The sequence below is a fragment of the Conger conger genome, chromosome 2 (assembly GCF_963514075.1).
Source record: "Conger conger chromosome 2, fConCon1.1, whole genome shotgun sequence".
NCBI lineage: Eukaryota > Metazoa > Chordata > Actinopteri > Anguilliformes > Congridae > Conger > Conger conger.
In genome coordinates this window covers 13,005,753-13,145,191 of record NC_083761.1, presented here as the reverse complement: position 1 = coordinate 13,145,191, position 139,439 = coordinate 13,005,753, and the positions used below count along the sequence as shown (strand labels likewise).

Genomic DNA, 139,439 nt, shown 5'->3' with positions numbered 1-139,439 from the left:
TGCGAAATATTTAGGATCAAAGCTTTCACGTGTAGCCTAAAATGCACTGGAAATGAACAAACTCGTTAAATCTGAGCTACAATAGTGAGCTCAATTCCTGTATACCAAATATTTTGTTCATTTTCCACAAAACACATTGCGTTGTTGCAGTCCTGCAATTTGCGGATTTTAAGTACCCCCACAGATGCAACTTGTGTTAATGGTTCGTCTTTGTTGTGTTCTATGGGATTTATCCCATTAAAATCTGTGAAACAGTGAAGTTTTGTCTCACTGGGAAGTCTGGATAACGCCCCCACTACCCACATTTTTTTTCTCTCTTTTAAAGGCCAGTTCAGTTACTTAACAGAATAAATGACCTGTTGTTCCACTTTGCCAAAAGGAATCTTTGCAATGTCAGCTTTTGTCTGGGCCGGTTTGTTTGAGGTGTGGGTATTGTACAATTATGGTACATAAATTATCATTCAGTTGATTTCAAAGTAGGCTATAAAAAGATCCCAGGCCTTATGAAGATTATTTTAAGAGATTATTTTAATTCAATGCATAGCCAACATAGGATGCAAAGAAAAGAGTAATTGCTTTGCCACTGTAGCATATTTAACTCGTGTAATTAAACGAAAAATAGCAACTCGGGTACTGTGGCTATTAACTATGTTTACAGATCGTCATGGATTCATGGATCCGTTTTTATTCATTATTCATTATTTACCATGACAGCAGTCATACATACACAAATAAGTCCGTGCACGGTGCGCTGGCACGCTTGCAATTACACCCTTTTTTGTCGCATTTGACGACATCAAAACGCGCCGCTGTCCAACTAATATGAAAACAACGAGCAGAGCTAATGGACGACAGTGGACTGAATCTAGTGGAGGTAGCTAGCTAATGCCATGTAGTTTTTCGCGTTACAGAAATATTTATTGTGGGTTATACCGCATGTTGTTGCATTTGTATGGTTGCTCACAACCTCGTTGGATGTGTCCATTTCCACATTTATGAAGCCTATACCTATACCACGATAGCTAGCTAAGTAACTAGCCAGCTTGTGAACTATGCAGATTATGTCGATTAACTAATGATTCAGGGCGAAATGAATCAGCTAACGAATATATATTACATTGATTCACAAAAAGTTTAAAGGTGTAATATTTTTGCCACACAAAGTTCAAATGAAAGTTCAGTCAATTTAGTTAGGTAAACATTTTAGGCATGTGGCTGTGGTGCTAAACCACGTTGTGTCTTTAATGCTACGAGTCAGAAGAGCATATTAGTAAACTGACGTGATGTTTGTATCGTCCATTAATTACATTGGGGAATCGGTCGTACATGCTGTAAGATGGGAACAAACGACAATACAGTATTGCGTCCGTATGTTTACACCACTACCTCTTCAGCTGTGTCTACATGTAGAGATTTCTAAAAGTCTTTAATACTAGAATCATAGTCGTAATTGTTGTAGTTCATTATTTTCAGCCATAAGTAAGTACCGTCACCACCGTCAAAACTGATTTGTAAGTTATGACGCCAGACTGACATTAAAAATAAAAGCCCATTTTAATCATATTGTCTGTCTGTCCTTTGAGCAGTTTGCTTCTTGTGCCTTCATTTCTAAAGGTTCAAAAACTTATGATAATGATTATTGTTGTTGCTGCTATTATGTAATATGATCTGTACCTGTGAAAATTGAGAGTGACTGTGTAGATGTTCGTCAGCCTTGGTCAACCTTAGTCGTGTTGACCTTCAGATTTATAAAATGCTAGCTTGACTGTAACATGGAAGGTATATTGCATTTCCGGCAGTATGCTGATGCAGGATTTTAAAAGGCTGAGCACTCACCAATTCACCTGTTTGCAGTCCCTTATATTGGTTACATCATTTCAAATAAATACTTAATACAGACAAGATGATCCACAGTATATGAGTAGTATATATTTTTTACACTGTGTTCCTTCACTCGTGCTCTCTGATGAGGTTTTGAAATTAATGATAAAATTACTGAGGATGGAAATTATTTTCTGAACCTCCATCCATCCATCCATTATCTGAACCCGCTTATCCTGATCAGGGTCGCAGGGGGGGCTGGAGCCTATCCCAGCATACATTGGGCGAAAGGCAGGAATACACCCTGGACAGGTCAGCAGTCCATCGCAGGGCACACACACACACACACACACACACACACACACTTCTTTATACCTTATCCATCCATCCATTATCTGAACCCACTTATCCCGAACAGGGTCGCTGGAGGCAGGAATACACCCTGGACAGGTCGCCAGTCCATCGCAGGGCACACACACCATTCACTCACACACTCACACCTACCGGAAATTCAGACTCTCCAATCAGCCTAGCATGCATGTCTTTGGACTGTGGGAGGAAACCGGAGTACCCGGAGGAAACCCCGGACCTCCTTGCTGTGAGGCGGCAGTGCTACCCACTGCACCATCTGTGCTGCCATCCATATGGTCCTAAACAATGTAATAAACACCTTAAATGATAGCCAACACCAGAGATACTTGAATCTGGCCCTCAAATCCAAATCTGGCCCTGGTTTTCTTTTCTCCCTGGTAATCACACCTGTAAATACACCTGACTCCCAGGTAAAGGGAGGGTGGAAACCATCAGATGGGGACTAATTTGAGGAACAGGGGCTTACACAGCACAGTTTTCCTCCAGTGGCAGTGAATATCCCTTGTAAGTGTTTCTCTGGCACATAAATGTCTGCACTTTGTTCCTGAAGTGTATACCTTAGCATCAAATGCAAATAGCTTTTATTGAAACTGACTTGGTCTTCAAACAGGCATCTCATTAATTAGAAAACTTTCTGTCGGTAAATTGGTTTGTTTTCAGAATGCTTACTGGACGATTGAACAAAATTTATGTTTATAGTAGGACGTTGAGCCAAGAAATACATTGATTGAGTTTTATGTACATTACCAACAGGGATATTTCTTGTTCAGATGGTGCACTGTATGATGTTATTGAAAGCTCTCTGTTGGGAGCTATGGCAGCAGATTTCACTGACTGTGATTAGTTATGCATTGTTATGCAGTCAAATGATTGTGGAACAAGGTCATTGATCTTCTTCCCATGGTACGATGGAGGCCCGTTGCAGTCAATCTGATCCACAGTGGCATTAGTGTTGTACATCCAATCCACCAGCCACTTCAGTTTGCAGTCGCAGGTGAAGATGTTTCCCCTGAGATCCCTGGATAAATGATAAATACATCCATCCCATATCAATGACATGCAACTGAAGGAGAATAGCTCTCAAAATCCCTAGGGTACAAGACAGAAATATCCATTGGGAGAGCAACTGAATAAACTTGACTTTGAACTTGAGTGTAAGTATCTGAATATTTGGTTGGTCTTGGTCATTAAAAGCAACTGTTGACTATATGATATATATGGGGATTCTTTTATAAGATAAAGGCTATTTATTTATTTTAAAGCTTTAATCATATAATATAATATATAAAGCTATTCACTTATTTGTGGGGCATGTTATCTGGCATGTTTATGTTACAGTATTCGCACAGTAGCTGGGATTTAGGTGTGTGCCTTTGTTTATAGTGTTGGGGGTGTTGTCATTCCTCCCTTACGGCAAATAATCTTGGGGTGACTCTTGATAACTGCCTCACCCTGGCTCCACAAGTATCCTCCACTGCCAGAACCTGCAGGTTCTTTCTCTACAATATACGCCGTATCTGTCATCTCCTGACGGAGAAAGCCACCCAGCTTCTAGTCCAGGCACTCGTCATTTCCCGCGTGGATTACTGCAACTCCCTCCTAGCCGGTCTCCCAGCTTGTGCCATCAAGCCCCTCCAGCTGGTCCAGAGTGCTGCAGCCCGCCTGATCACCAGTCAGCCCAGGTCGGCTCATGTCACCCCGCTCCTCATTGGCCTCCACTGGCTTCCTATTGCCGCACACATCCGATTCAAGGCCCTAGTGTTGGCATTTCATGCTGCTAAGGGGACTGCCCCACCTTACATACAATCTTTAATCACTCCCTACTCCCCAGCTTGACCACTCCGGTCTGCCAGCTCTGGTCGCCTTATAGTTCCCTCTCTACGAGCACCTGGCGGTCGAGCTGCACGTTCACGCCTGTTTTCCGCTCTGGTTCCTCAGTGCCTACCACTGTCAGGACAGCAGAATCCCTCCCCCTATTTCGACGCAGACTAAAAACAGACCTTTTCAAACTGTACCTTAGTCCTCCCTCCTGATTTCCCCCGCCCCCCTTCCTGATATCCCTATCCCTCTTGTTTAACCCCCTAAAAAATTATAATTTGCACTTATGATGACTATATATTTAGAACAACACTTCATGTGTATTTTACTAGTTATGGATGTGATGCTTTAATTTGTGGAATAACCTATCCACTTGTAAGTCGCTTTGGATTAAAAGCATCTGCTAAATGTCAAAAATGTAAATGTAAAATGTAATGTGCCTCTAAAGTACTTGGTTTGTGAAGATGCATAGCAAGATAAGGCAGAATCAGGCCTAAAGCACTGGTATAATGCCATCTCAGTAATCCACATTTCAAATTAGGAGTGGATAACAAGGTAGCAAAAGGTAGCACCTAATTCTACCTGGATACCACACCATGAAACATTTCAAGTGAAAAGGGGGAAGTATCAGGGAAAACTTGACTGCAAGGTGCTCTTCCACTTTAGCCATTAGGACTACACAATAATTCAGTACTGTAATCACATCAATGTATTTCATTGATATCTTGAGCAGGACAACTAGGAGGACATAAACAAATAAGATCTGTACTTTTGAATGATACATTTAGCAAGAAATATACAAACAAAAAACAAGTGGGAATACTTACAAGTGTATCAGGGACTTTAGCCCTCTGAAAGCATATGGCGAAATTGACTTGATTTTGTTGTTCTCAATAAACCTGTGAAAGCCAATGATTATGAAGTTAAGATTTTACTATAAAAACAACGGATCTTCTTTATACCTTATCCATCCATCCATTATCTGAACCCACTTATCCCGAACAGGGTCGCTGGAGCCTATCCCAGCATACATTGGGCGAAAGGCAGGAATACACCCTGGACAGGTCGCCAGTCCATCGCAGGGCACACACACCATTCACTCACACACTCACACCTACCGGAAATTCAGACTCTCCAATCAGCCTAGCATGCATGTCTTTGGACTGTGGGAGGAAACCGGAGTACCCGGAGGAAACCCAGGACCTCCTTGCTGTGAGGCGGCAGTGCTACCCACTGCACCATCCGTGCCGCCCTTTATACCTTATGTGGGATCAATTATATGAAAATGAATGTGACTCACAGATATTCCAGATGGGGAAGGCCAAGGAAAGCGTCATCGTTTATAGAATCAAACGTATTGGCTATAAGGAGAAAAGAGACAGGTGAGTGCAAGCATTTGGAATGGCTTAAACTATACCATTAGAATATACAAGCTCACAAAATAGATTCTATGACAGCTGTTCTATGCTCAAAATGTTAGATAACTGTTCCAAGCAGAAACAAGATACTTGATCCTTGACTCATGAAGATAATGTTGCTATTCCTGTAGTACAACAATTGTTGTCTCTGGTAAAAGTTTTGACATAATCAGCACTCAAATAATTCCATCAAGGATACAAAAACACTAAAGGCTGACTGAAAATAGATTGTATCTATTGCCACAGTTTGCCACTTTCCCAGTGTAGTCGACTTATTTTTGTCTCAATATTCCATTGATGAGTATATGCGTATTCATATATGAGTAAGTACAAGGTACGATGGGGAAGATGGAATATGCATAACTACACTGCGATGTTTGGGGATGTCAGCTTTTGTCTGGGCCGCACTTGGCTATTGGAGAATTATGGGAAATAAATTATCATTCAGGCAATTTAAAAGTGGGATATGAAAAGATCCCAGGCCTTATTAAGATTATTTTGAAGAGATTAGTTTTATGCAATGCATAGCCAACATATGCAAAAAAACGAATTGCTTTGCCACTGTAGCCTATTTGACTCGTGTAATTCAACGAAAAATAGCAAATCAGGTTCTGCGGGTATTAACTATATTTACAGGTCGTCATGGATTCATTGACTCGTTTTTATTCACTATTGATTATTTACCATGACAGAAGTCATACATACACAAATGCCTCTGTGCTCGGTGCGCTTGCACGCTTGCAGTTACACCCTTTTGTCGCATTTGACGACATCAAAACGCGCTGCTGTCCAGCTAATACGAAAACAACGAGCAGAGCTATGGACGACGATGGACTGAATCTAGTGAAGGTAGTTAGATAATGGCAGGTCGTTTTTCGCGTTAAAAATATTACTAAAAGCATTGTGGGTTATACCGCGTGTTGTTGCATTTGTATGGTCGCTCACAACCTCGTTGGATGTGTCTATTTCCACATTTTTGAAGCCTATAGCTAGCCAGCTACCACGATAGCTAGCTATCTAACTAGCCAGCTTGTGGACTATGTAGGTAAAGTCGATGGGTAGCGAGCAAATATATATATATTAGCTAGCTTGCAAATAATTATATCAACTAACTAATATATATAATCAAACATTTTAGGCATGTGGCCCCGGTTCTAAACGGCAGTGCTGAATATATTTTCTCTTTGGGTTGTTATCAAGAGTTTGTTTCAATTATATAGTGTACGTTGTGTCTTTTAAGGCTACGCGTCACAAGTGCACACTAGGACACGGATGGAATGTTTGCAACCTCCATGAATTACATTTTGAAATCGGTCGTAAGATGGAAATAAACGTCAATGCAACTTATCGGTTGAATTTCGTGATGCGCGTTTGCGTCCGTATGAGTACACCACTACGTCTTTGTTGTAAAACAAATCTTAAATACTAGAATCATAGTTGTAATTAGTGTAGTTGTTGACGCCAGACTGACGTGAAAAATAAAAGCCCAATTTAATCAGCTTGTCTCTGTGTCCTTTGAGCAGTTTGCTTCTTGTGCCTTCATTTGGAAAGGTTCCAAAACTTATGAGGATTATTATTGTTGTTGCTGCTATTATGTAATATGATCTATAACTGAAAATTGAGAGTGGCTTTATAGATGTTCATCAGCCTTGGTCGGCTGTATAGATGTTCGTCAGCCTTGGTCAATCTTAGTCGTGTTGACCTTAAGATATATAAAATGCTCGCTTGACTGTAACATGGCAGGTATATTGCATTTCCAGTAGCCTGCTAATGAAAAAGCTGAGCACTCTCCAATTCACCTGTTTGCAGATGACTAAGCACTCCATTATATTGGTTACATCAGGGGCTTACACAGCACAGTTTCCCTCCAGTGGCAGTGATCACAGTGAATATCCCTGAGTGTTTCTCTGGCACATAAACGTCTGTGCACTGTGTTCCTGAAGTGTATACCTTAGCGTCCCCCGTCCCCCCCCGAGATGAACGATCTAACACAGATAAATGTCTTCCAGGTGCACGGGGGTGGAGGGTACGACTCCGACTTCAGCGATGATGAGAGCCCCGGAGGAGAGTCTCACCATAAAGGGAAGAGGTATCAAACCACAGGGCATGCTGAACCATCTCACATTAACCTGGATTGAGTCATTTAAGCAGGCGTTCATCTTTGTTTTTGTTTTAAAATGGTAGTGTTATCATTTCTGCCATCACAAGGTAAAAAAAAAAAAAAGGTGCACTGTATGATGTTATTAAAGGTTCCCTGTAGGGAGCTATGGCAGCAGATTTCACTGACTGTGATTAGATCTGCTCTGAGCTCCCCAGGGTGTTCAAACAGTCCTGTAGAGTCAGATCTAGGGAGTAACTGGAAGCCCTAGACGAAATGTGTTCTTATTTAGCCTATTAGGGGAATCTCAATACGATTCCAGGCTTTGCCGTTCTGTGTGACACATCGGAATGTGTTTTCTGTGGTGGGAAGGCTGGTCATCACTTTACCAATTTTCCTTCAGCACATTACACTGTTTTGCATCATCAAATTATCACTGCAATGCATGAGTGCATAGTAGATTCCCACGTCCAAGAGGACCTGTACAGCTTATATCATTGTACATTATGCATGTATATAGTTAGATTTACTGAAGGCATTCCGATTAAATGTCTTGCTGAAGTCTCCAAGTTTCTCCATTTCCTCCACCCTGGCACACCATTGCTGTCCACTGTACAGGATAATGTAATGCCACATTTTAACTCTTGGCACAATATTCCACCCTCATGCTACGTTGCCTCATGCTACGTTGGACAATTAACCCTTTCAAGAGTAGGATTTTTGGAATGCAAAAAAAAAAAAATTGCACTTATGATGACTATATGTTTAGAACAACACTTCATGTGTATTTTACTAGCAATGGATGTGATGCTATAACTTGTGGAAGAACCTATGCACTTGTAAATCGCTTTGGATTTGAAAGCGTCTGCTAAATGACAAAAATGTCAATGTAAATGTGTTCCAGAACATTGCATTCAATTACCAGTGGTGACTTACATCAGCAGAATGTTCAGTGAAGCACATTATAATCACACATTTGTGATCTTACTCAAAGGATTAATAGGGCAGCAGTACTCATATGTAAATCTTTGTTCTTGGTAAATTCTTAGTGTTTTGTTCTGTTGAATTACAGGAAAGATGATCTGCTGCAAAAGCCCTTCCAGAAAGGAAGGCATTCTCAGGTGGCCCACAAGAATGTTGCTGCGCAGGAGTGGGACAGGTCGGTGTTTCCTCTGTCAAAATGGCAAAAGGCAGTGGCAGTGGATAAAATTATAACATGTCTTTTTTTATTAATAGGGAAGAAGCCAGAAACAGACGCCATCACTTGATTTCAATGAATGCTGTATCCTTCCAATGAAAGAAAGATTTGAAATATCGTGCCCAATCTTTCAAATGTCAGACGTTTCTCATGTGGATGGTTTATTTGGCTGTGTGTGTGTGTGTGTGTGTGTGTGTGGAAGCTGGAAGCTGACTTATGTAAGACCCAGCAGATAAGTTGTCTTCTCAGTCTAATTCTGACTTAAGTGCAAAAGAAATAAAACCATGACTGCGGTAGCCAGCCCTCTGTAGGGTTGGTAACCTGCATCCCTGTAATAATTTATGCTACCGTTCCTAACATGCAACTCGGGCAGTATGTGGGCTACATTACTGACTTCACTTCACCGGCACAGGCAATGAAAGTAATGTTTTCATTAAAAATGAATGTGCATTGACATGTAGGACCCAGAAAAAGCAGCAAGCTCTGAATGTGACTTTATATGTTGCCTACCCATTACATCTGGTACAGGGACAAGTCATCAGCAGCAGTTTAGAAGTTGTAGGTTGTTCATGGCCTACAAACCCCTCTCCTGCTTGTTTTGGCTTGTGCAAGTGATCGACTCTTATCAGCCAATGCATGTGCTATAAAGGTTGGGCATGTGTGCTGCATTGACGTGCACTGACCTGAAACAATCCAGACCGTCAAGACATGGGATGGCATGCCCCTTCATGCTGCCCCACATTCCTTCAGTTTTCTAAATCTTTTTACATTGTACAATGCTGAGCACCTGAGTATGTGGTTCCCTAAATTAGTTTTGCCCAGTAATTGGTCCACTAATGCAATAAGGAGTTTTGTTGGGACCGGCCATTTTGTAGGCTCCTGCCATCCTGGACCTGGGTTGCCTGATCCCTGGCTCCAGATTAGGCCTTTATGTAGCATTCAGGAGACAGTCTTAATTTACTACTATGCGTGACTCTCACCAATTTTTGTATCAGCATGCTGAATTGCATACAATGGTGTTGTGCTAGCTGTCCTTGATTTATCATCTTCAGTTTGACAGACATAAGAAGTTTGTCAGTGACTACATAATGTATTACGGTGGGAAAAAGGAGGATTTCAGACGTTCAGCGTGAGTTCATTTCTATTAAACTTGATGTACTTCGATACTGAATTCAGTTTGCTTCTCAAGATACTGTATTTTATCTCTGAAGTTGGTATCATGAAAGATAAGTCAAAACTTATCGAAGTGAAGTAACTTTTCATAAACAACACTGACTTCATAGCTAATGTATTACCTACTTCCAGTATATCTAAGTCTGTACATGTTCTGACAGGTTGTATGAAGTATATCTTTGTTAGTGTGCCAGAATCCATAAATAAATTATCCTTTTTAAAATCAAAAGACTGTGAATGACACCTGCCTTGTGAAAGTTTCAGTGTTTCCATTTCAGAACCAACATGAAGTTTAACATTTTTTTTTTTATCAACAACGAAGTTTACCTCTAGTTTCAGAGATATACTGTATCATAAATGCCAGCATCCATAAACAGCCTGTATTTCATGACTTGATTTTAGCACCAAGGATAAGACCGACTTTGACGTTGTGAAAGAAAACCACCGGTTCCTTTGGCGAGATGAGGACGAGGAGGATATGACATGGTAAATTGCAGCTCGGTCCTGGGTTTCTTCAGTATGACTGTATGTACTCTAAAATGTGTGTGTTGGGTGGGGGGCTGGTAAGATTCAAGTCAATCATTCACTCTGATTCCTGTCTTCTCTTTGTATCTCTCTTAGAACTGCTGACATTGCAGAACACGGGCACTAGTGCTTCCCTATTGCAGGTTTATAGTCAGGACCATTAAAAGTGCTTTTCAAGGGTTTGCAAACAACTCGACATTGATTGACATAAACAGAGTCTGCATTAGCAGTCGAGCCGTTCATGATGTTATTGCCTTTGATAGTCTATCTAAACTAATTTGAAGGCCTGTTCATTTAATTAGCATCCCCCGGTGAAACCAAAGAGGAATGTGTCTTTGTGTATTACAATACCGCCTTTAAATAATGTTTCATAGCTCCAAGCCAATATGCGAGTGTTGAGCACAGATTGTTTCCGTTTGTTTATACCGCATGGAAATCTGTGTGCTTGCTAGCGTGAAAAGTACTTTGTGTGAAGATTTCTATTTTAATTTTCCTCTTCAGGGAGAAAGAACTTGCGAAAAAGTACTATGATAAGCTCTTTAAGGAATACTGCATAGCTGACCTAAGCAGATACAAGAGGAATAAGGTAGGCACTGTTCTGTTCAACCCCATTTGATAACAAAGGCATTTTTACCCCTGAGGTTATTACGACCGTTCTCATTTTAAAGCTGAAAGCTTTGTGAAGCATGGTGAAGAGGCTAACACTAGACTGAATATTTGTGGCCATGCAGCAATCTTCAATAAAGTTTTTAAGTGTTGTTCTGTTGTTCTGCAATGTTCTTGTCTTAGTCAGATTTTTCCTGTGTGTATTTCTTGTAAAGAATATCATCCTTGCTAAAATAATCACCGTTTCTCCACAGTTTGGGTTCAGATGGCGAGTTGAAAATGAAGTTGTTTCCGGAAAAGGTAAAATTTGGTAATTTTCTTGCATCTCACTGCATTACTTAAGTATGAGATAATAACATTGAATATCAACGTCAGTGTGTACATTCTGTTCTACAGGACACCTTCAGAGCAGACCTTACTCTTCTCTAACAGTTTGTGGTTGGTCAGTTAAGCTTCCAACCTTTGCCATAGCTTGATAGCTAGTAAATCTTTCTCTTGTTTTATGGATGCAACTAAGGGCCCAATGGAAGGTTAACCCTTATGTTGTAGTTCCTTAAATGGGATTGAATTCAGCCAGATTTGTAATTCCATTATTTTATTTTATTTTACTTTTTATGGTTCTCAATGCACATTTTTTTAAAATACATTTTCTGAAATCATTATACAAATATTATTTAGTGACTTGAATGTTAAAGTATTCTTCACGGCTTGCTGATTTCAAGATTAATCACATTTATCTTGGTGACTTCAATCAAGCAAGTGTTGCAGTTTGAATTCATTTGTTTTTGTTCTTGCCACTAGATGGCAATATAGATTTTTGACTATGTTGATTTTAGGCTAGCACTGAGGTTAAATAATCCATCTCTAAGTCACTAACTTCATTTGAGTAATCACTTTCATTGTCATAATGAACCCAGAGCCTTTTCATAATTTAACAAATCCTTCTCCTATGGAATTTGGCCAAATTTTTTGATCCTGTCCAGCTTGCTGCTAGCTTTGTAAAATATGTACACTATATAAGATAGTAGAACTATTATCTTCGTTAGTAATGGAGCAAGAACACCTACATTTTGTAATCACATGTTTGAAAATATCTACTTTTAATTAGATGCAATAAAAATGGTCTTAAACAGGAAATGCTTGAAAAGAAGTACACTGATTCAATCAAGGTGTTCTCGGTTCTTGCCTGTGTAAAAAATATTTTCTTTTTATTTATTCTTGTTAAAGTTGAGCATGCTAATGTTCCATCCTAGATTAAGCCATCATAAGTCAGCCAGTGTATTGATGTGAAAGGGGGAGAGACTCTGTTAGGAAGGCACAGAGACACATGTGAAAAATGTGCTGTATGACCATTCAACTGAGACAACAGATTAAAAATTCCAGATATTTTAGCATGTTTGACAGAGCGTTATCTTCAGACCTTTGTGAAATCAATTGATTTTGTTGATTATTTTTATTGATTGATGTTATGTCTGGGTTGTAGGTCATGACCTCTTTTTTTCTTCAATACCAAAAAAAGCATGCTACAGATGCTTTCTGTTGTGACAAACATTAGTGTGGCAGTGCATAAGAAGAAATGCCTGATTTTCAGGCTATATTCTGGGGTCTTTGGCCCATGTTAGCAGACGATGAACATTGAGTGAGGGGGCTTTTGGAGAGGACAGTGACCCTGTCCTGTGGTGAACCAGACCTCCTAATGCTCTTAGAGTCCAGGTGAGGTTGGGCTGGAGGTGCTACTCCCACCTCCCCCTGTCTAAGCTGCCAATCTGGCATCTCCTGAGCCTCAGTGCCTGGCTTAGCTCCCTCTCCGTCCTGATCTCCTTCTGCCGCTGTTTGCTGAAACCCTCCGGGCTTTGGGCCAAAGCCCAAACCTGAACCCTCAACTCCTCTGGCATCACCGATTTCTGTCGCCACAGTGGCAACCTCCACCCACACGCCCACACACTCTGATTTGTAATTGGTGGCCTGGATATACGTTTCACTTCCGGTGGTTTAATCCTGGTCCTGGACCAGAGACCTGGTTTTCAAGGGCAGCTGCGGTCTGTTTGTATTGTCCATCGTCCCTTAGGCGTTATGGACAGAAAGAGAAGAGTCCAGTCTCAGTCTAACCACGGCTCTGTTCTTTATTTTAGATACTAAGTTATTTAAATGGTAAATGGTAAATGGTTGGCATTTATATAGCGCTGTACAATTGATGCTTCTCATTCACCCATTCATACACACACTCACACACCGACGGCAATTGGCTGCCATGCAAGGCGCCAACCAGCTCGTCAGGAGCATTTGGGGGTTAGGTGTCTTGCTCAGGGACACTTCGACACAGCCCAGGCCGGGAATCAAACCGGCAACCCTCCAACTGCCAGACGACGGCTCTTACTGCCTGAGCCATGTCGCCCCAACATTTAGCCAATGCTTTTATCCAAAGCGACATGCAGTCAATTAGACTAAGCAGGGGACAATCCCCCATGGAGCAATGCAGGGTTAGGGACCTTGCTCAAGGGCCCAACAGTTACAGGTTGCCCATAATCAAAGTGCTGCTCAGTTGAACCGGTTCACCTAGGAGTGCTATCTGCCGGTCGAAAGGAGGCTGGACTTGCTTCCAGTGAGTGGTGTCCCACACGTGGGGCAGTGAGCCTGGCCCCAGCAGGCATTAACAGAGTGGACCTGTTCACCCCAAAGGCCACAGTAATTTCGACTGCATATTTTTACAGGCGGCTTGCATCGACATGTTTGAGTTTGGAGATCCAGCTAACCTCCAGCAAACCAGATGAAACATAGGCCATGGCAAAGCTCTGCACAGCAGGCAGAGGTAGAGGTTGTGCTGGTTGTTTCAGATTTCATGATATTATGCTAATTATCTTTCCTCAAACAGTAGCACCAATGTTGTTGAAAGCCTCTGAGCGCATTTGGTAGGAACGCCCGTGCAGAACACCACGTCTAGTAAACATTTGATGCCTTTCCAATCATTGCATCAGTTCATTCTGGGCAGGTTTCCTCTAGTTGAGGTCTATGAAAGGAGGTAGGGCAAATGTCATTGGATTCTGCACTCTTTTTCATGTGGTGAACTATGAACTGTAGGCTACTATCTCAGCAAACTGTTCAGGGTGACCTTGCAATGACCTAGCAATGTGAAAAGTTTCAGATGCGTTTGACCCCCTGGACTTGAAACGGTGCATGTTTGCCAGGTGCTGCCACATGTCCAACTATGTTTGACAGTAGCACTTCTGAGTGTTCAACTTGCATCAGCTCAGTGGTATTTAATCTTGTTCTTATTTTCTGGTTTAAAAGTACAAATTCGACTTCATATACTTTTAAACATTTAGGTTCCACACTTCTGGTTCCCACAGTTTTACTGGTTTGACATCGCTCCGTTGTTATTATTCTTCCTTACTAAAAATATGTTTTAATGGCCTCCCGTGAGGAACAAAGCCATGAAATTCCAGTGAGATGTTAGACTTGAATCCGCTGGTAATACAGTTTGTCAGTTGGGTAAATACGGTTTGGTGAGATCAGGCTGCAGTAACGGCTGGGACCGGGCGCTTTCGAGGTGTCGTGGGGGGGGAGTATGTCACCGGGGAGGACCGCCATATCCCAGCCTGCCGCTTGATTCTGATCCGTGACCACGTTCTCACTTTCTCACTTTCTCCACAAACAAATTTGTTCTGTTGGTCAGAACTTGGTCTGGTGTACATGTCTGTTTAAATGGCATGTATATGCTTCCTATTCATTGGTTAGAAATAAAGGAATATTGAGGAAAATGATGAAATGGGAAGTAAGAATGGATAATGAAATTTGGCGCACCTACCAGGTGGAGAGTTTGGTTCAGTTCCCCAGTGATGCAGAGCCAGGAGTAGTCCTACCCCATGGCCTGATGGGAAGGGAAGGCCCTGACAGGGGAGATCAGGCCATCTGCCATTAAACCTGCTGGAGTTACCCTGCAGCAGCCCTTGGGGGTTCTGATAGGCCAGGGGCCAGATGCTGGGAGTGACCTGTCACTGCTGAGGGTCTACCTCATGAGCCTGTAGAAGCCTGTCATCCCATGCCAATGGCAATGACCTTGTGTCTGCATGTGCGGTGTGTGTGCGTGTGTGTCTGCGGGGGTGTGGTGTCTGTGTGTACGGTGTGTGCGCACGTGTGTGCGGTGTTTGCGCGTGTTTGTATGCTCTCATCCCATGCCAATGGCAATGACCTTGTGTGTGTGTGTCTGCGTGTGGTGGCCATGTGTGGTGTGTGTATGTCTGTGTGTATGCTGTCATCCTATGCCAATGGAAATGACCTTGTTTGTGCGTGTGCATGTGCGTGTCTGTCTGTGTGTTTATGCATGCGTGTGTCTGACAGAGAGTGTGTTTTTTGTGTGTGTGTACACAAAAAACAGTTGTTGTGTGTCTGTTTCTGTGAGTCTTTTATCCAGTCAGATGTTCAGCGGCAGAAATACCCAGCGTGCTGCTTTGCAGTGCCTGTCCCCCTGGCTTGTACTCTTCATTTGGCCCTGATAGGTGCATTAGGATTGAGACTGATGACTATTGGTTACTGGCTCATAAACGCTCCCATGAAGAGTCCATCTCTTTTCTCATTACTGTCCCCACAAGCACTGCTTAATCACCGCCGTAGCGGCCCCTCCGTAATGGCTTCGGCTTCTCATGAGCACAATTCATGGCGTTGTCAGAAACTTCACTATTCAGCAGTTTACGGGCCATTGGAGTGAAGGCGTGCAGTCTGTCGTCATGAGTACAAGCAGTTAAGAATCAGGGCGACAGCATCCTGGGAGTGACCCTCTGTAAAGCAGGTGTTGTGCATGGGTGTGCCCCTCGCTACGCTAACTGAGTCTGCCCTACAGGCCAGTTCTCCTGCGGGCAGAAACGCTGCGAGAAGCTGGAAGGTCTGAAGAGCTGGGAGGTGAACTTCGCCTATGTGGAGCAGGGGGAGGAGAGGAACGCCCTGGTGAAGCTGAGTAAGTCCCTGCCCGCCCACCTCCTAGCCTGCTGCCTCCGCTAGCCCACTGGGAGTGGCACAGACCACATTAGTGCGGGCTTCTCTGTGAATTTATATATCTGTTATGAGCATGTTTAAGCACGTTGACACTGATTTAAGCAATTTTAGTGATTCAACTTTGTATAATTGCATTTCTTATAGCGCTAACATATCCAACAATGTTTGACAGTGACTTGCCGTATTTGCATGTTTCTCTATGAGAAACTGCAGTTGCATGGTATTTTATTGTCATTTTTCTTTTATAAATGTCAAAATTAGACCTCATCCTCATTTAGCCACAGTTGTACTGTTTTGACCTTGCTCCTTTGTCCACTGTTACTGCCTGTCTTGGCTTTTTCTGCACACCTTCATGACCAACTCGTCTTGCCTTCTAGGACTTTGCCCCGAGTGCTCCTACAAACTCAACTATCACCACAAGTAAGGCATTCTTTTTAATTTCCTTGTTTTCTTTCTTTTGAATATCCTGAATGAGGCAGCCTCACCACTGTGCTCCATTTCCAATAACATTGGCGCCATCTTGCAGGAAGAAGGAAGTTAAAGCCAAGAAGCGGCGTCGGTCAGATGAGAACGAGGACGAGCCGCAGTCAGCGGGAGAAAAGGAGAGCGGTCACAAGAAGCACAAACGCAGGAGGAAAGGTACAGGGCCGTTCAGCGTGGCCTTTATTATGCCTCCATAGCCTGGGCTACCATGCGCTGCAGAACCACAGGCCAGTCAAACTTCAGCGCTTCTCTGGTTCCTGGCATTTCTTAAAAAGAGCTAACGCAAGGAGTTTGGCCGAAACTGGAAACTATCTTTCCATGGAATCGCTGGCTTCTGCTTTGCAAGGGTAGGACATTCCGTGAATAGCATACCTGTACGTGCCTGCACAGCACCATGGTGTTCGTGACTGCATTCGTGAGGCTTTATAGACCTTTCCAGAAGGGTTCTCTTTTCAAAAACTCCGTCAACACCTCGCTGGAAAAGGCGAGGTCTGCTAATGTGATAAATATTTTCATTTTTCATCACTTAGGATGAGAGAGACGTTTAGGGATTTTGGCATGTACAATATAAGAGGAGAAGTTTACAATAGAGTAGAAATAGATGTTTGTCCTTATTCCTAAATACCACGGATTAGAGGCTGCAAAAAGTATTGTGATTTGTTCAATGCATTTGTGTGTATATGTGACGCCTGTTATACCATATTATACAACACAGTTCACATATATTCCCTGAGGGGAAATTGACCTGATCCCTGTCCTTTCTCGCCGACAGAACACTCCTCTCCCAGAGGTTCAGATGACTCCGGGGAGTCTGACAGAGGTATGCATGGACTCTATGGAAACTCCTCTGCAGTGACATGTAAAACCTCTCTGTGTGTTCTCAGACAGTTTGTCGGGAAACCTTTGGCATCTATGTGTGACTAGCATTACATTACATTACATTTATTTTAGGTGTGTTGGCATTTGGCAGACGCTCTTATCCAGAGCGACGTACAGGGTTAAGGGACTTGCTCAAGGGCCCAACGGCTGTGCGGATCTTATTGTGGCAACACCGGGATTAGAACCACCGACCTTGCGTGTCCCAGTCATTTACCTTAACCACTACCCTACAGGCCACCCCGCATTAGGCATTCAAAAGATGTTCACTTAAAATGTTGACCAGTGACATTTATCATTACTCATGGAAAACCTTAAAGGGGCAGTTCACCCAAAAATATAATAAAGTATGTTTCCACTCACACAGAGTATGGTCTATCATTTTTTAGATTTGACAACTTTTTTAGAAGCAGTCATACATAACGACTTAATATTTGGGTGAACTGCCCCTTTAATGTTCACCATGAGCATTGGCTAGCTTTAGCTAACGGTTTGAAAAGGTAGTGTGCAGCGAACAAAAATGGCTGCTGATGGGGAAAATGGAGAGAGAGAAAATTACAATTATTTGGCCTTTTAATCAAAGTAATATTTGTTCTTACCTTTAAAAATAAACCACAAGTAAACATAAAACATTTTTAATGGTTCAAGAGTAAGTGTTTGCCACAAACATTTGTGGGCTTGAACACAAGTTTGAAATCAACTGCTTTAATTGATCCATTAAATAAATGCATTAAACTTTAGTATGACCCATAGTTAGTGGTGTCTCTTCATGGATCATGGTATATTATTGAGATTTGTGATGTTTCATTTCGATTTTAAACACATGCACTTCTCCAGCCTCTTTGGAGTCTTTTGTTGGCCGTCCAATGCCGCGTCATACGCCATTGCGTTCTTTTGTCCTCGGCTTATATGTAAGGAGACAGGACATCAGCACTCCACCCTTCCCTGTAATAATCACACTCGAGAGTTCAGAGCAGTGTAAGGGATTTCCACGCCGTGCCTAGATTACGCAGAGCTGCAGAGTATTAGCAGGATGGAAAGAGCTTTAGCACTGTGGGCCTTGTGTGGGTGTGATAGGGGATTAGTGACCACCCTCTGACCCCCTCCCTCAGGTCACGATGAGTCGGGCAAGGATGCGGAGGGACCCTCGGAAGCGGACCACTGGAAGGGCCCCGCCCCCAGCGTGGAGGAGAAATCCAGGTGAGGAAGGTCACCTTCACAGAACACGGTCTTCCTGTGTCCACTTTGCTACTGGTTTCCATAGTGGCTTTCTTTCAGTTAAAAGAAAAACCAGTGCTTATATTGTGGTTCTTTATGTCCCGTAGGGAGGAAGAGTTTGACGAATACTTCGAGGACATGTTCTTGTGACCGGTGTGTGACGGACCTGGAACCACGGCGATATGTCTCTAACAGCTTTGTAAATATTAAATGTGATGTCCCTCCCTGTCTTTTTGCAGTCAGAATGTATTTATTTTACTCCTGAGACAGAACAGCCACATTAAGCCGTAGAGATGGTCATTATTTAAACTTTAAAATTGTCAAATTTACCCAAGATAAATAGTACACCAGGTCAAATGTTGAATTGGTCTTTCTTTTGTGCTACATTGACATCTTGTCTATGTCTTTTTTTTATCTTTGTTTTAGACAATGTTCACTATAGAACAAAGCAGCTTTGTAATTGGGCAAAATCAACTTCAAAACAGTAAACACCTTAAGTAACTTCTTTATGGCTTATCGTAGTATTGTTCTCTTCGAAGGGTACAGTTCAGCAGTACCTCATATAGTATTTCAGTATAACTTGGAGGTGGTAGTAGTAGTAGTAGTAGTAGTAGTAGTTGTACACTATAAACCAGAGGTACTGTATACAATAGTATTAGGATTTGGTGATACCGATTATCAATTCACCGGAATTCAGTGGTACACAATTGAATAAGAAGTTTTGGAGTTGACTGGAATACAGACGTGCACTGTAATACAGTTCACAATGATTTAGATTTACAGTGAAATAGCTGTTCATTGAATAGGGGCAGACCAGTTGCCCGGTAAAGAAGCCCTTGAATCTCTGTTGAACTGAGCTTGGGGCAGAAGAGTGTTTCTCTCTCCCTGTGGCAGTCATCTGCCATGCCCAGGTACTACAGCTTTAATTCTTTTCTGTGTGAAGAACCAAGATAGGCTGGTACCCTGTGCTGAAATGGCACACAATATAACACACTGTCTAAAGAACTGCACAGGAACAGCCTTCCAAACTTTTAGGAATTGCTTTATTGTTCAAAGTTTACATCACACAATCTGTCGTACTTATTTTAAGATATGGATCTAATCTTATGAAACATACATTTTAATGACCTGCATACATAAACATACACACACATGCATGTGTGTATGTATATACTGTATATGTGTACATGAAAAATAAACCCATAGCTTAATGAGACACTTACAAAAGATTATAACTCACTTCCGCAATGAGTTTTAATCTCATTGTAGAGTCCTGATTTACGATGACTCCAGAGGAGCTCTAGGAAACCCTATTACTAGTTCATAGAGTACAGTAGATTCACTTCAAGCTTCTGAAGTATACACTCAGTGAGCAATTTATTAGGTCGACCTGTAGACCAGCCTGTTAATGCAAATATTTAATCAGCCAATCATGTGGCAGAAACTAAATGCATAAAAGCATGCAGACATGTCAAGACAGGTTCAGCTGTTGTCAGAATGGGGAAAAAATGTGATCTAAGTGACTTTGACTGTGATTGTTGGTGCCAGACAGGTTTTGAGTATCTCAGAAACTGCTGATCTCCTGGGACTGGTCGAAGCTGACAGGAAGGTGACAGTAACCACACATTACAACAGTGGTATGCATTAGAGCATCTCAGAACACACCATGTGTCAAACCTTTAAGTGCAGAGGCTACAGCTGCAGAAGACTTGATAAGTCTAAAAATTAAGTAATAATAAAATAAAATGCTCACTGAGTGTATGTTTAATATTTTTTCATGGTTGATCTTTAAATAATGGGATGTTCCTTGTATGGGGAAGCACACTTCTTTGGGGCTGTCAATCACTATGTTTTCAAATGGCTGCACCGAAACTAGCAATCCAGCCCCATCACCGGCTTTGATGGAAATGGAATTCCTCGACTGGCTTTTTCCATTTTGTTTTTTGAAAGCATTACCTAAAACGGAGCGTATGTTGCTACTGGAACAGTTTCTGACAGTTTCCATGTATGCTTTTCTTCATACTTTTGCTATTGCGCTATATTTTTAGTTTTAAGTTAATGTGTTACACCTGTGGGTATACACTGGAAATTCAACCATGACAAGCTATTGACTTTTAGATTTGTGAAAAGCTGAGTTCAGAAACTGTTTGGGGGAGGTGCCCCTTGCAGTGTGGCCTGGCCAGGCTTCAGTAGTCAGCTTTATATAAGCAGGGTAATTCAAGTTTAAAGCTTGGAGGATCCTAAAAGCTGGCATACAATCCAAGCCACCTCAGTCTAATCTTCTTATTCATATAAAGTATTTTAAAGAGACACACAGGGCAAGCCACAAAGCTATTTACCCTTTCTTTGAAAATATGTCATTGCATTATATCCTGACTGCTGTTTACACTACACTTGAGATTTAACAAGAGTAGATTATTATGTAATGTTTCTAAACATATGGAGTGTAACTTGTAATAGTATACAGACAATTCAGGATGTATTATTACTTTGAACCTGAAGACAAGTAGCTTATTTTCATATTCCTTGAAGGATATGTATGACCTTGGCAAGATCTCAAAGTCTTTTAGTGTATTATGACAGATTGTGGTTGGAAGCTAGAGTAAGGTAATCCTCTTTTGTACAGTTTTATTTCAACCAAGAATTATTCCTGGAAAATGGTTTGTGTGGCCCAAAGTGGTATTACCAAAACAAATAAAATGAAATGGTCCAATATCCATAAAAAACTATCAATTAATAGAACTGTACTTATTGATTCAAGTATTACATATACAAATTAATGCTCATTATTTTTTTAATGTAATGTTGACCTTCACATTGCTAGCTTGATTGGAAGCACCAGTGCCATAAATTAGTGAAGAGAGTTTTCAATTTAATGTCAACTGGCAGCTGTTTCATTGCGATATGATGAAATGATGAGCAGTTTTGAGTTTAGAAACTAGAACTATTTTTAAATTGTGATAAGGTATGAAGTAAGTTTTGAAACCATAAAGCCACTGTTTTTCAGTACTGAAATGAATTAATGTAAAAATATATGTTGCATATATGCATAAATATAAATTACTTATATGATGAGTGAGACTTGTTTCCCCTTTCCTCTCACAAAAATAATGCAGCAGAAACACTTAGAATTTTTATATTTTGTGAAGATATCTACAGATGTTTACATGGTTCAGAATTGGCTCAGTGTCAACAAATTCTTAAGAAAGTTGGGCACCTTTGCCTTCCTGCATTTAAGTGTTTAAATGATAAGAGGATATAACTACCAACAAGTTGTCTGTAGTACGTATATACTGTATATTATTTTTTATCTAGAACATGATGCTGTCATGGTGGTGGTTCAAGTAGCACTTAAGTCCTTTGGCCTGTTGTGAAAAAGCATGAAAAGGAAACAAAAAAAGAAGTACTGTGCACCTGGGTGCATCTCCTGCATATGCTCATCCAGCGTCCCCTGTCCACAGGTGGGTATGGACAGTGGCTAGCAGATGCTGCAGGTTTTAGACTTTGTGTCTCCACCATCTAATAGGAAAGAGAACAGTCAGGTTTTTACAAAGCTCCTCCCCCATGCCCTTATTAAAATTCAGCCATCCTGCAAAGCACACTCTCTCCATCCCCCAAACCCATCCCTGCTTGTAACACAAGGTTTCCTGGCACGCTCACGTTTTTTCTTGTGCCTGTTTTACACGGTTTCCTGTGTACTTTGTGAGTTTGCTGTGGTTTCCCCCCCACTGTGCATGGGGTCAGAACGGCAGGTTGTCAAACATTGTTTGATAAGTGTGCAGAGTTCATTTGCAACCCTCTTTATTTATTTTTGTTCATGAGTGGCAGTGTTGTATTCAATAGAGTTATAGATCTATGGTTCAAGGTTCAATTCTCAGATGGGGCAGTTGAGGAAGGTATATAGCATAAATTGCTTCAGTAAATATGTGAGTAAAGACTCAGGACAAGAGCATATGAGGTATTATGTATTGCAATCTGCCCGTGAATCTTATCTGTAACTTTATGTTTTGATTTGGATTGTCATAAACACATTATTATTACCATTCTTCTCGGCCTCTCCCAGGTTCTTCTTCTGTTGTTCTAGGGTGTCCACCTTTGCCTGGTGAATTTCAGCCAGCTCCTTCCAATGCATCCTGTTGTTGTTCAGTCCGTCAAACATGGGAGTAATCTCTTTGTGAAACCTTGAGAATTCCTGCATGAGAGGGGGAGCCGATCACTGCAGGCCTACCAACACCCAACCCAGTCATTAAACCTTCATTCAGGCATCCTGTCTATGCAACCATTCTCCTGGGAAGTTCAGGTAGTTTAAACATTGCATTAGGATTACCACTGACACTGCTCCTTCCCAAAAATCAGGTTCAGTAACACTGACTGTGCAGTTTTTGGTTCATGTATGAGTTTCTACAGTTATGTCCATAGTGAGATTTGAATTATTAGGGTATCCATTAAGCAATTAGACTCTAATTCCCTAATAATCAGGATTATTGAAATGCTTTTCAGATGATTAAAGCTTCCTTCTCAGTTTTAGGCATTAAGATAATGTTATTAGACATGTCACTTTATACTTTATATATTTGTTTAACTGAAAGAGTTCTACCTTGAAGGCGGTTCTGTTCAGTGATCATATTAAAGTATTATTCTAGAAATTTAACCAAAGTATCAAAATAAATCTTGCCAAGCCAAAACTTTTTTTACTCATATTCCTGAAGTGAAATTGATACATCCCCAGGTTACTTACCTTGTACACAAATGAACACACAAAGTCAATAAAACCACACTGCATCTTGGGAAGCTCATCTGCCTTGCTCCTGTCCATCATGGGCTGAGGAACAGAGAATGAAAGTGGGTAAAATCAGTTACCTTTCTAGCTTTCCTGGTGATTAAATTGAGTGATTTTGACAAAGCAGTGAATGATAGTGTTGGACGTTTAAAGTGACAAGAACCAAGATGAGAAGCCCTCAGTGATGTATGAGCATGTAAAGATGTAGTGAAGATGTAAATACATATTTTGCCAATAAAACTAAATGCAAGAAAAAAGAGGTCAGGGGTTGTGTTTGAGAGGCTTACAATAGGCTGCTGATCCAGAACTGTCCTCTCCAAATCTCCCTGTTCCCAAAACTCAGCTGCTACCATGAGAGCAACCTGAAAAAGCAGATTTACTGTCAATGTTTTCATTTCTAAAAACAGTGAACAAGACTATAATGGGACGATAATTATCCATTATACTAATTCTTAGAGTAGCTGTGATGCGTTATGTGTGATCACTGCACTAACCTTACTTTGGACTTCCCATGGTTTGGTAATGGCGGACAGATCGCAGCCTGTCATCATCATGGCCCTGTTTGAGAAAGAAGAGTTAGGGTTCATTCCCCTGTGCAGACAGCCCATACTCATCTGTGATTGGCTCAGACAAGGTAATGTCAGCTACTGAGAGGTTAGAGTGCATTACACATGAGGAAAGCAACAGTGCCTTTCCTGAGCAGCACATTAATCACCTCATCGCTAGAGGAGTACATTCTAAGGAACAATTTCTTATAAAATGTTTTTATTTTTTATTTTACCTCACCTCACCTTTGCTAAAGAGGGTCCCACCCTCGATTTGTCACTTAGTTAATGTTAAATAAAAAAAGAAATGAACAAAAATAAACATGAAAAAATGCATTTACATGATGATTTCCTTCCTGATAGGGTTGTTTGAAATGTGGTTGATTCTGTCTTTCTCCTCTGCCATCACTTCTGTGGCCTCAACAATTTTCTGAAACATCGTCCTCTTTCTAGGAGACATAACGTGTGTGCCATTATGTTATACATTAATTATTCCTAAACCGATTTTAGAAAAATAAAGCCATTAAAACCAAGAGATTTCAAAACAAAGGCCAGGACACCAGGTGTGACAAAGTTCAAGCTCTCACTTGAAGTACAAGGCCAAGTCTGTGGCAATAATACAGACGTCAAACAGGTGTTGCACTGTCTCAAACTGCCGTTTCTGAAGGTTCTGGAAGATATTGAGGCTCTGGGGAAAACATTAGAATGGACACTGTTAGCAAGATCCGTTTGAACAGAAAGTGTTATGCCAAGGATTAGCATTTCTCATCAGTTGCAGCAAAGGGCAATTAACCTCATCAGCCATTAATGTCTTGCTGTACTCAAGATGGTGTCTCTCCATTATGGAAGATCCATGTAATTTGGCCAGTGGAGATATGCTCCTGTAAATAAGAGAAGAAAAAGAAATTCAATATTGTCATATCTGAAATGCTGCCAGCCTCCTCCCTGAAATTATATTTGTGAGGCCTACTATTCATGAAAAGAAATCCGTATTTGTAGCAATGAGAATGAGGCTCACTTTGTTTGGTATAAATTGTTGGTTCCTCTGTGGTCAATGTCGTGACAGAATGCAGCCGCCACCATTGCGAAGGCATCGAGGTCTGAATAATATTTTCGCAGTTTTCCTGTCTATAATAAAAGACATGCTGAGGTTATATATTATTATTATTGGCATTTGGCAGATGCTCTTATCCAGAGCAACATACAGTTGATACGGTACAGCTTCTGTGTACCTGATCTCTATGGATGCAATGCCCATTTTAGGCAATGCATTTATTTTATGCAGTTGTCAGGCTAATCCATGAAATGTATTTATTGTATGCATTTGTCAAGCCTCTCATTCAACTACAGTGGAAACTTTCAGTAGTACCAAATGACATGGTCTGAAGAGTAATTTTACCTGTAGGAGACAGAACATTGTCTGGCCTACATTGAACCCATGCCTCCAGTTGTGGTATGTGATATCCCGATAGCCTTTCCGAACCGTGTACATCCACCTGGTAAGAACCTGGTTGACACAAGAGAGTGCTTCCAATTCATCTTCCCTCTTAATAACAGTTGAAAAGTATGGAACATCCAAAGCAAATATTTGACTTGATCAAAAAGATCACAACATGCTTGCTTACTTTAGCTGTACTCACAAGTAGGAATTGAGCAATACAGGGAAAACATCAACTGCATTAGAAACAACCAGAAATAATCATTTTCACAGCACTTAACAGTGCATCTTATTCCTGCGAAAGGTTATGAATCTGAGGCGATCTGAGGCGTCTCTTACCTCTGCAGGAACTTTGAATTTCTCGACCACATTTAATTCAAAGAAGCAGCGAATGCCACACTTGATCAGATCGAGCTCTGTCACTGGGAAGTCACTGAAGTGGAACTCCAGCAACTCAACATCTTTAGCCTCTGGAATGGTTGCTCTCTGCAAAATTCACAATCGAATTGTTTGAATGAATCTTTGGTGCGGATTCAAGGCCTTTTTTAAAATAATAGTCATCATTTGAGTCCCTTTGCCTGAAGGAAAACTAAAATATACTGTATTATATACAAATAACACACAGAGGTTAATCCACTTTAATGTGACTCCTTTTGCTAATCTTGAATGGATGTGCATCACAGCGATACTTTCATGTGCCAGGTTCTGCTGTCTGTCCAGCTGGCTTGGTCACTTTGAAGGGGTTAAACGGCATACCAAGAGTTTGTACATTTCTTTCTGGTCACAGTCTTCTGGCTCTTGGTCAAACTTTTCCCTTGTGTTCTGAGAAAAAAAAAAGTACCCAAAGAACAAATTATCTCGTTTAAATTTTGCCACTATAATTTCCATGCTCTTCCAATTCTCCAAACATTTTGTCAAGCAAAGGACTCACCAGAATACTCTGAAGTTGTTTATTGGTGCATTTGGTCTGGTACATTAGCATTTCCTGTGCAATGTCTTTCCTATTTTCCAACTTGTTGAGTTTGTCATAGGTGTCACAGTTTAGGGCTGACCAACCTAAAAACTGTGTGAGAGCCTGGAACAATACAAAATCACAATATATAAAATGACAATATAAAAGTCCATATTGTAAAGTCACATTTGGAAGATCTATGTGGTCAGAAGCAAACGGAAAAAAACGGGGGAAATAAGGTGCGGAAATGATGCAGAACAGCTTTGACTTGCTTCAGTGATCTGTTCATCATGCTCATCGAAAGGCTTGCCATCTTTTCTGTTGAAAAAGGTGGCAACACCAACAATTTCTTCCTTCTTGTTGACAATGGGAAGTGACAAGACATTTTTGATCTTCCAGCCAGACTCATCTACAGCTTCTTTCTGGACAGAACAGAAAAGAAAAAATTAAAATTAAAGTCTTTCTGGAAAAAATGATGAAAAGGTAAATGATTAATTCAAATGAGCGCTGTTTTACCTGGAATGAGAAGTACTCATCTGCTGAAGCATTCATCATGTTACAGATCTAGAGAGCAGAAACATTAGCTTTGATTCTTTAATATTCATCACTCACTGCAATCATAATTATCAGGTTCAACTAAAGAAAATACAAATAGTTAAATTTAAACTCTCATTTGTTCTAAACCTACAGGACAAACAGAATTTTTTTTTTATAGAATATACTTTCATAATTGTACTGCTTCACAGTCAATTGTACTTGCATTACATTTGATTATTGATTATTAGTGATTGTACAGTTTTGTTTGACAAAAAATGACTTACAAAGCAGTTCTCAGCAACATAGGTTGGAAGCCCACTAACCATCGCCCAGTGATCAGTAGGGGGTGTCCTTAAAAACATATATTAAAAAATATAAATGTTTTTCAACAACAATTTACACATTATGCATAATTATCACTTTTAGATGTTTACTGTAGACAATGTGGCCCCCAAAATCTATGGTGTTTGGTCAAAGACAATGTATTGATGATGTAGCCATTTGTGTTTTATTATTCTCATAGTCTGAAGATTTGCATCTACAATAGTTGGTATTGCTGAATATATAATATTGTGGACAGATAATATTAATAAAATGTATTAATACTCACGGGATGACTTTAATCTCCTCCTTTCCCTCCAAAAGGTAATCGATGATCTTGTAGAAGTTCACTTCCTGCAAAAAGTAATAAATTGCAAAAGAATGCTCGTCATGAAATAGTGCTGTTAAAAATTTTACAATTAAATAGATGGATACATACTCTGCCATCTGGGGTCTTTGGGCCCCTGTAAGGTTCTACATCTCCAAGTTTGATTGGCCATTCGTCATAGAATTCCTGGGAAAGTGTGAAAAAGTATATCAAGAAATATGTTTGTGTGAAATGTTTGGTTGAAATGACAAGCAATATTTTTTCTGCAGCTCGATCACAAACCTTCTCTTTGGTCATGTCCAGAAGGCCAACAGAATATCTTTCACATTGAAGGTAGGTTCTCACTGTGTACAAAGCTTTGTGAAACTGTCGCTCAATATCTGTGAGTTCTTCAAACACCTTGCTGGCTGACCAGAGCAGCACCTATTGCGTTGTTGGGGAAAACAAACAAACAACAATTTTGTTAAAAGTTGTGTATGTTTAATTTCAGAAAGTTACACTGGCTTGGAAAAATCTACTTAACATCTATTCAAAATATACAATGTAATGTTGTCACAAAAGCCAAATATCCAAAAACCTGTTTTTGTACACCATCATTGGCCCTTACCATTAGGTATGATTGCATATAGTATGTTAAATAATTTCATTAAAATGGGCCAAAGTTAGATATGGGTTTACACCCTTACCTGACTTCTCCTGGATTCCACATTCCACAAATATGTGACATGATGCTGAATAGCCAGAACTGATGCAAAATTCAAGTACTTGACAAAGATCTAAAAAAAGATGTGATCAAACCATAGAAACATAAAATACAAATGAAGTTGACTCTTTAATGTTAAAATACACAGGGTTTAATGAAGACAATGACATTTTGATATGGATTATGCTCAATTACCTAAACTATGTTAAAGAATAAACGGAGAGTGGGATGTCTTTTGAATAGTGCAGAGAACATTCATGGGATATACCAAACAATTAATCTCATTTCACATGGCTGTAAAGTATATAACAGGCTATAGTCCAGCCAATCTGGTAGTCTAATAATGTTACTTTGAGCCAAGCTGTTGAGCCCTTATTTCCATGGTCACGCAAACATTAAAAAGAGTCCTTACCTCCTCATCAATTTTTGAAAATTCATTTGATCCAGTTTTGTTTAACGCCATGATGACACCAATGGCATCTTTTTCAAACACGATTGGAGCGGAGAGTATGTTTTTCGTTGTGTACCCTGTCTGACTGTCCACAAATTCACTGAACTGGTTATTCTACAGATGGAAAAAGAAAGGCAATTGAAACAAATTCCAAAAATTAAGGTGTTTATCCTTCATTCACCTATAGACTTTTTTACTATAGATGAATACAAATTTCACACAATATAAATAAATATAAATTTTCAGTTCAGCAAATCAGTAAATGTTTAGAATGGTTAATGCAGTGTTCACAGTTAAACACTCAACACGGGCACATGTGAAAGGCCAAATTAATAAATGTGTTAGCCATGCATGTATCAAAGTTGAAACCCAAATAGTCTCATTCCACTTCCAACAAAATGTCTATAAAACAAGATAGAATTAATTCCTACAGTGTGTCAGAGTTTCATGCTTTCATTTGCTGAAAGTGGCCATCACATGCAATATATCTGTACATACTGTAGGTCCCCAATCTGAAATGGGCCAGTGTGAGTGCATGTTTTTAGCCCAGCACTAAGACACCTGAGTCTATTTATCAAGGTCTTCACTGAGGAGCATATTAGTTCATTAGTTGAATCAGATGTCATATTGCACCCACACCAGCCCTTTTTAATAAGATTGGAGACTGATCCTATATGTAGTTATGTATATTTTGGAGGTCTCCAATGTTATATCAAATGCCAACTCACCTGTTTGACATCTGGGATGTTTTGTAGCTTTTTTGAACGTGCTGTCAAGCCCACTATTCCCATGTCCAAAGGGAACACAATCTCAGAGTTTGGGTCCACAAAGTTCTGCTGGAAATGGGAAGTTGGGGTAACGTTGAAGAGAGCGGTGGCCAGCTCAGGTGTTCCGTTCCTGGACCGGCACACAAAGTAACTGCACCTGTCGGCGTTCACCAAAAGGCATATTCTCTGCAGGACCCTGTACATCGACGTCTCCATGCAGTTCGGAGTCTGCACTTCTTTGATCAGGTCGAAGATTAGAGCAGACTCCTGAATCCGGGTGGCATCTGTAAATGAAGCTGGATCTTTGATTTCCAAGTTATCGCTGAAAGCGGAGGAGAGCACCTCGGCCCGAAGCTTCTTATCAAAGTACTCCTTGGCAAACTGAGGGTTGTTCTCCAGGTACTTCTCCACGCTGTCTTTGTCTGCCATTCTGCTCGGTTTATTGCCCCTCTGTGTGATTTACATTACTTGTAGAATCTCTAAAGGAAGCATAGAAGTAGAGCTCAGCACTTTCCAACAGATTCCAGAGACATGGCTCGCTCTTGTGTGCGGCCAATGACGAGCACCCTGTTGTCTCCGGTCAGGTTGGCAGAGTGAAGTGGCTTAATGGTTGCAGGGATCCAAGTGGCAACTAATTAATGTGACGTCACTGAATTAAATCTCTAAGCTCTCTTAACCTGAAAATCCCAGCTCTGATTATTTTGCTTTCGACAATCCAATTAAAGGCAAAGACTACTACATTCTGTAACATTTCCACCGGAAGTAATGAGTAATGTGTCTATCAGCCACCATTTTGTTCACTTTTTCAGTTCTTAGCGAACATTCTTAGCCTGTGGAGCTTCCTTCTCATCCCTCGAAAAGCAAATTATCATGTATGATATAATGGTAAACTGTCCTCTACTGAAAACACAAGAGAAGCAAGAACTAAAGCAACAGCTTTTTCCACCATTCTCAGTAACACACACTCAGGTTCCTATACAATGCCTTCATACCATGCCCTTTCACACTTTGATGTGTTGATAAAATCGGATTCTTACAGGGGTCTAGACTGTTAAGTGTTCGTGCTGTTTCAGGGGTGTTCGTGCTTAATTCAATGAAGTTAGCATAATTCATTGAATAATTCATTAAAATATTATTGTGCTATTGAACAGTACTGACTAACTGAACATTAACAGGGTAAAAATGTATCACGGTAGAGTTAAAACACTTACTTCACACACAGTGAAAACACAGTGAGACTGTGGAAGGCATTTGTGTTCAAAGAGAGGCCATTTTCCCCTGGTGGAGCCATAGAATAGAGTGAGCGGGGACAAAGAGAACTGATGGCAGAGATTTGTGTGTACTTGTAAGTCTCCAATGAGGCAAAATATTTCCTCATATGTCAAAGATCAAATGGCCTCTCCTTCTTTTAAACTTCTAAAGTATCCATTGCCTGGGGTCCATCTTTATTTTTCTGAAAATAAAAACAGCCACAATTCAAAAAAAGCATTATGAAGTTATGCCAGTTATGTTGATGTATTACCACATGAATACATTGTATTACAATAGCAAGTAAAATTAATCTGATAAAATATGAATATATTGCGGAATAGGTTACATGAAAATCATTTGAAACTAGCTTGCTATTGTTAAGGAATATATTGCGGAATAGGTTACATGAAAATCATTTGAAACTAGCTTGCTATTTTTATTAAAAGGTGGGCATGTGTCAGTAATGTGTTTTAAGCCCAGATACAACAGCCACATCTTACATAGCACAACCAATTTTGATGGGTGCCTAGGTTGTTTCACGAGCTATGAGGCACGTATCCAGGCCCTGCATATAACAACTGTAACCTGTGCTAGCCTGGACCCCCAGGCACGTTACATTCTCCAGGCAATGCATCATGACAATAATTCAATGCTCAATGTCACTTCTTCCTCATTTGGGCTGAAAAACAGGTGAACCTCTTGACTACGTATGCATGCTTTTGTACATTTAGTTGCTGCCACATGATTGGCTGATTAAATATTTGCATTAACAATCTGGCGTCCTAATAAAGTGCTCACTAAGTGTATATGTAAAAGGAATTGCATTCCATTCTACTGCATTTATTGCATATTCATTACCATTCTGGCAAGCCATAAACAGCAATGAAATCATTTGAATTATTCCACAAATTAGAGGGAATATATTTTGATTATACAGTATATAATACAAATGCTAATATGGCATTATGTTTCTCATTATGAAATATTGTTGTTGCTGAAAAACTGTCTGTTAATATTGCATGCTGAACGACTATCAAGGTCTGGCAGTTTGGTATTTAAGTAAACTAACAAAACTGTCGAAGTAATACTGAACAAACAAAAAAAAAAACCTCATGTACGAACAAAAACTAAGAAGTCAAGATTGCCAGACTGACTCAAGTCAGGACAATATACCTTCAAAAGTAGTTATTATTCCACACCACCTGCAGAAGGAGGAAAGCAGGTAAACAACACATTAATCACTTTGCCTCAAACCTGTCTCTGAGAGTAGAATGTACACTCTCAGACTTAAATATGCCTGCTTCTGCAAAGCATATTGAACATTTATTTTCTTATTGACTCAGGACCTTAATCTATAACCTCTATATGAACGTAATCGTAAACTACTACCCATAAAATCTCAATCAAAATATTTCTCAATATATGCTGATATCCCCTTCCTAGAGACTAAAATTATTTAGTAATGTTCCCATTTAATTGGTCAGTTTAAATGAAGAGAGATTTTCTGACTGTTTTTCTGTAAATTAACAGATGTCTGAAAGAGAAAGAGAGTGACTACATGAGATCTGTGTCAATATATTAACAGATGGCCTCTTGGCCAGAGTGAAAATGTGTACATGCTGAAGCTTGCTGCATTATTTGTAGTTCGAAAATTATTGGGTTCATGTGCTATCCAGGCAAAACATGTCAGGATGGTGATTTATTTAAAGAGATCCAACATGCATTATACACCAGATGTTTTCTTGGCGTAAAGCTTTAAGTCTTTCATAATCAGACCTACATGTCCAAAAAAAAAAGAATATTTTCTGATGAGCGGGGTCAAACTCGTGGTGAAGGCAGCCCACACGAGACTGGGGAGTTACATAAATGTTTACCCCTTTAAAACAGTGATGTGGAGACAAGCTCAGATATCCAGGTGGAGTTATGAAACAGAGAGCCCTTATATAAGCCAAACCTCTGGCCACAAGAGCTTTGCGAGAGACTGAACTTCTACCAAGACTGCCTCTTTCCAGGTACAATCCATCCCAAGATGCATGCTTGCAAGTGTCCTTTTCAGGACATTTAACATTTCAGATGAGCTACATTTTAAAAAAAATTTTCATTTGACAGTTTAATCACAAATCACGAGGAGATAAGGGGACGTGTGTTTGGGATGAAACGCTCATGTATTGGACACAATAAGAGTTTTTGTAAATTTTTCTGGTTTTGTTAAGTTTTCAGGTGAGAGTCTCCAGAATGTTCCGGATTTTAGCTGTCCTCTGTGCACTGGCAACATGCTGGGCGCAGGATTGCACCGTGGCCAACATCAAAGTGATGCAGAATTTTGACAGACAGAAGGTATGTAACAAAAACAATGATCTTATAGAGAAAATCATATAGATAAATGTTCAATGGTTTATTTAGTATAATATAGTTATAAATTGTGCTTTATATTAATATTCCAGTACACTGGGACATGGTATGCTGTGGCCAAAAAGGATCCATTGGGACTCTTCCTGCTTGATAACATTGTGGCTACGTTTACACTGAAAGAGCCTGGAATAATGGAAGCTTCAGCCAAGGGCAGAGTGATCATCTTGAAGTGAGTAATATGTTTTTTCCAGGCTCAAAAATAAAAGACACGGGAATCCTCCCCTTTTGCAAAGTTCTGCTGAGGTGCACTCAAATGCACTGTTGCACAGTCATTAACATCGCCTCTCGAAATCTTTCCACCAGTAACTGGGAGCTTTGTGCAAAGATGCATGCTACTTTTGAGGACACCGCAGACCCTGCAAAGTTCAAAATGAAATACTGGGGAGCTGCTGCTCATCTTCAGACTGGATGTAAGGCAAAAAGCAAACACAACTTATCTTCTTATCGTGAGCAAATTCGCTTTGTGCCGAAGCTGATTCTTTGCAATATGTCATCAGTAGCATGTATCTGGCTTGGTAGTAGGCTTACTATAATATTGCATACTATTCAGTGTCCTTAATCAGGCACATGTAAGAGGCTTAACCTATGGATAAGGACAGGTTTTGCAGATTGACGCGCTGGTGTGACAGTATTGATTGGTCAAAGGTTTTTTGGCCTTTTCCTGTGGCTCCCTGTAGATGATGACCACTGGGTCATTGACACCGACTACGAAAACTACGCCATCCACTACTCCTGCCGTCAGGTGGACACTGATGGCACCTGCCTGGACAGCTATTCCTTCATCTTCTCCCGCCACCCCGCTGGCCTGAGAATGGAGGACCAGAAGATTGTCCTCCAGAAAAAGCAGGACCTCTGCTTGTTTGGCAAATACAGGCGTGTTGCTCACAATGGTAAGAATAACTTTCTGTTAAAGTACCCTTTTCGAGTCTCGGCAATAGAAACATTTTGTCTTACTTTTGCTGTCAATCAGTACGTTTTGAGATGTTTAATTTTGTGAGGAAAGCAGAAATCCTATATCAAACATAACCTTAGTCTTAAATCCCATATGACAAAGGAGCTTTGCTCATTGACTTTGTTTATCCTAGTGTTTCAATGCATCCTGTGGAGCATTCTGTTTTATTTGGCCGAAAACGAAAGATGTCAAATGTCAAAAATCAATTTCAGTGAAAGGTTGCGGTTGTTTCTGCAGAAATTAAAGGCACGTCAAACAAACCAAAAACATGGATTCCTCTAACACATTTTTCTTGTTTCACAGGCTACTGTGATTCCACCGCCTAATTCAGCACTACCAAAGAAGAGACTTCAAGTCACAAATAAAACTCCAAATGTTTGTACAAAATGTACTTGAAATCAATAACAGTAACATATTAGAAAAAGAAATGGCTTTAGCATTACAGTAAGAACTGCCTCGTGCCTGTGCAACTGGCTAGCTGAGCTTCACCTGGAAACCAAGAAATTCTCCCAGCCATGAAACTTACTCAAAAGCAGCTTTATGTCTTTGTGTGCAATGTATTCTGGAACCACTTTGTAAAATAAAATATTGAAACGGTATGAAAATACATTGTGTTAATACTAAACAATGGCACATTTAACAGTGCGACTTAATGGTGTGGTTTCCCCACACCATTACTGAGGCAGGAGCCGAATTGGCGGGTTTTTGCAGTGTCAATGCAGCCAATGTGTTCACAAATGATTGACAGCGTGTGGTTCAGTAACTCCACCCCCTATTGGGTTCAACAGACATCTCCCTCCCATCACAATGCTTTTTAAGGCGGCGGGGTAGAATTTAGTCTTTTGAAAACAGCCAGATGACCAATCCAATCTTGATTATATTCCTTTGGCACACAGGTGTAAATACCATATACTGCATAAATAACCCCTTAATATACTAAAGAGCAATGTACCAGAATTCAGTTTTATTTATAGACTAAAAGCAAACCTGGGCATAATGTTTGAAGGAAAGGAGATTATCCATTCCGCTTGTTAACTTTTACTTAATGGACAGTTCAGGTGAGATTTTTCATACCTTTTTTATTTAATTGCTGATTCCTTTACTTGGACCACTGTATTAAAATATAGCTCCTTGACCTACCCCTCTGGAAAATGGCAGTCATCTTGGATTCTGCACTAAAGTGGGAGTTGGCAGAAGTTTCCAGAGGGGCATAGGAGTGATTGTTTTTCCAAAATGGTCAAAGTAAAAAATATATAGAAGAAAATGGTCATGGAATCCACTGAAATTAATCTACTAATAACATTCAAAACAAATACCACCAAGAAACATCTGCGGAAGCTCATCACAAGGACTAAACAGGAGAGAATCATGAGCAGAGAAGGTAATGTCATATAGCACAAAGCTGAGACTAAACCCTGAGCAGAGATGGTAATGTCCTATAGCACAAAGCTGAGACTGAACCCTGAGCAATGGTTTCAAGCATACACTTTAACAAATGCTCCTAATGCAGACCTAAGTTCCCTTCATTTTATTATTGGTTACAGTTTTTCTACAGTGTACAGGACATTTTGAACAGTACAAAGATACAAATTTCTTTACTCACAAGAAACAAGTGTACCAAAATGAAAAATGATGTCCACTACAATTTCTAGACCATTACAAAGTCAGTGACACCGAGTTCAACCTTTTAATACATTTCACCCACTGGCAGAAAATTGTTGTCCATGAACATTGCTTTACTTCACTAGATCATGTCATCAACCTTTAACACTGTACCTTTGGACAAGTTCTCAAAGACAATGTGAGACTAATTTTAAACGTATGAAAAAAATGTCCTCAGCCTTAGTTAAACCCATTGGTCAGATTCTGCCGGAAAGCCTTTCAGCACCAAGGAAACCTTGGCATCCACCACCTGGCCAATAACAGCTACCTTAATCCACTGCCTTAAATAGCATAATGCCAGGATTTAATTATACCATCTAATTCAAAATAGACATTTGGTTGGCAAATTTCAGACTTTACAAAGTGTACCAAAATGCCAAGAAGCCAATTTGAAAGGATAGAGTACACTTTTAATCTATTTTTATACCCAGACCTTATTATAATATTCTGGGCACATCTGAAAAAGTATAGAAGTGGGGAAAAATACCTTAAATATAGAATAACCCATAAGTAAAAAAAAAAAAAAGGATTTATACATATAAAAATACATTATCTCAAAGACGTTACCATTGCATGTAGAAAACACACAAAAGTCAATTTTACTGGAGCGTGCATGGCATAACATTGTCAGTAATATAAAACACAGGTCATTATAAATTTGTGAAAACAATTTAAATAAAATAAAACTGAATGGTAATAAAAGCTTTAAGGATACAAGTAAACCAGTAGATTTCCACTTCTTTGTGCACTATATAAAAAAATCTCTATAAAAACACCATAAACTGAAAAGTAAGGGGAAAATAGAGACATTGGGCTCCCTTGTTTTAATGAGACAGGCTGAGACAGACGTCAATGTGAGCCAGTAATTCCCGGTGCTGACTGGTGGGATACTTGGTTCGACATTCCGGACACTCCAGGAAACTCTCATCCAGAAGGTTTGGGATTTTAGAAGGGGACATGTGTTTCGAACACGGATCCTCAATCGACAGCTTCTCCAACTCCAGCCTGCCGAAAGAGGTGGGTTCGGAAAAGCGAGATTCCTTCTGCTGCTTCTGAGACCAGAGAGAATGGCAGAAGTGAGAATTTCCCCTCAACAGCAAATGCATTACTACTAATCCGCATTATTATGCAGGAAATATTTGTAATTCACTGTCAGTTCTGATACCTCCACTGTACTTACGGTCGACTCCAGCTTGGCGATTTGCTCCCTTGCTTTGCGAAGCTCTTTCAGCACTTTGTGTAACTGATACTGCAAACTTTGACGGTCAAGCTTTTCGTTCTCAAAGTCTTTCGCAGACATCATTATCTAAAAACAGAAAACAAGCACGTAAAAATGCATGTATCAAATACTGAATAGCTATCTGACCACAATGCATGGGTTTCAGTCAGACATTGATGGTGCTTCTGCCAATGAAAATGTAGAATTACTACAGATAGAAATACTGAGATATTCTGTCTGTAACAGACTGTGATGAACCCCTTCATACCTGCTGCTCCAGCCCTGCGATTCGACCCTCTCCTTCGTGTTGATTCAGCAGAGATTTCTGCAGATTGTTAACCTTTTCAAAAGTACAAATGAGAACCAAACAATGCCAAAGCTCACAATGTTTCATTAGATTAGCATAAATCTAAAAAACATTCCATTCAAAAAAATTATTTTCTGTGAATAAAAAAAAAGAATCATAAAAGGTAAATAACACTGCAACCAATTCTGACGCTAGATAACGTATTGCTCGGGGTCAGGGTCATTTCAAAATGTCTGTGTTTTTACCATGAGCTTCCATACCAAAGAATACACAATAGCATTAATAAAGTAAAAATATCACTAGGCAATTGGCACTGTTAAGGACTAGGGAGGGGTTAGAACACCATGTGAATTTTGGCCATGAGGTTTACACAGAATGTTAGACAGACACAGACACACAGACATACAGACACACAGACCACTGCTGTACCTGTAAAAGCAGGTCGGCAGACCTCTTGCGCTCCTCTGCTAGTCTGGTATCCATGTTTTCCAGCTCGGCCCTGAGCCTGTCGCTCCTCTGGGAGGAGGCCCTCCTCTCCTCCTCCACGCTCCTCCTGACGCTCAGCCTCTCCCCCTGCAGCTGCTCCCGGGCCTCGTCCAGCTCCCTGGCTCGGTCGTCATACCTCCTCCTCAGATCGGCCAGAACAGCCTGCCCCTGGGCCAGCTGCTCCCTCTGAGACTCCAGGTCAGTCTGGGCCTTCAGCAGGAGCTGGGCGTAGTGCTCCTGCATCTGGGTGTACTTCTCATCTGACAAAACAACATAAAACATAAAAACACAGTACTGAATGTCATTTTGGGGGAAAATACAATAATGTGAGAATTTAGTTAGATTGCAATTAGGGTGGGCATGCATGAAATTGACCTTTTCAATATAGATGGACTTTATTAAGTTAAAGGTTTCCAATAACCTGGACCTGATAGGTGTAAAATTGGCCTTTTCTGCATAAAGAATATCAGTCTCTGGACTGTGTAAGCCCCTTTAAAGCAGAGCAACAGCCACATTAAGATTCCCGGCAGTGCACTCGATTACCGTCTGAATGGCCCTCTTTGTGCTGCTGCTGGAGTGCATGGCTGGCCTGATTCAGCTGCTGCTCCAGCTCTGCTGCCCGTGCCAGCACTGCTTTCACATAGGACTCTCTCTGCTGGTCATAAACTAGCCACTGCTGGTTCTTCTCCAGAGCCTTTCCACAGGAAAGAAAACACACACACACAGAGACAGACATACAGAGAGAGAGAGAGACACACACACACACACACACACACACACATATATATATATAGACATATACACACACATAGACAGACACACATACATAGACAGACAGACAGACAGACACACACACACACACACAGAAGGACAGAGGCACACGCACACAGAGACACACACACAAACATGCACGCGCACACACACAGACAGACAGGCACACAGAATGCCACAAAATGCATAATACTTTTAATACCAGGAAACAAAATAAATCCACCATGCAGGTTCGCCATTACCCCGAACCCAATTCAGCCTGATTAAATGCTATGCAATTGAAAAAAGAAAGAGCAAATTAACTGCTTACATCACGCAGGTGTTCCTGGACTATGGCGACATCACCAGGCGGAACCTGGCCATCAGCACGCGAGCCCTGAAAGCATTCAGGTGCAGTTATCAGTAGCACACTTTCCCTCTTAGTTAAACCTAAATGCAAAATTACACCACGACATAATGCAACCAACAAAATGGAAATGTCATTTTAGGAATTTGTATTGTATAATGAGTCAATGGTCAAACAAAATGGTTATTTCAAAACAAATCAAACAGTTGACATAAGCGCCCTGTTGCACGTTCATATAAAACTAGTTTTATTTATCCTTTGAAAATCTTGACCATCAAGTTGCTACTGTTTTTTCTTTTTTTTTTCTTTACAAAGAACACAATACAAATTTTATCCCATTTACAAACTATATAAATGAGGTGGTAATTTAGGAGAATGGATCTTATTACTCAAAGGTTGTGGTTTGGGAGTCTGGGGTGCAGCTGTTGTGTCAAGGTATTGGGAATTAACTTCTTCAGTAAAAATGGCTGTATGTAAAATGGAGCCTGTAAACCACTTGTATGAGAGCGACTGTTAAATGCTAAAGTTGCATAAATATATATTAAATGCAAACATCACATGTACATACATGGTAAATGTACATGAGATGTAAATGCATATATACAGCTGGGGCATTTCATGACGCATGATCCGATCAAAGGCCGGTAAAGGGAGAGATCGCGAACAGGTCTTGTAAATTGTAAAATGCTGCCACCTGGTGTACAAGAATTACTACAGATGGAATTGAGATGGAATGGAAGGGGGCGCACCATTACTAGCCACTTGACGGAACAAATGACAGTGCCAGTAGTAAACAGTTTATATATTTTTTCATAATTATAGAAACTTAAGAAAAGGCATGAAATATGTACCTGTATACCTGGATCTTCTATTTTACCATGTCTGTTTTCCAGCTCCTGACACCTGGAAGAGATGGCGGCCAACTTGTTTTTCACGTTTCGGGTCTCCTCCGTGAGAGACTGCACCAGATTCTCTCTCCGCTCCGCTTCTTTGGTCTTTTGCTCAAGCTGAGACTGAAGCGAGGCTACGATGTCACCGCCCTTAGCCTGAAGCTGCTGTCGCAGTTTAGCTATCTCCTGGTCCTTGGTCAAGAGCTGCTGGGAGTTTCTCTCACGCAACGTCTCAAGGGAAATTATTCTCTAAAAATGACATTGGGTGGGGGGGAATAGGATACAATTAGCGCAGAATCCAATAAAATGTATTGACCAAGCAAATATAGATTTTTCAAGCAAGACTTTCAGCAATGCCATTAAATCTTAATGGAACACAAATCAAACGTGATAGCCATACACTGTCAGATGTACATGACAGCTACTGTAGTTATAGCAAAAACAGCCCCCAAATCCATTGTGAATGGATTTTCTTTTAGACCAAAATTTAGACGAATGAGTGACTAACTACTGTGGTGATTAACAAACAGACATATAATCGGTTTTTAAATCACTGAAAATAAAGTTGGGATATCAAACTATTTCAAAATTATTAGACATCTTTTCAACAATTTGGTGGGGCAGATAATCCCTCCACAATATAAGATAATTAACTTGTCAAACTGATAGAATTGAATTATTTAATATAAAAATTACTATTCATTTTAATACAGAAAAGATCAAGCTAAAACATTACCTCTAAAAGCTTGCTCTCTTCTGAAGCAGGCGCCTTTGATTTTTGATTAGACCTATCAGCCAAGGTCTTTTTCAGGAAAGCGTTTTCCTTTTTGAGTTTGTCGAGCTCTGTCTCCACCTTGGTCCCAGTGAGCTTTAGACCAAATTTGTTTACAATAGTTTCTTTTGTAGTTTTATTTGCCATATCTGGAGTGTTTCCTGAAAAGAACGGTTTGAACGCAGGCGTTGAAACAACATGCAGCTAAAGGAAGTGGAAAGGTAGCATTAAGACTGGTTGTTTTATTTCTTAACGTGACAAACTAGCTAGCTTGTCAGAACAAAGACAGTCAGCAAATACGAACTCTGATATATTCGTGCCAAGCCAAAACACCTGTTTCAGCTAGTCGAAGCCATGGCTGGCTGTCGGTTAACCCACCCAAGCTCCATTGCGTTATGATGTATTTTTCTAACTAACAAACAATCCAGCGAGCTAGCTTGATAATAAATAAAAACGTAACTTACGTGTCAGAGAAGGGTTATTTTGATAATAATGAGCGCTTCAAACAGTTTACAAAAGATTGTTTGTTGGTTTGTTTGGGGATAGCTATATCGTAAGTGTAACTTTGTAACGATCAGGTTAGCCGTTTCGAGAACAACATACACGTTACGATTTACAAGTTTTATCTTGAGAAACCAAATATCAATATGTTAAACAAAACTCACCGTTCGTTTTTTCTTTAATACCTACCTATCCTATACAGTATTACTGCACAGCAACGCTAGATAGAATCAAAGTGAAACGGCTTCTTACTTCCTTATTGAAAATAAGTTTGAATACAGCGCGTCCTACGTCATTTCCGCACACTAGATATTCTCCCGCTTCTGATTGGCGTACATGCGTCACATGGGGTATTCATATCAATCAGAGACGCGAATGCGATTCTAAATATTGCTGCATTAAAGTTAGAACCGTCCGCTCTAAGAAAGAATAGGCTATATATAAATATACATATTTATGCAAATATACACATATATTTTGTAAATGTTTATATATATATATATATATATATATATATATATATATATATATATATATATATATATATATACACTCACTGAGCACTGTATTTGGAACACATACATATACTTATTCAGCCAATCATGTGGCAGCAGTAGCCATACAATGCATATAATTATGCAGATACGGGTTAATGTTCACATCAACCCTCAGAATTAAGGAGGGTTGATGTGAACAACAACATGAATCCATGGACCCAACCTGCCTTGTGTCAATAGTCCAGGCAGGTGGCGGCGGTGTAATTGTGTTAATACCAATCATCAGTTGAATGCCACAGCCTATTTGAGTGCATCCCTTCATGGTCATAATGTGCCGTCTTCTAATGGCTACTTCCAGCATGATAATGCACCATGTCACAAAGCAACAAATCGACTCAAACTGATTTCATGTTTCATGAACATGACAATGAGTTTAGTGGCCTTCCCATTCACCGGATCTGAATACAATAGAACACCTTTCGGATGTGGTAGAATGGGAATGTGCAGCTGACACATCTGCAGAAATTGCATGATGCAATCATATCAACATGGAACAGAATCTCAAAGGAATGTTTTCAACATTTTGTGGAATCCCTGCCACAAAGAATTCCGGCTGTTTTGCGCAAAGGGAGGTTCTACCCAGTATTAAAGTGCTCAGTGAGAGTATAATGCAATATACAATTGGTATAAAATTATATATTTTGTACATATTTTTCAATTGTGCGTACAGTGAACTGCACTTGTGCATAGCATGCACTGCTGCAATATCGAGGTACAATATGTATTTTTAAATCATGCTATTGCATCTTTGCTACTTCCAACCCCTTTCATTTATATTATATACAGTGCATTCGGAAAGTATTCACAGCGCTTCACTTTTCCCACATTTTGTTATGTTACAGCCTTATTCCAAAATTGAATAAATTCTTTTTTTCCCTCAAAATTCTACACACAACACCCCATAATGACAACATGAAAGACGTTTTTTTGAAATTTTTGCAAATTTATTAAAAATAGAAATGGCATCACAAATGGCATCATGGCAAAGGATGTGAATACTTATGTACATGTGATTTCTTAGTTTTTTATTTTTAAAAATTTCAAAGACTTCTTTCATGTTGTCATTATGGGGTGTTGTGTGTAGAATTTTGCGGGAAAAAAAGAATGTATTCCATTTTGGAATAAGGCTGTAACATAACAAAATGTGGGAAAAGTGAAGCGCTGTGAATACTTTCCGGATGCACTGTAATTAGTAAACGGTTTGTTTAAATCGAGCTACGCAACGCTTCCTTTCGCCTTTCCTTCAGAAAGATGAGATGTTGTAGCCTACGCCTTCTTTCTTTCAGAAATTCACATTTTATTTTATTTTTTTCGCTGTGCTGCTCAGAGCAATCATAACAAAACCATCCAAATATCTTAACATTAACGTGAGTCCTTATGATTATGTCAGTATTTTGTAATCTACATACCGTCACCACGTTTAGTCTATATTCTGTTCAAGTAACAGTGCACGCTTTTTACACTGTTTTGCTGGTTGCCAGTAGATGGAGTCAGCGTTTAAGTTAGGTGGTTTCTGAGATGAAGTTTTATCCATTGAAATAGCTAACAAAAAACAGGGCTTTAACACCGCACATATTGTAACTCGAATGATTTGAATTAATAACAGATTAAAGTACAGTACTTTTTATATTTCAAACAGATTGCTGATTGTGTTGCATTTGTAGCCTAATAGCCTAGTCTACACAGGGTGCTGGCCAATCCCAGTGATGTCTACTCCCTCTTTTCGTTTCCCCCAAATTACACACTGGCATTTCCTATGTTGGTATTCCACGAACAGCAAGTGATGAGACGACGGTGGTGAACCATGCTGCGATTTATCATCTGACAGTAATAATTGATTGCAGAACTTTTGTATCACAATGTTGCGCGTTGTTGTGGAATCTGCCAAAGATCTTCCAAAAAAGACACTTGGAAGTCCTGACCCCGTAACATCGATTATTTTTAAAGGTGAGTTAAACCGGTTGTAGCCTCGTTACAGTTAGGAAATTGGGCTAGTCTAGTTAATATTTACTGTACACGGTGGCAGTTTGACGTGCTTCATTAACTTTTTCCATTCCTAAATGCACCTTAAATGTATCGAATGCGCTTTTATTTGATAGACTACTGCCTTCTTGACCAGGGCTCCGTTGATAAGGGGATTTCATATCGCAATGGGACTTGAAAAATAAATACATTAAAATAGCGTTAACACAGTTGAACAGGGCAATACAGTCCTTGTATGAAACTGAAAATTCCAGTGGAATTCCAATGGATTAAAGTGGAATCGTAACTTGAAGAGAAAATGGCTTGATTATACTGACATTCAGATTGTATTTGGGATAAGACTGTATTTATTTCGGCATCATCTTTTATTCAGAGTTAACAGACAAGGATAGTAGTGAACTAAATCTGTAGGCCTGTGGGGCTTTAGTGCAAGTCCATTCCCTCAATGGGAAAACTGAAAATACAAGGTGAAACAACTGACTCTGTTTCTCCTTTCTTATAAATAAATATAATAAAAATAGTTTTTTTTCCTCACTGTAACTCTGGATTTAAATTTTTCAGCAACACAAAGGTGAATGCATGATGCACACAGCTCTATTTATCATTGATAAATCATTTGCTATTGGGATTCACTCTACGCTTCTTGGTGTAACTGTGCATGCTTAGTAATACATTTCTGTACACACAGTGTATGGCACTGCATAATGACACTAAATTTTCTTGTGTTTTACAGGTGAAAAGTTAAAGACAAAATCAATTGACAGTGAGTTAAATCCAGTTTGGAATGAAGTAAGTTTTGTAATGATATTTCACTCTATACTGCATGTGAATAATCATGTTTGGACAAAACTGGTCAGTGGGAAATTTGATCGCTGGAAATTGTTTAAATAAATTGAAGTAATGTCAAATATGAAACACATCAGCAGCTGCTCTGTAAATATTGTATTGTTTTGTTTTGTTTGTTGAAGGTGGATTACTAGTTCACTCCACCTTGATGTTCTATTTGAGAGAAACTGCTCCATGAACTGGCCATGAGGGTGTCTGTGCATTTTAACCTGCATAATTTTCTCTTTTCTTTTTTTGCTGACTGTAGGTCCTAGAGTTTGATTTGAAGGGATCGTCCTTGGATTCTTCCTCATTCATTGATGTTATAGTGAAAGACTATGAAACCATTGGAAAAGACAGGTTTGCACTACTCTTTAATGTCTTATCCTTCCCTGCCTATTGGAGTATCTTAGGGTCGCAAAAGAAAACCAAACATTGGACAAAAATAATCCAAAACAATCCAAAACAGATTCATTATTCCTTTCTAAAAGAGACATTCATCCTAATTCAGAATACTGCTGAATAGTCATTATCTCTCAATCTCTCTGTGGAATAGCACCTTGCTTGGCTCATAGCTTCCTGGATATGCTGTATTTGTGCTTGTTTTCTCGTCGGCAACACCCCTTGCAACATTGTGTTATTGTACTCCCACACTGAAGGATTATGGTAGTCAACCAGGCATTTCGGCAATGCAAGGTTGGCTATGCATCACATGAGAACAGAATGTCTCTTCAGAACATCATCTGTGTTAAATTTAAAGCATTATTATACATTCACCCCCATGCATTTAGATGAAGTACACCACAGCATTTTAGAAAGAACTAATTAATAAAGGAGCACACTACAGATAGTGAAGGTGTGTCTGCAGATCTTATTGTCCCCTCCTGCACCTTACACACCTGTGGACTGTGTTGGGACTTGCTCTGTTATGGTATGCATGGGAAGCCAAGCAGGAAGGGGGTGAATATAATAGTGATCCATTTCTTTTTGAAGAAAAGCAGAGCACCCGTTGATTGAGTAAAACTGTGAACTAGGACTGTTTTTAATCCAGTGAACCCAAAAGGGTTAGTTTTATTCAGCATATGCTGTCATTTCAACTGAAGGCCTCAACTTTTTAAATTTTTGAAATCTAAGCGAATCCACTCCCGATGAAGATGTTTACAGAAAACTCATAATCAGCCATTTCTGTTTACTTGTCTCAGTTTGCCCTTGAAGACATTTCCTGTTCCCAAGGACAGACATGACTAATAACTTTCAGCACACTGCTGCTACATTCTATGAGTAGTAAAGTATACAAAATATAATCTGTAATATGGCAAGTATATTATCACAAATGTGTGGTGTTTTTGATGCTTATGGAGGTGTTTGAAATGAATGTTAATTTTCATATGTATGGTAAGTTTCATAGCTAGATATAATGACAAAAACACATTTATACAATCATCTGAAATGTTCTTTTTGAAAAAAAGTCATTTTGCTTTGGTCCCACATGAAGATATACATATGCTATATGGTATGGTGTAGATTTTAAAACAAATTTGGGGTGTCTAATGTTCCTCAATCACCAATGTGAAATGTTTAAATTGTTGCCACTCAATCAGTCTTTTCATAGTTTTTGCTATTGTTGATCATTCTCCAGGCTTTTGCTCTTGTATTTGGGGAATACACAATTAATCTTATGTTCAAAATGACTGAAAGGGATTCAGCAATCTCTGCTCGGTTAACACAAAGACTGCGGCCCTGTACAGTAAAGATTTCCACTGAGTAACAGGCCACATATGGCCACATTGGGGTAGGAGTGAAATTGCAGGCTCCCACGTATTTTCCACAGTCTCTGGATAATTTGTAACCAAGCAACACAAGCAAAGCACAGTTTTAGGAGGGCTTTTGGGGCCATGCTTGAAAGAAAATATTCTGTCATTTCTACGTGTGATTCATTAATTAGAGGATTGTCTCCTACATAGTCTAGAATCAACTGTAAGTCACTCTGGATAAGAGTGTCTGCCAAATGCCAGTAATGTAATGTAATTATTTATCCAAAGATTGCTGGAACTTTTCTGTTTTCTGAAACTTTTCTGAAAGAGGATCAGATCATCTAATGCACTTAGTTGTACGTTGCTCTGGATAAGAGCATCTGCCAAATGCTTATAATGTAATGTAAAAATGTAATGGCTAGCACTGCAATCAGCAACCTTACTGCTGGAGTTTTATCATCTTATCTCTGCCCAACAATTTACCGGGACTAGCAACAAGAAACCCAGTTACGAGTGCATAACTCACTGGACCCTCCTACTCGGCCAAAAATCTCTTTGTAAAATCTCTCACAAGCGAACATATTCTTTATATAATTGAAACAATAGTCAAGGTTTTTTAGAACTTGGTACTTGTGCCTAACATTTAAACTGACAATGATAATATGAGAATATGTCTCGGGACTACTTGAATTGCTTAATATTTACTCAGTCTCATTCCAATTGAATGTTGTCATCTGCAAGATAATCTCTGGAGGTGTTTTAACTTGGACTCAGAAGTGCACAGTTTTGCAAGATGTACTTACGTATCTAGTAAAAGAATCTTGTTTTTTTTTTCACGTGTTGCATGTCATTTTACTCTAGGGCTTTAGGGTTTAGAGATTGCAACCAATTTACTCAGGAAAAAATAGCTAATTATTTCAATAGAGGGCAGCGATAGATGGTGTGGGAGAGCATTATGTTAGGTGACATAGATTTAAGATTCTAAGATTATGTGACTACTATTAACCATAAAGCATGGGGGTGAGTGGCTACGGCTCTTAGCATAACTTTGGGTCCCTGTGAGCCTCATCCATGAGCAGAGGCCAGTGGGTACAATTTTTAGTTTGTTCATGGGAATTCCTTTCTCATACCCCTGTAAAACCACTTCTGTTCTCTCCCATCTCTCCCTTTCCCTATGTTCGTCACACTGCGCACTTAAGCTGATCAATCCCCTTGAACTCCATTGTCCTTTAAAATTCCATTGTGTGGTCACATTTGTTCCACATGCTTACCCTGCAATTCTATGTATCCCAAAGATGAGGGGTAATGAAATATTGGTGACACAAATATGAGAACATTTCCCCCATTTCTTCTCAATTTGTAATGGATTGTTATGCCTCTTCAGTTGCTTTTGTGCGGACTCATGAACCTGACCCTTTAATGTCAAGGCTACATGATCCAGCCTGTATTTGTGAGTGAGTGCCTTTGCTGAGTTGGTCACTTGGATTATTGTTAATTTGAGTCTGCCTGTAACTGAACCACATTATGCTATATGTCCGTAAAATGAGAACTCAAGCGTTTGTCTTAAACACAAACAGGTATGGCTGCTAACTCCTGACAGGATTGAAGAGATCAGTATTAAACAGTTAAATGATTTGAGGACAGTGACAGAACAATGTAGCTCTTGAGCAAGAGCAATTTAGATGCTGTTAGAAGGTTAATAACAGAGCAAATGATAATAGCCTTTCCCTAATACTATGTCATTGAAGGGGGAGGAAAAGGGATCAATAAAACAGTGTATTTTAATTGCCGACATTAAAAATAAATCAAGCATTCTTTTTAAGGTGCATATTTAGCATGCCATTTCACAAGATTAAAATAAAAAATAAAATAAACATGTATCAAGGAAATACCATTTTTTATTTGTCAATATAGATGGTCTTTCTTATAATAATAATAAAGAGAATTTGACAACCATGTCTATCTTGGAGAGCACAGAAATGTATGATAATTAACAAAATATTGTGATAAATTCCTAAAACCGTGACAGAATGAAGTATGCTATTACAATCAGTGCTGTTGTCCACTGCCAAATCTCTTCCACTTTTCAATAGCAGTGATTTGCACATGGGTTGCTTGCAGAGGTCTGTTCCTGAGAGAGGGCACTAACATATTTCACTTGTCAATAGTTATCAATGGCAGAATTGGGATCTATACATACATAACTATTGCTTTATTGTGTAAATGATACCTCACTGAGGTATAAATCTTGTGTAAATTTGGGAGGCTCCGGCTCAGACAGAAAGTCAGAAGGCAGGGTTATTTGCTCTGGGCTGGCCAGGGGGCCGCAGGCGTGGTGAAAGTGAGTCATGGTTTTAAACCCTGGGGCCTGAAGTGAACTTAATGTAGCCCTCCTGGTTACATTTCCCTGTCAGGGATTTCACATTGCTACTGTCTCTGACTGTTTTCTGTGGACAGCAGGTGGAATAAGGGGTGGTTTGGTTTAGCCTGTAAGATCGTGTTTTGTGTTGATGACATGGCAGATGGATCTTGCTGGGTGCGGTGTTTACGCTGGGAGGTTTCCCATGTTCCTGTTACAACAGTGATGTCACAATGCACACAGAGGGATTCTGGGAGTCGCTCTCACAGCTCAACCCTCCAGTTTTACTTCAAGTTTATTCTGCCGTGCTCCGCCTTGCCTGGGGTGGAGTATAATTATTCCCATGCTTGTTTTTTTAAAGACCCAAAGTCAGCCAACATTCAGATAATTCCCTCGGTTGCCTGTCCGTTTCCTTGTTCCTGAAGGAGGGGTGTGGCTATTCTGCATCAGAAAAGAATTGCATGGCATGGTAACAGGTTGAAATAATTCAGTGGTTATACATAAGCAAAAAAACATGATGCTCAGTTAGATAACAAAAATAAAGAATGGAACACAGTTATCAGGGGGAACAAGGACCATCTGTAATTTATTTCACTGCCATTATACAGCAAGTGTGAAATCAAATCTACCGAATTGGAGACAGAAATGAACACTAAAGAATTCATTTATTGTTGTATAAATGAAATAAAAAACACAAGCTGGTATACTAACTTCCCTATTTCCCTACTTGCCTCCATATTTGGAATTTACTGGAGAGGGTTGAATCATTGCACTCGGGTTATTTCCTCATTGAGTAATTTCATTTATTTTTGGTTGACTGGTGCTGTAGTATTAGCACAGTAGATGTAGTTGTTGCCATGACTCCCACCCATTTCTATAAAATTTGCAGACAATGATTTTTCTCCCCTCACTATAAGTTTGCAGTCATTTTGTTCAGGGGAATATATGGTCCTGTATGAATGTACACTGATTTGCAGTCTATGTTAAAGTCCGTTAATGATTTCATGAAAGCTTTTGATATTGCAAACAAATAAAGTGATAAACTGAAAATCTTGATCACCATAAAATACATTTGTCATTGTGTCATTGTTTCATAGGTTCATTGGCTCTGCAAAAGTCTATCTTAAAGAGCTGGCAAGTGGCCAGTTGAAGTCCATCCCTTCAAAGAATTTGCCTCTTCTGAATGAAAAAAGTGAAAATATCGGAGTAAGTGCATATCTGTTTATCCTATTTAGTCTTTATTTTGCATCAAACTGTATATTCACTATTGCATAAAAGACTTCAGATTGATGCTTGGATTGAATCCCATGCCATTAACTTTGACTAACAAAAATGTAATGCTATATTTGTACAGTATATATACTTGTAAATCAAAGTTAAGGACACATGTTGATTGAATACAGACAAAAGTAATGAGAAAAGATTAAATACTGGCCCTGCATAATAATAACTGTTTTTACCAAACCAAACTGGTTAAAATGGAAATGACCATGGTTCTTTATTTTCCATATTATCAGGGTGCTGTGAAATAAAAAGTTTTCATAACATAACATAACATAACATAACATAACATAACATAACATAACATGTGAATATGATTTGCTTGGATTTGACTGAATAACTGACTAAGCTCACACTTAATGACTGCTAGGCTTCCATCAGTTTGGTGATTGGATATGAGCCTCCAGCGGGAGCCCTGCCTGATCCAAACAGCCAACCAGAAGGGGACACTGCAGATGGAGGAGGTACTGTGAGCCTGGGGGTGGGGAGTGGCTTTCTCTTTTTTTGTGTTTTGGAAATTACAATATTTCTTCACTGGCAGGGCATGATTGCAGAGGGTATTTTGATAGGATTATTTCATACAGTATGTCATCATGCAGTATTCAATTAATGTTGTTAAGGGCAGGGTATTGGAGGTATGGTTGAAGAGATGTAGGGCTTAAGCTGAATGACCTCCTTGTTAGCCTTTCATATTGTATCCTTTTTTTACTGTTGATCCAATGTACCCGGTGATCCAGTGAGTATAAAATCAGTGCAGGCGAGATGCGAGCCAGACAGAGGCTGCTGTGTAATGGATTTGGGGTTCTCAAGTTCCAGAGGCATCTTTCGCATTACAGGAGCAAGGTTACCTACTCCTGCCCTAACAATAGGAAGGACTGTTGTCTAGTTTTGCATATACAGGGAAGAAAACTGACCTGACTTCCTCTTGCTCGGTGGTTTTGATATCATGGACATTTGTTTTTTTGCTGCGCCTGGTTATATGTATTCACTTGTAGTAACATGTAGCAGCCTGTTATGCAAGTTTCTTAGGTAGTACAGTTGCAGAATGATGAAGCAGAAAAAGAAAAAACAGCCCAGACTTATCCAGTTTTGATCCTGACCTTAAAAATCCAGCCAAATAGTGTATATCTGTATATCTCACACGATTAACAGAAAGAATACATTACAATACCAGGGATCTGTTAGAGCTCTTATACAGCAAACAGTATGATTCAGTTGTATAGGCACTTAACGCTTATTAAATTGACTATACTTGTACATGATTACTTAACTGACCGGGACTCATTTCCTCATGACAACTTAACATTTTATGAGTAGAAAGGCATAGTCATTCCTGGCAATAAGCAGCAGTCTGTAAAACAGGGTCAGTACTGTGTCCATGTGACAATAGAGCGTATCTGCAGCTTGCTAGAACATTCACTGCCCTGTGCTGGTCGACCAGTTGTCACATGGTATACGGAGGTGGAGCGTGAGCTTTTGGGTGTGTCCCGTTTCTGCTGGAGGTGGAGGTGATGAGGAGGAGGGAGACGCAGCTGACGGGGGCCAGATGGGGGGAGCGTCCTCTCCTGGCCAGCCTGGTGACCCAAACCAGAGGGTCATGCGGAGGACACGGGCTAGGAAAAGACACAAACTAGCGAACAAACCTCAGGATTTCCAGGTACTCTGTCCCACAGGCTGGGCACTTGCACAAAGCCTTTATTTACAGTTGTTGATTTACCAGATACGTCAAACACAATATGAACATATTTGCATCAGGCTGCTACCAGTCAAATCATTGTGTTTGATCAATGCTGATATCTTTAGCCTAATGATAAATATGCAGCTTTAGAATTTTATGTTTGGAACATGGTACTTGCGGGTAACAGCCTCTTACTCCTGTCCGTCAGATTCGTGTTCGGGTTATCGAAGGTCGACAGTTGCCTGGAAACAATATCAAGCCTGTCGTCAAGGTTAACATCAGTGAAGAGACGCATCGAACGAGGATAAAGAAAGGAAACAATCCCTATTTTGATGAGGTAACAGGCAACTGTGGGAATTTGACTGCACATGTATACTTTTTTACTTTACTTGGTTGTTTTTATATTAAGCTTGGGTCATCAGTGAATAGCAAGTGGGATTGTATGTTGGTAACCCACCATTACCATCCAAGGTTTTACATGCTCAGAGGCTCTGTACAAAGGCCCGTGGTGAACTATTTGTCCTGCTAATCTGCTGTTTTCTGATTTCATTTTCCTGCTGTCTGGGTATGTACGGTATGCTTTCTGTTCAGTAAGTTCCTAATTTCCTTCTCAAGCAGTGGCCTACCTGAGAAATAATGCTGTAGACTTCATATTCTTTGCATTCTTTAAGCCTATATTCCACCACATACTGTGTGTTAAACAACTTGTGTGTGTATGTTAATTTATAAAATAATCCGCAATTGATATGTTCCATTTGGTTTTAAATAATGGTTATATGACTTTTTATTTCTTTTTTGGCAGATTTTCTTTTACAACATCAACATGTTGCCCTCAGAGTTGTTTGATGAATATATCGTCATACGGGTAAGTCCAGTCTCTAAGCTATCAGTCTTTGCTTCCCTCTTGGATATTGCTGTAACTTTGTGCTTGAAAGGATGAACTTTATTGTAACATTGCATACTGTGATAATAATCAAAAATTATAATAGAATGTGGGCATATAGACCCTGTGTAAAATGTAAACTTGAGAGAGAGCACTGTCAAGCTGAATTAGCTTCTTAAAAATGGGAAGGCTACTCACACACCCAGGGTGGAAGTTTGAAAATGTGTAAACTGTGATGGTGTGCATCATGGGTCCATCCTTGGAGCATTATCTTTAGCAGCAGTGTTTGCCTCCCACTCTGCAGGTGTATGACTCCTCCTGTCTGAGGGCGGACAGCCTGATGGGGGAGTTTAAGGTATTCCTTCTTCCATTTTTCATACCTCCCCTCATTCTGAATCTCTGCAGCTGATTCCCGTGCCAGAGCATGAGTATATAGGCACTCATAGCCTTTTATGACCTTTTATGGAATTTGGACTGCGGCTGTATAATATATTGAGTTAGACATGTTATTACATACTAGGATGTTTCATATTATTAAGCATTAATAAACTTTGCTTCTTTAAAAAAAAAAAAAAATGTCACCACTCCCTTTTCCCTAATGAATGCAGATGTAACCATGTAGGCATGTAGGCAAATGCCCCCCACCCCACCTGTCAAATATTTCACTGTCACTATATTTCACTATCATTTCTCAACATTTCTTGTGCACCTGCAAGAAAAATCCTGACCCGACAAAGTGAATAATAACACTTGAGTTTATAATGACACGTATTTTTGGACAATTGAATCATTCACACTGTGTACCTCTGCTCTCTCTCTATAGCTGGACATTGGATATGTCTATGATGAGCCAGGTAGGCCTGTGTCCGTACCCTTGTTTGGAGAAATCGGGGTAAATTCTCCTTTATGATATTTAGCGACTGCCTGCCCTCCTCCCCAGCTCACGCCATCATGAGGAAGTGGCTCCTGCTGAATGACCCGGACGACTCCAGCTCTGGGGCTAAGGGCTATCTCAAAGTCAGCCTGTTCGTCGTCGGAACAGGAGACGAGCCCCCGGTAATGCTCTCCTTCTTCACAAACTCACTCTAACTACAGGCCCAACACTACCATTAAGTATCTAAAAAAAGAAATACTGACAAAACATGTACAATGTGCAATAATGATTTCCTGCCGTGGACCAGGGAATTCCCTGGTCCTGCCAGATCCGAGTCTGACCGACACATGAGAGAGCGGCATAATTGAGCCACCGCTCTGAGGGTGGGGGGAGGTGCTCTTTGGGGAGGTCCCCTGCATACGGGCGCCCCTGTTTGCCCCGGAATCATGGTCCTGGGCACGATACGATGCGGCTTGTTGATCTCTTTTTCCAACCGCCGCGGGGCAGGGTTGTAGCAGTGTACCAAATTGATCGAAAATGGGAATTTTTTTTAAACAAATGTATAAAAAAAAGGATTAGGGCTAGTTTGTGCTTTAAAAGTGAACACAAGCACTTAATTTGTGGCAAATTGCGACCACCTATCTAGATATGTTGTTCATGGCTGTTAACGTGAGCTAGCCATTTGTGTATCCAGCCACGCAAACCAGAGTCTGCAAATAGCTAACATTAACACAAAAATGAAAACCCACTGTATTTTGGAGTGTGTGCCACAGTTGCTAAAAAAATAAACCGCACACATTTCAAAGAAAGTAAATAGTGTATTAGCTTATTCCATTCAATAATAATAGCTTATTATATAAAGTTAGGATGCCCCCTTTTCTCATTTTAATTGAGTGTTTAGTAAATATGTGCATAAATAGCCTGTAAATGCATGTAAAGAGGAGTGTGTGTGTCATATAGACCTAGATACTGCTGTGGCCTTTTTCAGCTATCTGCCAGCTATGACATTGATAAGGAAATGACTAACATGAAACTTGCTATGAATGTTAATTAGTCAGTTGGGCTACTATTTGAGTTTAGACCACATGCAAAACAGGATACGGACAGGTTAGTTGGCTGCTGTAGTGGTATTGCTGTTGTTACTAGTATTATTTCAGCATTATTTCAGAAAACCAATTTGGTGTGTCACTGCGAGCATGTTGTGATACTCGCGGTGTCTGTGTGCACCGGGGGACAGGTGGAGAGTGAGGAAAGTAACGAGGACCGGGACGACATCGAGAGCAACCTGCTGGTGCCGGCTGGAGTCGCACTGCGCTCGATCACGCTGACTCTCAAAGTGTTCAGGGCCGAGGACATCCCCCAGAGTGCGTTCTGACTGCCGCCATGCCACCCCGTGCCACCGCCATGCCATATGCCAATTGTGTCTGCCATTAATGATATTGATGTGTCATTGTTAACATTGAAAAGTAACCGTATTTGTGTTTTAGTGGATGATGCTTTCGCACAGTCAATCAAGGAGATATTTGGAGGGGAGGGTGACAAGAAGAACCTGGTGGACCCATTTTTAGAAGTCCAGTTTGCTGGCAAAAAGGTACAAGGATTTATTTAAGAACAATAGACAGGTCTGAAATATTGTGTCCCACATCTGGGTCCACGGAAGTGTGTGCTACTGAGTAAACGTGGATACGCGGTAGAATTTTCTTCAAGCTGTTGTTTGGACGCTGGGTGTCAGACTGACCTTTTTGTTTTGTAGCTTTGCACTAAAATATTTGAGAAGAACGCAAACCCTGAGTGGAATCAGCAGCTTCACCTGCAGGTCAAGGTAAAAGCTCTTCCCTCAATTTTATAGCACCTTTGTGAGTATATTTCCTAAGTGGAGCTTTAAAGTTGAAAATAATCTCAAAATGTATTCTCAAGAGACCCTATACATGATACAACGTGTGTGTATACAGCTGTAGATACTTCTGTGTGTAGTGTATGTGGATCATTAGGCCTACATGTTTTTATTTTGAATATGAAATTAGCATCTTACAAGGTATAATTCTTCCTCACTACAGTTCCCGTCTATGTGTGAGCGCATCAAACTAACGCTCTTTGACTGGTAAGTCAATGACATTTCATTTTGTCACATGACTAGAACACTGGAGGTGTTCTTGTATACTGTAAATAAAGCTGGTTCAAATGTGAAACTTATGACTTCTGATATATGTTTTAGACAGTGTTCCCTTGTTCAAGTTCTATTCATTCCCCCCGGTTTACTACCTTTCAGCCCTGTTGCCTTTGTTGATTTTCTCCATAGACATTTTGTGAGTTATCCAGGGCCCCTTGCTTAAGCAGACCATATGAGGATTGTGAAATGGAGTGTTGCCAATTTGTGGTCAGTGCGTCTTGGCTGGGCCCATCTTGAGAGTGTGAGTCACTGAAGTGGACACACCCTCTCCCAGGACGGGATCCTCTTGGTAGAAATAATCTCAGCTCCATCTTTAAGGGAATTTAAACAAAACAACCTGTGGAAGAAAGGTTATGCTAATTGTTGGTGTGATGTGTTGCAAGGGTGTAATAATGTTAGTATTAGAGCAGGTCTTAATGTATTGTTGAACTGTTATCCAGGGATCGACTCACAAGGAATGACGCAATAGGAACAACATATTTAAATCTCACTAAAATAGCGTCATCTGGTGGTGAGATTGAAGGTGAGACTCTTTGTGCTGCAGATGCAGTATATTTTTCTCCCCTTTTGTTCATGATGTGGAAGTAAACAAAAATAGCATAATTTCTTATATAACATCATGTATTGTTACTGATTGGGCTGCTATGAATTTAGTTTTAATTTAATTAATCTAGTAACTGTGTTACATTTTACATGGCAATAAATTTAATTGCATAGAACATTTAATGTCATATTTTACTTTGTGAATGCATGAATTAATTCATTTTGTTTTTCTTTGGAAAGTAAATCTGGAAAATTGTGAGGTTTCAAAAATATATGAAATCAATGTTGCATTCTTGCTAGTACCTTTAGTTTTCATGTATAATGCAGGATTATATTGGCTGTTTGTAAAATGAATACAATTGAATTACTGATATTGATGTGAAAATGTGATGCATTACTTCATTACTGGCCTTACATATGTTGTTTCTTTCTCTTGGCATAGACGGATATGGGGCTTCTTCCGAATATGAAGGTTTTGGTTGGTTTCCTTATTTTGCACTTTGTCCAGCGCTGAAACAAGCTGTGCTTGTAACACTCACTCGCTATATGGATCAATTAATTTGGCAATAACCATTAATATAGTAATCAAATGACTAGCATCTACCCATCTCAAGATCAGAGGAACATTTGATGAATGCAGGCTGCCTGGTTTATAGACCAGTAAACCTGTATAAAGTGATTTCAGCCCTGGAGAAACATGTAGAATGCTGCTGTAGATGTTTGCTTATGGCCCTTTGAACTAATTTGTGTGATCCTAATGTCTAAGTGCTCTTTGTGGAACCCTAATGTCTAAGTGCTCTTTGTGTAACCCCAATGTCTAACTGCTCTTTGATTTTGAAATAATGATTACATTTTCAAGTAAAAAAAGCTAAAAGCATTGTATCCAGCACAGTAATGATGGCCCAAATTGAAAAAATTTCAGGGTGACATGTTCTGCCCACAAAGCATTGGCCACTGGGTTACAACAAGAGTGGTTGGTCTTGGAGAGGCAATCTTTCTCAATCTAACTTCTAATCCATTTTCTGCTTAATGCTATGCATAGAAACTGCGCTTGTATTGCACAGCACTTGAACCTGTCGCACAATTAGGTACAACGCCACCTTGTACCTAATTGTTTGCTATCCATTCTTGTGGACCATATGGGACAGCATTTCTGTATTTTCTAGGTTACTGTAGCAATGTACCTGTAGGATTACAGCTATAGCAATTAAATTAACAAATTTGCATAAAGTAATGGGTACTTTATTTGAACCCTTCGACATAAGGCTGACACGATAATGTCTGTTTACTTTTATTGGTAAATTTTATGACAGTAACCCCATCATAAAATGTACCGATAAAAGTGATAAAGGTTTTGTGTCATTTGACATACTGTAACCTGATATAATCTGTCATGCCATTTTGTGACAACTGTTATTGTCGTGTGTAAGGCAGGGTTATTTCAACCTTATGTCAAAATGTTCAAGTAAAGTGTGAGCAAGTAATGAAAATGAATCCAATACAAATGAAGCATGCTTTATTTGCATTTGATTCATTTCCATGGCTTTATTGGTTATGTAATCATTTATGTAAGATTATGTATAAATGTATAAATTGTGCAAGATTTTTGTCATATTAGGTCCTGGACTGCTGCTCAGTTTTTCAGTCATTGGTGCAATACCTAACACACTAACCTCTAACAGATGCAGAGCAAAAGTGCAAACATGGAAAATATACCGCACAGAATTGTGATGAGAGACAATGTCTGACATATGTCTCAGTATTGTCCCCATTGCCCCCATTATATAATTTGGAGATTTAGTTATTATTATTATTATTATTATTATTATTATTATTATTATTATTATTATTATTATTTTGTAATTTGGACACTTGCAATTTTGGACTGTCAAAGTTACAAAGTTGTATTTCACCACCTAAGTTAAGTCAATGGTTTTCTTAATTCTGTCTGGACAGAGAAGCTTTGGAAAGACTAAACTGCATCATCTGCAGCTTTATGTGAATCAGCCCTACTGCACAAATTGAAGCTTTGCTAACGCAGCCATGGTTTGATTCTTAGGCAAAACTGGGGAGGCTGAAGTTGGATTCCTCCCAGCCTTTGGGCCATGTTTCGTTAACTTTTATGGAAGTCCCAGGGAATATACCGGTCTTCCTGACCCATATGACGAACTGAATTTTGGGAAGGTATGTTCCTCAAAATGAATTTGCAGCCAGTTTTCACGCATATCATTTACTTTCTTAACCAAATAAAAAATCAACACCACCACATTTTTTTGAAAGGTCCAAAAACTAGTTTCTCCTTGGTTTAGAAATGTTGTCTCTGCTGTGGCCAGTATAATAGATTAGTAGTAGTTACCACATTAAAATTCAATTTGCTGTTTGGCAGGGTGTTGGCGTGGCCTACAGAGGGAGAGTTCTGATTGAGCTTACTGCCAAACTCGACGGCAAGGTTGACAAGTCTGTAGAGGAAATCCCATCCGATGACATTTTGGTGGCGCAGGTAATGGAACGTATTAGATATCCAGTGGTTCTTTTCCAGACATAGTGTTTCCTCAGTGAGGGAATCTAGCCTCTGTATTTCCTGTTTCATTAGAAATACCAGCGGAGGAGGAAGTACTCTTTGTGTGTGGTGTTCCACGGCGCCCATATGCTGCAGGAGCCAGGGGAGCCCATCCAGTTTGAAGTCAGCATCGGAAACTATGGCAACAAGCTGGACGCAACCTGCAAGCCCCTGGCATCAACAACCCAGTACAGTTGTGCTGTGTTTGATGGTGAGAATCCAGGGGTATTTTATTTATTTTTTTATGATATTTTGATATATTGATCTGATTTTATTGATTTCTTTTTCTTTTTTGAAGAATATAATCAGTGTAGCTGGAAGGGTTTCCTTTTTTTAAAATTTAAACTTGAAAAAAAGTATGTATTAGAAAAAATAAACTTAAACCAAATGCAAATACTCAGTTGAACATACCAAACACCAGAAGTGTGGCACAAACAAAATAGAACAAAGCACACTTTTTAGTCCAGGCCTTTTGAGTACCCCCTGCCTTGGGACCCTGGGGAGTCACCCACTGTTCCCCCCACAGAGACACCCCTACCAGGCACACATTACAATATTTTGTTATAGTACCAATTTCCACATCCATATAACATAAGTGCTTAAGAAACATAACAATACTATGCCTTGTGAATGTATGTCTTTGCCTTGTATGTATCTATTACAGCATGTTTATGTTTTCATCCTGACTTTACATAGGTAACCACTACTACTACTTGCCCTGGGCGGATACTAAGCCTGTTGTAGTTATCACATCATTTTGGGAGGACATCAGCCACCGTCTGGCTTCAGTCAACATCCTTTTGTACATCGCCGAGAGGCTGGTGAGGCTGTTTGATTGGCTGTCTGAATGCCTCCTTTGCATTTGCGTGTAGTCACTGAGCATGTAAACTGGAAAGAAACTTTATAAATATTTTTAACTGTGCATAAGTCATGTTCTTCCTGTTTCAGCAATCTAACCTCACCTCGTTGAAGATTGCTATTGTGGCGAAGGTCACAGAAACTCGCCTAGCAGAGATCTGGCTGAAGCTGGTAAACCATATCATTGAGGACCTAAGCAGGTACGACACGGATATCACACTATCACAACCAAAGGGGATGCAGTTTGTGTTTATCACAACAAATGGTGTAGAAAGTGTTTGACAAACAAAACATTTATTACCCTTGACAGAATGGAAACTGAAGTGTATTGGTTACTGCATGTGCAACTAAAAACCTTCCCTGAGGTGCAAATGCATTTGTCTTTCTTTATAGGAATGTAGAGTAGAAGCCATCCCTGGTGTAAAATCCAGCTATGACCAGCTTGAAATACCAGCGGCCAGCTGTTTCAAAACCTAGCTTGAGCTGTTTCTTTCAGCAGGGATGTAATAAGTGATCCTAATTTTGTATGTGGCAGCTTTAAAATGCCAGACCTGGAGGGGAAGCCTCACCTGACGGCCTTGGACATTCAGAAGAAGAAGCTCCGGGACAGCGGCCTGGAGTCGATCCGCGCCGGGGCCCTGCGGATGAAGGAGGAGGCCACCGACGTGAAGCAGACGCTGGGGGACATCGAGGGCTGGCTGGAGAGGCTGAGGGCGCTGGCTGAGGAGGTTTGACATGCTTACAAAAACGCATACACACACACACACTCACACACATGCACACACACACACGCACGCACACACAGCTTTGAACTGCTTATAAACACTAGTGGCAGTAAGATGAGCACAAACCACCCGCTCCTCAGTGTGGCTGAATGGTGTCTGCCTCCCCAGCCCCAGAACGGCATGCCTGACGTGATCATCTGGATGCTGCGGGGAGAGAAGAGGGTGGCCTACGCTCGAATCCCAGCCAATCAGGTGCTGTATTCCACCGACAGTGAGCAGGCCTGTGGCCAGTACTGCGGCAGGACCCAGACCATCTTCCTGCAGGTATGGTGGGCAATGTCACCTGAAGACTCTGCTATTCTCTTCCTGCTAGTTAGCTGCAGCTCTTGGATGATTATAATTCAGTACTTTTATTCGGTGCACTTGGAAAATAAACTTTGCAGGATATTAAGCTTAACCACTGTAAAGTACAAGTGGATAAAACAAGCAAATGCCAAACAGTCGTAGTACAAAACTACAGGTGACCGGTAGGACAGACCAGTAAATATTACATGTTACATTACACTACATTACATGTTATTTTAGCGGATACTTTTATCCAAAGCGATTTACAGTTGATTAATTTAAATCAGTAATTGGTGTACTTAAACCAGACAAATTAATCTGAGGTGGATGATTGTACCGTAGGGATAATCTGAAAGGATAATTTATATAGTTGTATTGACATTTCTCCCAGTACCCCATGGACAAAGACAAAGGACTGAAGGTTCCAGTTCAGGTCCGTGTCAATATGTGGATGGGCCTGTCGGCTCACGAGAAGAAATTCAACAGCTATTCAGAGGGAACCTTCAGTGTCTTTGCAGAAATGGTAATGTAATTCCATTGCACGAGCATATTACATTACATTGCATTATTGGCATTTGGCAGACGCTCTTATCCAGAGCGATGTACAGTTTATTAGACTAAGCAGGAGACAATCCTCCCCTGGAGCAATGCAGGGTTAAGGGCCTTGCTCAAGGGCTCAACGGCTGTGCGGATCTTATTGTGGCTACACCGGAATTAGAACCACCGACCTTGTGTGTCCCAGTCATTTACCTTAACCACTACGCTACAAGCAGTGTCTCCTATGTCATAAAATGCACTAATTACCTGTTTCACCATCTGTTTCAACAGTATGAGAACCAGGCTGAGGTGTTTGGGAAGTGGGGAACCACTGGTCTGGTGGGTCGCTACAAGTTCTCTGATATTACTGGCAAGTTGAAGCTGAAGCAGGAGTACTTCTTGCCCCCTAGTGGCTGGGAGTGGGACAGCGGGTGGTTTGTGGATCCAGAGAAGAGGTGAGCTGAAGCACTCAATATGAAAATCTAATTTTTGTTGACTTTTGATCAGTTCAGCATCCAGAAAATAAGGTTATTCCAGATCCAGCATGTTTAAGGAACTGGAAAAGCAAAAAAGATGATGGTTTGAATCTTTTCCTCAGGCTTTGCTGTTGGATTCTGAGTTAGGTTAAATCAGCAAACATTCATCTTTACAAATTATTAAAAAGTTAATTTCTTTCAGTGTATTGCCCTGGACAATGGTGTATGCTAAGGAAATGTACAATACAGCGTAAGGGTGCTCGACACCTAGAAACCGTGAAACTTTAAACAAACTTTCATTGTAGTGTTGACGAGTTCAATTCAGGAACCACCTTGCCGTCCACACCCAGAACACAATCGGAGGAAACAGGACTCATGTAGAACAGCCCTTGAGTACACATTTCGCCAGCTGGCAGCACATATGCTATTTATATTTGAGTCTGGTGTGCCTAAGTTTCCATAATGTCACTTGTTTGGGGTTCTCCTATGGCCCGTCTGATTCAAGCTTTACTTGGCTGGTGAACTGCGGGGAGTGTACATCAGTTGGCTGTTGGGGTGTGTGTGTTTGTCAGTCTGCTGACGGAGGCGGACGCGGGACACACGGACTTCACGGACGAGGTCTTTCAGAATGAGACGCGCCTCCCTGGGGGGAATTGGAAGCCTGCAGCCGAGCCTTACACAGATGTGGTGAGGACCATGACTGTAGATCCACCTCCATTTCCCTGTTTGTGAACAGACCTCTCGCCTGTCCGAACATGCCCACTTTTATAATGTCTATGTGGAAAGCACATCCATTTTGCCACTGCCAGTTACTCCCACTTTGTCACTCACTTTAAACGCTGTCTGTTAGAACCAAACCCACTGTTATGACTGCCATAACGGTAATCCTCATTTCATGCATTTTATTCAAAAATCCAAGCTTCATCAGCACACAATCAATGTCCATCTTTATAAACAGGCTACATTGAAATTAGATGAATTGGGAAGGAGGCAATGTTCTTTAATATCCCTGCTGAAAAATACAGCTCAAGCACCAGTTAAGACCAGCTCCCAGCTCAAGCTGTGTTTTGAAACAGCTGGTTACCAGCTACCAGCTCAGACCATGCTGGCTGGTTGACCAGCTCATACCCAGCTAGACCAGCTTTATGACCAGCATGACCAGCTCTATTTTTAGGTTTGTCAAGTTGACTGGATATTGGATTTTACAACAGGGATCCCTGTCCCTGTCATTTAGATACCATCTAATAATAAAATACACTTAAGTTTGGTCTCAGGTTTGGTCCTACACTACACAGAACAGATGATGCCAGGAAAAGCACCTGTTCAAACATGCTACATGAATGTGGCTATGAATGGATTTGCTCCAGTTTTGGAGGGTTGATGATGTGGCTGGTGTTGCAGAATGGGGAGAAGACTCTAAGCCCTGGGGAAATCGAGTGTCCAGCAACCTGGAGATGGGAGGATGCCTGGAGTTTCGACATCAACAGAGCCGTGGATGAGCAAGGTGACGTACTAGTACTATGCTTTCCATCTCAGTGTAAAGATAATTACACATGGTTTTAAAATGCAAACTAAGACTTATTTGTAGTATTTGTTTAAATTCTGACACTTATATATCATGTATTATACCTTAAATGGTTTGGTGTCAAATTATTTTACTGTACTGTTAATTGCAATTTTTTCCCCTACAATTTAACAAGGCTTTAAAATGGCCTGAACTGAGTGTGTGCTGGGCTCGTGTGTCTTTGGTTCTAGGCTGGGAGTATGGTGTGACCATTCCTCCCGATGATAAACCCAGGTCCTGGGTGTCGGCAGAGAAGATGTACCATGTTCACCGGCGAAAGAGAATGATCAGGCGACGTATAAGGATCCCGGGTGTCAGTTCACCAGTTGAGGTGAAAGGAAACAGTTATTATGACATAAAAACCTCATTGGTCTCACTGGCTGAGCCGTGCTGTCACGTGCATGTTATAACATTCCACTGTTTTCCACTGACCAACAGAAGAAGTCTTTGGGTGATCCAGAGGGCTGGGAGTACTCGTCTCTGATTGGGTGGAAGTTCCACAGGATCGAACGCTCCTCGGACACGTTCCGCCGGAGACGCTGGCGAAGGAAGATGGGTCCTGCCGACATGCTTGGAGCGGCTGCCATCTTCAAACTGGAGGGGGCGCTGGTATGCAGATTCTGTGAAAAACTGAAGAGGCTTGAGCAGTAGTTTGCGTTTAACCTTCAATCAGGGAACTTATTAAGTATTTAGTTTTGATGAGCTGAAGCTGCGCCTTTAAAAATGTTTGCGTAACTTAAAGGTGAAGTCCTCCTGAGAGTTGTGTTTCTGCTTGATTTCTAGGGGATTGATGACGATGAGAAAGGTTCTGAAAAATCAGATGCTACGAAAGTCTTTGGTGCCAACACACCGACTGTTTCTTGCTGCTTTGACAGTGAGTCATTGTCTAAACATTACAGTTGATTTAAAATGGTGGCTCTTTGTACTACTATTCTAATAGGGCTCTGGGTTTCCATTTCTATATTCTGATATTCACCAGAGGAAACACCTGGACGACTGTCCTCCTCCCATAAGTTGAGAGTTTTGCCAAAAGGTTTTCCTCAAAATATGAACAACTGGTATTCCACCAGTCCCCTTTCATTCCTGCGAAAAAAAAGGGGGTTTTGCTCATTACTAAAATATTTTCAAAATAGGATTCCTATAAATCAGTGTTGCATTAATTTGTTTTCCTTAATTTGGGATAACTCTGTATTTTCTTTGCAGGGTCTTTTGTGTACCATCTCAGGGTTTATGTTTACCAAGCTAGAAACCTCCTTGCAAAGGACAAAGATAGCTTTTCAGGTAAGCAAGTCAAAACCTATAATTTGTACTGATATTCTACTGAGAGATTAAATAAAGTTTGAAACATGCTCTGTGGAAAATATGGTCACATAGCTAATAAATACCCCCCCCTTGTCATAGATCCATATGCCCATGTGTCCTTTGTACATATGAGTAAAACCACAGAGATCATAAAGTCCACCTTGAACCCAACGTGGGACCAGACTCTTATCTTCGACGATGTAGAAATATACGGGGACCCTCAGACCACTGCCCAGGACCCGCCCAGCGTGGTCCTCGAGTTCTACGACTCTGACCAAGTGGTGAGCGTGGTTTGCACTGGGAACTTCTGCAGTTTCCAGAATTATGTAGCATTTTGAATACAATCTACATTGTGTAAATGGATTACATTTTGTCCTCTGTGAATGAGTTAGAACTTAGAACATTCTGCACACGTGCATAAAAATCATCAAGAGAATAACCTGACAGGGGGTGTGAAGGGCTGAGTAAAATAAGTTGTATTCCTACTGTATGGCTTGTGACAGCAGTGAGCCCTGGAAGTGAGTGAATTGTTTGTGCTCCAGGGTAAAGACGAGCTGCTGGGTCGGAGTCTGTGCCCACCGCTGGTCAATCTCAACCCCAGCACGGAGGTGACCCCCAAACTGCTGTGGTTCCCCATCATACAGAAGGGGGAGCCTGCTGGGGAGGTGCTGGTAGCTGCTGAGCTCCTTCTGAAAGTCAAGGTACCGTAACAGGCTTCACTCCTTCCTTGGGGTCACATGATTTACGGGAGGTTTGGTGGTAGTTGTAGTTTTACAAGTGCCAGCGATGCTGTTTGATGACCTGATGGTGTTCTTTTCCTCTGACTCCAGGGAAATGAGGCTGAACTCCCCATCGTGCCTCCCAAACGGGCTGAGAACCTGTACATGGTCCCCCAGGGGATTCGGCCCGTAGTGCAGCTCACTGCCATAGAGGTAGCCCTGACATCCCTTAACCCTGGCCACAATATGATATGAAACTGAAGCTATATAAACCCCAATGTTGCCTTCTAAACGATTTACTGAATTAGATATCGGTTTTGATTTGATTGTATAAGTCTGTATTAATAATCGTGTTATGGGTGTGCCTACTATGGGGTCACCAAAGTCACTCTTGTCATCACTAATGATGGTGAAATTGTTGAATTCCCTACCAAAGCAGCGGTGTTGAATGTATTCCATTAAAATGGAGAAAGGCATTGTGGATGCCAAGCTGTGTTGTGGAAACTAATGTTTGTGGTTGTGTGTGTGTGTTTGTGCGGGGGTTTAGATTTTGGCCTGGGGTTTGCGCAACATGAAAACTTACCAGCTGGCCACAGTATCCTCCCCCAGCCTCGTCGTGGAGTGCGGAGGGGAGTTTGTCCAGTCAGCGGTCATCAAGAACATCAAGAAGAGCCCCAACTTCCCTGGATCCGTTCTCTTCCTTAAAGTGGTAAGAAGCCTTTTGCTCATAACACAGCCAAGTGTTTTGTTCTCCTGGAAGATGTGATCCATTTATGTTCATACTTAAAAAAATTAAAAACTTTTATAAACGATTTATTTCTAGACTTAAAGCTATGGAAAGGGTTGGGTATATTCTGAGCTATATGATGGATTCTGTTCAACTCCGATTCTGCAGCTTCTTCCCAAAGAGGAGATGTACACACCTCCAATTGTGCTGAAGGTGATTGACCACAGGCCTTTTGGAAGAAAGCCTGTTGTAGGACAGTGCACTATAAGCTCCCTGGAAGAGTTTCGCTGCGATCCCTACACCACCAAGGCTGAAGTAGCCATGACATCTAAAGGTACACACTGATTTCTCAGTCAGTCATATTCAGAATGTATGCTGCCACCTTCTGGTAGACAATAAATCTAACCACCAGTGCCAGGAGAATTACAGCAATTACTGGGCTTGGAAATGAATGCTTGCAAAAGGAACAATCACAAAAATACTTTGAACACACGTTAAAAATGAGTTCACCAATGTGTGTAATGATATTCATTTCAAACTACCTTAGTTTAACTGCTTATACAATACAATATGCTACGTCTGTGTATTTTATCATACTTAGTGTAATATATCATACTTATCATACGTATCAGTACACAATGTACTAAAGAATGACATGGTGGAGATGTGGTTGCTGAATGCTTAAATGTAATATATATAAATGTGAATGGGCAGGATATATGTTCTTTCTGTTTCTGTGGCAGTGGCTCTCATGGCAGCTCCGGGTAAAGACTTTATCATTGAGGTGGAGGACAGTCGGCCCCTCTTGTCAGCTCAGGTACCCTTATTACTCAGATAAGAGGCGGTTTGGCTCTATCTGAGAGCAACGGTGAACTGAATCAAGTATCAAATACTCATCCAGTGTTATGCCTGAGCGAAGCAATCTTGGTTGAACACAGGGACTTGCTGTTCTCTGAAATCTCAGCCAGTCACCCATTACATAGTATTGCTTACAACATAATATCTATCTATCATAGTGATTATAACTTTGTTGTACACATGTGTCCAATTTCCACATTAGCATTTCAATATAACATAGCAATAATTTCAGTGTAAATTATTATGTGCAGTTGTATATTTTGACCAGAAGAATGAGCATAACTAACTTTTTCATGTCCTGCCGGTTCATGTACTGCTGCCGTGATTTTGTTTTAATTCCATCACACTTTGAATTACCTGTTGTGCAATTAATTACCTGTTGTGCAAGGACTATAAAACACAAGTCTGCAAATTTAAACAGAACAACTACAGACAGGATTGCCCTGACACCTGTGTTTTCACAGTTCTCGTACTGTACTACAAATACTAACTTTCTTGCATTATTGTGGCTTCAATAACCAGTTTATTTTCAAATGCAAGTTTATGCAGAAATAGATACAGTGCTCCCTCCCCATAGCTGTACCTATGAAAATACAGTGAGAAGCATGATCCGGATACCTATATTTATGTACCGATATTAAATTATTGACTGTGGTCCAGTCTAGGATTGAACTGCCAGTGCTGTATATAACTACAGTAGTTACTGGAAGCATTGTGAAAGCATTAGCCTGCATCCAAACCTGCCCCCACTGACAGGAACTGGCCACCCCTGCTATATCAGGTCCCAGAATCCCCATTATAATTATGCATAAGATTCTGTGTGACATGTTCCTATGTGTGTGTCCATTGGCTGATATTAGAATGTTGGAGCGCTGTATGGTTGTGCACTGTAAGGGGAAATGCACTGGAGCTAATTAACACCGTATTTCTTAGAGGGTTCTGGTCTGTTCAGTTTTAAAGGGAACCTTCAGTGGAAAAAATGTCCAAATGCCTAGGAAGGGAAATTAATTTTCATTTGGCTCCTGTTTAAAAATTGTTTTGTTTTTTTACTTTTAAAAAGGGTGACCATAATAAACAAAAATAGAGCAATGCTCTATGGGATTGCTGGCTTTCTGGTTTTAAAGTCTTCCTTTTAGAATGGGGAATTGACTGGGAAATGACTTGGTAGCCTTGGGTGTAGTTTTTATAATTTACATGAATCTACTTGAATTCAAGTAAATGCCAAATCAGTGACTGTTAATAGAAAGGGGCACATTGAGAGCCAGAAAACCCAAAGGACATTGGTTCATTGTGTTTATAAACAAAGGCCTCTGCCTTTTTAAATGCAGATAACAAAAAAGCAAGCTGTTTTAAAACAGGAACCAAATGACAGTCTTTATTGAGCATTCCCAGTATTTGTCCCCCTGTCTTTTCCATTGGAGGTTCTGTTTAAAGAATGACTCTTCAGCATTAAGAGTGGCATTTAACATTCTGAATTGCAGTTTGCACACAGCATGTCAGAAGCTGTCAGCAAAATGGCCACCACTTCTACCCATCCTGTATGTAAGGTCCACAGTTGAATGCTGTGTTGGGTCTGTCACTTTTCTGGTTCTGAGGTTTCTTTATCACAAGGCTCTCTTCTCCCCTCTTCTCATCACTGTCTTCTTCAGAGGGATTTTGGATTGAAAGAAGCTGAAGGTGTGAGTACGATGTCCAAATGCACTTGATCTAGTTACTTCAGATGTTACTTCAAATAATATAATTGAACACAATACAATCTGATCAGTGCTTCAAATTGACTTCAGTTTATTTTTATTTGATACATGTGAAATTATTTATACATTAATTAATTGTTTACACTAAATAGGCTATTCCATTTAGCTGCAGTATTGTTAAAATAATATATTCAAATTTTGGTCTCCCTGTTGTGCTTGTACGCTCCAGGGCTCTCTGTCAAGAGATGTCAATCTCAATGTGACTACAGCAGGGGTGCCCAGCAAGGGCCGATCCGCTTAGGGATTTTGTGTCAACTTCTGCTCTTAATTATTTAATTAGCTAAATAAAGTGTCTTGATCAGACATTTGTATATGCACTAGCTACAGCTGCAGTCTGCAAGTGTGCCGTAAAGATTTTACTCTGCTCAAGTACAGGAGTGAACCAACATCATTTCTAGAGCTGTCAGAAAAATAACTTAAGGTGATTGGTTGGAACAAAAACCAGCTCCCAGACTGGCCCTCCAGGACCCCTGCTATACAGGTTTAATAAAGACTAAATAAATGAAAATAAACAAAAGTATATATGAATGATGGCTTAAAATGGCATTAAAATAGGATAAAATGAAATATTACAGGCTAGGTAGATGTACTCCATTTGAAACTCCAAAATTAAATTCTTCATATGATCAAGTTGGCTTGGACTTCATACACTTCTAATGTATACATTTACTCTGTCACTCTTTCCAAAATCACCTGCACAAGACCCAGGTATAAGGATTTGGGTGTACAGTGAAAAGACATGGGCTCAATAAATGGATATTATAATCATTATACAATAAACGATGGACTATCAAGTGAAAATGATACAGCATGCCTTAATTTATAATGTTGAAAATTGACTTTGGATTTTATGAAATCAAAGTCATGGATTTTTAATTAAATGTTACAGCTGTAGTAAACCAGAAATCTATTTCAGCACAGTAAATTAAATCAACTTCTTGTTTGAGGGAAGCTCTCAAACAGTTACATACCTCCCCTGCATAGAAAGAAAACAAATGTCTATCACTAAGAAATAAGACCATAGTTTGACATGTCCATGGCTTCAATACCATCAGCATAGGAAGATTGTGTGTCATGAAGTTCAGCCCACATTTTGATAAAACACTGCTATTTTCTTAATGAGAACTGAAAGAGTCCAAATAAATGTACACATAAATTACTATATTGAAGGAAGGTATGTAATAACATCTCCCTGTATAATTGGAATTTAATTTCGATCTAGATAATTCTAGAAGCATAAAGTCATTAATTTTCATGATTCATTGTGCTAGCAAATTAACATAACATTGAAACATACTTTTCTGATGTTCTGTTTGTCTTTCATTGCATGGGGTCCCATCCTTTTTTTCCAAACAGCGAGAAGAAATGGTGAGAACTTGATTCTGTGTGTTTTATCCATTAACAATATTTAAAAGTTTGAAATTGTTATGAGATATTCCCAAACTTTCATATTTATATACAGTACACCTTTCAGAAAAATCAGTAATGTGACATAAATATATATATAGCTTCATACAGTATATATATTTTACAGTGTTTCATGCAATTGTATTGTGCCTTTGGTCACCTCAATCTTATTGGTCACTTTTAGGAAAAAGAAACCGTAGACTGGTGGAGTAAATACTATGCCTCCATTGGAGACCATCAGAAGTGTGGGCCATACCTGCAGAAAGGGTATGACACCTTAAAGGTGAGATTACCCCAGTTCAAATGAATCATTTGTGTATATCAAATCTTCATGTGTAGTTTTATGTCATAAAATTGAGAAAAAGTCCCATATTGTCTTTGTTTTCAGATTTATGACTGCGAACTGGAGGATGTTCCTGAGTATCGGGGGCTGACCGACTTCTGCAACACCTTCAAACTGGCGAGGGGCAAGGCCGGTGGAAAAGATGAAGACCCCACTGTGGTGGGAGAATTCAAGGTGAAGCTAGTGCTCCTTTGATTGCATTAATGACTTTTATGAGTTTGAGTTACGTTTTTCTTCCTTTTGAGTGGAATTATCTCTCAGGGATTAAATATATGCCCTCTTTCTCATTGTAACTGCCACCGGTACTGATCCACAGCAGTACAGGATGCATCATTTGACCTTTCATTACACTGAGGCATTTGGCAGACGCTCTGGATAAGACAAGGCATGGACATGTTCACCATGCTTGGGTTATTTTCAGGGCTCCTTTAGGGTGTACCCTCTGTCAGACGACCCTGGGGATCCTGTGCCCCCTCGGCAGTTTCGAGAGCTGCCTGACAGTGGACCCCAGGAGTGTTTGGTCAGGATCTACATCATCCGTGCCATCGACCTGCAGCCCAAGGACAACAACGGCATGGTGGGTCTACACACCCCCTTCCACATCCGTTTCCGTTTGCTCTGTGGATCTTAATCACTGGAATGGCTCTCTCAACTAATGCCCGTTGTATTGTCAAAATGGCTCCACCTAACTGTAAGTCTCAAATAGTACTAATTCTACAATCATTTAATAGTCTTCAACTCGATTTGTGGGTTTTACTTTGTGGAGATCTTATGACTAAACTCCCAGTTGATCTCAAACAATTCTCATTGTTCTCACGTGAATCTCAAACTAAACTTATTTTGTTGCTGCTCTTATGTCCTCAGTGTGATCCTTATATTAAGATCTCTCTGGGAAAGAAATCGATTGAAGACCGAGATAACTACCAGCCAAATACCATAAACCCTGTGTTTGGAAGGTAATTAACAAATTGCCTGGCAAGGAGTTTTCGGTAGTCAACAAGTTTGTTGTTATAATTATGCAGCTGAAATTGCTCTTCTGTTGTGTTTTCTCTTCATAGGATGTTTGATATTTCCTGCTTCCTTCCTCAAGAAAAAGACCTGAAAATCTCCATCTATGACTACGATTTGTTGAGTCGTGATGAAAAAGTTGGCGAGACGGTGATTGATCTGGAAAATCGGTTCCTTTCTCGCTTTGGATCATATTGCGGGCTACCCCAGACATACTGCACGTGCGTATTATTTGTTGTTAACTGCATCTAAAAGGACAGCTATGTCACATAGTGAGATCAATTGCCAGGTTAAATCTCATTTGGGAGCACTGTGTCTCTCAGTCTAAGCATATAGTACCATTAACCTGAATGAAATGCGTAACATGAAAAACACCAGCAGTGTAGCATATGCTAACTGAATAATTAATGACTAATCTCCTCATTAGTACTGGAAGTCTTAGTACCTCCATGAAGTTCCCCGCAACTTTGAAATCAGCTATATTGATGTGCTTGAATCTTTCTTGTTGTCCCTGCAAACAGCTCTGGGATTAACCAATGGCGAGATCAGCACAAACCATCTCAGATCCTGCAGAATATGGCTAGGCTGAAAGGAGTCCCTCCACCCATTACAGGAGACGGTGGCAACACATTAACTTTCCAAGGCCGAGAGTACAGCCTTTCCGAATTTGGTATACTTGGTTTCTAAAATAATTGGTGCATTGGCTAAAAGGATAAGGGGTATTCTCTTCTGCAGATTATAAAAGAAAGCTGCTGTAAACCAATCATTTCTAGGATGCTAATTACTTCTGAATTTACTGATGTATTTATTCATGGGTGTAGGACAGAGGCATAGGATATATGGTTATACCATTCTTCTACTGGGGCCTTCATGTTCACTGGGGCCTATTGCTTGTTGTTTTATCTGATTTGTCCATCTGGGTGTGCTTTATTCTAACACAGAAGCCAACAAAGAGATCCACCAGCACTTGGGTCCACCGAATGAGCGCATCGCTCTGCACGTGCTCAGAACACAGAGCCTGGTGCCTGAACATGTAGAGACAAGAACACTGTACAGTAGCTTCCAGCCAACACTGTCTCAGGTTCGTGCCACTCCTCATCACTCGATGGTCTTTTTGTTCATTGGAATACTTTTTTCTCATTTTCATCCCCTCTATGTTTAGGGAAGGGTTCAAATGTGGGTTGACATATTCCCTAAAAGTCTCGGTCATCCAGGGCCCCCCTTCGACATTGCACCGCGCAAAGCGAAAAAGTAAGATGGGCCTAAATTCATTTACAATTTGGTTACTGGTGGACAAACACACTTTCATCTATCAGCACAGCTTAAGCAAATGTTTCTTGCTTTTCTCATGCTTAACAGATATTTCCTACGCGCCGTCATTTGGAACACGACTGATGTCACTTTGGATGAAACCAGCATCACTGGAGAGCATATGAGTGACATCTATGTCAAAGGGTAATGTGGATGTAGGGTATTATATACGTTTTATATTTAACCTATCAGTCATATATTCAGTGAGCAATTTATTAGGTAAACCTGTACACTAGCCTGTTATTGCAAATATTTTATCAACCAATCATGTGACGGCAACTAAATGCATAAGAGCTTGCAGACGTAGTCAAGAAATTTAGCTGTTGTTCAGACCAAATGTCAGAATGGGGAAGAAATGTGATCTAAGTGACTTTGGCTGTGGAATGATTGGTGGTGCCAGGGTGGTTTAAGTATCTTAGAAACTCCTGGTCTCCTGGGATTTTCACACACAACAGTCTCTAGAGCTTGCAGAGAATGGTGCGAAAAACAAAAAACATCCAGTGAGCAGCTCTGTAGGCAAAAATGTGTTGTTAATGAGAGAGGTCAGAGGAAAAGGGCCAGACGGTCGAAGCGGACAGGAAGGTGACAGAAACACAAATAACCACACATTACAACAGTGGTATGCAGAAACGCATCTCTGAACACACAATGCTTGTGTCAAACCTCTTACACTAAGATAGGTTAGGTTTTTTTGTTGAAAAAACAAGTCTGATAAATACCTAATAATGTGCTCAATGGATGTATATTTGTCACAAATCTAATTTACAATACTACTGTTGTATACAAAGGCACTGTTTCAGTCATGCCACAGCAAAAGTTTGAATGTTGCTGTTGTATGGACCACTAGGTGGATGGCAGGAATGGAAGAGGACAAACAGAAGACAGATGTCCACTACAGGTCCCTGGATGGAGATGGAAATTTCAACTGGAGATTTGTTTTTGGCTTTGACTTCCTGCCTGCTGAACAGCTGTGCCTTGTATCCAAGAAAGTGAGTCAGTTTGAGGACACAGTTTGGTAAAACAAACATTTAAAGTGTAAACAAAAATGGTTGAGGTTGTTTTATTCAATATTCTCTGCTTAATTTGCAGTACCTTTTCAGGCAACAGCATATAGTTCTGACAATAAGACAAAACTCTTTTACAACAGGAACATTTTTGGAGTCTTGACAAAACTGAATTCAGGATACCGCCCAGGTTCACTGTCCAGATTTGGGATAATGACAAATTCTCACTGGATGACTACTTAGGTGAGAGGTATTTGATGTATTTCAGGAAGTTAAATGGTAAATGGTTGGCATTTATATATATGAATATAAATGAAACGCATTGGATATTGTATACTGACACCATGTAGCATAATTAATCAGTTGTGTCTGATTGATTCTAAATTGTATGTACAACAGTGATTGTGATACTCAATACTGTTGTTCTGTAACAGGCTCTCTTGAACTGGATTTGCACAACTTGATCTCCCCTGCCAAGACGCCAGAAAAGTGCAGCCTGAAAATGCTCCCAGACCTGGGTGGAGTTTCCCCTCCCAAAGGCGACCTCTCCAAATCGCTGTTTGCTCAGAAGGCTGTCAGAGGCTGGTGGCCATGTGTGATTGAGAAAGACGGAAATAAAGAGTTGGGCGTAAGTAAACTGGCTGAGTCAAGAGGGTATTGAGCAATGAGAGCTCAAGCAATTAACTCTTACATTTCGCTATAACTTTGGGTTTGTCGCAATTTTACATTTACATGTACTATGTTGTAAACCAACTTTGTGAATAGTGACAGGGTTAGGACACTTGCAATGTGAAGGGTCTCAGCTGTGTTGAGATGTATGCATATGCGGTGCAGTATGTGATGGTTGTGTATGGGATTCTTCCAGGGAAAGGTTGAGATGACTCTGGAAATTGTGAGTGAGAAGGAGATTGATGAGAAGCCTGCTGGAAAGGGAAGGGATGAACCCAACATGAACCCAAAGCTGGATCCTCCTAAGTAAAGAAGCACTGCTTATTCCTCCTTTTTACACAAGCTAGGTGTCACAGGTCACAGTTAAACCCCTTCAGTTATGTGTGTTTATTTTACAGACAGTCTTATTCTGGGTGGTTTATACACTTCATGTAAATATAAGCTCAGAATAAAATGACCAAACGTGCTTTACCACCTGTAACTTCAAAGGAAAGGTATAATCCGGCCAACAGGAATCATAAGCACTTGCTTCCACCAGCGGTACCATGTATAAACTATTGCAGGAATTATGTTGAAACCACTGTAAAGTGTGCTTGATGTAGCATAGGTCAGTAAATGTGAGGTAACAGTATGGTAACATTGTAATATGTGACCGGTTTTCTGACATTGCCATTTCTTCCCTCTTTCTTCAGCCGTCCGGAAACGTCTTTCTTTTGGTTTACAAATCCTTGCAAAACCATGAAATTCATTGTGTGGCGCAGATTCAAATGGGTCTTCATTGGGCTCCTCATTCTCATACTCGTGCTACTCTTCATTGCCATCCTCCTGTACTCGTTACCGGTAAGGCTTACCACAAGCTGTGTTGTTTGGGTGGGGTTGTGCATGCTGGGAGCTGCCAGCTGTGTAAAAGGATTAGATTTCTCAGATGACTGAGGTCTGGGAGTTTATCAAGAACTGTCATGTCTTTCAATATGTCTGAAGACGTTTCATCATGTTTCAGCAAAATAATACTGGAAGATTGGGAGAACAGTTGGGCAATATAAATAGGATCTTAGTTTGTCAAAACAGCAATATGTAACCATGTAGAATGTTTTTAAGCTTTAAGCTTTTTTCAGTTTCTTTAAAATGAGCATTTATGCCATTACAGGTAGTGATCATTTAGCCATCAGCATTTCAAGGATTTTTTTTTTCCCACTTCACACCAACATATGCAGGAACAGCAGAACTATGCAAAACTGATCTAATTAGAGGCAGTAGTACTTTGAGATTTACATGCGGATACGATTTCCACCTGCATTTGAAATGTCTTATATCAGCATATAAGGACAAGTAATGTCATTTTAAAAACGTTGTGCCAAAAAATGGGCTATGTTCAGCATGAAACTACAGCATTTTCTAGCCAGCAGGATTTTGTACAGGAACTGTATTAATATTTAATGTAAGGCCCCACGACCATTGTATTAACAGAGATCAGGATTATGCTGGAGGGTGACTTTTCTGCTTGGTCTTTTCTAGAACTATGTTGCCATGAAAATTGTCAATCCCAAATGAGGAGATATGAAAGAGGCTGCAACCTGGAACCAGTTGTGACAATCAAGAATCATCAGCCACAATGGCACATATTTTTTTCAATCTCCCTTTTAGCAAACTGTGTACAAACTATGTGTACTGGAAAACTATGTTCCTTTTTGTTGATGAAATGTGCCTTACATGTACACAGTTCAATGTATATCTTGCTCACATTTTGCTATTTTGATTTGGGTAAACTTGATTTGGTAAATCTTAGCCCATGGAACATTCTAGTTGCACTATTTCTGTTACAAGTTCCATTTGAACACAGTTCACAAAAAAAAAAAAAAAAAAAAAAAAACTGGAAGCTTCTGCAACCAATTTCACTACAGTACAGTACAATAACGTGTTAAGACACAGTAATTGCACCAGCCATGTTTCGTTAACTATGACTTTGCCTTTAAAACGTTTAAAACAAAAGTATGCAGTCAAGTGATTTTTAAAAGCTGAGAAAAATATATTCAAGTAACATTTATTATCGTTAATGTCTTAACTTGAATTGTGAAATGTAAGCTAAATTAAAATGAATGGTTAACTACAATAAAATGGCATTGATGGAAAAATAACACTGCAACTACTGTGATGGACTCTTCTTGGGTTGTCGAAAATGTTTAAAGGATGGCATCTAGAATCTAAATGGTACAGCAAAGTGTAACTTCCTTTTGTAGTTAACAAAATATGTAAAAATGCCTTGGCAACAAGAAAAAATATTCCACAAGACATTTCAACCGTGTAAGGATTTTATTGAGAATGCACAAGACAAGTAAAAAATGACCCAGTCCAGTGTTTCGTTGCTATATCTTTACAATAAACCACTTTTTAATGTAATATTACAAGTATTCTTCAAATGAGTGGATTTCAATGTTTACATTATTTATTAGACTTGTTTATTACTACCCCAACTTCACACAAGCCAGGTCAGAATTGACCTGAATACATTACTTTTGGAACTGAATGGTTTGTCAGGTTGACATGAGTTTGTGTTTCTCTTATTATATCAAATAAATCTTTCTCTTGAAACACTTGATATTCAATATATAAAATAAATATATTGTTTCTGATGTTCACATACTATTAATTGAGTTTGATTGTTTGAATTTTCTTTGTTTTACTGATGCTGAATTGACTAGATTTAATAACACATTTCTATGTTGATGAGAATTAAACGTGCTGTGAAAAGACAAACATTTCAACAAATTCATGTGCAATTGAATATCTTCTTTTATACATATTTATATAAAGAAAAAAAGGATATAACGATGTTGCTAAGGGGACACGCTTAGCAACATCGCTTAGGCACGCTCGTGGGATATGCTAGCGTAGGTTAGCTGGCTAGCTATTTGCATACCTAAACATATCAATTATGAATTCCTTGTTTCCGTTTCTGCATAAGGATAGGAACATTACTTTGACTCCTAATCTTGCTTAACGAGGTGGCAAACTAGTAACGTTACAAAACTCAAACTTAACTCGTGAAGATAGCAGATCAGCTACATTAATTTAAGTTAGCCTATCTGACTTCGTCTAGCCACAGATATAACTGACTGCATTTCGCTGAATCACTGTAGCCAACAACCATGAAAAACACATTGCCACTCGTATTTAGCTGGCTAGCTGTAAAAGCTAGTTAGTCCAGCTTGTTTTAAAGACCGAATCAGTCTGCCTTCAAGCGAAAAATAAGATTAGCTTCCAAAAAAATCGACTCTGCTGATAATAACACAACTGCTACCTATTTCAAGCACTTGGCACAGTGCAGTACTCACACACCTCGCAACAAAAGTTAGCCCGCTAACGTCCGAACACATTTCCTTATACAGTAATACTTACGACAAGAAAACTATTTTCGATACAGTTGCTAAGAGATGTTGCTTCTGAGCCCGCCCTCTTTCAAATTTTACTTTGTCATTGGCCGTTAGTGCTTGCCGTCAAGCAGTTCTGTTCACAACAATTTTTTGGAGTATAAAATATAACGCTGTGGAAGATTTGATTATCTGGAGTGACGTGGCGCTTCGTCCAAAAACATAGAAACACTAACGAAATAGCAAAATGGCGAATTAGGAATGTCATCTTTATATTAAAATATATGTGCACATATAGCTACGCGCTCTTTGTCAGTTGAATGCGTTAGCCAGGTAGCTAACGTTTAGAGCAGGCTGGCTAGCTTGCTACCGTTTTCTAGCTTGCTAGGTTGGACATAATGTATTGTTTTTTCAGGTAACTTAGCTGCTGCTAAAAAGCCGTGAAATTCAAGCCAACTATATATCAGAGTTAGTATTAGAGGAAAATGAGATAGCTGGCTACAATATTTAGCGAGAACATAGCTTAAAATACATCGAGTAGCTAGCGTATGGCTGCGAAATCCATATTCGCTTACTTGCAAAGACTGAGGAAAGGTGGCACCCGGCATTGTTTGAAACCCTACGGGATATATCGTCATCAAAACGCCTCGCTACTAACAAAATTCCTATTGTAAGTATGGTAGTTAACTAACTACCGATTTATTCTTTATTCGTGAAAACACAGCTCCAGTGTACGAAGTGAAATGGAGCTAATGTTATTTCGTGCATGTCCCGTGGTTTAATAACCAGCAACGAAAATGCTATACGTTATTGTTTTGAGGAATAAATCCCATATTTTCAATCTTCGAAGCATGACTGCCCTGTCCGACAGTGAGCCGGTAAGAAAGAGACTGAGGTTGGACGTTGACATCCACTCACCTGCCACTACAAAGAAACCAGAGCGGCCGATTTCATTCAAAGGGGTACAGAGGGAGACTAAACTGGACAAATACTTAAAAGGTCTCTCACTCTCTTTCTTTCTATTATCACGTTCCGCTTTAAAGCGAGGTAACACACTGACATGAATTAAACGGTGTTGTAAAATGTTTTCTAGTACGTTTAGTAGTGACACTGCAGTAATGTTTTTACTCCGTTAAAACCCTATCACCTATCACAATATTGACTTAATTGTGGTTCTTGTTCAATATTTTTTTATTACAGACAACAAACAGAAGACAGCTAATGCTTGCTGTGTGAAAATGGAGGATATTGCGATGGACACCGACAAGTAATTAATTTACACAATAATGTTACTGTGTTTTAAATCACATGCATCTGTGGAACTACTAAAAGTAAATGGGTATATTAGGCAAAAACATCTCAAATTCTTTTATTGGCCTGTGTGTCTCTTGGGAAATTATTGTGCTTATTTAATATCCATTTTAAGGATGTCATACCATTTTAAGTGTTTTAACCTTGATGATAGACTGGAAATTAAAAATTAAAATAAAATTGGGAAGCAAAAATGTAAGGCTTACAGATTGTTCACCTCTAAACCTAATGAAATCTTGTTCAACAGAACAAAAAATGAAGACCAGGTTGGTAAAGAGAAGGAGAAGTTGGATCAAAAGGTTGCCTGTATGGAAAATGCAAACAAGGAGGATAGTAATTTTGTTAGCCTGCAGGGTGTCTCACCAACAGGAGTCACAACAAAACAGAAGGCCAAGAATCCTGTCACACAAGACTGGGTGATGACGGATCCTACCATGCCCACAGAGATGGCTGAAGTTGACCATGACATCAAACCCAGTGAAGTAACAGAGACTGTGGATTTGGCAAACCCTGAAAGTGCCCCCTGCACCCTCCAACAGTCCACGGCGACAGAGAACCAGGCCCAGACCTGCAGTGCCCCGGTGGAGCTCTCCCCGGCAACAAGCAAGGCGGCGGAAGCAAAGCGTCCAGGTGACCCGTGTGCTGAAGGTCCTAAGTGCCCGTCCCACGAGGGGTCTGCCCGTCCGGCTGAGGTCCCTGACGCTGAGGGCTCCTCCAAGCGCGAGAAGGCAGGCCCATCCACATCGGCTCCAAAGGGCTCCGAGAAGCGTGTTGCCAAAATCACAGACTTCTTTCCAAAAGCCCCGTCAGCAAGGTAGAGGCTTCTCCTGTTACATACTGAACTAATCAAGCTCTTTGTGTATTCGGTTGGTAAGACTGCCGAACGCTTAATTGTTTCCATGTATGATCTTATTCCAAATGTGATTTTGTAGTTTGAATAAGATCATCATGTGATATTGCAAGGACATTACATGAAGGGCATACGGAAGAAGTGCAGTTATGTCAGGGTATCGTATCTCTTAGGATAAAACCCAAACCATTTTTTAAAAAGGGTTTTGTGTAACTTGCCTTGTAGTTTAAGGACTTGTTTGGCTGGACATGGTAGGCAGCTACGATTACAGTATAATTCAATCTCTGCACTTTGGTCCTGTGCTGCAATTTAAAGTTGTTAATTATGCCACACAATAAAAATAATTCTAAAAAAGGGTATTCTACTTTTCACATTTAGAAACGGATGAATAAATAATAATGATTCCTGTGATATAAAGATTCTGTATAGATATTTCAAGTTCACTTCTGATTAGTGCTGATTCTATAAAATGCACTGTCGATGACATTCGTCTGAATGGCTAATACTTAGCAGCACAAGGACCGTTTTGATTTCACAATAAAAAAAAAAATGAAGTGACTAAAACAGGCGTAATATTAGAGTATTTAATTACTATGTCTTTTACATGGAACTACTATTAAAAATGCTGTTTTTATTGCACAGGGTCCTGTTACAGAAATGCTTGATGTGATCTGGTTTTGATTCTGTGAACTGCCAAGCTTCAGTACTTATCACTTCCCCTCATGGCTGAGCAGTATGGATAAAATGAAAGTGAAAGTTTAGCCTGCCTTCATTCTTCATTGCAGTGCCGTAGTTCAGGACCCTCTGCATAATGGATCAAAAATATTGGTTTTCAAGTGGACATTATGAACTATATGGGATTCCATTGGCTTTTGCCGTTGTGTTTGTTTGCATTTGGATCAATCGGTCTGTCTTTTTCTTCCTTTGTCCTCTGTCTTAACTGTATGTGTTCAAATAGTCTAATGTTAGCTTTTAGCCTACATAATTAGCATTTCATTCAAGTTACTTTCACTTTTCCTTCAAAAAGTATTTACCCTACTCCTACACTACAGCATATTTGTGCTATTTTGTGAAATAGACTGATGTTAGCATTTAGCATATTTTTGCTATCAAGCTAGTTATGTTCCTGTGTCATGTTTATTTTAGTCTCTGCTGCGACTGATGTTTCGGTAATCAGAGATGCATGTAGTCTAGCTTCAGGGCAGGATTTTGCCTCTGACACATTGCCATTCATCCCTGTTATGTGAAGTTAAAAGTTAGTAAAGAAGCCAGAAGCCATTAACCTTATAATGCGCATGAGTTATCTCTTAATAATCGGAAAGAGGACTAAAAAGATAATTATGTATTCATTGGTTTTCAAGTGAGGGTGTGTTTTGTGTAGAGTTGTATGCTATGTGGTATTTGCTGCATTTCTGAAAGGACAGAGAAATACTTTCATTTTGTTATTAACAGAAAGTTGAAATCGTGGGGGACACAGTATCAGCATTCTCCATTAAGTGTGAAGAGAAATCATTCTCCCATATTGACACATTTGTGCCAAAAAAGGAGCCTTTTACTGTGAGTGTAACCAGCTTTAGTACATTATATTGTACTCAGTTCTTGTTTTTTTATCTTTCCCTGGGAGTTTATACTTTTCTTTTTCAAATGTCTAGAGCTATGGAATTTCAAATAAACTTTTAAAGGCCTTTGGCAATTCCCTTCTTACTCTTTCTGACAACAATAATTGCCAATGGGTTTCATGCCTTTTTATAAGTATCCCTTGTGTGTTTGCACAGGGACATAATTTTGTCTAATAGGGTTGTCTGTGTCCAACCATGGGGCCCAGGAGAGCACACACCTACGGGTATATTGTAGTAACTGCTGAACAAACTTGTGGCAATAATGAATTCAGACTCTTGTGTGTTCAATGTTTCTCCTGAGACCATATATTTTGCTACTGAGATACAATACAAAGAAATTTATGAGAAGTTTTCCTAACACCTAATTGGTCACAGCTCCAGGTCCAATATATTGAATTAGCTAGATATGCCATTATGGAACCGTTTGATCTGCAGCAATCACTTCTTAATCAGAGTTGCATTTAAATTGAACAAAATGGCCTCATATGTATTAAATGCTTCGTCAAACGCAATTACGTATTTGGCTAACTAGCGGGCGGCATGGCTTATTAGCCGATTGCATAATACATAAAGCATTAGTTTCAGTGTGCTTTCGAAATTCCTTGGATGGCATATGCTCCTGAGGAACTTTTATCAGCGTCTCCTTTCTGAAGGAAGGCCTCCAGCAGGCCTGATTTCAGTCAGCCCAGGTGGGACACAAGATGTGGAAGCTGCACATCTTGCTTACTGTGATACATGTATGCGGTTGACTTTTCTGTGAATGAGTATAATTTAAAATTAGATTTTTAAATTATAAACAAATGTTGTTTAAGCAAAAACAAAACAATTTTTTTTCAAATGAACTACTGACTACTAAATATTCTGCTGTTATGTTGCAATGATTTAGTTTAATTTAGTTATGTCAAATCCAGCTTGATGTAAATTTTTAGGCATTGCTTACACATCCAGAAAAAAATCACTTAGTTTCTCAAACAATTTCTGGTTACTGTAAGTACTGTCCCCACTCATGATCCTTTGTACTAAATTGAGCAAGAATGAACTTTTTATTCTTAAGCATCATCAGAACTTTAGCATGAATGTAACTCAGTGGAATTCATTTCTAGGAAGTAAGGCAGTGCGACATCCAGGAAGAGAATGACTGTTGGCGTATGGTCCCATAGTGGCTGAAGGCTAATGTCGGGGACTGTGCTCTGCTGCTCTTGTGTGTGCAGTGCACAGGCCAAGTGGCTGGGGACCCCCATAAGTGAGCTGAGGAGGATGCCCCAATGCCGCCATCCCCTTCCACACCTGAAGGCGACGTACAACCACACCGTCATGATTAGGGTGAGACCTTCTGCACGATACTCTTACCTTCCAGCTGATACCAACTGTACCCTGGCCATGTTTAGTGTATATCAGGGCTATTCAAAATGGTGTGATTTCAATTGGAATGCAGAAGCACAGATTGTTACCTACCTCATAGTAAAAGCCTCACTGAAATGAGTTTCATTCATTATTAGACAATTAATAGTCCTCTGGTAAGAAGTATATCTTGGCAGAAATGTGTATTTGTAGAGCTTCTTTTGTACAGCGGTAGCCTGATATTGCGAATGTCCATGTTTTGACTGACAGACAGACCGGCTGCATGACACGGAGCGTCCTGTCCCGCATCCCAACAAGTTTAAGGACTCCTGGGATGACGTCTACGTGAAAATGCCCTGTTCCGAAAAGAACATGTTCCCCGTGGAAAACGAGGTAACCTTTGACGGCAAATTCACACTACCCGGCACTTTTGCAATTAGCATGTATGGTGCTGCGTTGAATGATGTATGCATCTAGCGTATGTCTGTTTAAAAAGGAAATGGCTTATTTATAACATTATACTGTCTATACTTTAGAACACTATGGGCCAGTTTCATTAAGCTTAGATTAAGCTTAGTCCTGAACTAAATTGAGTTTTGTATGCAGAATCTCCTTTCAAAATTGAATGTGTAGCACTAGGCTTAATCTGTGTCTGTGAAACTGGTCTATAATTTAGAACATTATATACTGTATATCATTTAAAACATTATACATTGTGTTGACATTTTAATGTCTGTGGAGCCAGAACTTCAGAACTCTAGATCATCCCCCAAGGTGAATTACTCTCTGTTGCTGTCTTAAAACTTTTGGCAGAAATAAAAGTACTATTCTGGATATGCTGTTGAATGAGAGTGTATTCTAGCTGTCCTTTCGAGAGAGATGTTGTGCTTCCAGGATGGGGGTGGTGTGCAGAGCAGATGGGAGCTGATTCAGAAAGCTTTGCAGAAAGATTTCAAGAGCTCTTATGATGTGGAGGTGAGTTTTTCCTCTAATTCTCTCAAACAGCATGGCCATTATCTGTTTCCCTTCATTAATGTTCATTGCCCAAATCCCATATATGTCTGGTTCAGGTGTGAAATTTATGAACGATGTAACTGGTGGTGTAACTGGCTCTGTAATTTGCACAGCGAAGTGCCACTGCAGGTCTTCCCCTGGTGCTATTATATGAATGACCACAGGGTGGCGTAGAATCACAAGGAAAACGTTCCTGCAGGCATTATAAACATTATCTAACTTATTGGACAGAGAGATAAAGGGAAAAGAGAGAGAAAGAGAGTTTGCTTAGTTGTCTTATACTTTAAAAAGTTCATATAATTTCTAAGTAAGTGAATGACGTCAGGGACTGTCCTGTTTTAGGATGCGATATTACAGTACAACATGGCTCATCCAAAGAGATGGGACTTCACCGCTTTGCACTCCCTCTGCGCCAAGGTAAGCTGTGTTCTTCATGAATCCCTGTGTGCTGCTGTCAGTCATCAGCTAGAGACTGCAAATGTTCTAAATGTGCTGCAATTCCATTTTCTGGTACTATTATCGATTTAAAATGTGTTGGAATGGTGTTTTTAACATTTACAATTCATTCTGTTATTTTTACAAGGAAAAGACAGCACATTATGTAACTTTCTTTTGCTGACCATTATTGAACCCTTTTTTTTGCATCCAGTTCAATTCTGACTGTAGAAAAATGATACCCAACTGGGTATCCCCTCTTCCTGTACTTTTTGCGTATATATAAAAAAAACTGACCACTATTGGTAAACTTTGTTAAAATAATTTCAGTTTATGAAAGCTATTTTCATTTAAGTTGAATACATTTTATTCATCAAGCCATTACGTTTTAGCAGTTAATACATTTCATTATTGATTAACCAATAAAGGTCAACGGAGTACCCAACATTAATTATATTCCTGTTTATATTCATGTTATTGCTATGCCTTTATAATTTAATTAACCATGTTTGAGTGTTTCAGTTTGCTAAGACAAGAACGATAACCTTGCCAGTGTACATAGTGTTGTGGGAATTTTCTTGATAAGTATTACCATCTTGGTACCCGGCAGAGAGCCTATAAATTGTGGTCTGCACTTTGCTTTGGACTTGGTTCAGCTTGTACAAATCACAGATGGCTCATTAGTAATGATGTTGTCCATTCACGTTATGGAGTGCTCTACTCTCCCCAATGGACATCATGATCTGTAATTGTAAACGATTAAACTGCGCTCATAATGGATTATTGCTACCAGAGTATTTTAGTTGGGACAGTGCCAGGGCTAGGAAGAGGGGGCGTGTTCGTGTTCACCTTCTGTCGTACCTGGCACGACGTCACAGTCTTCCACAAACTCAGCCTATTAATGTGGGATCTGTTGCCGGGGCGGCTGTAGCAGTTTGCGTCTTAGATGCTAATATTTGACCACTTGACAAGTGCGTCTGCATCGACCCCATTCTGAACATATTGCTCTAAATTAATTCTCAGACAGCAGCCTGTAACATTAGGTTCTTTATTGTTCCAAACTAATCAGTTTTAGCAATATCCCTTGTGCATAGTGTTTGAAGGTCACAAGGCCTCAGGCATGTTGGCTAGTGAGAAACGGCATCAATCATAAATGAACATACTTATGCCGGAAATGTAAATGCCAGCCTCAAAACAAAATAATAACTTCAGCAAATGTTCCCCATGGTTCCACGGTTTTATTTATTTATTTGGAGCTCTCTTACAGCACCGGGACGTTTTATTGTAGTAAGTGTTCTTTAAGTTTACAGACTGTGGCTAATATATTTCTGTTGCCTATTTTTGTTTGCACATTGCGAATAGAGCCTCGCCAGTCTCCACCTGTCGTTCTGGAGTGTCGTCTCGCAGGCCCTCCCCACGGTCCGTCGTCCAATTAAAACGCAGTCTTTCACGGAGCATGAAATCCAGCATCTGTTTCTGCCGGTCCCCGCGAGGGCAGAGTCGGCTCGCGCGGAGCAGAGCTGCTGCAACGTTGTGCGCGCAAGCCTGCGATGGCCCGTTTCAAAGCGCCAGTTAGCGTCTCAGACGGCCCCTTTACCGTCCCTGAGTGAGCCGACTTTAAAAAAACAATAACAAAAAAATGCTTTCTTTTTGATGACGTGCCGGCGGCTTTCCACTAACGCCTCCACTTTTGGGTGCAGTATGGTTCTTTTTAAGGACAAGCTGAAATAGTTTTTTTTCCTCTGTTTAGTCAATTCTTCATAACTATACAAACACTTCTTAAAGTGTTTGTATATTCCAAATAATATTTTAATACCTGTATATTCACACTGGATTTTATTTTAATTTTATTTTAATTTTTAAATTCTGCTTCCTGGAAAATAAGTTTTTATGTCATTGTGTACCAGTGAGCGTCGGTGAAATGTCTCAATTTTCCATTCCCCTCCAATCAATATCCTTTTCACGTCCTCATTTCACACCCCCCCTTGTAATTTTACGTCAGTGGTCCGTTTCCCTCGTGTATACGTCATATCATGGAAGCTAGTGCTGTTCCAACTTCCATTTCAGCTTGTCTTTAAATGGCTCTGTCGAGGGCAAAGCATTGCGTTTGGTTTTGTGAATGGCTGAGTGAGCTAACGGCTCTGCTGGTCAGAGGGTGAAAGCTGAGGAGGCGGTGATCACCTGGGTGTAACACTCTTGAGTGCTTTGTTTTTCTGCGCTCAAGGTGAGTCATCTTCCGAGAAAGAAAACTTATTTTATCCAGGTGATCATTTTCACAATTTTCAGTTTGGGAGCAAGTACATACAGGCAAAAATAGTCTTATAATGTACATCTCATAAGGTCTTACTTGTGTGAGTTGTTGGTCTACTGAGGTGAACATAGTCTAGATCAGTGCTACTCAACTCCACGTCCTGCGGGCTGCAGGGTGTGCAGGCATCTGCTGCAACCGTGCGCTACACCACCCGATTTCACTAATTGGCTTGTGTGAACCAAACAGGTAAAATAATTAGCTAAATCAGCTGGTGTCGCACACGGTAGGACCAAATGCCTGCAGACGCTGTGGCCCGCAGGGCGTGGAGTTGAGTAGCGCTGGTCTAGATTGATGTGAGAGTTTGGGTTTGAGGTCGTCCAGTTAGCGTTCATTTAGCTTGCCTTGTACCAAAGTGACAAGTGACCTCAAACTATATGAATGTCAGTAAAAATAGTCTTATGCAACAAAAAACTATCATTAGATGCTGCTGCACAAGAGTGGAAAGAAATATCTATATATTTAATTTTTATAATCTATATATTTCTATAAGCCTTCCAAGGGCATATCTGAAGGTCATATATCTGTCAGAAATGAAAACGCTTGGCCTGACATCTGATGGTATGGTGTAGTTCACACTGATCACCAACCATTGAAACCATTGATATTTGTGTGCTAACATTACTGTCTTCTACAATTGATGTTTTTGTTACAAACATTGAATCCATACAGGCATACCAGAGAACGTCTGTACACACTGTCAAAAACATTATTTTAAAGGGCACACATGTTATTCTATATTAGATGGATATTGAATTGTAGCCACCAGTTAAATCTTTTGTGGTAAATGAAATTGTCCTGTAAGAATAATGAATGTACATTTGAACACGTTAATGGCTTTTCAGATTTGGTGCTAAAGCTATAAAGGCATTTGGTGGTTCAGCAGGAAGCTTGTAATGGTTAAAGTGTATTCATGTTGCTTCGTAGATTAATAGCCGATTTTCACTTCTGCCCCTGTGTCCCGATTAATCAAGCTGTAACGAATGCAAACTCTCGCTCGGGATCTTTTCCCAGTCCTTAAAATAATTTTACTTTTCAGGTCAAATTTCTTTCTGGATCGATAACTGCCCATGTCGTTTTACAGCTCAATCTAATTTAATTAAAAAGGGCCATTGAATCCATGAGGAAGCTAATCAAAGCCATTAGCAGAGAGAGCCAGCGCTAATGAAGCCCAGGTTATTGGTCCAGCTGCTCAAGCTGTCTGCTTAAGTGCCTGAGTGATTTCTTCTTCCTCCTCGTACTCCCAGCGTGTGGGCTGAGAGCCGGGAAGGCGTGGTCCTGCTGCCTATGAGACGGTCAAGGTCAGGGACAGTGGCAGTACTACGACTCCCAGCATGCACCAGGGCGTGCGCTTCCTCTCCTGAGCTTTTTGCCTGACACAATGCTTTGTCCGAAGCACCCCAGAAATGTAGGCCGGGTCCTTAATGATATGCACCTGGAGATCTCTGGATTGGACTGCCTTTCTAATTTAAACTTGACTTTGTCTTTTGAAAAAGGTGTGACGTTGTTTTGATTGTTTTATGTTGTTTTATTTTGCTTTATTTTGTAAGGTAGTGTTTTCCAGATTTTTTAATTTTATTTTTTGTAAACGAGACTGCTAATATTTTTAGTTTCTGTAAAGATTTATGAGGTTATTTGCTGCTTTCACATAAAGATGAAATTGTCACACATTATTTATTTTCTTATTTGGTAGCTTTGGTGTTTTTATGTGAAAGCAGCCGGTGAGACTGCTAATATTTTTATTTCCTGTAAGATTTATGAGGTGATTGGCTGCTTTTACATAAAAATGAAATTGTCACACATTATTTATTTTCTTATTTGGTAGCTTTGGTATTTTTTTCAAACATGCTGTGGATTTGTCCTGTTTTTCCAGTATCTAGCAACAGAGGGCAGTGTTAGCCAAATGATTGCTAGATAATGGCTTTGTTTGCAATTAAAATAAATGAGGGTTTTCTCCAATGCTTGTTAGCTATATTTCATGAGCTTGAAGAAGCCAATTTGATTACATCACACGTTACTTTTTACAGCATACATTGTGAATTAGCGTGGCACTTTCTCATTGTCTGGAATGCCCTGAGGAAAGAGTGGGGGTACTGGAGCTGTGTGATGCTGCAAAGCTTCCCATGGGCTGTGTTCTTCACCCTACCCATGTATGACAGTGCAGAAAAGACTTTATCTGCATCTGGCATCTGAAAGCTTGGACTGTAGAAAAATATGAACCCAAGTGCCTGTTATGTCACCCACAGACTATCCATGGGCTTGTGAAAAGCATTTTGAAACTTTGCAAACGCTGCCATGTTGTACAATTTGGAGACAGGGACTGTGCACTAGGGAAGCTTCTCCAATAAGCTCGTAAAATATTGACGTAATCTGTCCCTGATTCGTCCACAACTGAAACTTGCGTTATTGTCGTACTAACACTATAACTTAAAGAAAATCGGCACATGGACAGAAATTAGATGAAGAAAAAACACCGATTGCAACTACATACTACAAGTCTGAGTACATCAACAAAAAAAATCTGTAAAATGAAGATGCTTTATATAAAAATAATGAAATTAAAAGTTGCTAAATATTGAAAGAAATTACTCCTAAAGAGCAGTAAACGGCTAAAAACAAAATCAAAGCAAAACTACAGTTGAAACATTAATTAACAGAAAATCGGTTATTAGGCTGTTCCAAACATACTGGAGAGCTCGGCACAGTTCTTCTGTAGATTTTGGCTGCCTCGCTTGCTTCTGGCTTTCCAAGTAATCCCAGACAGCCTTGATCAAGTTATTATCTGAAAAGCGGTCTATTACTTGATATGTTGATTTATTTCATTTATATTTAAAAGATCTTGGATGCTTATGACTTTTGCACAGTGCTGTATATTATGTGCGCTTACAGTAAACTGAAAAATACATCAATACATCTCAATAAAATGCAGAGTGCCTGTTAACTGCAGTAATGGAATTAAGTATTTTGTTTCTTCGCAGGTTTATTCTATATGAGCTACATTACATTTATCCTGTGAACTAGCTACATCCTGTGTGTGGGTTTTGAGTAACCTGCTCTCTGTTTGTTTTGTGTAGTGGTGTCACTTGCTGGTCAGCCAGGCCAGTCTTTGTGCCTTAACCCCTTATGGGCGACCTGCACGTTACGTCTCCCTTAACAGACGGATGCGACCTGCGCGTTATATCTCCCTTAACAGACGAATGCGATGCCTGTGTTGTATTTGATCACATGACCGGTTTTCAAGACGCATGACTGTTAAAATGCATTGTGATTTCTAGGCCTTTCTATAGGTTTTCAATAGGGTGCCTTAGTCCACAATGGGTTAAATTAGGCACCAAGCCTCCCATGGCCCCCTGTGTCTTTGAGGTGCGCTTGGCTGTATTGTCATTGGACTCCTGTAAAATCAATTAGGTGCGGCGGTTCACCGCTTTCATTCAGCGGTTTGAGTTCAGAGTGCACTATGTTTTAATGAGTTCTTTGACAGGAAAGGAATTGTCAGCTGTGAGGAGAAGCGGACATATCGATGGATAATAAGCCTGATTTTTTCACATATTAATGTGTTTTGTGTGTTACTTATGATTTTTTTCGCTGCTCTCTCCTGCTGAACGCACGTGGCTTTAAGAGTTAATGCTGAGACAGCCCTTCCAGTGAAACGCTTCCTCATTAGTCCCTGCAGGGATGTCAGCCATGATCGCCATCACTGCTCCCATTACCGGCAGGAAGTGACACGGGCTATTATTGCTTTAATTTGACTTGAAATTAACTTTCAAGTGGTGACCTGAGGCTCTTCTAGACTTTGGAGCTGGTGCGTACTATTCCACTTGTATTGTTTTTAATATTCCAGTTGTATTATTATTATTACTATTATTATTATTATTTCTGATACTGTACCATTTTATGCAAGGACTGGCTGAAGTCCTGTGGAAATGCTCCCATCCATTCGAACTTTGAAAAGCACATCTGCATGGAAATCCACAAGGCTTACGCCTAGCGTAGCACCGGAGGTGTGTCAGGTTTCGCTCCACCCCCAAGTGCATAATGGGATTAATTAATAACACCGGTGACCACATGCTGGAGGTACTGAGCATTTCACCATTCAGACTAAATATGTAGCTATTACTACGATACTTTTACTATAGATGTGTATATTCAAGAGCAGTCAAACTCTTTATTTTAAATTTTAAATTTATTTATTTATGTATTTCTTTGACCAGTCAAACTCTTAGTGATTGATTAAAATGGGCAGTCAAGCTCAAATGGAACACAATCCCTGCTCATAACACCAACATCTTGGATATGCCTTGTTTGGGTACATGACGGGTGACGTGACTAACATGGCTATGTTGTCAGATACTGTGCTTGAGGCTTTGTTAGCTGTATTTGGGGTAGCCACACATGGGACAAGGAAGTATAAAAAAATAAAATAAAATTCACTTCATATGCTCATTTATGGATTTGGTCACATGGCTAGTTACATGCACAATGTGGAAAATGCAGGGTCATTACGGGTCTTGGTGGAACCAATGAAATTTAGTGCATTTTTTGGGAAATAAAAACATTTATATCATTGTCTGTGTGCTTGGGGAAAAAAAAATTGACAAAAAAAATAATAAACATTGCAGCATTGATTGAACATCAACATATGAGCGGAAATATTTTTAATTAGCTGTCAAACATGAATTGAGTCCAATGGGGAAACAGGCTTTTTGAGCTAAAATATGTGTAGCACTTGGGGATGACTTCATATGAATTGGGGAAACTGAATAGCTGGCCCGCTGGGCAGCCCTTACTCTGTGCTCACCAGTGACCCCCTCTGGATGGTCAGGAGAGTGCGAGTGCCTGTGAGGTCCCTCCAGTTGCACAGTATCTGTGGTGGTTTAGCTGGAGTAATTCCAATGTCATATCTCAGAGCTTTTTCTCCCTCCAGTCACACAGGCAGTCCGTGTACATCTGGAATAGAGCTTTTAACTGACTCCTGCTCTTCCTGTGCAGTGCATGTAAATCTTGAATGGTGTACTCTAATATCTGTATTCAGTAGTGGTTACTGGTACTTGCTTACGCCTAGTGAAAGCGCTGTACCGAAACTCCGGACCTCATTCTTTTCCCGGGATTGATTTCCTGTTGTTCCGGCTGTTTCCATCCATGGCATTTATCTAGGTGCTCGCTAAATTCACGCCATAAGCTTACATTCACTTGCTGGCTAGTTGCTTCTGAGTTTTTAATGGAATGCATTGCGCTTTTTATGATATGCTTACATTTCCTCGGCTAAATAGGAAAGCAAGCCTACCCTTAAGGTCCTGCAGAAATAGGCTCATGTTTTAAAATGCCAGCCGGTTCTCGTAAACTCTTTGGACTTAATTAGATTTCCCTAGCATTGCTGCAACAATAAAATAATTGTCAAGAGGTGAAAAGCCTCAGAGGTGGGAGAGAAGCCTTGATTGACAGCTGCAGGGAAATGGCTATAAAAAAGGAAACATAATTAGGCCCTGTCTTGTAAACTGTCTTAGTGAGTCCCCAAAATGAAAGTGTCAGCTTGTGTTTTCTGATAAATGTCATAACCGCTCCCCCAGAACAAAATAAGGTCCCCGGCTGCATGAGGCTGTGTGTGCGCTCTTTCGCTCTCACTTTCTCTCTTCCTTTCTCTCCTTCCCCTCCCTCTCCCTCTGTTTATTCCCCTGCTTTTAATGGCCAATGTATGTGCAATTTTTTATTTATTTTTTGGCTGTTTTTTGTTGTGAAGGCATAATTTGCTCTGAGTAAATTAGGGCACGCTCAATTCAATTAAGTGATTAGTTAGGGCCAGATTGAATTTAGCACAGTACACAAACACACACACAGTATATTAAGAGTCCTTTTGGAAAGCATGAAGCTGGTTTAATAGGTAATTATGTTCTTTGGCTTGCAGGTTGTACAGGTTGACTCAGACTCCCAGGTTTCAGTAAGCAGGAGCTCTTTCCGCTTGTTGCTTAGTTCAAACCTTCTATGCCATCTTCCCTACATTATAATCTGTTTGCTGTTCTTGATACATGAAGTAGGACATTTTATATGCATTTGGCTTTGTATGTCCTGAACATTTCAGGCATGCACTGAATGAGTTTGTCTGTGATTCTCGCTAATGGAGTAGGCTATGTGGTAATTAAAGGAGATGCCACTGATCAGAGTGGCTCTGTACACTGTACTCTGCATGACATAATTAAAGTAGGCCTGATGTGAATGACGGGAGTGCTGGAGACATAGGGAAGATTAATACGTGACGCGTGCATGGTGTATGAAAGCACCTTTATGTGACGTTGCGTAATATGAACAGTAATCTATGTATTTACATTAGGAAAGACCTGCCAGTGAACGCTGGATTATACTCGGTGCATCCTGAAGTCCCGGCCTCAGGTGTGCGTACGTTAGTTATTTTGTTGGTGGCAGTGGGAGCGGTTTTGAGACAGAGGGGCAGATCTGTGATGTTTGCGAGTGTCAGCAGGAAGGTGCTGGGGGGTTTGACAGGAGATGACAGGGGAGCGCTCCCATTAAATATTCATTTAAGAAGATCCCACTTAGCCAATAGTATAAATGTCCCTGACGGACAGGATCAGATTGTTTTCCCCCTGTATTTATGGATATGAGCTTGCGAGTCTCTCGCTTCGCAGTCGTATTTTGCGGTGAGCCAGTCAACCCTCGCCCGCTTTGTTATCCGGTCTGGAGGGGAACGGGGAGGGAGAAAAAAAAAAAAATCCCGCGCAGTGGTAAATCTGAACTTCGCTCCAACGCGAGCTGGCCCGTTTGCTTGATTACTTTGTCAGAGTGATGTGATGTATGGACCTGTTTCAAGTCATACGCCACAGTGTTAGTTTAGTTGATTCGAGGCGCTGTCGGGGGGGGGGTGATTTAGGAACGACGGGCTGTGCTACCTCAGCTAGATCCCATCCCGCTCGCCGTCCGCTTTATTACGCCCAAAGGAACGGTTTATGATGTCAAGCAGGTCATTACTTATGACAGCGTTTAGTCGAGCCTCCTTTGCAGCCGTATAAATGTTTGGCGCTAAATTGCCAGTCAAGGCTTCCTGTCCAGGAACACAGTGTCCTGCCGTTCACACTGGGTCATTTGCATCTGTTCCAGGAACCCATTTAATCAGCCAACATGCCCGGCAACCTTGATGAAATTGCCCGGTGATTGATCGCCCTGACATTCTGCAGGGAACGCTGCCGTAAATAAGTACACAGTAAATATACACTATGGAAAAAATAACTCTGTTTCTGTCAGCCCGGCATAGTTATTGCGTAATATACGCATTTAGATCCCTTTTTTAAGATGTGAAGCCCTATTATAGGTTGTGAAAGAGGCTTTCGAGTTCATTTTGGTTCCTCGCCATTCTTCGCTGGTCGAAAGGTGTCAAAAAGGTGCACTGATATATGAAGGATGTGACTTCAGAGCTGGCACTGTGCAGTTGCCAAGTCTCCAGTGAATAATGTTCTACTATAGATATACCTTTTTTTCCCCCAAGAAATCTGCAGAACTAAATCAATTAATTATAGTTTTGGGGGAAAAGATTAATAAATGATAATAAACTGTATTTATATAGCACATTTCAAACACATTGAATGTATGCTACAGGAAAATGTAAGAAAACGGACAAGGCAAAACTCAAAAGGCTGTAGACTATGTATAGCAATACAATAAATTCAGAAAATTGAGTACGATAAAATGGCAAAAAAAAATTACGTTACCGCCTCTGCTAAAAATGTGCTAAAAAGCTGTTATTTTTCTCATTGTTTCCCACTTGTATCACAAAGTCCCTGTTGTACTGTGTGTTACTCATGTCCTGTGTCAGAAATAAGGACATGCCCCAGAGGTGGGAATCCAAGGCATGCTCCATAAGGACCATGTTGCACCATGTTTCACAGCCCTCCATCAGTTGGACAACCTGTCTTTGCATTGAATTCAGTCATTGCTCTATGAAATATGCTCAGGGTTAAAATAGATGTCAGAAGACCGTGGACAGAGGCTGCAGTAATGCTATTCCATATACTGTATGGAATGCCATATTGGGTGTTACTGTGTTACTGAACAGTGACAATGCAGTATCCTGTTGAAATAACACTTTAGATGTCCTGCCTTGGTACTTTGTATTAATTAACCTGAATTTCAGAAATGATGAGAAATATCTCCATATGACTGGCAGTGTTCTTAATGACACAATATTAAGTTCTGTGCTGTTATGAGATGCACTACTTGAATGTGCATTTTTGGAACATATCAAGTAAAAATTTGCCTATATTCTGAAATAGATTATTTTTAATTTTATGTGTCTATTAATTGACATGACTGTGTGAATCTCCATGGCAGTAAGTAAACATGTCCAAGTGGTAATTAGTTAAAACTATGAAGCAGCACAGTTGTCACAAAAATATGTGCCTTATCACAGCTCCCTTGAGTGCAAACCTGGCATCAGTCATCCTATACATCCCACACATCCCATAATGCATTGCTGGGAATAATTCAGTGTAGTGGAAAACAGTATTGCAGGCAAACTGCTTTTCCCACATTTCACCCAAAGAAGATGATTCATCCTCTTGTCTAGACTGAAGGTCATCTTTCATTAGAGGGAACATCATATGCATGCGTTTAGTTCAGAATAAGAATATGGTGTACAAAATATAACTCACTAGCTGTCATATATAGAAGACATTTTTTGTGTTTGTTGATAGATTGTCATCTGAAGAAGAGCCAGTGTTCGGTTTTGACTGAAGACATAAAAGTATCATCTACAGGGGAGATGTGTCCTATTGAGGTAGTGTTGACAGAACCAAGACAAAACAATGTCAATATGCAAGTGATATTGGCTGACCCCTGGCCCAGCGTAGACAACTTGACATCCATTCAGGGGTCATTAAGTGGTGCTGACCTCGGAACAGGATTCCAGCTGACAAGCCGACAGCAAGGGTTCCGCTGTCTCATTTTACAATGTCCTGTCATTCAGGCTTTTCAGCAGGTCCGATAAACATCGGAATCATTTTCATGCAGATCGTATAAATTGGCCATTTGCCTCTGAAATGTCATATTTCAAGGGTCTTGTCTTTTTTCTTTCTTTTTTTGCAGTTTACTTTGCATTTGAAGCTTTATTCTCGTCGCTTCATTACCATATATTTGAAATGTTCAAAATGCGAACATAATTTCCACCATAGAGAACGGGTTTTCATACGGAATGTGTATTATACTGGAGTGGTGTTTCATTGTAGAAGAACCACAGCTGACCCAGATAATGTGATCCATTTCGGAACAAAAGTGATATGTTTTTATAACACTGCATTTAAACGATGTCTTACTTTTTTAATTGGGTGGGTCAACTGAGAAGTGGGAGGATATAGGAGGATGATTTGGTTATAGGCCATAACCAAACCTGGACCCTGTGGTTAACACCTCTGCTCCTTCAAAAAGTGTCACCGGAGCTTTTATCACCATAGTGAGTCAGGACCTCGGTCAAATCTAAAGGATGACACCTTCTCCAGAGCAGTGCCCCAGGACTGTGCCAGAGTATTGGAATTGACTTTGGTCATGGGGTCTGCCTCCTGGTCTTGCCAGACACTCTTATCCAGAGCGACGTACAGTTGATTAGACTAAGCAGGAGACAATCGTCCCCTGGAACAATGCAGGGTTAAGGGCCTTGCTCAAGGGCCCAACGGCTATGCGGATCTTATTGTGGCTACACCGGGATTCGAACCGCAGACCTTGCGGATCCCAATCACGTACCTTAAGCACTAGGTCTCCCATTCTCAGTACAATACAACCCTACTTGGGTACAGCTGCTTGACTTGAGGTGTCTACGGGTGGGGGGTTGACTGTTGGCAGAACTGAATATGTCGAGTTCCCCTTTCCTGCTGCTTAATTGTGTGAAAACATGGCTGAAAATCCACCTCCTCCACCTCCTTTGGGCACCTTTTAGGAATTTCCCTTCATATTAATTGACTGTAGATCATCAGCAATGGGCCTCTACTGCCTGGGCTTTAATTGCCTCTTCAGACTAATTGCTGTGTGTTACTGGAGAAGTGAATGCAAGTATTGACAGGATAATACATTTGCATCTCCAGATGAAGTGAAGGTAATATTAGTGCTTACTCATTTGGAGCAATTTTTCTGGAACAAGCATGTGTCCAGTGAACATGAAGGATTCCTGGCACACCTGTCACGGTAATTGCATTAATTCATTTTGAGAATTGCCCATCCATGCTGGTGCCAATGTTGATTGTGCCTGTCCAAAATGGGACTTGTAGTAGTTGCAGTGCCTGCCAATGTTGTTTTGATTTTTACCAGCTATTTTGCTGCACAGAGGAGTTTATTTAGATTTCCTTGTCCTCGGGATACCTTTTGTCCTGCCTGGTGCCATTTGGCAAATTGGCCTTTGAATCTGGAGCGAACCGCATCAGCGCAATTAGTCGGAAGCAGCTAATTGTTCCGCGCGTTGAGGGATGCATCAACACGCGCGCCCTGCCAGTCCTAACAGCCTGTGCCTAATCAGGTGGGCCCGGTGCTCGCCGTACTGTTCCTGTGTGCCATCACGCCTGGGCGACATCTGCTAATCAATGGCAGCACAACAGCCTGTCAGCACTGTCACTGCTGAGCTCGGGGAAACAAACCATCCTAAGCATGTCTGCCTCTTGTTCCTTCTCTCCTCTCTCTCCCCCCCCCCCCCCTCTCTCTCTCTCTCTCAGGATCCTTCCCGCATCGAGTATCTGTTTCGGTCCCTTCTGCCGTCCTTGGCTGAATTAGCGCGGAGTGTAACCAAGCTGTGTACCCAGGTAAGCCAACTCCCAGTCACCGGCGAGTCTGACACGACGCAGGGCGAAGTGGTCCCCGGGGACGCCCAGGCCTGACCGGGGTGATGCAGGGTCAAGGTGCCCGGTCAAGGGGGCCAGGGTCAGCGTTTCCTATTAGAGCTTTATGGTCCTCCTGTCATTTTCAAATGATGGCCAGCTGATAATGGGGAACTATGCGCATCTGTATGAGGAACGGGCTCATTAGGGGGAATGGGGATTGCTCAGCCGAGCCCACGCGTCCTCTCTCAGCTGCTCTACACCTCTGTGGTTCTGAGTTGTCTTTCCCCAGGGAGGGGCACCAGTAGGCTTTGGCCAGCTGGTTAAACAGTTGTTTGTGCTGGAAATGGTGCCGCGTTTCTCCTGCAGCTCATTTAGCAAACCTTCTCAAAGACGAATGTTGGCGACAGAAAAATGTTCACGCTTAATGCATCCTGGATTCCCCTGATCTGAATCATGAATACTGTAGTGTTGTTTACCTGCTGAAGTCGGGGTTAGGAATGTGTGTGTGAAACGCTAATTAACACTCAGGGTAATTGGATAATGAGTCAGGTTGAAACATAAACTCAAAAAGTAAACTGGAATCTTTGGTGACCTGAATTTAACTTCTTGAGAATGCCTGGCCTAAATCCTGAATCAAACTTTCACCATCAAACCAGTCAATTTGAGATGGGTTAGATAGTTAGAAAAGAATGGCAATTTTTTATCTCTTTTTAATTATTATAGGCTACTAGCATGTTATTTTCTTGTAGTGGTTTTATTTTTAGCTTATTTAACTTCTGTTTAGCATCATTGTTTCTTTGACATTGTGTGGATTATCTTGATTACAGATGGTACCCATAATACTATTAAATAGGCTAATTCCACATCATAGAGCTAAATACATTGTGATTTAATTCATGATATGCTAATAGGCTATCAAATGAGGAGTGCTGCTCATTTTCAAAACTTGCGCACTGATTGATTGATTCATGAATTTATTAGTCCGTTCAGAAATTCATGCAGTCGCAAGACGGGAAGGCCTACACCACACGCGAAAGTGAAGTTTAGAAAGTTGCTTTATCCTGTTGTGAACTGATGAACTGTAGTGAGTAGAGGAACCAAAATGTGCAGGGAATCCCTCCCTAGTTGGGGGGGGGGGCGAACAATGAAAGAAAAAGTAATTTCTTTAGTTGCAAAAAAATGAAAATAGACAAATACGGTCCCAAAATGCCACCATTTAGTTGCAGTATGGATATTTGAGTGCGATATTTGACGGCGATTGGCTGCCATGCAAGGCGCGATCAGCTCATCAGGAGCATTTGGGGGTTAGGTGTCTTGCTCCGGGACACTTCGACACAGCCCGGGCGGGGGATCGAACTGGCAACCCTCCGACTGCCAGACGACTGCGCTTAACGCCTGAGCCACGTCGCCCCCAAGAAGGCATGCATGAGCAGGATCTTCTGCATCCGCAAGCCATTTTATGAGCAGTGTGTGACCGGAGGCTCAGCTGTCCAGTGCTGAATTGAAGGAGTGCCGAGGCACCAGAGGATAAGGAGATTTTTAGCCTCTGAACCGGACTAACTCGTGGCATAATAAGACAGAAATTGAACGGCTACTCCTAAGATCAATAGAAATGCCACCTCTCATCTCCAGGGCGTATTGGAATCTATTGCCTGTTTGTGAAGTGCTGGTACAGAGATTAATGATGCGCTGCATCTGAATCCCGGCTCCAGGTCCACTCCCTCCCCGGGCCTCATCAAACCGTGCGGCGCCCCGCTGATTTATGCGTGGAAACGGCCAGTGCCGTTGGCCTGCTGAAAAAGCTCATTTGTATCCTGGTGCCTTGCTTTAGTGATGGAAAGAAATTCAGATGTGACTCATTAATATAGTATTCCTCATGTTTTTAATCCAAGAATTGGTTCGGTATTTGTAAAGTTTGGTATTCTTGAATGTGCAGCAGGGAGAAAAAAGGCCCCACAGACTTTGTACAGTTTATATAGTGGGTAACTTGGGAGTTTGTAGTAAATGACAGCTGCTGTATTGTGTTTGATGGGCGTTAAATTCAGTGTTATTGTTTTGCGTTTCACATAGGTAATGTGTGCTAATATGAAGTGATTTAGCAATGCCTATAACAGAAAATAACAATCTTTTGCAGTCTGTTCCCTGGCAAAGCTGTAAATTGGGTTCAGCTAATGACTGTTTTGTTTTTATTTAAACTTTGGTATGGATTAGTAATCTCAAATGCCTAAATCAAGGTCCTTGGGCACAGTGGGCAGAGACGGATGACCCTTGACGATAATGGCGCTGGCTGATTTAAGAATCCGCGAGTGGACCTAAATTAGGCCTAGTAATTTACTAAATGCAATTTAGCCTCCTTGTTTGGTAAATTGCTAAACTAATTATCTGGGCCCTCTCTGTGTTTTCTTTTTGTTTTTTTTTTACCCTGTGCTTTTTCAGCCGATACCTCTGCTTAAGCTGAAGATGAATCACTCCATTACGATGTCACAGGAACAAATCGCCTGCCTGCTGGCCAATGCCTTCTTCTGCACCTTCCCCCGGCGCAACTCCAGGAAGTCCGAGTACGGAAACTACCCAGAAATCAATTTCTGCAGGTACTGTCAAGGGCACGCTTCAGCACACTCTCCTTCTTAAAGGATTTTGGGTGCGGGTTTGTAACTGGATGTGGTGTTGAGGCTTGAGGGGAAGTGCTGGGGTGGGGTGGGTGGCTTGGGGGGGTGGGTGTATATGTTATGTAAATTAATCCAGCTCCTACAAGTACTTGTACAGCCTTGGTTGCTTTTTTAGACATTTTCAGTTTCCTTTTTGTTTTCCAATTTCCTTGCCAATCACATTTTATGATGATGAAGATTGGCTTGTATACATTTCAGAGGTAACAAAATAATGTATAGTTTTAGATCAGTCTCAGAGGCGCTCGCCAGGTTACTGAATGTGTGTGTCGCACACGGTACCTCAGAGATGAAAGCCAACAGCCACAAACTCTGCTGCCATGTGGTCCAGGGGTTTTGCCACAGTGACCTGTGTGATTAGTGCTTTGTACAGGGTTAAAAGGCTGGTTTCTCTGTGTGACCCCTCAGCTGCAGTTCCCATAACCACTTTCTTCAGCCAAACACACTACACTCAGCCTGCTCTATGCTTTAACATGGCCGCAGGAAAACAGGCAGCTCTTCCACCCATGTTTTGTCTCTAATCTTACAAATTGTATGTGCGACAAAGGTTTCAGTGTATAGGGAGTTTTCCGGAACCATTTCTTGGTCCACATTGTAGTCAGAAATTGTAATTCCTATATTCATTTTTTTCTTTTGATATGTAGGCAATTTTCACTATGTGGTGCAATTATTAATGAATTCAGAGCTATTTTTCAATTGTGTTTCTGATTATGTTTTCATAGTACTTTTGCCACTTTTGAATATATGGCTTTTACCCGCCATTCAGTGCATTTTATCATTTGTGCATATCAAGCTGTAACACAGGCTGGCTCAGATCACTGAGTGCTTATGTAGGATGGCTAAAATGCATGTTTCTTCCCAGCTTTGAATATTCAGATCTGAAAAGGTATATTTCCATAAGGGGGCACTGCTGTATAGAAAACATTTTCTTCTATTTCCATAAATGAGATCATGGAGATTTCTTGGCACAAAGGAGTTGTGCTCTGTTAGTTTTTGTCCCTAGGCTCTGTCGTAGCTGAGCGGGTCCCTCAAATGCTGAAGCCCCTCTCAGAGACTGCATCACATTTATTTTTCTTGTTTGGCACTTGCAGCTGATCACGTTTGAGAATGGTCCTTTGGTGGAGATGTTTCCCCAAAGCCCTGACTCGTTGGTCATCATTACAGACTCCACTTTTCCAAAGAGAGAGGCGTCCTGATGAAATCTTCCACACTGGGCCACTTGATAACCCCCTGTTGTGTTTTCTGCCTGCGCAATCCCTTGCATTCACTGTCCACCATCCTTGATTGATTGATTGTTTGTCATCATGAGAAAATAAATTTGGGCTTCTCTGTTGACCTGCCTGAAACACAATAAGTGAATTCCCTAAAAACAGTATGAAAAAGAACTATTGAGGCCAGTTTCATATTTGACGAGAGAAAGAAAGAAAGTTCATACGTGTGTATATATCTCTGCAACACTCCACAGATGCAATATTGAACACTGTGGCTGTTGCATTCAAATCCCTTGCATTTCTAAGACCCTTCTAGCTGATTTGATTTTGTAATTGCAGCACAGTGTCCCCCATTTTGACCCAGCAGGGTCGTCAGCCATTACAACTCATTAGACGTGTGCTCTCTGAGCACAGCTTCCAAGGCTCATCTTAGTCAGAAGGTGGCGCATCGGTTAACTAGGTTGGAAGGAAAAGTAGGAATTTATTGGTTGTTGAAAGTATATTGAGCACAATTAATGTATTTTGAAATTCTATTTTCAGTGTTAATTGACAGACAGTGGTGTTGATGGCATCACTATCTTTTGTATTCAGTTCTTTGCATATGTAAATACTTCGTTTTTCCATAAGCATTCCTGTGTGTGGTCCAAGCATTCAGGTGTACAGAGAATTACTCTGCTGCAAGTAGCTTTCTGCTTTCTTTACAAATGCAATATAGTCGTCCATTGCAGACCTTTGTCAAAGCAGTCAGAAGATGAACTGGGCAGCAGCCACAGATGGGATTTCATGAAACCAACATCCACCGCTGTCAAGTCATGAATTACTGCCTATCCTAAATCATCCTCCACTTTACCTAGTCGGGGAAAGGTTAAAGCACAAATAATAAATTCTTCCCCATGGTATAAATATTCCCTCCTCTTGCCCACGACTGCACGTTCGCATCCAGAATTTGCTCAATTGTCTTGAATCTAATGTGTTTTCTTGAGAACCATGCTTCAGTTGCGCGATTTAAAGTGGCACCTGGTTTGAAAAATGCAGTCACGTTGATGAGTGTTGCCTTTAAGAGGATTTTTGATTGTCTTCCTCAAGCATTAATTTTAATGCTATGAGCCATTTGACACAAACCTTGACCTGCTGATGACCCTGCTGTTCAAGCCATTCCCATGGGTTAAACAGACCCACTGTGAAGAACCAGCTGGCATTAGAGACACTTCACTTGTTGGCCTAATGCAAATTCACCACTGAAATTCACCACTGCTGCATCCATTACATTACATTACATTCATTTGGCAGGTGCTTTTATCCACTGCATACCGAAGGTCGCTGAAACAACAACATAACACAGGTCAGATAAGGTACAATTCTAAATGTGTATACTTTCATAAAATATCAGTTATATGTAGCTATGCACATCAAGTCTAGTTCACACAGTAAGCATTGGCGAAGTCAGTAAAGTTTTGGCAAGTCATAAACTAGAACTGAGCCATTATTACTAGAGATATGATGTAGTTACATCATTAAGGTAAAGATATGAGTGCAACATGAAAAGGCTAGATGAAGCCCTTTTGCTAAATGCAGTAATGTGCGTACTGGGGCGTATGCTCGGTCTGCTGGTACTGTGGTTACACCGCTTAGCTGAAGGATTGTACCAGGAAGCTGGTGCCTCAGTTTAAAAATATATATATTATTCCATGAATGTGCCACCTTGACTTGCCTATTTTATTTGGTGTAGTACATTTATAGCGGAGTCATTATTTATGAGAACACTGTGTTTAAGTATAAATAAATATTGCACATGCACTAGCATTAAAGAAAAAAACCTTTAAAGGGAGGTCACTAAAAACTACTATAAATGTGATTCCTTTAAATAAGGTTGCGCAGATATTGTCAGGTTAGGACGGGCACAAGGATGATCTTTTTTTTTTTGATGTGTTCCAACACAGGCCCTTGAAAAGTAAGGAGAGATATTGGAGTCATTTTTGTGTGAGTCAAACAAACACTTCGTGTGATTGGTGTAATACACTAGCTCCTCTGAGGCGTCTTCTCGATTTCTTTAAGGGAACAAAGGCCACTGAAGAACGGTCATCGCATTTAGCGATCATCTCTACCAGCATCAGATTGTGATTAACAAAATGGATGGACGAAGGCAATTAGCATTGATTTAGATGGTGGGTTCTGACAATTGGAGGACACAGACGGACTGCAGGGACACAGACGGACTGCAGGGAACTACAGTGGTCCTTTACCCCGGAGGTTTCCTGGCAGAATTAGCAATGAAATGTAGCTTATTTTAGCAGTGAATGGGATGTTCAGAAGATATATGCGTACTGATATTGACTGGCGATATATGCATCCTGAATTGTTATGCAAAGCTTAATTGAATGAGTCTATCCATTCAGAGATCAGCTTGGCTTCTGCACAAATCTAATATTGGCCCATTCCCTTGAGTGCAGTCCTGGCCACACTCCCTGGCTCTGTCTTTAGTGAGGTGACATAGCTGCCCACCGCTGTTTAGAAGACATCACGCATCAGTGCAGTTCTGGTCTAAATAATTCAGCTTCGTTCTCGGAACACATGTAAGGCAATTTAAATATAAGAAAAAATATAATAATAAAAAAAATATATATATATATTTTTTTTTCAGGTCCTCTTTTGATTATTAAAACTTTGTGAACAATTGATTAAGTCCTGAATAGTCTTTTAATCTTGCTATATAATTCAATTTTATGCATAAAAATACATACTCAAGGATTAACTGCAGTTTATAAGATGTAGGATAATGGACTGTTTTTGTCACATTGCTGAGCATACACAGTGGACCATGGTGTTGTTGTGAATTTTATTCTTTAAGGCATGTGAAATAGCTTTGGTTTAAGATGAGCCCGCGAAGGGTTAATAACCCCTCCTGTTATGTCTGATGGAATGTTGTTATTAAAACATTAATTATTTATTTAGTCCCAAAAGGCAGCTATGTTTTCTCTTACTTAAAGCTCATTTTCTTCCTAAGGGTGATCTCTAAGCCCAAGACAGGTTGCCTTCTGGGGTACATGACGAAAGATTGGTTCTACTGCCTAGGAATGGAGGGGTGGGGGGGGGGTAGACTTTAATAAATTAGCTTTTTTTTTTTTTTTTTTCTCCTGAAGGGCTTTTAGTGCATCAGACTACATTTTTGTATTTCTTTCCGTGAACATTTTCCTGGAGTATAATGGCATGCGAGCAGGGACTGAATAGAATTGGCCGATTAGCTGGAAGACAGCGATGGCCTGAATGAAGGTGGCTTTATAAATAGCTCCACTTCACTTTCCCCGGCCCTCTCCGTGGCGGAAAACGGGGGCCAGGACTGCTCCTCCGGAGGTGCTCCTTCGTTAAAAGGGACCTGTAGCTTGTTAGTGTCCCTCAAGGGGAAGAGTCCCTGGTTTTCCCCCCGCTCTCTTTGTGTGAGCTCTGAAGTGGCACACGAGCACGACATCGTGATGGAAGGCCCCGGGCAACTACATTGTCGTTCCGATGAAGGGCTTTTTATATAAGAGAGCGTTGAATAAATGGGAGGCTCTGGTGGAGAGGGGCTAATTCAAATGGAACTGCAAGCCTGACTGAACTCGCGTGTCTATAAAGTTGAGGGCTGGGTTCGTCTACTGTGCTCAAGACTGTCATTGCCTTTTTATACACTTCGGTGTTATTTATTTTTTATTTTATGTTTTGGGGTGCAGGGTAAAACAGAGGGCAATTTGAGGTACCGCAGAGCTTTTAGCCATAACAAACTTCTGCCTGTTATTTCCTTTTTTTATTGGTATCACTAAAAGCTTTGTGTAGAATACATTTCTTCCTGACAGGTGTGTGTTATTTTTGAAAAGAGTTGAGATGTAATGGTGTAGTTTATGCTGTACATAAAGTACGTCCAAATGATTTGTCTGACCGGGGGAATCTTTCATTTTACTCCTTCAGGTTGTTTGAAGGATCTTCTCCAAGGAAGATCGAAAAGCTGAAAACACTGTTGTGCTATTTTAAAAGAGTTACGGAGAAAAGTAAGTTTCAGACACAAATTATTTTTGCTCAGGTTGAATTTATTCCGAATGTAATCGTGTATTTATAATTCTCCTCCCCCAGGACCTACTGGCCTTGTTACATTCACCAGACAATGTCTGACCAGCTTTCCAAAATGGGAAAGGTATTTTTATTGAATTATTCATTTATTTATTTATCTTCATTAAATGACTGTATTAAGTCACTAGAGGGGCACGAGACTGACTTAATACAAGCAATTTAGGATTTTGCACAAGCATCTCTTAACCATCCAAGTAACAACCAATTTATTGTTTTTAGCCCCAAATTCTGAAAGACCTACATTTTTCTGTAAAGTCCAGAGATGTTCTGTTTGAGTTGGGCTTTTAACTCCAAGTTTTTCTTGGGGTTTGTTACAAATTCTTATGACACTAACGGACGACTTTAGTTAGATTTACCCTTTAACCGTTTTAGGTGTAAGATCACAAATATGTGATTAGAATGTTCTGAAACTGAAAATGTTAAGGAAATGGCTGGTCAAAAGTGCCCATTCTTGTTCATTTAGATTCCACTGCCTGAATATGCTGAAGTGTGTTTTTACCTACAGTAAAGTTCTCTTTGCCACAAGTCAAAGTGATTTAGTTGTGAAATAAATCCTTTACAGTACATCACGTATATTTGTGGATATGCTGATAGAAGTGCCTGTTGTCAGCTGTTTAATGATGAAAAACCCACTGTGCTGCACCTTCCACCATATGGAAATCACACTTTTTAATGTTAATAAAAAATGTTTCATGTTAATATTGTAAACCATTTGGGAAATCTAAATTTGTGTGAAGAACGAGATGTGTCTATGTTCATGTTTCAGTTCTAAGGTTCAGTTCTCCAGACTGCACATCACGTGTGAAGGTACCATTGAGGACAATGGCACCGGTATGCTGCAGGTGAGAAACGCCCCACTGTTTAAGGTCTGATCTGCTCTCTGAAAAACCCAAATAATGCAGGCATTTTTGTTGCTTAGCCCGTAATTGATTGATTAATTGATTATCACAGTTGATTACTCAGTTAACTCCTAGTTTCTTGGTTTCCAAGTCTAAATTCATTGCTGAAAGTGAAAACACAAAGCAGCAGCTCTCCAGGACTGGTATTCCTTCCAATAATATTGATTAAGCTGAAAGCCTTTAGCCTGCACAAACTGCAGAAACAGCAAACATCTGCTCATAACAAACAATATCGCATTGGTTGTGGTCACCCGTAGCAGTTTTCCACTCAATTAAATTATACCTGTGTTTTTTTTCTGTGGAATTCGCTGTATGCATTTTAATGTTTAATCCCATACTCCAAATACAACCACACTACCACCGTGTAACACACAGAGATGCACGCACTGCACAGAGTTTTTGGCTTTATATCTTAACAGCACAATTTCATTGGAAGCATGCATGCAACTGCACTTGCTTTTTAGAAAATGTGAATAATTTTAAGAATTACCAATGTGTTTTTAAGAACCGATTGCTTTTAAGTACTGAGATAAATTACTCTTGAGATTACTCCACTCCTTGAAATGCATTTCTGTTCCAATTATTGATTTAGATTTGTGGTTGATTTGAGTTCATTCTTAGTTCACTGGAACGGTGATGAAATATCTATTCCCCTGAATTCTACTGGGATTTCACTGAACCGTCCTGAACCCTGCTAGATTCAACAGGGTTAAAATGAGATGTCTGCACTTACACTCTATGGTGTAAGGAGATCTCAATCTCAATCTCTTTCTCTTTTTTTTTTTCTCTATATATTGGGGTTTACCGGGGTCTTTGTTTTGGTAGACAGCCTCGTGCAGCTACAAACAGGACGCCTGGAGAGAAAGCCGGTGAAACGTCGGCGAAAGACTGTTCTGCAATTGGGGAGTTCGGAGTTCGGGGGGGGTTGGTAGGTGGGGGGGGGGGGTTCTGATGGGGTGGGCCTTGCGGCGCTCTGTCTGTCAGGGCTGGCCCCTCTCCCTTTCACCTTTTGTTGCCCGCGGTTACGGGCGGCTGACAGCTGACGGGTGCGCACGAGCGGCCGGGGGCGCCCCTCGGGCGCTGGATTGATGGACGCTCTGGCGTGGCGGGGCCGGGCTGACGGGCTGTCAGCGGCCTGGAGAACAGACCCGGCTGTCCCTCAGATGAGTGACCAGTTCGGCCAGATCAGCTGGCAGACTGCCACTCGCAGCCATATTTTCACAGTTCGGAGGAGGCCGCAGGCCAATGAGCCAAAACTGACAGGCCGAAAAACAGCGCATTAGAGATTCCGCACCGTTTTATTTCGCTCCGAACAGCGTGTAGAGCACACTTTACCCTCTGTGGTGTTTGTCTGGAGACCTTTTTACATTTGTGAGTGCTTGTTCTTAATGTCTTTAAGTTTCATGATGACAGAGTGGCATTTGTGGTAAAGTAAGAGCCTGCAAGACAATGAACCCTAATTTGGAGCTTGTTTTGTGCTCCTTGTTCATTTTGTTCATTGACACAAAATGAAAACAATGCGTCTGTCCAGTCGCACATGTATTCATTGCAGTATTGTGTAGTGTATCAGAACACAGCATATGGAGTAAAAAGAGTGGTTACGTGATTTAATATCTTGGGGAGAAGAGGTCTTGCATTTAAACGAACACTACGGTATTTATGGTGAACCCTGCACACTTGGAGCTAGCTTGTTAGCGGTGATGGCAGCAGGTGTCTGTCTGCTCCGGGGTGCCACTCCCCTGGAGAGTTTGTGGTGGGCGTGGGGGTGTAGGGGGGGCACACACCTCTCCACTGCCCATCACTCCAGTCAGAGCCCAGTGCCTGCGCCAGGTGCTGTCATTTCAGGCAAACGTGAAGACCCCACTTGACCTCCCTCATCCGTGTTTGTGTTCCGGGCTCTGAATACCAATATGAAGGTGACCGAGAGAGTGCAGGGGGCATTTGAATTCATCTGCCTTGTTTTGCTTAAATGTGTTTGCCTGCCTCTCAATCAGTCATTTGTTTTTATTCCCTTTTTTTATTACCTTTAATAACCAGTAAGTGCTTTTCTTAAGCATTCAAAGTGCTTTTTGTTATAAAAATGAATGCTTAAGTGGATTAAGTATCGTTATTAAAAAAGCATGTGGTAAAAGTAAAATGATATGGTATGTTGAAGAGTAGATGGGAATAGTCGTGTGTGTACAGCTGTCATGGTGGACCAGGTCAGCGCAGTGAAGTTATTAAAGCCTGCTTCTTGTACCCGGTTTTACACAGTCGCATTCTCAGCCCCGCTAACTTTACTCCGCTAACCGCTAGCCCGCTAATTTGCATCTGTCTGCAGGTGGACTTCGCAAACAGGATGGTGGGAGGTGGGGTCACGGGGTCGGGGCTGGTCCAGGAAGAGATCCGCTTCATAATCAACCCCGAGCTCATCGTCTCGCGTCTCTTCACCGAGGCCATGGACCACAACGAGTGCCTGATCATCACAGGTCGGTCCCCAGAGTTTACCCCCCCAGCACAGACACTGCACTCTGCTGACATACTACCTTTTGAGAGGAAATGTCAATGAATCTCTGTACGCTTTGTGTTTGCTTTTCTCTTTTTTTGTGGAGCGAAGCTGATTAGTTAATCACAGGGCGTTTTTGGACAAATGAGTCGTACTCACCAACGCGCTGATTTAGCTATTAAGAGTGTCTGTCTGCAAGCTGGCAGAACGAATAGGAGGCTCATTCTGTACCGCGCACAGCAGGCTCTTAAATGACAGGCCCTTCAATCTGGGACCATCAGAACCAGGCCCAGCGAGAGCCCGCCAAATCCGTGTCTCAATCAGTCCCTGCGAGGCCCGCTCCCCTCGAGGCCCTGCCTGTTGTCCCACTCTTTCTGCTCGAATTGTGCCCATTATAACCAAAGTGACATTATTTCTTACGCCGAGAAGTCTTGATTGCTCTGGCCAGGGCGCAATCACCGATGTGCGCTTGTTGGTCTCGACAGAAACGTAAACACACTTTTCAAAAGCAGCACGGTTTTTCTCTCGCACATAAAATGGAGAAACTCGGGAACCAGGCTAAAATAATCATCGATAAATGGCACAATTTTATTGCAATTATGCATTGATGCTCAGCAAAAAAAATGGTTTTCTTATTTTGGTTTATCATCCAAGCTTTGTTTTAGCTTATAAGTTGTTTTGTTTTGGCTTGTATGTGGCTTGTTTGGCTTGCATGTATGTTCGGTGTACCTGGTATTCTTTAGCAGCTGTTGTGAGTGGGTAGCTGCTCGCTCCTGATTTTCAGGGTAAATTAATTAAGACTCCCAGAATCCTCCTTGCTTGTCTAGGTAATGAGCTCTGGAAGGTTTCCTCATCATGTAAAGTGCCTCTGACACACGCAGGTCCTTGACCCCTGGCTCTGTGCCGCCCGTGCCGTCTTCCTACTCAGGAAATGAGAGCGGCACGAGGTCTGCTGTATTTTGAATCGTGACGCATTATCGAAATCGCCACCGATCCGCTGAACGGCGCCCCTCTCCTCGGCCGGCCGAGATGCCCTGTTAATTGTATCAATGGGAGTCCATTCATTTTTTTTTATCCCTCTCTCCCGCTTGTTTCCTTTCCAATTTGAACGTGAGGCCATTACATTGATCCGCACCGGGCCGCCTGGTTATTCTTCATCTCCGCCCGACAGAATTGCCTTATTTTTCACTCCCCGTTTCTCGGCCGCTTGTTTACTTCCCCCACAGTCCGTCAGAGCAGCTGTCACTGTCGAGTCGACGGTTTAAAGTGACCCTCACTCATTCCGTGACAACTGCGGTCCGTACAGGCCCTCTCGCTGGGATCATCAGCTCCGACTGTGGGAGTGTGTCGGCGAGCTTTCCGTGTCCCAAACACATCAATCTCACGTATTTACACCTCTCCAGTGTCTCTCCCAGCTGCCTCTGACATCCCTTTCTGCTTTAAATGTATTCAAACCGAGTCCGGTCTCTGCTCTGAAGGACGACCGATCACTGTCGACCGAGGCAAACTAAAGAAGTTGTTGCAGATGCATCGGACTAATGGAGATCCCGCAGCATGCAACGTGATATTTATCTTTGCTCTCACAATCGTCCATACCAGAAAATGGCCGTGACAAATTGATGCAAATCGCCGCCTCGCTCCTACGGGAAGACAAACTGCCTCCATGTCAAGACTTGAGCTGGATCTCAAAACCTAAAATGGCAGCGTAGACAGCCACCCTTGGGGGCCGGGGGAACCTTCCTCAAGAATTTTCTTTCTCTGACCCCCCCCAAAGCCCGCCGTAATCGGCGCTTGGGTACGGGGATGAAAAGTGCGATTTCCACCTTCAGATGGGTTTCGGCACCCTAGATAAGAAGGTCATGTCTGATTGCGTTTAATAACCGAAGTGAATTGAAAATGCGCACACAGGGACAAAGGTGCTGTGCTGTGGCCAGCCATGGTCTTAATGCATTTCAGCCCGAGGCGCCGGCTTAGACCAGTAATGGAGCCGGCCCACTCAGTTTGCCCTTCCACCGCAAGCGTTTAGCCGCAGTAGCCGTGTCTCGCATTATATTCCGCGGTTAAAAACAAGAACACGTTTTCTGAACATTTCTATTTGTTTATGTATGATTTATGTGTGTTTATGTCTTTTAAAAAACAGAATGTCACAGGCACTTTGTGGTAAATGAGAACAGGGTTACCCCCCCCCACCCCCCACCCCACCCCCGCCACAACAATATCCAATTATACCCCTTGTGGCTTTCAATATTTATTTCAGGGCTGTCGTGTTGTAGTTTTGAAACCAACTTCCACTGGTTTCAATATCTGAGGTACCGTGATGCCTTTTCTTAGAACTGTGAAACACGTTTTTAAATGCATTTCCCTGATCCTGCTTATTTTATTGATTAAATCCATTTTATTGAAAGGCTTAAAGGGATATTTCACTTTGGTATAGCTTAAGTCATTTTGTGGAACCTAACCCCCTTGTGTTTACATAGTATGAATACTAGAAACAGCAGCTGTCCCTGCTGACCGTTAACAGCATCACCATTCCTCCTGGTTGCCAGGCTCCCAGTTCACTCCTGAAAATGAATGCGAGTGATTAGGGCGCCTGGCAACGGGGAGGAACGGTGATGCTGTTAGCGGTCAGCCGGGCAGCTGATGTTACTCGTATTCACGCTATGCAAATACAGTTTGGAGTGTTTGGTCTTTCACTGATTGGTCCTGTGGCTGGCGAGAGATCTGTCACCGTAGCGATGAGCGAAGACGGATAGCGGCGGCGCTGGCAGGGTGAAGGGGGAGCGAGACCGTGACGGCCGTGGGTGTGGAGCAGCTATGGGGTCTGTCATGGCTGCCCACAGAGGCACCTGCTGCCTCAGCTCTCCTTCATCAAGGTCTCCTCCCACACAGACGCTGCTCTGCCCAGCTGAAGGTCACTGCGGAGACATGCAGCCAATGGCGAGCCAAAGATCCCTCTCCCAGGACGCAAACATAGACGCCAGTGTAATAACGTTATGACATTTTCCCTCTGTCGGGAAAAGGAGGGAATGCCCGCTTCTTTCCGAGAAACGGGGGGGGAATGCCCGTGTGAACTTGTAGCCATTTTAGTTGACAGGAAGTCACAATGCGGGGCGACGTGGCTCAGGCGGTAAGAGCAGTCGCCTGGCAGCCGGAGGGTTGCCGGTTCGATCCCCCGCCCGGGCTGTGTCGAAGTGTCCCTGAGCAAGATACCTAACCCCCAAATGCTCCTGACGAGCTGGTCGGCGCCTTGCATGGCAGCCAATCACCGTCGGTGTGTGTGTGTGTATGAATGGGTGAATGAGAAGCATCAATTGTACAGCACTTTGGATAAAGGCGCTATATAAATGCCAGCCATTTACCATTTACAGCACATTAGCAGAACCGCCGCCGCACCCCTGAATGGTGTTCTTCTCCTCAGCCGCCTGTTAATTGTATCAATGGAGTCAACGTACGTAATGACGAAAAAGCGGTATGACGTTTTTCCTTCTGCCAGGCAAAGGAGGGATTGCCCGTGTCCGAGAAACGGGGGAAACGTCTTTGTGAATGCACTTGTAGCCATTTGAATGGAAGAGGGTTGCTCGAAGTCGGCAGGAAGTCATTGATAGGGATATGGAGACCGCCCCCCTTGTCTGTATTCTCACCCTATCTTCAGGGCACCTCAAACGGAGTCACCTTGAGCTCTCCATCCATTCCCTCTCCCCTCCCCATCTAGCACTTAGCTTTATTACAGTCCTGCAGAATTAATCACCGCTGGAAGACCTGCCCAAGACCTACTCAACTAATGGACCAGGCCATTCCATCATCTTTATTAAAAGAAGGGAATATTTGTTGTCATCTCCGTTTTTAGCCGAGTCTCCATTGGATCATTGCCGCACAGTAAATTGCATTCTCCTTGTGATGCATCTTGACGTGGAGCCTAATGGGCCCTGCCGTCCGGGTGAAATTCGTAAGAGTGGCCCGGCCTAATTGAATTTCTCTTGATTGCTTCATGTCTGGCTGCCATCGTGGCGGTCATAAATACAAATTGGATCAAGGGGGGGAAGGCAGATGATTCACCGATGCCCAGCCCGACCCAGGAAGTTTGACGCAAATGTCAAGAGTCGTTTTTTGTCAAGAGCATTTAGGGCAAAGAGATTCTGGTCTCTCTGGGTTTCTTAGAAATGCCGGGTTCGGTCCTTTCTGAGGTTGAGTTGAGAGTGGTGTCTGACATTTGGGCCCGTCAGTATTTGCTTTCTATGCGACAGTCTTACTGTATACAGTAATATGTCTGTATGAATAGGTTGTCTACATGGCCCGTGTACATACCAGCATACTAGCGGAGCGTAAGAATTCTCAGTTAATGCCTAAACGGTCCAAAAGTTCACTGGAAAGTTATTTGAAATCATGCAGTCAAAAAAGCCTGTTATCCTTTTGAGGGGTCGTTTACGACTTTACAACTTTTTAGTGGGTATATTCTCCACACATTGCTTTCCCCAACCGCTTTTGAAAACGCCAACCCCTACTTCCTGCTTGTCCAGGAGCCATTTCTGCTTGCAAGTGTTTGATAATTCTCAAGAATTATCTCAAGTACTATCAATTAGTATGAAGTTCAGCGAAATGCCCTCAAAATCAGGTCACACATTGGAAGTCCTACGCATATGCAAATCAGCCCGGAGTTGCCTTCCTCAGACCAGTCGAGTAGCCTCTAATAAATGTGAAAACGTTTTGAGGAGTCCTAATGGCAGCCTTTGACCCGGTGGCATTACGAGTTAGTGTTTCGTTCTCGGTGACGCCAACCGCCTTTCAGACAGAACGCGAGCAAATTGTTCCACGGTGAAAAGAGGAGTGCTTTTTCGTCCCTTTCATTCCGCAGATTCCTTTCTTTGCTGAGGAAGCTTGTATGAGCCCAGCTCCACAGCCGCAGCAGCCCCCAGAGAGACCTGCCATTTATCCCCTGTCTTTTTCCCCACTGTTGTCATTGTCTCCGAGACATAGTTCAGCCGCGCGGTGGAATAATAATTCATAACGTGTACTCATCCTCAGACGCCTGCATCTTTTCACCCTGTCAGTTTAAAAGAAGCCTTGTTGATATCTAACCGTATCCAAACTTCGTCATTTTTTAAAAATGCTTGCATATTCAGTATTGTTGGGGTGTGCAATGTTTTTATTACGAGTTGTGTCCTCGGTATTTAATCTCTGAGGCATTCCCAGACTTTGCATACATGGGAATTCTTGCTTTGACCGATACAGTCATTTGATTTGCTGGTCAAACGGGCAGAAAAGCCTGCACTATCAGGATGAGGCAGGGCTGTCTTTTATAAAGGCAGACTCAGCCCTCAGGCCAGAGGAAGACTATTGAGTGGGGTGAATAGTCACTGTGAGAAGGGACAGTGGAATTTCATCTTTACTGGTATTGATCTATTTTATTGTGTTGCATTTTATTTGCAATCTGATTAAGTTGAAAATAAATCTTAAACGACCCCAGTCCTCTGTTACTGAAAGCTCCTTTGACTGTCGGTATTTGATTGTCGTTTTATTTCCTTGAACTTTAAACATTTAGACACATATATTTTACCCATCACCAGCAGTCAATATGTGCCAATATTAGACGTAATTGAACTTTATGGATTTGATTCATTAAAGATTTAACTGCTTAAGAATCTACGTAAAAAGATCATGTCCGTAACATTTCAATTAATTAGTACATTTTTGTAGATTCGTCACTCTGGGGAACTTAGACACGGGGCACTAATGAGTTCTGCTGGTGTGGGTATGTGCGTGTCTATGTCAGTGTGTGAGGGTGTGTGTGTGTCTATATCTGTGTGTGTGCAGCATATGTACGTTTGTCGGAAGTAAGATGGATATATGTGGCATTTCTCTGGAAGGAGGCGAACGCATTAATTAGTTCCAGCAGCGGAGCCCGTGTGTGGTGACCAGTGCCTGGGCTGATCAGATAGTTTATTCATGCGCCGTGGCAGGGAACTGCGTGCGCTAATGGCCTGTAATGAGCGGGAAGTTAATTTGCAGCCTCATTGTTCTGAACGCTCCCCTGTCCCCATGAGTGCAGATCCCCCCCTTCTCTCGCTCCTTTTCCACGAAGGTAATATCTTGACCTTCCTTACGGGGTCTACAGCTACTCCTGTAGCCTCACTTGTTAGCGCTTCGGCACTTGAAACGCTATTCAAAATTCTCAGCTAGCATGGTTATGAGCCAAGCTAATTTTAATCCCTCTTCCACTGCTCAATTCACCTGTTTTTCAATTTTTTCACCCCAGTTTCTTCTGTTTTGTCACTTTTTCGGTACTTTACAGCAATAAATGATCATTCTGTGTAAAACATGGTCAGTTGTCACATTTTAAGCCATGTATTTATTTTAATTAGTGAGCCTTATTGGTTACCGTTCTTTCCAGTTCTGTTCTTTGTGTGGGGATTTAAAAGTGTACTTTGTGCTTTCTCACCTCTATCACCTGTCTCAATTTTTTGCCCTCTTGAACCTTGTACTTTTAGCCTTCTTGAAATTTGTACTATATTTTTATATGCGTTTCATTTGTATTTTGCCTTGCTTTGGTTAAAAATGGCTGCTAAATAAAATGTAATGTAATGTACTTCTGGCAATCACAAGTGGACAGCTTGTGGACAGGGTTTCTGTGCTGACTTTCTGCCTCCTCTTGTTTGTCAGGCACGGAGCAGTACAGCAGATACACTGGCTACGCCGAGACCTACAAATGGGCTGGAGAGCACAAGGACGAGACGCCCCAGTAAGCGCTACTGAAGCACTGGTTACTGCTGGCCACGCTTCCATAGTGGACTTTTTTACAGAAACGTGTAGAAGTCTTACAAGAATGAATTAAGTTCAGCTGACATTAGCTGACACCGGTTGCTGGTTTGATCTCATTCTGGGTGTGTCGAAGTGTCCCTGAGCAAGACACCTAACCCCCAAATGCTCCTGATGAGCTGGTTGGTGCCTTGCATGGCAGCCAATCGCCGTTGGTGCGTGAATGTGTATGAATGGGTGAATGAGAAGCATAAATTGTACAGGGCGGATAAAGTTGGATAACGGCGCTATATGAATGCCAACCATTTACCATTCAAGAACCTCTTGAAACCCTGATGATACTTTGTGGAAAGTCTGACGGAGCCACACTGAGCGTGCGGCCTGAGATTTCACCTCCGATTAAAGTCAGCAGGAGCGCCTGATGCGGCGCGCAGGTCCGTCTCCGTGCCCCGCGTTTCCGGGAGCGACGGGACGGGCCAGAGTCCCGCTCTGCGCGGGACGGGGATGCCTCTCTCTCGACTAACCGAGGCGGAGCGCCGCGGAAGCCGCCGTGCGTGACGCGATCCGCTCGGACAGCCCCGGCTCTGAGAGGCTGGAGATCCTCCCAGCGCCCGGGCAGAAAATCCGCTTTTTACCTCCGATTATCTGCACCTCGGGTCCCCGCAGTCCGGCTCTCGCACACATCCGCCGCACTGTGTGGCCCAGCCGTGCTACGGCCTTCTTCATTGCTCTAGTACTTTCACAAATTCATCTCTCTCGGATTCAGGAGCCATTCAAATGTAAAAAAAGTATTGTGTTCAGGTTAGAAGAAAGAAAGGTTAATGCTTTATTTACATGCTGTTAATTACCTAGTATTTACTGTGCAAATGACAGCTATGTGCAAATATTAGGTAACTACTTTGATTTCCGAGGTAAGTTCAATGAAACAAAGTCAGTTAGTGGAACAAATTTAAGGACTATGAAAATGCGGAATACAAATCAAAATAGTTACCTACTCTGATAATTACTCATATGTTGCTGGTAATTACCGGAAATTACCTAGTAACACCTGTGTAAATGTATCTCTTGGAGTTAAAGACAGTCATAATGGTTACCTGAATGCCCCCAGACATTAATGTCCCCAGGGTCTGAAACAGGAATGTCACATTCACAACATTCACAACATTTCAGTTGGGTTCCTATGCGTATAGCCCGTTCCAGGCTCTTATCACAAAGGCTGATGTATGGCTTTTGGTTTGTGTGTAACTGAAGCTTTCTCTCCTGTGTAGAGATGAGTGGCGCAGAAGGTACACAGAGATCGTGGCTATAGATGCCCTGAGGTACAGGCACTTCCTTGAGCAGTTTCAGCCAGAGAAAATGACTCGAGAACTCAACAAGGTGAGTGACTTTTTTTTTCCTGTATAGTCCAATGTTGTGCCACACTTTACAGAAAATAACAGAGCAGATTTTTTAAATGCATTCGAATCCACCCGTTTCTCTCAGTTTTGAATAGATATTTAGATACACACACGCCTTTTTAAGCGCAGTTTAAAGCACACATACTTTTGTAAAAACGCATGCCTTTCGTTTTCTTGTGAAAATGAGAGGCGTACACATGAGAAGAGTTAAAAATGTAATTTTCAAGTCCCCAACTAAACCCATTGTTTGGCATTCAATTGAAACGTCCCCTTTCCTCTAACTGATTTAATGTTGCCTTGAACCCCCCAAGGGCTGATTAGTTTCAGGGTAGTAACATTAATGTCTAAACATGCACCTGCCTGGCCAAATGTGGGGAGGCAGGGTGGGAAAAGGTGCATCTCTGTGCCCACCTGCACTGTGTGCTGGTCTACATCGACACAGCAGGTGTTGAGTTGCACAGACCTCCCACGGAAGAGAGTTACTGCCGTTGAACCTTGTGCGAGTGAGCCCTTCAGTGGGTCTGCCTGTCCAGCCTGTGTTTCAGTTTGCATGAAGTGACCCTTGCTGATGTGATTTGTGAGGCCAGTTGGGCTGCTGGTTTTCAGGGGGATTGGGTTTAAGGGGGTATGTGTGTTTCAGGCATCGCACCAGCATGGCCCTCATAAACAGTGACCAGAGAGTGGAGCATCAATTTTTTCTTTGATTTTGTTTCAATAACAAAAATAAGCAGGTTGACCGAGAACACGTTTTCATTGCAATAACGGCCTGGCCACAACAGCAATATAATAAAACAGATGTCTATATTTCCCCAAATTGGCAATTGTAGCTGCAAATAGCAAATATTCGACTGGGCATTCCCAATTTGGGTGGATTTTAGACCTGTTCAACACCAAGTAGGGTGCCAATATAAAAAATATAAAAAACACGGTTGCAAGCAGGTAGTGAACCCAGGAAAATAACTAGAGAACTCAACAAAGTGAGTGACGCTTCTTTCCTGAATAGTTCAATGTTGTGCCACACTTAAGAGCCGATTTGATTAGAATGCATTTTGATTTCAAACACACATACCTTTTTAAACACAACTTTTATAACACACACACCTTTTTAAGCACACTTAAAAAAAATTTTATAACACAAAAGTGAAAGAGACATGGTCAGAATAGATTAAAGTCCCGGTTCCAATGACTCTCCATTGGACTCTCACTGTGATACAAATTTAAAGTAAATTTGGGGTCAGAAATATTGGCTTTGTTGGACATAAGTGGTTTTTAGGATTAGGCCCTTAACAGAGACCAAACTAGCTGTGTAGCTCAATAAGTTACTTGTGTATGCCATCAAACTCACCCCTGAACTGACCATTTTTTGCTTTTTGGATATTGTTGTAGTGAATCATGGCGTGATGCAGGTCTCCGGCCATCTTAGTCTGTCAACAGGGAACCAGAAACACTTCTGAATGATGAGGCACATTTGAAATGAAGTAAATCATGTCTGCTCCTTTATTATCCTATTGGAAAGCCAATATGATGCTCTAAATAAACAACCTGATATACTATGATTAGTCTTCCCCACTAACTAAGTTGCCTGGCACAGTATGGTTATGGGTCCTCGGTCTGTAGTGGGTGTTGGATAAAGGTAAAAAAAAGAAAAAAAAAGCTCATTTTATTTAATCGGAAGTTTTAATTAATTGAATTGTGGGAACCTCTGGGTCCTCCAAATGTTACAAACCGTTATATGACCGCATTAAAGCCCACTGAATGCACATTCTGTTTCACTGTGCCAGTCAGCACAGCTGCCCGCTGTAAAACACATCAAACCCATCACCGTGTAAATCGGGCCAATTGGCAAGGGACACTTTTCCACTTGGGTTTTGGAGCCCAAGCGGGGTTATGACCAGAACCACGGTGATGTAAGCTGCATGCGGTACGTTTTCCACCGGACCGCCCCAGCGTCAGCTCGTTCAGAAATGCCGCTTGCAGCGGAAAATGGAGCTGGCCAAAAGACCAGCCTAATGTTTTATTTCAGTGGCCTGAAACACCGCTACACTTAGGTGAGACTGGGGCAATGATACACACTGTAAGAGTGACGTGTTTGAGTTTAACAGTGGAATCATGCAGTCACTGAATCTGCAGGTGAGGATCGAGGGTAAATACAGTAATATACTGACAGACACACGCACACACACTGAGAACGATGTGTTGTTTGTGTTTAACTGAGGAACCCTGCAGTCTCTAGGTGAGGATCAAGGGTAAATACAGTAATATACTGACACACGCGCACTAAGAACGATGTGTTGTTTGTGTTTAACTGAGGAACCCTGCAGTCTCTCTATCTGCAGGGGACGTTCGAAGGTAAATACCATACTGATAGATACACACTGAGCGACATGTTTGAGTTAAACTTCACTAGAACCAGCCCTGTTCTACAGTAATGAGTTTATATGGTATGTTATAGTAATTCGTTCGTTTATAGAGTTAAACGGTGAACAATAAAAATCAGCTATGCTTTTGATTGCAGAAAATTGTGAGCATTTTATATAATTTACTTTAAAAAATGTTGAGTGATAGCTGGAATGACTCGACATTCTTTTGTTACTTTGAAATGTAATTCAATGTGCATGGAAGGAATTCATATGATTTTTTTTGTTGTTTTGGTTTGAGTAAGTCTACCATTAACACAATACTTTCAATTTCATGTAATGTGCTCATGCGATTGTGTGGTGGTTTAATAAGTAGATAATTATGCCTAGCGTAATATTCTGTGAATAAATGAAACCCAGCAATGCAATTTGTCCTCCTAAAATATTGTATGAAACTCTTCATGATGTAACCATTTTGCAACTCATAAAATGAACTTGCAATTTAAAATTGAATTGCAGCCACTTCATGCTCAGCGCTTGAACGCTGTTTTAGGGACAGTTTGTTCTCGGTTAGTTTCCAAACACAAACATGACCATTTTGTATTATTTATTACAGTAGAAGAAATGGGAGGGAGGAAATCTACCATGGCTCTTTGATGTTTTGCTTTGATCTTCCATAGATGAATTCCTCTGTAATTGTAATACCGTGAAAGGCTTGACGCATTGGATAATTTTATGCACCAGTGAAAGCTTTAATTGGCATTTAAGTTAAAATTAGGCTCGCACAGATTTTAATTGCCTTGGTGTCAAACCATTACATTCAATCACGTAACGTAATCTAATAAACGCTGTCAAATGTAATCCAAATTCACCAGCGTGGTTTACCTTGCTTGAAGTAGACTCGGTTTTTTATTTGCTGTTTGTCTCTGGAGTTAGCTTACAAAAGCACGGAGAAATAAATGTCTATGAGCCAACCATTTATTATTCATTATTTGCATAATACTTTGTTTATTGTCTTAGGAAAATTGAACTAATGAAACTGCAGATCCTAAATCAAGCTAAAAAGCTGCACTCATTCATGGGGATTCCCCCAAATCTGTAAAATATGTGTCGTACAGTGTTGTTAAAGCGCTTGCTTTTGCAAAATCTGAAATTTCTATTCCTTAAATTTCCTTGAAGCATTTTTGTTTGTGATTCAAAATATATTTTGCGCCACCATGCTTCACTGTCTTCCATGTACTGTGGCTTGAATTCACTACCCCGGGGTTGTCTGATGTACTATCAATGACCACTAGACCCAAAAAGAACTATTTTACTCTCCAGTCCACGGAATGTTATGCCGTTTCTCCTTGGGCCAATTGATGTGTTCCTTGGCAAATTTTGACCGATTCTGCTCATGCCCTTTTTTCAACAATGGTGCTTTAAGGGGGCTTCGTGCTCATAGCTTAGCTTCGATCAAACGTCTTCTGACTGTAACAGCACTTACAGGTAATTGTAGATCACAGGTGTCAAACTCCAGTCCTGGAGGGATGTTCTCGGCACCTGTGGTTCATTCAAGTCATTGATTGGCTAAAGAATCCACACAAGGCCTTAATTGACAACTGATTGTAAGGAAACTCCAAAAACCTGCAGACACTGTGGCCCCCTGGGAATTCAGTTTGACACCCCTGTTATAGATCATCTTTGATCTTTCTGGAGCTGATGAATGGCTGAATCTTTGCCATTCTGACTGTTCTTCAATCCGTTTTAACAGTAGTTGCTCGTTTTCTTCCGCTTGTTTCAGGTTTTTGTTGCCGTTTTAAAGCATTTTATTCATTTTTGCTGAGCATCCTATAATTTGCTGCACTTCTTTATACGTTTTCCCCTCTCGCTATCCCCTCTTTTAATCAAATGACATTGTTCCTCCGAGCAATGTTTGGAACAGCCCATTTTACTTAGCAATTCAGAAGGAAATATATTTTCTAACAATGTGTGAAACATTTGCTTCCCTACTTCCTTAATAAAGGACAATTAATGACACCAGTTTTTTCACAGAATTAATGAATTCTCTAATTAAACTCCACACTGCTATTATTTTGAACACTCCCCTTTCAATGAATGAGTCAATTACTCGGAACAAACAGCGTGCATGTCATGACGGTTGGGTCTGTTGTTTTTCTATTACACTACTATATCTGCAAGTAAAGTATTTGGCATGCATAAATATCACTACTGCTAATAACAGTGGTTCATCAGGTTACTGATGTTGGACTGTTATTTTCTTGGACACGACTGTATGTATAACCGTGTTACTACATTTTATTAACATGCTTATTGCCTGAATCTATACTCAATGACCACATTATTAGGTATTTAGTAGACTTTTTTTTCTTTCTTTTTTCTTTCTTGTTCTGCTGCTACTGTATCCCATCCACTTTGATGTGTTGTGTTCATCTGAACAACACCTGAACCTCTTGACCGTGTCTGCATGTTTTTGTACATCAAGTTGCTGCCACATGCTTGACTGATTAGATATTTAAACACATGATGAACATGCGTCCGTGGAGATTTTATCTGATGCACATTAGTAGCATCAGCAGGATGGCAGGTGTCTCATATTGGTTTGTAATGGAGACTTGGGTTATTGGGGTAATCGTCTATACTGCGTGGAGTATATGCATTCCATGTTGGCAGGAATACTTTTTCTTCCTCTCTGATGGAAATTCACATTACCAAATCAAGACGTTGATGTTGTCAGGCCTCACATCAGGAAGCGTGAAAAAAAGATGACAGCTCTCAAAGAGATTGACAGGGATGTGAGAAATGCTCCAACATGGAGATCAATCCTGCTTGGAGAATTGTTCAGTCTGCTGTCACAACTGCCCTTTCCGAATAGGAATTTACAAACGGAAGAGAACGGGTGCAATACCAACTGTTCATTTTCACTCCCGGCACATACCATCTCAGGCGCTAATGCGTTTTCTGAGGTCTCGCAAAATTCCCAAACGCTGTGAGTCTAGTGTCCCTCTATGCAAAACCTGGTCATTTTTTAACCGTATGCTAATCTACGCTTGCATGCCTAATGGTCAGGTTTGACAATTATATTGGATGACCTTATTAAATATGATCACGCTGTCCTCTTATTGGTGGATGTGTTATCATTGTTGGGCAGTACTACTTAGGTAATGATTTTTCTATGAATAATTGAAGGTTGTATGGCTTCAGTCAGGCCGTGGTAATTTTACATGCGCGGTATGCTTCTGACTTTTTAAATGCAGAGGAATTGGCCTGGAGGCATCAGAAATGATGCTGTTATTTCATACGTTCCCCCGTTATGCGACTGGGTTATGTACAGGGCTCATAATTAGAAAATGCACCCGTGGTTGGTAGCTACAGGGATCCTGGCCTTGGGGCAAATGAGAGCACATCCAGTCTTTAGTGCAGGGGCATTGGTACAACAACAAGCTGTTTGCACACAGGTCTCTTTGTGTGTGTGTGTGTGTGTGTGTGTGTGTGTGTGTGTGTGCGCGCGTGCGTGTGCGTGTGTGCGCGTGTGCGCGTGCGTGCGTGTGTGCGTGCATGCATGCGCGTTTCTGTTTGTGTGTGCGCGTGTGCGTGTGCATGTGAAACATTCAAGCATGAGGAGCCAATGGGTGCTGCATGTAACTCCTTTACAGCCGGTCTCTTGCTAAAGTTACTGTGTTCATAAAAGATCTGCGCTCAGCGTTTGTCATGTTAGACAGAGCTTGGCCTTGGGGAGGAATAGGGTCACTTTTTCGTATCTGTCACTGATGATGTCATCCTCCCTGTCCCCAGGCCTACTGTGGCTTTGCACGTCCTGAGGTGGAGAGCCAGCACCTGTCTGCGGTTGCCACGGGGAACTGGGGCTGCGGCGCCTTCGGAGGCGACACCAGGTTAAAAGGTACAGTGGGGGGGAGGGGGGGGGCAATGCCAGCCAGTGACTTGGTGAAAATCAAGCTAATTGCTCCTTTAAGCTTGATGAGTTAGTCCTGTTTTATCCATCTTGTGGCATGATGCTGGCCTCTTCCATGATCAGCACTTGTCACAATTTTGTGCTGATTGTGTGTATCTATGTACTTGTGCATGATTGTGTGCGTGTGTGCGTGAGTGTGTGCGTGAGTGTGTGCGTGAGTGTGTGCGTGAGTGTGTGCGTGAGTGTGTGCGTGAGTGTGTGCGTGAGTGTGTGCGTGAGTGTGTGTGAGTGTGTGAGTGTGTGAGTGTGTGAGTGAGTGAGTGAGTGTGTGCGTGAGTGTGTGCGTGCGTGAGTGCGTGCGTGAGTGCGTGCGTGAGTGTGTGCGTGAGTGCGTGCGTGAGTGCGTGCGTGAGTGTGTGTGTGTGTGTGTGCATGCGTGAGTGTGTGTGTGTGTGTGTGTGTGCGTGCGTGAGTGAGTGCGTGCGTGCGTGCGTGCGTGAGTGTGTGCGTGAGTGTGTGCATGCGTGAGTGCGTGTGTGTGTGTATGTGCGTGAGTGTGTGTGTGCATGAATGTGTGTGTACGTGAGTGTGAGTGTGTGTGCGTGAGTGAGTGTGTGCGTGAGTGTGTGCATGAGTGTGTGCGTGCGTGAGTGTGTGCGTGAGTGTGTGCATGCGTGAGTGCGTGTGTGTGTGTGTGAGTGTGTGTGTGCGTGAGTGTGTGCGTGAGTGTGTGCGTGAGTGTGCGAGTGTGTGTGCGTGAATGAGTGAGTGTGTGTGTGAGTGTGTGCGTGAGTGTGTGTGCGTGAGTGTGTGTGCGTGAGTGAGTGCGTGCGTGTGTGTGTGTGAGTGTGTGTGTGTGTGCGTGAGTGTGTGTGTGCGTGAGTGTGTGTGTGCGTGAGTGTGTGTGAGTGAGTGTGTGCGTGAGTGTGTGCGTGAGTGTGTGCCTGCGTGTGTGCGTGAGTGTGTGTGCGTGCGTGAGTGCGTGCGTGAGTGCGTGCGTGCTTGCGTGCGTGAGTGTGTGCGTGAGTGTGTGCATGCGTGAGTGCGTGTGCGTGTCCCAATTACCTACGATTTATTGATGTTTTCCTGTTATATAATTTGCTATTTCATCTGTTTTTAAATCGCATTGTTATTGAGGCAGGTTGTACACTGACGCCCACACATTCACACACCCATGCTGAAACACACACACTTAGGCACGTACACACATACGCTTGGGCAGGCACACACACTGAGGCACACACGCACATACACACACAGTTATCTGCACATGGGTACATTTGTAAAGCAGTCTCTATAGCGTGGAGCAGTGTGAATCCTCATTAGTCTAACCTCACATTCACTCATTTACTTAGTCTGTTTGTCTGCCCTGCGGTTATCGATCCCCTGCCAAACTTTTATATTTTTCATTAAAAGTGGAATTGATTGCCTGGCCCAGTCCATCAATCCACGCTGGGCCCCTGTCACTGCCCTGCGTCACCTTCGATTGGCAGAGGGGCTCCGACCGTCTCCGCCAGCTCGCCGCCGCGACTCCGTCTGAAAGCTCTCAGACGAAAAACACCAGCCGCCCCGCCTCCCCCCGGCTTTCTTATTTTCTGTCGCCGTGAGAAACGGGCCTTCGTCCAGCTTCCCTCGTCTTCGCGGCCGGTTAACCAGCCCCTCCGCCCCGGGTCACCCGAGTGCAGGTCCCTACTGAATTAGAGATGACCTCTTAATGACGCCCCTCCTGGGACGCTCTCCCACCCTGCACAGGGTGGCAGTGTGGTGTAAATTACTGCGAAATAGGCTTGTGACCTGTAAGTCAGGTTGGATTCCCTGGTAGGAGACTGCCGTTTTACCCTTGAAGACTGTGCTTAGCCTGAATTGTTTTGGTAAAATAACCAGGTGTATGAATGGGTTTATTATGTAAAAATGAGAAGGCTGTATAAGTCGCTGTAGAATCTGCTAAATGGGGTAATCAGAGATACTTTAATTAGAGATGCATGTACGTCAGGTGCTAGCATTAGCTTTAATGCTCATGCAAATGAATGATAGCAACAATTACCAAATCCTCCATTTATTGCGAATGGCCATGCTATGGATTATGGGTAATTTTGCAACAAAAGAGTGCTCAGTGGTAACGATACCGGCCAGAAAAAATGAATGGAAGTAATTTTGGAACTTCATTAAAGGTGCTAATTAAACCTTGATTTAACCAAGCATTACAACCTTCTATTACATTTTTTTCTTCTTCATGCTTAGAAAAAAAAACCTGTCTGCCTTAATGTACGCTGCATTATGAGGTGTGACAACTAATATTTATCCAGCTAAAAAAAAAAAATGTTTTTGACATGATGTTTGGCGCCGAAACCTTTCACAACAGAAGACCACAACCTACGCCATCTCATTTTATCTGAATTAGGACCTGAGCCACAAAGTGCAATATGGTAAGCTAGCCCGACTGAATGGTGTTACACCCCTCATCCACTGTTTAGCTCCTGTTGACGTATCTCTAATCAAAGTATCCCAGCCATAATGTAATGAACTATAATATGCAGAGGGAAACCCCAGAACGCAGCTCTGCTCATCTTAAAGGCTTACTCTGTAAGCTTGCTAATGTTGTTCTTCCCGAACATTAATCAGCAGACTTATTACCAGCCTCTTTAAATATTAACGTCTCTGGGGCCGTAGCTTGGCGTTGGACTTGGTGACTTAGATTGAAGTCCTCTAAGGGGAACCTACCACTGTATTATTTACCTTTTTAAATACAAATATAAATTAGTGTGGCTGTATTCTGTGCACCCAAACATGAAATATGGGTAACTCTGGGGGACTCCCCTATTGTGAGTGCAGTTTACTCATTCAGACCCTGTACTGTGCAGGCAACAGAATAAGACTTTCAGTTTGAGGAACAAAGCCTTTTGTTTTTCTTATGTTTGGTCAGTTAATAAAAAGAATGCATACATTTGACAAAATTGATGATACTAATAGTTACTAATATAATATACTAATATAATATAGTACTAATAGTTTTTTTTATTTAGAATTTATTTATTTATTTATTTATTTTGTACTGTTGGGAAGTTTACAGCTTTTAGGTTACAACAGAGCAACAGAAATACAAGGGTTGAATGACTTTGATTACGTTATAGAGAATGAGTTAACAACCTTAAAGGTGTTACAGCCTGACGCATAGCAGTGGTTTACCACCCTGAAGGGCAGTTATTTCCTCATAACTGACTCGTTCATAGGGTATTATCCCGCGTATACCACGGCTAACTTGCCAAAGTAATGTAGCTATGGACAATTTATTTTTAGTTTAGAAACTAATTTATTCATTGAAAGGCAATGGTAAGGGGAGAAAAAAATAGTCCCTGTTGCTGAGAAAAGATTATTTCACGCAGCCTAAAATTGCCTGCTGCAACTAAAAGCCAACTGGATCATCGCCGAAGAAAAGTTCACTAGCTCACCATCGCCAAAAGGAAATAACGTTAGGCTATCAACTAATGTCAGCTCGCAAAATAATGGCAAGCAATTTATAGAAATCTGTTGCTGTATTCCAGACTTCAGTGCCATGCAACTGAACGAAGCACTTCCCATTCTGAACTGAAGCATAGAAAGACCGCAATATTTCCTTGAGTTTTACAGCACTGTAGCTGTCAAAATCTCTTGCCGTTTCTCGTTCTTGCAGCCAGTCCCACAAAATGATGTGTGAAATTTACAGATTTAACACTATATGTACAGTACTGCGCAGAAGTCTTAGGCACCCTAGACTTTTTATATATATGTTAATGTTTTTGTGTCTGTCAGTATAAAATAACACATTTGAGATTTCCAAATTTTTTTTTTTTTTTTTTTTTTAAGTTACATATTACTCTAAGCAACTGAATACTTTTTACATAAAAACTTGATCAAGGCTGTCTGAGATCTGAAGCAAGGAGCCAACCAAAGTCTGCAGAAGAACTGTGGCAAGTTCTCCAACATGCTTGGAACAACCTCCTTGCTGATTGTCTTATAGAACTGCAGGACAGTGTTGGCTATCTCAGAGAAGTGGTGCAGTTTTAACGCCGATGGATGGTCACAAAAAATATTGCTTTGATTATGTTTTTAACTATTCTGCCAAATTACTCAAATTTAATGTAAAATATATAGTATGTTTATTTAGGACCTTTCATTGAATTATTTTTGAAAGAATCGTATCTGTACAGAATGTTATGCAGAAACCCTAGCCATCTACTCAATGTAGAGAAAGAACTGGAAATCTTTGCTACCTGATGACTGCACATCTGTAACATGCACATGCTGTAGACCCTGACGTCTGTTGAATGTGGAAATGGTACCGAAGGTCCCAGCTGCCTGATGAATGTACCCTAGCGACATACACTAGCCATGCGTTGAATGTAGGGTCCGTAATGGCCGCCCTTAGCCGTGCTAATGGCTCAAGGCCTCCTGTTTCCTCAGCTCTGCTGCAGATGATGGCGGCTGCCGAGGCGGGGCGAGATGTGGCCTACTTCACATTTGGAGACGATCAGCTCATGAAGGACGTCCACGATATGCACTGCTTTCTCACCAATAAGCGCGTCAGTGTCGGTAAGGGGCTGCACCAAAATGGATTGCACAACCTGTATTAGTACAACATGTTATAACGTATTGTTGCAGGGTGTAATAGTTCATCGAATCCTTTCAGATTCTAGACGCTCTGTTCCAGCAGTAAAAAAGATCAACAGGATGCTAGCTAAGATATGTGACCCGTTCTGTTATAATCAGCCGTACGCGGCGATGGCCAATTTCACAAAAATCGATGTCTATCTACATGCATTTGCTTTCATGCTTAATGTCAACAGTTGCCAAATGTTCAGAGTAAAAATATAGTTTTAAATGATTTATGCATAAGATTATTACAAGTTATAGCCCTGGAGTTTAGCCCAGTGTGAGTCTAGTCTCTAGTCTTTTTATTTTTATTTATTTATTTATTTATTTATTATTTTTATTTAACTAAAAAATAAGTTATACTTTTCTTATACCTTTGTCAGACCACACTGAGTAGTGTGCCCAGTTCTGGGGGCCGTAGTACAAGAAAGATATAGATGCGCTGGAAAAGGCTCAAAGAAGCGCAACCAGATTGATTCCCGGTATAAAAGATGAAAGTTACGTTTTTTAATCCAGCTAATTTTATGTAATTTATTAGCTGTGGAAAGGTTAATCCATTAGTTATGGCACCCCATCTAAGATCCAAGTGTAGCTCATAGCATCGGTAGCATAGGTACTGGTGTGGTATGAAAGTACAGTACGTCTAGGCCAGTCTAATGCACCTGTTGAATGCTTTATATGGAGGTTATGTTATAGGGTTGCACGATATGATGAAAGTATGCGATAATGTTGTTGAATATTGCGATGACAATATGACTTGCGATAAATATATTTTGAAGTATTCTAATGTCTTTCTGCTTTAGGTGCACTTGTAATATAGACTTCAGACAATGAATAGCCCATGCCCACTGAACAAAGAAAAAATGCATTATTTCCAGCATGCTTTTATTGAACAAATTGCACATGAACTGCCAACCAATCAATTTAAATAAATACTATTCATCGCAGTTCATGCAGTCTTTTGCGATGTGTTTATATCGCCTGTTCATACTGTATCTCGATGACAATAAATATGCAATACATTATGCAGCCCTATTATGTTACACTGCTTGCTTTCTAAGCAGTTGCTGTTCACAAATATTCCTTCAAATGTACAGTGTCATGGGTGCATGCTGCTCAGTGCTATTGGGATAGAGTAGTGTGTGCAGTTCCTGGGCCTTCTGACCACGGTTCTGGCGATTCTCTCTCCTGTTCGCAGGGATGGTGTACGGTCTTCTGGAGCAGTACTACAGCTCGGTGTGCAAGAGCTGCCAGTCTCCACGCCCAAACATCGACCTGTACGGATTCATCCGAGACAAGGTCAACTAACCCCCGGCCCCCCATTAACGACTTTTCCTGCCGTTAAAAAAAAAAAAACACCACTCTCTGCCATTTTGTTTTAGATTTATTTTTGTATGATTCTCAGAACCTTCCTGGACAAAAAAAAAAAAAACCCCGCCATATGCCTTTTCTACCCCCTCTTCCTCCTATTTACTGGGCGAAATATTATTCAATGAGTCACAAAACGAGTCATGGAGGGACAGAGATAAATAATAGCAAATAGCTTGTCTCAAGGGCTCTGCTCTACATTAATCTCCCCTGCCTTCTCTGAGGACTTTCTCTCCTAATGGATCAGAGGCAATCGCCAAATGTTGTTGCCCGAGCCTTTCCACAGTCCTGTAAAACAAAGTTGTCATTTTAATGGAGATACATGGGTTGCCCAGTTCTCTCTCTACCTATCATGTTTTTTTTTTTTTGTTTTTTTTTATATTTTCACAGCCCAGGCAGCTTCATTGAATTAGCCAGCTTGCTCAGCTGTTATGAAGATAATAATTATACAGTATAAACTTAAATATCTTCTATGCATGGAACAATCTCAGACATTTTCACTAAGCTTTCTCTTTTTGTTTTCTCTTTGGGTGACGTTCCCGTACACTAGGTGTCGAGTTACCCACGCCTGTAGCAGTCTAACTGAGGGCTTGGTGTGGTGGATGATCGACCAGCCTGGCTTGCCTATGCTTTTGAACTGATGAGCACTGATGTTTGGCCCAGGTCTTCCTTTAGAAGTCAGTGTTTCACCCCCCTGTCCCAGTCACTCTTCCCTAGTAACCGTGTAAGCAATGGGAAGTTGAGACCTGTGTATTATGTTTAGTGCACTGCTTTCTGCTCAGCTCTTCAAGTTAACAAGCACCTTATTAGAGGCACGTGTCTGCCTTGTGAAGAGGTTGGGCCTCTTACAACTGCATTTTATAATTTCATTATATATTTTTTTGCCTGGTCTTTCTTTTTCGTCTATAATCAAATTTGTTTTTGAGAGTTGAAAACATGTTGGTTTGATTGGCAATAATATCTGAGGAAATATGGGATTCATAAAACAATGTGTTATTGCAGTTATTTTATACTGTACACTGTATCATATTATAATTTAATAATTAAAAATCCCATTGCTGAACAATATTGGCTTCATTGTGTTTATTTCATATTGTCCTAATGATTTCTTGCTCACACCGTATTAGGCTGGCATGAAAACACAAAAACGTGAAACAACCCATCCAACTAGTAGTTAACTAGTAATAGTTATTGATGTATCAATGTCTTAATAAAACATTTTGTGAGGGTCTGCATCTTAATAGTTTGTGCGAAAATGGTCAGAGGAGCCTGACTCTCCTTCTGACGAGAGAAACCCTGAGCACTTGAGGCTTGTAATCATCTCTTCCATTAGAATAACAGTAATGGCTGTTGGCTAGTGCACAAGAGCCACAGCTTATCAAGCATCTGTGCAGTTTTAGCTTTTATCATTTAAAGACTCCTGCTTTGCCCTTTTACTCCCAGTTTAATAAGGTCATACCTTTTTATAAACCGTACATGAAGCCTCATTAACCGGAGCAGGAACTGATCCAGATCCTCGCTGGGAAAGATTTCCTGTCCTCGCAAAATCAATTCCTTTCAGTCTCCTCTGAAGTACAGTCACATTTTGGTTTGCTCATTTTTGGCAGTCTGGAAGGTGGCTCCAGTATTTCTGTAACAAAATGTTTTGCCATTTATTTCTGTCATGGGCTGGAGATGTTCCTGTGTAGTTTATGTGTCCCTCAATGCCAGCTGAGTCTGGAGATGTTGTACTGGCAGTTATGGTGCTGTAAGATTAATGTAAATGCTGGTTTGTAATATGAAGAAGTGGGTTGTGAGGTTTTGGGACTTCTAAAATCGTCACTGGAGTTGCTGTCATGAAGAAAAAATTTGTAATGTTACAAGTACAGGTTGTCGCTTTAATGAAGGCGTCTGAGGTTACTTTGAACAAACAAGTATGTGTAATCAGAATGCGAGTCATGAGCTGCATCCCTGACAAGTCTGGCCCGTTCTCTTCACTTTACAACTCTATGCTGTTCTGCCCGCCAATCAAATAAATTGATTGTGTGGAAAAGAATTTTAACAACTGTTTTTTTTGTACCATGATGCCTTCAAACTTCAATGCTAGGTCATTTGGCATTGAAATAGAATTATATTCACAGGCACCTTTTTATAATGGTGCCTTGCAGCACCTTAGGAAATACAGTGTTTTCGGAGTGATTAATGATGGTAATCATTTTAGCAGATTGGCTAAGCGTCACATCCACTCTTTCTGCTGTTTATTCAGTAACATTCGTTATTTCATTTGGAAGGGGAATTGACACTTTCTCCTACGTTTTTGATGTTACCAAATGCGAATGTTTAATTGTGCGAGTGTTGAATACATCACTGAGCGGGTCTGTGCGGATGAAAGGAATTTGATAACTGGATTTCTGTTGTTTTGGAAACAGGTAGATAGATTATGGAAACCTGTAGATAGTGCAGTCAGGCGCGAAGCGGCCCCTTTATTACCCGCTGATATCAGAAGGATTTGGGTGTCAGCTTTTGCAGCCAGAACAGAGAGGGGGGCTCATTGGATTGTTCTTTGTGAGCCTGCCCCCCGTGCATGCCTGTGACCTTTTTATCACCATCTGTTTGAAAACGCGTTAATTTAAATACCAGTGCACCTGTAGTGTAAATACGATTGCGGTTTTACGTGGCGAGTACTTTTTATGACCTGCCAATTGTTCGTATCTTTTAAAGCAAGATATTAAGCTACATTTGTCGAGTCAGCATTTATTTCCGTGCACTTAAGAGAAATAAATAATTTTGACCGCTCTTACCGGCGGAGCCATACACCGGGCATTGTGTTTGTAGTTAGTTATGTAAAATGATTAATTTTACTTTTAGATTATGTAAGCGGGTGGATGTGCATTTGGTATTCAGCACCACAGGCTGGTGAGGTAAAAGCAGAGTTAATTCCTGGAGGGCCTGCTGTTGTGGGGATGGTGCCTTTGAACAGGCGGCCGGGTGGCATGGAATGGAGGCGGTGTTTCAGCCACGGAGAGCCCACAGGATGGCCTCTCAAAGCGCCAGGGGACCAGCGTTTCTAGCTTCCAAAATAACCTGCAGTGTCAGCAACACAGGAAGTGGCCTGGCATACACAAATAGCAACAAATGTTTTGATACGGATACATAGTTTGATTAAATTATTTGGAACATGAATTTCATTAGCGTAGCCGTTCCCTACGGATGTGACTCGCTATCATCGTTCTGTTGATGCTGCTCTTGAGATGGCCTCTTATCAGTGGTTATAGAAACCGAGTTATGATGGAACCTTCCAGGCTTGTAAAATCGGTATGATCTCACTTTGATATTACCCACGCAACAGAGCCCATCGTTATTTATTTTACAGTAATAACTTAATAGCTTAAATGACAACCTGCTTACTGATGGCAATTATAAACTTCATCTACCTGCTTCACAATAAATCAGATGTCAAATTTGCATGGCTCCTGAATGCAGAGCATTGTTCTACATCTTTATAGACATTAAATTGCATTAGACAGGACACAGACGTAGAGAATTGCATTTTAATGTCCAGATACGGTGATGGAGAATGTACAGGTCATCAGGTACAGTATACTCCTTTGTATGTATATAACAATGTTTAAGCACTGATTTATCTGTCCGATTAGCTATAACTTTTTCAGCCAAAGATTTGCTCAATTTAAAGATTGACTATTAATTATTTTATCATTTGCAAAAGGAATGGATGGTAATTGTTTATGTTCTGTGATTTAAAATAGCAATATTTTGAGGTCATTATGCCAAACCCATGTGACTTGCTGTCAGTTCACACTTCACTGTTATTCACCTGCATATCATCATCGTCATCGTTATTGGTAATATTGTAATCCGTAATTGTACAGCAAAGCGGTCAAGCACAAAATGGCCAGGCTTTACAGGCTCAGGGATTTTTCAAGTTAGTTTCGGAGTCAACTAATGCATAATGATTCAGTGGTAAACTTTTTAATAGTAAAATGAACAGTAAAATGTTCATAAAGTACGAAACTGAATAACGCTTGCCTTGCTGAAGAGTCGGTGTGTTGCGCGCGCCAGTTGTATGAACGGAGCTCTGTCATTTTCATACTTTCTATGAAACTGAATCGACCATGTCACTATTTCGTCTACCTCCTTACAATGAGTTACACCCCTTCGAAGTGATTATGTAATTCCGAAGAATGTAATCTAACTCCAATCTTTCTATAATGAATGATGAACAATATTTTAATATCGACCTTATTTGCATAGTGTTTTGAAAACATGTTACCAACGTGTCCGTACTGGGAGTGTCAAATTCCTTCATTTGAACGCATATTAAACGCATCCATTACTGAATTTTGATAAGTTGTTGCAAGTCCTAGCTTCATTAAAATGGGTTTGTACTCCGGGCATAGAAGAAAAAGTATTCTACTGTATTATTTATCACATGGCTTCCTGCTTTCTTAGCACCATTAGCAACGCTTTGGAGAACTTGTTGTTTAATATGCACGTTTTTACAAAATCTTTCTAGAGGTATGTTGTCTAGGATTTTCTCACTATGGCTTATTTGAATTTTAAAGTACTTCAAACAACTAAACGGATACGATAACCCAATATGAAATAACTCACTGTATTGCTGAGGGAATTCAGATGGTACATATAAATATAATAATGTCCCTTCTTGTATGCAGAGTGGATGTCGACATCCGACTGACATCCAGGCCACACACTCTCATTAAGGTGAATGTGGTGAAGTACACTGCACTGTACACCAAGCATGATTTTTGTCGCAGTCTTACTCCCATTATCACAAGATAAAACAAATAAGTTGTTAAATCAAAGCTCAGAATTAATAAAAACATACTTATGTGAACTTGAGAAAAATATCCAAATAGCTGTTGCTGCGTGATGTTATGCAAATTGTTCGTTAAATTGCAACTTCCGCCGTCATCTGGTTTCTGATATGAAAATTTCAAAGAGATTATTCAAATAAAAACAGGTGGTAGTATTTCTCTCTGCTCTAATTAATACACAGAACTATCCAAGGGATTTATTAAATTCTGTCTTTTGGCAGTCTTCTCTTCTCCAGCTCATGTTGCCGGTCCAAAGGGACACTGATTACTGCTAGTTTAATTTCCCTCTTGGTGTCTCTGTAAGGAACGTTGGTACTCTTTTGTAGGTCAGTAAACCCCTAAGATGTGGGGATCCATTCCCTTTGGGCTTTGGAAAGGTCTATTTTAATATGAACTGTTATTTTGTAATCCATGTCGTCCAGTGTCATCTATTGGTTTTACCCATGTGTAACAGCTGAGGTAATCTTTGTAATCTTGGTAGTTGATTTCACCCCACTACCCACCTCTCTTGCAGTGCCTTAGGTAGTAAAGGAGTTCACCATGAGCACTGTCTGGGCCCTCTATCCAAGATGCAAAACTGCTCCAAACCAGGGGTTTTCAAAGTACGAGCATGCCTCACACTTTTAAAACCTCTGCTTTTAGCCAATCCTGATTTTATGTCACTGGAAGGTTGAGTTGAAGTGGGTGAATGCTTTTTTCTTTTTTCCAGCTCTGTGCAGGGTAGAAAATAGGCACTTGTTACTAGTTGTCAGAGAAAGATACAACTCCCAAATTGGTGTTAGGTCATGTGTAGTACTCTGTTCTCTAGCTGGAGCTCTTCTGTTTGCAATGGAGGAAATTAAGCAAAGCATACTGTATTTATTGAATGTGTTGGACATGTAATACATTAAGCAGTTGTATATTGATCTTGTAAGTGAACCAAACAAGTCTATTAATTTAACAGTGGCTGCAAATCTTAAATTACAGTTTTTTTTATTACAGTCAACATTTGCCCACTTAGTTTCTGTAATTGGTTTGAATTTACAATGTTGTCATATGGTGAAATGTTGTCGCGTCCAGTTGTATTCTAATCTTAATCCTTATGGATGCTGCTTTTAAACACATTACAAAACAAGTGTGAATATCTGAGCTTTTATTTGATGATTCACACAGAACATAAACTATAAAGATGTGAAATGACTGGCTGGGTATTTGTCTGGCTAAATTGAAATGGATACCTCTAAGTGTACTGCACCTGACTGGATTGTGTAGCCTTGACAGTTGACAGTTTTGTAGTGATTCCTGATAAACACAGATGATTTCTTCCCATGGTTTTGCCCAAGTCATTTTTCAGAGCAGAATGCATTGTTTAATGATTAATGTTTGATTGCAGTGAATATTCTGTATTCAGCACTATTCTGGGTGTGTATGACAGGTATGGTAATATGATTAATATTATTGGTCAGTGGATTTTCATGATTTGTGTCTCTATATTGTATTTAGCTTTGAAAGGAAAAAATAAATTTGCACAACGCATCAGCACTGAGCTTTCATTTCATTGTATGTTTAAACAACACTGTCAGGGCTGAGATGTTTTTCTCTTGAAGGGAGACACACCAATTAATGAATAAATAATTTAAATAATTTAAATAATTATGTGTGTGTATATTATATAACATGTGTATGTATGTATATGTGTGCGTGCGTGTGTGTGTGTGTGTGTGTGTGTGTGCGTGTGCATAATGCAATATAATCTAATGTGTGATATTTAAGTCCTAAATCATCAAAGCTACCTGGCCATGGTGAGCAAAGTGCATTGACTGGGTGGTTTTGATAGTGGCGCCAGCTGCCACATCACAGGAAAAGTGAGGGGATTGATATCAGTGAAGATGTTGTGAAATATTGAACACCTCAGCAGTGTTCCCCAGACAGTGAGCACCCCCTCCCCCCTCCCCCCTCCTCCCCCATCTCCAGAGATCCAGGAGCCTGCTCTAGGGGAGCCGGCAACAGTTAAGCCAAAACGGGGCTGGAGGTTAGGACTCTAATGAGACCCACGTAAACAGGAAGGCAGGCTTGTATACCTGCATTTCAGAAGGAAGCTCATTTAAAACAGTGGCTCTGCATTAAAGCTAAAGCTACTGTTTGATGGTGTGTAAAAATAGCTGGCCATTCACATTTGTTGTGTGGCTGCCTTATTCGGCTTAATTAATTGTATCTGTTTTTGTCTCTGTCAGACAGAATTCCCAAGAATGCGTTTATTATCTTTGGTTTTAGTCTTAGTGGACAATGGGTGCCCACGAACCAGGGATTCATAAGAGCATACATATATGCACTTTAAACTCAACCATCTAATTGTAATTAAGATTAAGATTGGCCTGATTATATGCCACTGTATATACACAATATTCAGCACTTGACCTAATACTTCAAAGCCTTTCTCTGGCTGTGTTACTGTATGTGTTAAGCAATAAAGTTAATCATTTGCCCACTTTATCTTCAGTTATGTGCCCATCATTTCTTAGAGTGATTAGTTCTCATAATATTGTCTCATTAGTTTTAGGCCATATTACAGTTATCCATTATTGATAATTGTCTGTGAGGTATTTGTGCTTTCTTCCAATATCTGTGCAGCTGTCTTTTGGGTACAATATGTGTGGAATTTCCATGTTATCCCTGTGTCCAAATGGGTCTCCTTCAGTTTCCTCCCACAGTTAATTGAAGAGTAAGTTGCCCCTAGGTATGAGTGTGTGAATGGTTTGTGTGGTCTGCGATGGTCTGGTGACCTCACCAGGGTGCATTCCCACCTCTCTCCCAATGCATGCTGGGATTGGCTCCAGCTCCCTCCGTAACCTTAACTAGGAATAGACGGGTTAAATAACGGATGGATGGATGGATAGTTTCCTTTTACCTCTAAGAATTGGTATCCAGATTGCTCCTTGCGTTCTTGTGTGTGCTCTGTCATGGATTGGGTTGTCTTGTACCTTATAGGGTTTGGCTCTTGGTGACACCTCACCTGATACTATGCTTCTGAATATGGATAGGCAGGTAAAATGATTATTTACTCTTACTGTCTCTGTAGGGACACAGCTGATGTTTGTTCATTTTTAACCTGCAGTAAGTTGTGCCTTTGCTTGGCTTGTAATTGCACACTTGTTGAGACACTCTTACCATGCTGCAAAAAACACCATCTGTTCAGTGTCCACCCAAGACCAATCACACTTTCATAAAGGGAAATATACATATATTTTCTTTGGCTCTGATTTCAAAGTATTGCAGACAGCTGTTTCCCTCAAATTTCAAAGGAGTCATTTTGCAGGGTTTGGAGCCTTGATCATTTCAGTGGATATGCTGAAGTTCACACACATCTGTTGGTGGAAAAAAACAACCAAAATCTGAGGAGAGAAGACATCACGTGGAAGCTTGTTTTGATGCACGGGCGTAATAGCACAGCCCCCTGTCATGGTCCAGGAAGTAACCATCGCAATTAATAAAGGCTCTGAGAGGTGATATGTGGTTTCAATTTAATAAGGCTCTCTTCACTTGTTGTCACATGCTCCGAACTTTGCGTCATCTAAACATATCCCCAGAAAGCCTTGCATTATTCCGACAAGCTTGTTTGTGCAATGTGTTTCGGTGAGTCTATTCTCTGCTTGGGTGGGAAATCACACAGTGGAAGAGATAAGTTGGGGGCCTCTGGTCTGTCTCTCGGGGCAGGTATAGAGGGAAAGGCCGCAGAGAGTTCAGCTGTCACGGCAGTACCAGCAGACTAAGGCTTCTGGCCTTTTATTCAAGCAGCACTGAGACTCCTGAAGAACTTCTGTTATGGACTTCTGTACATCATCTCAAAGCAGTTGGGTATTGAGGTTATATTATGCGGGTGTCTCGGAAGGGGTGGTTTAGAACTTATGGATCATCTTTTTTATGGAGAGGGTAGGCTTTGCTACTGGGGCAGTGTGGAAGGAAGGAAGGAATGAAGGAAGTGGAACTTAAACACTGAGTCCATTATAATTCACCAATGGTTCACTTCTTAGCCTTGGCAGCAAATGTAAATTGGATCCTCTCCCTTGAAACCCCTCAGGGCTGAAGAGAGACATCTCTTTTAATCAAAACAATTATGAGACAAGTTATAGTATCTTCTAAGCCCTGGGGAGTATGGGAGTTGTAATTGAGATATAGGCTATAGTGTAAAGATGCTTTAATCTCACTGCAGTTCGTCACATCTTAATTACGTTGTTAGTATCGACATAGGCCTTCGGGCCGCAGGCAGCATTGCGCTTGTTTTCTTTCATCCATTTTTACCTACTAGTTCTCATATCCGTGCAACAGCGCCCAAGTTTAAACAATGCACTTTTTACAGGAAGCCCTGGCTACCGGTAGTGTGTAACGACGGAAATCCCACGTGTGCTCTGTGCATGAACAACCGCACATCCAATCCGCGGTCATGTTCAAATTCAGAGAGTCGCCTGGCCTCTCATTTCTCTCAATGAAAATTACGTCTGGAATTCTCTAAGTGGGATTTTCAGTGTAGTCATTTTGCTTGAGTTTGAAGGTCGCGACTCTCCCACCTCTGTCACACTTCTTTTTTTTATTGTAGTGATTCCTAAAAAAAAAACATGGGGGGGAGTGTGTGGACTGCTCTAAATGAAAATTGATTTTTGCGTGCTTGGGATTTGGGATTTATTGGCGCAGGAATGGCTTGCGGTGACATGCTAAAGGGCCTGTCGTCGTTCGGTTCTCTATGGCCTTGGAGACCGTCAGGCCCAGTCAGGCAGGCCATGACAGCATCACTACAGGGAGGCATTGCTTTCATGGGGATACACGCCACTCTTGTGGTAGTTTATGAAACATGCAATGAGAAGATTGGCCATTTCTAACCTGTGTCTGATACGGTGTTTCCTGAGTTCTTTTTCATGCCTGGCTCTTTCATTATTGCACTGTTGGTCTGAAGCACTAAAGGTACAATAAGTAAGATTTTCGTGTTAAAACATTGTTACAAGACCAATCCCATTGAAAAAGGCTCACTGACATGTTGACTGACCTTCTGCTTATTGTCCTTAAATTTGGGTTTCAAAATATACAGTTGACAGCCCGACACTGTACCAAAACATTGTATAACTGTACAATAATTCAAGCTCATTGGTTGAAAATTGGTTCTAATTGCCACAGCCAATGACGTTTCAACATCAGCGCATTTACAGAGGATAAACAGTCTTGTGGTTTGAAGGTGTTTGCTGCTGCTTTTCCTCTGATGACCATTAGAAGTCCGAAATTACCTATTGTACCTTTAAATTTAAACAGTATTTTCTTTGGATTTCCCCGCCTTCATAGAAATCGGCCTCTGTCAGATTACTTACCACTAAATTAATCGCAGCCAACAAACATTCTGTTCAGACATATAACAGATATTCAACTGAATTACTTCTGAAAATGCAGTACTCAATCCGGAGGACTCCAGGTTTTGACCCCATTTCCTTGATCTGTGCCACCAGGATGAACTTTATATAACTGGCCTTTCTTTGACTTTGGAGATCAAAAATAAAATTTCACTGTGTCCATGTATATGTTTTATAGGTGTGGTTTTAATTTGCAAAAGCCATTTTAGTCTAGTTGAACGTGTCATTATATAATTTATGTTTCTATTGCCAAATTATAAATGTTGCATGTCGACAGCTATATTGTTGAGTGTAACGTGATTATCAGTCCACAATTCTACTTAAGATTGATAGATTTAATCAAGG

General features: G+C 41.0%; 6 protein-coding genes across 11 annotated transcripts; 4 read left to right on the top strand and 2 right to left on the bottom strand.

The window, feature by feature from the left end:
- Positions 1-6,160: 6,160 nt before the first annotated feature.
- fra10ac1 (FRA10A associated CGG repeat 1) lies at positions 6,161-18,952 on the top strand. Its single transcript, XM_061227299.1, has 14 exons — positions 6,161-6,278; positions 7,439-7,518; positions 8,600-8,686; positions 8,764-8,809; positions 9,778-9,854; positions 10,301-10,384; positions 10,925-11,009; positions 11,284-11,329; positions 15,867-15,980; positions 16,396-16,438; positions 16,545-16,657; positions 17,274-17,321; positions 18,490-18,577; positions 18,703-18,952. Exons 1-14 carry the CDS (start codon positions 6,249-6,251, stop codon positions 18,743-18,745), a joined length of 984 nt encoding a protein of 327 aa, XP_061083283.1. The 5' UTR covers positions 6,161-6,248; the 3' UTR covers positions 18,746-18,952.
- A 3,121-nt stretch (positions 18,953-22,073) lies between these two features.
- pde6c (phosphodiesterase 6C, cGMP-specific, cone, alpha prime) lies at positions 22,074-29,846 on the bottom strand. Its single transcript, XM_061227297.1, has 22 exons — positions 29,379-29,846; positions 28,612-28,764; positions 28,183-28,272; positions 27,779-27,919; positions 27,608-27,682; positions 27,458-27,522; positions 27,132-27,198; positions 26,827-26,874; positions 26,583-26,732; positions 26,290-26,433; positions 26,115-26,180; positions 25,698-25,844; positions 25,320-25,427; positions 24,939-25,048; positions 24,714-24,801; positions 24,508-24,608; positions 24,262-24,369; positions 23,870-23,933; positions 23,663-23,737; positions 23,334-23,417; positions 22,637-22,787; positions 22,074-22,114 (listed from the first exon to the last, which is right to left on the bottom strand). Exons 1-22 carry the CDS (start codon positions 29,844-29,846, stop codon positions 22,074-22,076), a joined length of 2,544 nt encoding a protein of 847 aa, XP_061083281.1.
- Positions 29,847-32,535: 2,689 nt separating this feature from the next.
- On the top strand, positions 32,536-34,637 carry rbp4 (retinol binding protein 4, plasma). 2 transcript variants are annotated; one of them, XM_061232885.1, is made up of 6 exons: positions 32,536-32,680; positions 32,882-33,005; positions 33,113-33,249; positions 33,384-33,490; positions 33,758-33,970; positions 34,336-34,637. In XM_061232885.1, the coding sequence occupies exons 2-6, from the start codon at positions 32,904-32,906 to the stop codon at positions 34,356-34,358; spliced, it is 582 nt and encodes a 193-aa protein (XP_061088869.1). In that variant the 5' UTR covers positions 32,536-32,680; positions 32,882-32,903; the 3' UTR covers positions 34,359-34,637. The 2 variants fall into 2 exon arrangements, with proteins under 2 accessions (XP_061088869.1, XP_061088870.1); XM_061232886.1 differs by having other exon boundaries at positions 32,564-32,680; positions 32,889-33,005.
- A 908-nt stretch (positions 34,638-35,545) lies between these two features.
- Positions 35,546-41,256, bottom strand: cep55l (centrosomal protein 55 like). The gene is made up of 9 exons (XM_061232884.1): positions 41,151-41,256; positions 40,450-40,646; positions 39,675-39,962; positions 38,788-38,853; positions 38,250-38,400; positions 37,650-37,966; positions 37,182-37,253; positions 36,875-37,000; positions 35,546-36,746 (listed from the first exon to the last, which is right to left on the bottom strand). Exons 2-9 carry the CDS (start codon positions 40,630-40,632, stop codon positions 36,519-36,521), a joined length of 1,431 nt encoding a protein of 476 aa, XP_061088868.1. The 5' UTR covers positions 40,633-40,646; positions 41,151-41,256; the 3' UTR covers positions 35,546-36,518.
- Positions 41,257-43,309: 2,053 nt separating this feature from the next.
- On the top strand, positions 43,310-76,457 carry LOC133111898 (myoferlin-like). 2 transcript variants are annotated; one of them, XM_061222538.1, is made up of 54 exons: positions 43,310-43,490; positions 44,260-44,315; positions 44,620-44,711; positions 49,562-49,670; positions 50,116-50,209; positions 51,248-51,402; positions 51,632-51,760; positions 52,226-52,288; positions 52,611-52,661; positions 53,130-53,160; positions 53,247-53,362; positions 54,418-54,544; positions 54,668-54,771; positions 54,934-55,002; positions 55,238-55,281; positions 55,791-55,873; positions 56,336-56,371; positions 57,953-58,077; positions 58,280-58,393; positions 58,487-58,664; positions 59,150-59,274; positions 59,402-59,511; positions 59,847-60,039; positions 60,205-60,360; positions 60,773-60,904; positions 61,210-61,373; positions 61,967-62,081; positions 62,796-62,898; positions 63,150-63,289; positions 63,397-63,567; positions 63,742-63,832; positions 64,162-64,239; positions 64,360-64,541; positions 64,803-64,961; positions 65,091-65,192; positions 65,527-65,688; positions 65,875-66,040; positions 66,450-66,523; positions 69,675-69,686; positions 69,910-70,008; positions 70,114-70,242; positions 70,490-70,645; positions 70,933-71,024; positions 71,127-71,297; positions 71,598-71,746; positions 72,018-72,157; positions 72,239-72,327; positions 72,436-72,531; positions 73,235-73,376; positions 73,535-73,634; positions 73,826-74,019; positions 74,257-74,366; positions 74,753-74,900; positions 75,576-76,457. In XM_061222538.1, the coding sequence occupies exons 1-54, from the start codon at positions 43,403-43,405 to the stop codon at positions 75,609-75,611; spliced, it is 6,150 nt and encodes a 2,049-aa protein (XP_061078522.1). In that variant the 5' UTR covers positions 43,310-43,402; the 3' UTR covers positions 75,612-76,457. The 2 variants fall into 2 exon arrangements, with proteins under 2 accessions (XP_061078522.1, XP_061078530.1); XM_061222546.1 differs by lacking the exon at positions 56,336-56,371.
- Positions 76,458-77,552: 1,095 nt separating this feature from the next.
- On the top strand, positions 77,553-129,953 carry LOC133121725 (poly(ADP-ribose) glycohydrolase-like). 4 transcript variants are annotated; one of them, XM_061231137.1, is made up of 21 exons: positions 77,553-78,098; positions 78,279-78,427; positions 78,629-78,695; positions 78,987-79,553; positions 81,042-81,146; positions 82,420-82,531; positions 82,820-82,942; positions 83,444-83,524; positions 83,906-83,980; positions 97,004-97,090; positions 99,545-99,699; positions 104,928-105,007; positions 105,090-105,150; positions 105,853-105,928; positions 108,306-108,453; positions 115,128-115,206; positions 116,492-116,600; positions 122,773-122,878; positions 127,331-127,459; positions 128,718-128,818; positions 129,438-129,953. In XM_061231137.1, exons 1-21 carry the CDS (start codon positions 77,977-77,979, stop codon positions 129,459-129,461), a joined length of 2,556 nt encoding a protein of 851 aa, XP_061087121.1. In that variant the 5' UTR covers positions 77,553-77,976; the 3' UTR covers positions 129,462-129,953. The 4 variants fall into 4 exon arrangements, with proteins under 4 accessions (XP_061087121.1, XP_061087122.1, XP_061087123.1 ...); XM_061231138.1 differs by lacking the exon at positions 81,042-81,146; XM_061231139.1 differs by lacking the exon at positions 78,279-78,427 and having other exon boundaries at positions 78,000-78,098.
- Positions 129,954-139,439: the final 9,486 nt, after the last annotated feature.

What these genes read in the sequence shown, in the direction of transcription:
- rbp4 (XM_061232885.1), top strand. Translation starts at nt 32,904, where the DNA reads ATGTTCCGGATTTTAGCTGTCCTCTGTGCACTGGCAACATGCTGGGCG. An exon ending in AGAATTTTGACAGACAGAAG is followed by an intron (nt 33,006 to 33,112) that starts GTATGTAACAAA and finishes TTAATATTCCAG; the next exon opens with TACACTGGGACATGGTATGC. An exon ending in GGCAGAGTGATCATCTTGAA is followed by an intron (nt 33,250 to 33,383) that starts GTGAGTAATATG and finishes TCTTTCCACCAG; the next exon opens with TAACTGGGAGCTTTGTGCAA.
- LOC133121725 (XM_061231137.1), top strand. Translation starts at nt 77,977, where the DNA reads ATGGCTGCGAAATCCATATTCGCTTACTTGCAAAGACTGAGGAAAGGT. An exon ending in ACCACACCGTCATGATTAGG is followed by an intron (nt 82,532 to 82,819) that starts GTGAGACCTTCT and finishes TTTGACTGACAG; the next exon opens with ACAGACCGGCTGCATGACAC. An exon ending in TGACTCGAGAACTCAACAAG is followed by an intron (nt 116,601 to 122,772) that starts GTGAGTGACTTT and finishes CCCTGTCCCCAG; the next exon opens with GCCTACTGTGGCTTTGCACG.
- cep55l (XM_061232884.1), bottom strand. Translation starts at nt 40,632, where the DNA reads ATGGCAAATAAAACTACAAAAGAAACTATTGTAAACAAATTTGGTCTA. An exon ending in TCGCAGGGCTGGAGCAGCAG is followed by an intron (nt 37,001 to 37,181) that starts GTATGAAGGGGT and finishes TTCTGTTTTTAG; the next exon opens with ATAATGATGTCTGCGAAAGA. An exon ending in TCGCCAAGCTGGAGTCGACC is followed by an intron (nt 36,747 to 36,874) that starts GTAAGTACAGTG and finishes CTCTGGTCTCAG; the next exon opens with AAGCAGCAGAAGGAATCTCG.
- fra10ac1 (XM_061227299.1), top strand. Translation starts at nt 6,249, where the DNA reads ATGGACGACGATGGACTGAATCTAGTGAAG. An exon ending in GAACGCCCTGGTGAAGCTGA is followed by an intron (nt 15,981 to 16,395) that starts GTAAGTCCCTGC and finishes CTTGCCTTCTAG; the next exon opens with GACTTTGCCCCGAGTGCTCC. An exon ending in AAACTCAACTATCACCACAA is followed by an intron (nt 16,439 to 16,544) that starts GTAAGGCATTCT and finishes GCCATCTTGCAG; the next exon opens with GAAGAAGGAAGTTAAAGCCA.
- pde6c (XM_061227297.1), bottom strand. Translation starts at nt 29,846, where the DNA reads ATGGCAGACAAAGACAGCGTGGAGAAGTACCTGGAGAACAACCCTCAG. An exon ending in CAAAGACCCCAGATGGCAGA is followed by an intron (nt 27,523 to 27,607) that starts GTATGTATCCAT and finishes TACTTTTTGCAG; the next exon opens with GAAGTGAACTTCTACAAGAT. An exon ending in TGTGTTCATTTGTGTACAAG is followed by an intron (nt 22,788 to 23,333) that starts GTAAGTAACCTG and finishes CCTCTCATGCAG; the next exon opens with GAATTCTCAAGGTTTCACAA.
- LOC133111898 (XM_061222538.1), top strand. Translation starts at nt 43,403, where the DNA reads ATGTTGCGCGTTGTTGTGGAATCTGCCAAAGATCTTCCAAAAAAGACA. An exon ending in ATGACATTTTGGTGGCGCAG is followed by an intron (nt 58,394 to 58,486) that starts GTAATGGAACGT and finishes CTGTTTCATTAG; the next exon opens with AAATACCAGCGGAGGAGGAA. An exon ending in CAGTTGTGCTGTGTTTGATG is followed by an intron (nt 58,665 to 59,149) that starts GTGAGAATCCAG and finishes GACTTTACATAG; the next exon opens with GTAACCACTACTACTACTTG.